The sequence below is a fragment of the Arvicanthis niloticus genome, chromosome 30, assembly GCF_011762505.2.
Source record: "Arvicanthis niloticus isolate mArvNil1 chromosome 30, mArvNil1.pat.X, whole genome shotgun sequence".
Lineage (NCBI taxonomy): Eukaryota > Metazoa > Chordata > Mammalia > Rodentia > Muridae > Arvicanthis > Arvicanthis niloticus.
In genome coordinates, this window is record NC_133438.1 from 20,438,076 (window position 1) to 20,582,254 (window position 144,179).

The following is a 144,179-nucleotide window of genomic DNA, read 5'->3' on the forward strand; positions in this document are numbered from 1 at the left end:
TGTTGTAACCAGAGAGAAGGCTAATTCCCTCTACTGACTGGCCAGTCTCTGTGGCCAGGAGAAAACCATGGGGCTGAAGAGGGGTCTATGAACCCTCAAGAGGGTTAGAATGTCTGATTACTCAAGCTCAGGGTAATTATATGTTTTATTATTTGTTTGTTTGTTTGTTTGTTTGTTTTTAGAAACTATGCCTTCAAGCTTTAACCTTTAGTTTCTTATTCTGTTTCTTATTAAGGCCCAAGGGCATTAGAATGAGTTTATCAATCTGTCTTCTCCCTTTGAAGGCCAGTGTAGTTTGGGGTTTTAAGAAACCCTGGTGACATTTTCAGATATGGCTGGGTGACGATTCTGATACTCGGTTGTTTGTCAAATGGAGATAACACTTAACTCTGTGTTCTTAACATGACATTAGATTATAGTGAGGAAAAAAACCCCAGCTATTTATTAGATGTGGTTCATTGTTGGAATATGCTAAAAATAAAAAGTTCTTTAACAATAAGCAAACAGAGAAAGGTGTCTGAACTGACATATGCTAAATGATATTAAATTACTTTTGCACTATCTATTACATCATTCCCAAATTTGAATATGTTTTATTGAAAGGACTCAAAAGTTAGTGGTCTAAACTTTCTTGCCATCCGTTTTTCACATGACATTGCTAGTAACGTATTTCAGCCTTCACCTTTGGATTGGCCATGAAGAAATGCCAAGGGTCTTCTGACACCAGGCATGGAGGAGCATCCTTAGTAACGGTCACGAACCAACAAAAACAGGGAATGAAGAGTCTGGAATGAAGTTTAAGGAGGAGATTCAAGGGCTCCTTTGAGCACACAGCTGAAAGTGAAGAATTACTGAAGAAGACAGACAGAGCCATGCTCCTCCAGAGGCACCCAGGCTACCATTTGCATGGCTTCATTTGATCAAGTCATATCAAAGTGAACTGGTTTGACACCCCCAAAAGGGTAACTTCCACTAGCAAAAGTCACACTGTTATATAGAACAAAGAAAAGGTTACTTTGCTAAAAATCTTTTGAATCAAAAGGAGAAGAGAGAATTTCCTCCAATCACAAGGAACCAAGAAAAAAGTATCATATTTCCTGGCTGCCCACTCACTTTACCACCCCTTCCCCCGGGTTCTCTTCAGCAGCAGAGAAATAAAATCACTGAAGAGAAACACTGACTGGCTGACTGGCTGAGCCAGACTTTCCCTCCCAGTGTGATTCAACCTCAGCTGGAGGAGGGGTAGGCAGCCAGCCCTTTAACTCTGTGTGCGCCAGACTGGCTTTCAGTATTAGACATCTGGAGTTTTTGAAAATTAACACTGGAACAAAAGTTACTATCATAATTTACGTCTCCTTCACCCACCTTCAGTCAAAAGTTTATTTTAGCCTACTTGAATAAAAAAAGGAAGAAAGAAGAAAGCTATTGGGAAACACTGTCTAGAAATTTAGAAATCAAATCCACACAAAGGTATGGTGCAGCCATCACCACGACCCATGATTGATTTCATTACAAACTAAAGGGAAAATGTGTTAAGTGACACTCAGTCTCAGTAAATAGACTCTTCCTCTCTCCTTCCAGCATATCTACTTAATCATGCATGACTGCAGCCAAGGTGATGCAATTGTACCAGCGTAGTTGCTTTATCTGTGTGGAATGACACACACCTGTGATTGAGGCCCAGCGATAGCAGAATGCTGTGGGGTCCTTTGGGCATTAGAATACCAGAAAGAGGTTTTGCACAGGTCTGCCAGGGTATCTGAGGCACCTACGGACACTGGGAGGTACCCTCCACTAATCCTCAGACCAAATAAAAGTTCTAGGTTGCCAGTTTTCCCCTCTACATATACTCCAGATCTCTGACCTAAGACTCTAATAATACATACAGTTTCCAGTTTCCTTATCTGGTTTCTGGGAACAATATACCTAAGATGCCCTAAGTGTCTAGAAGGAATCTGCACACCCAGAGTAGGACCAACGCCTTTAAGAGGCTTTTGTTCTAGGTTCTCATCCCACACTGTCAGGATGTCAGGATGTCTGTCTGTTAGGGGATACTTAATGTGTGAAGTTCACACTTACAGGTACTGTGAACTCATCCAGGCCACCAGAGTAAAACCAACACTTTTGTTAAAACCTCAATAGACTCTTTCACCCAATGAGGGTAATTTATGTATCAACAATATAAGTGTGAAACAGCTACCATTGTCTAGGAGAAAAAGAGAGCACTCCCAAAGTTTAATCTATGTGAATCTCACAATTATTTTCTAGCACAAGATAGAACATTCTAGAATATTCTCCCAAATTGCTCATCTTCGGGGTAATAAGGAATCAGTTGAAATTTTGGATAGCTGCCACTCTTTGTGCTCAGAATACAGCAAGGGGAAATTATTTGTCACTCCTAACAGCTTGCTAGAGTCTTCCACCATGTAGGTTCCAAGGATTAAACTCAGTTGCCAGGTTGTGGCAAGATCCATTACCTGCTAAGCCATCTTGATGGTCCAGGCATTGGATTTTTAACATCACAAATCTATATAATACTATTCATTTTAAATACAGTTCACACACGATCATTGTCAAACACTCTGCTGCCCAATTATGACACAGTCCCACTTTTGAAAAAGAAAATTGGCTTTGACTCTTTCTTAATGTTGATATTTACTTAGGAAAACCACTTGGAAGGCTTAACTTCGGCATACTTACCTTTTCACACAGCACGCTTGAGAACTGGGACAAACAGACAAGGAATTCTTCAGATTCAAAACTGCATTTAAAAGTATATCTAGGCTTCACTTCTTTGCTGTTTATGAGCAATGCCTTCTGTAGAGGTGTGTGCCAGTCACAAGGGTTCTCTTTCATTGAAAACCTGAAGTCTGGCTTTGGAGCTTGGGAGTGTCATTTATCAAATATATTCCTCTTTCAATGTCTCCTGTTCAGTCTCATTTAAAGGAGTCTTTTCCACCCTCAAGTCAGAAAAGTATTTACCTATGTTTTCTTTTAATGTTTAAAATTTGGTTTTGACATATGATTTAATTACTTTGTCTAGAACTAGTTTTAGCATGTTATGAGCCAGATCTCCAACTCAATTTTATGTATAATTGTAAATCATTCCCAGCTCTACTAAAATGTCTTGTCCTTTCCCTGCTGCTCAGCTATGTCACATCATCATAAGACAAATGTATATATGGAACATATGAAATAAAAGTCTCAGCGATGACCAAGAAGTGCTAGCCAAGACAAGGGAGATATCATTTTATAAAAATTGAGTAGACCTCTCTATTCTGATCTACTGGAAATCTCTTTCACTGTGCTACAATTTATTACTTGTTTATGTTATCCACCTTGTTCTTGGGGTAGTATACTTCTATACAGAGGTAGGTTTATTTTTCTAATAGTTTCTTAGCCATGTACTAATGCAATGGGGAATTAGGTTCATGGTTTTTTCCTGTTCTTGTTTAATTTAAACACTTTAAAAGTTTATTTGTGAGCCGATCTCAGGAGGCAGCTCTGCCCCCAATCTCACAGAACCCAGAGGAAGTGGGGCTCCCAGGAGCTCTAACCCAGGCAGTATCTTAGGTAAGCAGACAGCAACACCCATCCCAAATAGGGAGTAACTGGGACCCACAAGAACTCAGGAAGTCACTCCTGGCCCAGAGCACTGCTTTTTTCCAGTTTGAGCCAGAACACTGAGCAGATTTTAGGCCCTAGCTCTTACTCCAGTAGTAACACCCAATAAACAGTTCTGATACAACCAAGATAATAGGAAAAACAGGCTCCAGTCAGAGACAGGGCAGGTAGCACTAAGGAGATCCAGATGGCAAAAGGCAAGCACAAGAACATAAGCATCAGTAGCCCAGGGCACTTGGCATCATTAGAACCTAGTTCTCCCACACTAGAAAGTCCTGAATTCCCCATATCACTAGGAAAGCAAGATTCAGATTTAAAATCACTTCTAATGATGATGATAGAGAACTTTAAGAAAGACATAAATAACACTCTCAAAGAATTTGAGGAGAACACAGGTAAACAGGTAGAAGCCCTTAAAGTGGAAACACAAAAATCCCTTAAAGAATTACAAAAGAATATAACCAAACAGGTGAAGGAATTGAACAAAACCATCCAGGACATAAAAATGGAAGTAGAAACAATAAAGAAATCACAAAGAGAGACTACCCTGGAGATAGAAAACCTAGGAAAGAAATCAGGAGTCATAGACACAAGCATCACCAACAGAATACAAGACAGAAGAGAGAATCTCAGGTGCAGAAGATACCATAGAAAGTATTGACACAACTGTCAAGGAAAACATAAAATGCAAAAGGTTCTTAACACAAAATATCCAGAAAATCCAGGACATAATGAGGAGATCAAACCTAAGGATAATAGGTATAGATGAGAGTGAAGATTCCCAACTTAAAGGGCCAATAAATATCTTCAACAAAATTATAGAAGAAAACTTCCCTAATCTAAAGAATGAGATGCCCATAAACATACAAGAAGCCTATAGAACGCCAAATAGGCTAGACCAGAAAAGAAATACCTCCCTTCACATAATAATCAAAACACCAAGTGCACAAAACAAAGAAAGAATATTAAATGCAGTAAGGGAAAAAGGCCAAGTAACATACAAAGGCAGACCTATCAGAATTACACCAGACTTCTCACCAGATATTATAAAAGCTAGAAGATGCTGGACAGATGTCATACAGACCCTAAGAGAACACAAATGCCAGCCCAGGTTACTATACCCAGCAAAACTCTCAATTACCATAGATGGAGAAACCAAGATATTCCAGGACAAAACCAAATTTACACAATATCCTTTCACAAACCCAGCATTACAAAGGATAATAGCAGGAAAGCTCCAATACAAGGAGGGAAATTATACCCTAGAAAGAGCAAGAAAGTAACCCACTTCCCACAAATCCAAAAGAAGATAGCCACACAAAGATAATTTCACATCTAATAACAAAAATAACACGAAGCAACAATCACTGTTCCTTAATATCTCTTAACATCAATGGACTGAATTCCCCAATTAAAAGACATAGGCTAGTAGACTGGATACATAAACAGGACCCAGCATTTTGCTGCATACAGGAAACCCACCTCAGTGACAAAGACAGACTCTACCTTAGAGTAAAATTCTGGAAGACAATTTTTCAAGCAAATGTTTCTAAGAAACAAGGTGGAGTAGCCATTCTAAAATCTCCAGCCCAAGAACACAAAGGGAGGGACTCATGGCTCCTCCTGTATAGGTAGTTGAGAGTGGCCTTACCAGGCGTCAGTGGAAGTGGACGGCCTTGGTACCTGAAAGTTTGGATTCCCTAGTGTTGGGGAATTTTGAGAGCAGGGAGGCAGGAATGAGAGGATGGTGGGAGCACACCCTCATAGTAATTGGAGGAAGGGGTAAGGGGTTAGGTATCAGTGGAATTGGATGGCCTTGGTGCCTGAAAGTTTGGATTCCCTAGTGTTGGGGAATTTGAGATCAGGGAGGTGGAAATGGGAGGATGGTGGGAGCACACCCTCATTGAAACTCCCAGAATTATATGCATTAGACATGACAGAGGCAGGCCCCAGAAGACTAGATTCCAGAATTCAAACAAAAAATTATCTTGATACTAAAATTTGTTTTGAGTATTGTATATTGCAGAATACACAGCCTTGGTGTATCTACTCATCAAGCAAGCTGAGAAGACCTGCTCTAATCTCTGATGTCCTGAAATTCCAGCTAGCTACAGTGAAGACACAGAGTCAGAAGCTTATCAATTTACTCTTCTCCCCATCCCTCTTCTAATATCTCAATGTCCATAATCAGCTTGAAGAAGTTAAAGAAGGGTCAGCACCCCTATTCCCTGGGCTTGGGGACTGAGGTGGTTAATATTGGGCTGACTTTCTAGGGAAAAGTAGTAGTTTTGTTGGAACAGGGAGGATTAGCTAGGAGTTATTGCATAGCCATAACCTATTGGTAGAAATATGTATAATTGTTATTAAGATGAAGTTATAATTTCTTAAATGGTACAAAATTTACTTCGATTTCAAATTTAAGGCTTTTATTGGTGTGAGCTTCTTATTGCTATAAAAGTGAGATGAATATTGTTATTCTCATAGGCATTGTGCCTGTATAACACATTTAGGAATACAAGGCTTAGACCCAGTCCTTCTTTAACTTTTTTAGCTGATTTGAGGTGGTTAGCCTGTGAGTTAAGGGCCTATAGCAAATTCATGGCTTTGAGTTTATTGTTAGGGTGTTTTCTATATTTTATTTAGAAATAGCCGAGAGGAGTTAACAGACAACAGTCCAGATTGCCTTACATGGATAGTTGGTTTTCAAAACATCAGAAGTCCACAGAATTGAAGTTACAAACATTTCTGTATTAATGTTCATTTTGATTAGAGACCTGTCTGCTCCTGACAGCTTTTCCTGTCTTGGATTCTAAGAAGAAATTGAGCATCCTTGGAGTTACTCCAATTGTGCGCTGACAGCCACTAGGCAAGAATTGCCTCTTTCCATCTACAGACAAATCACTGTCCAGAAAAGGACACACTTGCGGAATAGTAGACTGATTATATCTGCCAAGACAGAGTAATCAGCCCTTAATAATTCTGCATCACTAAGATCTGTCAGATGATCCTGGGCCAGATGACTGAAGATCGGATCTTCTTACACTTTGTAGTATAGGGACTGTCCAGGTGTTCAGCGGTATCTATAAATTGGCTAAGTTTTAGAAGCTATGCTTTGTGCTTCCCATAATTTCAGTTAACTCAGTCATTCTGGATTTCTGATGGGGTTGAAAACTTATAGTCTCATAGCCAATCCTGGCTATTTACTTTGAGAAAAAACATTTGAGAGGATGGTTTCAACTGACATTCATTCTAAAGCCAAGAAAAAAACTCTAGGTTCAGAACTAAGTCTTCTAGTTAGGAGAGATGATAGAGGTTCTGCTTAGTCAACAAAATGATGGACTGGGTATTAGGTCTATCGTGCACCTTACTGACACAAATTGGTATAGTTATGATCTAATTGTATTTTGAGAGAAAAGTTTTATTTTAACAGGAAGGGTGATATGTAGGAGGAGTTAAGGTGGGAGGAGTATGGAGAGGAAGAGGAGGAGTAAGGTGAGGAGGAGGAGAAAGAGAGGAGGAGCTAGGTGATGAGAGAGAGAAAGAGAGAGAGGTGGGGGGACATGGAGGTGGATGTTCACATGTCTCTGCCAGTCAAAGATAGTTGATATATCTAGGTTGGGTATTGGGTTATACTTCTGATTGATATTGAGCATTACCAAACTTATAAAGCCTTTGGTTAATATTAAAATAATTGTATAAAACAAAATGGAGAAGGGGGCATGGGATAGGGGTTTTCTAGGGAGGGGCAATGGGAAAAGGGGATGGCATCTGAAATGTAAATAAAATATCTAATAAAAATAAATTTTAAAAAACTTTATTTTTTTGGCTAAATATGTCTAAAACAAATCTACGTGTTTTCTTCTGTTGGTGAAACAAACTCAGATGTTTGTGATCCTGTCCAAGGGCTAAATCACTGAACTATATCACTCCTAGCTCCTTGCCTGATGTTGACTTTAAAGGCAAGGACACCAAAGTCATAGAATGGACAGTGGGGTTGCTTCTTCTCTGTTTATCAATTGTAGAAATACTTAAGGTCAGGGATAGACCTTAAAAATTAAATATAGACCTATAGTCACTTTTGGAGTAATTATAAAAGTATTATACCCATTGCTAAAACACCCATATTATGGCCAGGCATGGTGGCACACACCTTTAATTCCAGCACTTGAGAAGCAGAGGTAGGCAGATCTCTGAGTTTGAGGCCAGTCTGGTCTACACAGCAAGTCAAGACAGCCAGGATTTGTTACACAGAGAAAAAGCCAAACAAACAACAACAACACAAAACAAAAACAAACAAAAATGTCCATATTATAAAGGGGGAGGGGAGAAATTACAATTATAGTGTTACCAAACAGAAGATATTACCATATATATTTTGGCATATTTCATTCTGAAACTTTGGTCAATCTCTGTGACATGTCCCAGTTAATTTTTAAAAGTTGTTAGTCAGTCAATCAAATTAATGCAGATATATCAATTGCCTATCCTAAACCAAGCTAATATAGGTGGAGATATGGGACTGTGTGGACTTTGATGTTATGCTGAAATGTCACTGCAGATAGACTCCAGCCAGCACTGTTAAGTGCTTGATTTGAGACTCACTGTTGTCCAGACACACCAGTTCAGCTTCATATTAGACTCCACAGACAGAGATACCATATGGAGCTTATAATGTCCCTTTGACACTGTAACTTGAGCACTAAACCATCACGCCCAGGATCACCTTTCATTAACTCTGGCTTCTTGTCTGATTCTAGTGCACTTTGCCAAGGTCCTGGCTGCGGTTTTGGAAACGTTTTGCTGGGTTCTGACATCTATAACTTTATAGTTCACCAAAGTGTTTTTATGTTCTCTTCCCCAATCTAGTTTTGAATGTTAAATCAGCTCTGTGAGATGGTAGGAGTGGTTTGTTAAACTTCTGTCTTTCCAATGAGGAGATATGAAGTCTGATGACTTAGTTGTAGTGACATGGCTAATAAACGCCATCTTTAGGCCTGCAACTCTGACCCTCATTTCAGTGTTTTCTCTACACAGTGAGGCTTAGGAGAGACAACTTCCACTTTGAACAGATTTCTTGTCTCACATCAAAAAGCAAGCAAATTCCAACAGGAAGAGTAAATGGGCCAGGAAGCCCAGGAAAACATTTTAATCCCCAAATACTTATTCACAAGGCATAAACATAAGATATTTTGCTTTAAGCAGGGTAAAAACCTGTGGATGTGAAGGATCTCTGAGCCATATCTTTCCTTGTCTCAAGACCAGACACCACGTGACTCTGAGCTACATGCAGATATGTCTAGGGGAAGCTATGCCCAATATCCCTATAGACCACGCTGATTTTGGAGTAGGGAAACATTCTCAGTTTACAGGACACATGGCGGTGTTAGCTGGAGCCACCTGTTGATGCTGGCACTATCATTAAAATTCTTCAGCAGAGTTCCCCTTTGAGAGCTACTCAGCAGACACTTAAAAAGCCTAAGGAAAAAGAAAAATATTATGATCTGGTATCTACAGCTCAAGTGCTGGACATAGACAGGAAGAAGATACGATCCACACTCTTAAACTTTCTGAAAGTCAACAGCAAATTGCCCTGAATCTCTCTCTATCCCTCCCTCCTTCCCTTCCTCTCTTTCTTCTCTTCTTTCCTTCATTTTAGGGGTTGGGGGCAGGGTTTTGTATTAGTTTCAGGCCAAGACTGGCAGACAGCCTGGGGCTAAGCCTATCTGTACTTTCCCATCACTGGGATTACAAGCAGGTACAACTATAGCTTCCTTGACATCAGTTCTGGATTAGGACATCCTGTTTGTACAGCAAATACTTTACATATTGAGCTGTGTCTCTGGCATTGGTGACATAAGTTTTGAACTGTAATCCAAGAGTAGTGACCACAAGAATTGCCCTCCACACACACAGAGAGAGAGAGAGAGAGAGAGAGAGAGAGAGAGAGAGGGAGAGGGAGAGGGGGAGGGAGAGGGAGAGGGAGAGGGAGAGGGAGAGGGAGAGGGAGAGGGAGAGGGAGAGGGAGAGGGAGAGGGAGAGGGAGAGGGAGAGGGAGAGGGAGAGGGAGAGGGAGAGGGAGAGGGAGAGGGAGAGGGAGAGGGAGAGGGAGAGGGAGAGGGAGAGGGAGAGGGAGAGGGAGAGGGAGAGGGAGAGGGAGAGGGAGAGGGAGAGGGAGAGACAGACAGACAGACATTCTCTCTGTGTGTATATTTCTCTTACTACTATTACTCCTACAACGATGATGACAACAACAACGACACTATTTAGGTGAAGCACATTTTTTTTTTCTTCAGGAGAGAGTCTCACTATGTAGCTCTGGTTGTCTTGGAACTCACTATGAAGACCAAGCTGGCCTCCACCTCACTAATAAGTACTCTTTCCCTCAAACACTACCTCAATATTTACTTCTAGAGAAAGTCCAAATAATCTCAGACATTCAGGTAACAGCAAAATGTAATTTTCCTACTTGAAAAAAAAAATTCACATTTGTGATGAACACTTCAAATCAAAATGATAAAATTATATGTTCTCCATTGGGTAAAAATACCTGGAGAAACCAGCTAAATCCACCTTGATAGTGTGTCTCCCAGACTGGGAGAGTTTTGGCTCAAGTCCTAGGTCTAGCTAGATGACATAGCTATCACAGGCTGTCAGAGTGGCATAGCAGGCTCTGGGACGGTGGCCTTGGCAGTCCTGCATTCTGCATGGAAGCCAGAATGGACATTGAGAGCACTCGGTAGTGGAGAGCCCAGTATTCATGCCACCAAGGGTCTTGTAGATTTGGGCAGTGACATTCTACTCAAAGTTTAGGGACATAATTTTTGCTTGAGTCCTTGTCCCTAGAAACCTCCAAGTTGAGAGCATTCTATGATCCTGAGGAAAAATACAATTAAATGAATGAAGAGCCTACTGGCTATGCTGTAGAGAATAAATTGAAGGAATTTGAGCTGTATGCAAAGAACTAGCCATGAGGCCAGGAGATGGATCAGGTGACTAGTCATGTGACTGATGGATGTGGAGTGCCATAAGAGATAACAGTTTAGACATTCCACATTAAACAGACCTTTTCAGGAGTCAAAATATTATTCTTTTTTAAAATTTTTATTTATTTATTTATTTATTTATTTATTTTGGGGTTTTTTGAGACAGGGTTTCTCTGTGTAGCCTTGGCTGTCGTGGAACTCACTCTGTAGACCAGGCTGGCCTCAAACTCAGAAATCCTCCTGCCTCTGCCTCCCAAGTGCTGGGATTAAAGGCATGCGCCACCACTGCCCAGCTAAAGTATTATTCTGTTTCACTTTTATTAAGTAACATTTTATGACACAATTTTCTGTTTCTTTGAAGGCCTAGATGGTGTGCTTACTGTACTGTTCTCACACTCTTTAGCACAGTTTCTGACAGACTATTTACTCAGACATGTGCCCTTATGTTGTCTTTTTTAAAAAAAAATACAGAATTCTAGAAGAATCTGATGGTGAATTCCTGTAATCCCATCACTTAAGAGTCCAAGGAGAGAGAGGATTGCTGAGTTCAAGACCAATCTGGTCTACATAGTAAGTTCCAGCCCAGCCAGCATTACATGGCAAAACCCTGTCTCAAAGAAACAAAAACAAGCAAATAAACCAAATGCTAAATCCTAATTAGAGAACAAAAGGAGACCAAAATTTGTTTAGATAAAAGATTGCTAATTTTAGTGTTGAATAGACACGGCATTTTACAATCCTTTAAGGGTCCTGTGAAGCGTATATAGGGTTAGTGGTACAGATCTTCTGGGGCCAGAATTCTTTGTATCAATAAATTCCTCTTTCCTCTTGAAAATGACTCCTGGTGTTTTAGTTTTTGTTGTTGTTGTTGTTGTTGTTGTTGTTGTTGTAAAAATAACTTCGCATTTTAAATATCTATTTGGTAAATACTAGTATTTGGTATTAGTGTCTACCAGCAGCAATTTTACCTCCCAGCTGGTTTTTGGTTTGGGGAACTCTGAATGTCTTAGACTCAAATCACATCAGTCTCCTGTTTGAAACCCTTCTCCATGTTGACTACATAAGCATCAAACTGCAAGCTTGAGACAGAAAACACCATAAATAACCAGTTACTAGACAATGAATATTTCTTGCTACTTCAGAGTATTGGCTTTGAAAATATTAAACTTACTGATATCTTCAGATCTTCAAGGGAGTTTCACCTCACCTCCAGCCTCCAGCTACCCATGTTATATTTGAGTGCTCTTTGTGTAAGAAATTCTAAAGTTCAAACTGACTGAAGCTTCTTTTCAAAAGCTGATCATGAGAAATGTGAAGTTTTAGTACTTCTTATCTTTTGACTCATGCTACTGGAAAAATCTATAAGACCGGAGTTTACAGAGCAATGTTGTATGTATTTGTGAAACTAATATTTAACTACATGCTAATTGGTTTCACCGTCGTTAACTGGTTGGAACGAGGGGGTGTGGAACATCCAAGACCTGAAGGATTTTGAAGGGCAAGCCCTCAAGTGAGATCCAGCTCCCACAAACCCTAGCAAATTTTCAATGAATCAGATAGTGGAAAATTAAAACACCCAGATAAATAGATGAGTGATGTTCTGAAAGCAGCAGTGTGTGGAGTGGGTAATAAAAGAGGTGGGTTTTTTTTCTTAAATTTCTTTGTTATCTCAGAACCACAAATTCCTTGCTTTGTTTTGAGGGTTACTTTTGAGACAATATTTTAGGTAGCCAAGGCTGGCCTTGAGCTCAGGGTGATCTTGAATTTCCCATCCCCTGCCTTCATCCCCCAAGTGCTAGGATTACAGGCAAGCACAGCCAGACCCAGTTTATATGGTGGTGAGAGTTGAACCCAGGACTTTTTCTGTGCTAGGCAAGAACTCCATCAACTAAATTTTACCCTACCCCAAGTGTCTTAAGCATCAGGAAACTCTGCTTCCATTTGCTGAACTTTCTCAAGAGGTAAACCTGCTCCTTCTTGATTCCTGCGTAAGCTGACAGTAACCAATTGTCCTTCAAAAGTGGAAGGGTTGGTGAGATGGCTTATCAAGACAATTGCCACCAAGCCCAATGACTAGAGTGTAATCCACCAGAATTCACATGATGAAAAAAGATAAAACTAAAAAGTTGTCCACTGACCTCCATACATACACTGGTGGCACATGTGTGGATCCACTTTTAATCACAGGATAATTTGTGTATATACACACACAAACACACACAGTCACACACACAAGCACATATATAAACATACACAAAATCTCACAGCCACACACATGCACACACACACAGAGAGTGAGAGAGAGAGAGAGAGAGAGAGAGAGAGAGAGAGAGAGAGAGATACACAGACACACACAGACACACACAGACAGATACACAGACATACAGATACACACACACACACACACACACACACACACCCATATATGTTCATCCCATTGATTCTGTTCTCTAGAAAACCTCCTGTCTCATACACACACAGACTGACCTGGAACTCATAACCTCCCTGCCTCAGTCCCTTGCATAGTGTAATTACAGATGTGTATGCCACCATGCCAAGCTCAGAGGACTTTGAACCGTGCCAACATGGACATTGGCATCCTTGGCCTGGAATGGCACTTGTAGACTTCAGATATTTCCCATTCACAATCCAGTGAATCTAATGTGTAGCCAGGGGTTAGAATCACTAGTTCTCACGGAAGCGAGTAAAGTTCAGCGTATACACCTGCAGTGTACACCTGAGGTATTTATGTATTAAAGCAATTCTTTTGTCATTATTAACTAAACACTTGAGTTAAAGTTAGTGATTTAGAAAATCTTTAGCGTGGGAAATCTTTAGCCTTTGTTAGAATAAAATGTGAGTACAAAGTTTTAAATATTTTTACAATTGCTGATAATTTGTTGAAAATCTGGAAAGTTCCTGGAGGGCCCCTGGTCCTTAGTCTATGATGGAAACCTGGAGACACTGGTTCTGGTATCAATGAGGGAATCAGCAGCAGCAGCAAGAGGCTAAATTAAAATGGAAAGCCAAGGGGGCCAGAGGCCAGTAATCTTCCTTCTGCAGTGCACTTTTATATGGATTGCTCCCAGGTGCCACCCACAGTACGGATGGGGAAGGGGGACCATCCTGCATCAAGTAAGGCAAACAGGATAATTCTTCAGTTGAAGATTCTGACTGAGGTGATTCTAGTTTGTAGTGAGTTGATACTAAAATTAACCATAAAAAGTGTGTGTGTGTGTGTGTGTGTGTGTGTGTGTGTGTGTGTGTGCTGTGTATACTTGTGTGGGAGTCAGAGGACAACACAATATAACCAGTTCTCTCCTTTTTCCTTTAGGTGGTAACAGAGGATCGATCTCCGGTCGCCAGGTCTGTGAGACAAGTGCCTTTACCCACTGAAACTTTTCTCAGCCTCTCTAATATATTCTCAAATATTTGTTAGATAAGAAAACAGAAGTGCAGAGGCTTGAGACAAAGTGCTCAAAACTGAGGAACTGCAGGTAATGGGTCCAGGAAGATAAATGTTTCTGTTATAAAATATGTTCTTCGTATGATATTTGGATTTCTTACCTCCTACGATGTCAACTAGTGGAGAAAATGCAAAGATAAGTTGATTTTTCCCATCAGAGGGATTCAAAGCTGGAAACAGTTTATTTAAATATTTTTAAAAAATATTTATTTCACTAAGTGTGTGTGTGTGTGTGTGTGTGTGTGTGTGTGTGTGTGTGTGTGCATTCGCGCATGCACTAAAGGCCAGAAGAGGGCACTGAATGCCCTGGAGCTAAAAGTTTAGGCAGTTGAGCCACCAGTATGGGTGTCGGCAACTAAACCTGAGACTGCAAGGACTCTTAACTGTCAAATCATCTCCTCAGCCTCTGCTTGGGTAATATTTAGGGAAACAAAAAAAAAAAATCTGGTTTCCAGGTAGTAAAACATGGACCTAACCTATGGGAGGCCCAATCCTCAAGACCAGGAAAACCAATTTTGGTTTCCAAATTTGAGCATGCATACAACAAAGGGATTTTTAGGTGAAACTCTGCACCCGAGTGAATGAACAGGAACCACTGGCTTGCTTGAGCAGAGTCACTCACAATTACTCACATGGCGGTAACTGCTCATATGACAGTGACCAACTGTTAATACTGAGGAACAGAGAGTAGCAGTGCCAGCTTGCATATCAATATAATTTATTTCATGCTTTTAAGATCAAATTTAAAGATGTCCAAATTTAAAGATACTGTCCCATTTTCTTCTTATACCACTTAGTGTGTATGCCCTGTGCTTTAGGCGTTTGGGTGAGGTCAGCATGTAGTCTTAGCTTAAGGAAAAGATGAGCAGGTAAAGTTATAGTCAGTAAGAGAGAGCTGAAAAGAGGAAGGAGGAAGTAAGTAAACAGAAAAACGCTCAAGCTTAGGCTAAAGTCCAGGACAGAGGGCAGGGATGGATTTGAGAGCCATTCCACAGGTGTTGGATGTGGGAGTAGGGGAAATAGAGAAGTGGCTAAGAAGAGAGGGTAGTACCCTGTGAAGCATGGGAAAAAAATCAGGCATTGGGCATCCCGAGCCCCATCTGGGCAACATGCTACCCTGTGTTGTACAAAGGTGGCATTTGGCAATATTAGGGGTGAACTTCTGGGAACTGAAGAACAATACTTCTTTCTACCCAAGTTTTGGGACTATCTGCCTTTTAGGGAAATATTTTCTTTCCAGCTCGGAAAAGGACAGGGGTCTTCACTTTAAAATAAAAATAAGTGTACCTATAACATGAAATGGTGACCCACACAGCCACCAGAGGTTCACCCACTTCAGATGGAAGCCTTCTTTAACCCAGTCCTTGGTGCCCTTCTAAACCGTCTCTGTTCCCCTGTCTGGATGCCATCCTCTGAGTCAGAGGTTAATTATGTCACTTCCTACTTTAGAAATCATGTTGAGTTATGGTCAGATGATAATGTTCATCATGCTGACTGAAGAATTCTAATTTATCATGCTGGGTGAAAGATAGGAGGAAGAATGGAAGAGAAGGTAGATGGTGCTTTTGAGAGTTTATGGTCTCCTGGGTAAGTATTCACACCATCAGATCGAATGGGTCGTAACAGGATACCTAGTACCATGACTGAGCCACAAATAGCAAGTCTAGAAAGAAAGGATCAAATTAACTTTGCCACAGGAATCAGGGATTCTGATCCAGGATGAGGGGTATTCTGTAGAATAACTGTCACAGGCTGGGCGTAGTGGCACATACCTGTAATCATAGCACTTGGATGACTAGGTCAGGAAAACAGCCACAAGTTCAAGGCCAACTTTGTTAGTACCAGTTTGCTGGTGCTGCATAAGCGAGACCCTGTCTCAAAAACGTAACAAAACAAAAACAGAACAAAAACATATCTCAAGCATCCCAATAGTTCTAATAAATTGATAGCAGGTAAAAGCAAAACGAAATATTAGAGAATAAAAGAGCCCGATAAAAATAACCAGAGGTAGACTTTATCTTACGTAGTGGATAATTTGAGAATTAAAATTTTAATTAAATTAAAAATTAAAATACAACTCACAATGGAGTATCTTGATTGATGGCACAGGAGGCCGGTACCATAAAAATTATATCACATAGTAATGTGGCAGCCACTGTTGCTTCTGTGAGAGCACTCTGACAATCACAATGATGTTCTCAGAATACGTTTCTCAAAACAAAACAAAACAAAAAAAAAAAACCAAAAAAACAAGAACAAAACAAAACAAAAAACCAGCCATTACGCCCAGACATCCTATGGATTGGATCACAAGGAAATGTAAAATAGTTAAGCTAGAGGTGTGAAGGTGGTTATGTAGGAGCACAGTTTTATGAATCTGAGATATATGCCGAAATGCTTGTGGGCGTGATGTCATATACCTGGGATCTGCCCTCAATCAGTTCATCAAATAATTTGAAGCAAAAGGAACACATTTAACAAAATGTTGGTACACAGGAGTTCACTGAACTTTTATTTTATAATTATTCATAAGCTAAAAGTGTTTTTAGGATAATTTTTTCAAAGTCATGGTTCTAAAATCTGGCCAATGGTCGGGATTATTTTAGGAGCTCAGGCAGTGGTCCTGGCTCAGTTTTCCACGAATGATACATTCGGAGAGGGAGGGAGTAGGGGCCACTCTCAGTGGTTCCTGCCTTATAAACTCTACCGCAAAGTAGGCTAAAGAGATAAAAACTTGTCTTCAAGGTAAATCAAAACATATACTACAATCTTACTCCAACTTTGTGTCTTGGAGCTGGCCATAAAAAAATTATCTGACTTACCTTGCTTGCTGTGACTTGCTTGTTTACTTATTACTGTGACCAAAGATCCCACGAGAAGCAGCGTAAGGATTGAAGGGTTACAATTTTGGCTTACAGTCTGAGGGGATACAGTCTATCGTTGCAGGGAAGTCACAGTGGTGGGAGCGTGAGGCAGCTGGTCACGCTCAGTCTGCAGTCAGAAAGCAAAAGAGATGGATGCTGGTGCTTGGGTCACTGATCCTTTTTATTCAGTTCAGGGCCTTGGTCCATGGATGCTCCACCCACATTTAGTTAACTCCCTCACTCACAGACACGATGAGAGATTTGCTTCCTAAATAATTCTAGATCCTGTCAGGTTGAAAAATCAGTGTGAATCGTCGTATTCTCATCTTAAATGATGCCCTGCTCCACGCCTGCAAGGAAAGAATGCTGTCCTGCAGTAAAGACTCTAATGAATACAGAAGCGCTCCTGGGTTGGTCCACGACATCTGTTAATATTAGGTCAGATTCTTTTTGTTATATCATAGGTCTTCATGGTTGCCCTTGCTTTCATCATGCATATGCAGTGACGTGTCCGTAACAACCTGGAGGACAGGGTTCAAAGTACTTCCCTAAAGCTAGATGCATGGAGTTGCCTGGAAGATGATCAGCCCAGAGAGGGCTTGAAAGCTCTACACTAGGTACTGAGCTATATGTGGTCATTTATCTGCACTCATTGCAATACTCTTAATAATAAAAGAACAAATATGCTTTCCTGACATCTATGACCAGTGAGTGAAATTAGTCAAATCTGAGGAGAGTCTATGGACCGTTATTTCTGCTGGCCAGTTATAAAAGTGGGTAAAAACCACCTGGGGCTTGAGAATGGCATATAGTATGGGTGACTGAGCCCTGATCGTCAGTAATCTGATGCTGTCTTTAGGTACTGTCAGTACTGAGACAAAGGACTATACTGCGGTTATATACTCTTGTTACCTGGTGGGGAGATTGTCCAACATTTCTGGATGATCACAGAATTCCGTGCTAGCGATTATAGCGTAAAAGATAAGCAGAGGAAAATGCTTCGTTTTCCCACTGGGTGACTTGGTAACTCTCCAACTCTGGTGGTTATCACATCCAATCTAACCCTTTCTGACTGACTCAGGAGTCTCACACCTAAGACTTCTGATTTCCTTCTTTCTGTCACTCTCGCTCCTTGTTGCTTCATTTCTCTACCTCATAAGTGCTCCAGCAGGAGTCGCTAGAGACCTCGTATGGCTCCTGGAGAGGTGTGGGGGAGAGGTTTTCCCACATACATCTGTTTTCTGTGTCATCGATATTAAACCCAAGGACTGCTTGAGTACATGAACTTACTCTCATGCACTAATTATTTCATGTCTCTGTCTCTGTCTCTCTCTCTCTTTGTGTATGTGTGTGTACATGTTCTTTTGCGTGAGTACAATAGTGAATGCAACTATTTGCATACAAACCACATCTGGCTTATATACAGGTGATGTGGGTGGGTTGAACTCAGTGCCTCATGTTTGTGCAGTGAGCACTTACGGACTGAGCCATCTCTCCAACCCCCTGACTATTTTTCAGAAGATAGCATTCTTTCCATGGGTAAGAGATGCACCCATGGCCCAGTATACATCAAAACCTTCACATCTGAGCTCATCTTCTTTCAACACTCATTAACAGAAAGCAGTGCAATTTGTTCTTAAATAATTTATTTTTTTTAATATTGACCTTTGTGAAGTTACAGTTCCTTATGATAATCTGAAGTCCAAAAAATAGTAGACCCCATCCTTTGAAAGACGACTGTGCAAATTTCACATACTTTCTATAATAAGTATAAATAATTTCATGCTTTCACATTAACAATGAAAATATCAATATCAATAGATACAGAATTTTAGACTATTAACTTTGAAAGAACTAGATGAAAATGTTGCATTGTATTTGACATCTTTGGGAAAGAAAGACAAAGACATATGCCAGGGAAAGACACACAGCAGATGTGAAGAGAAACAGCTATCTAGAGTTAGACATCACAAGTATCTTCAGGTGCTGGGCTAGTCCCCAGATGTCAGCCTTTATCTCTGCAAATCTTCATGCCCTCCTAAAGCAAGTCCAAAGCACACAGAGAAGCTGCAAGCCAATGGCAGGAACCTCTTCATCCTCATGACTACTGGCTATGCTGTCTCACTGCTCCTATCCAGTACCCAAGGGGCACAGCATTTACATAGTAAGCAAAGGTCAGGAAAGGCCACATATTTTGGTGTCCCTTCCCACTGTTACCTCACTCCATCCTTATCTTTTCTTCAAAGAGGTAGGATATTTAGAAGCATCTATAGAAGACAGACAACAATTTCTTCTTGTGTAGCCGGGGAGTCATAAGAAGCAGCAGATTCTACAGGCTTTACTGATAACGCAACCCCTGCTTTCCTAGGGAGGCAACAGGTAGAGAGAAGACAACCACCCCACCACACTCTGTGGCCAGGAACTTGCCAGGTTCCCAGGACATGGTGGAAAGTTTTTTCAAGAGAATACTGCAGAAGGACCTCTTCATTTAAATAACTTGGAAGTTCATAATAAATAAAGTAGAATGAGGGCTCCCTGTAAGAAGGCAGCTTGTTGAATTCACATAACAAGCCAGGGACAACCTGACAACAACCAGAAAATAGGTTATTATTATTCAATCTTTCTACTGCCTCTAGGGCACCATTTCAACATTTTAAAAATCCCTCATACATAATATAAGGGTATATTACATATGTACACACTCTGATACACACCTCAGTCCAAACTTAATCTTTTTTTTGGAATGGGAGACAATGGCCAACGCTGCCATGTCTCTCCACTAAGATATTCTGCTGTCTAGAAGGTGCATACAGTCAAGAGCAGCTTGTTTTGTCACCATGTGAACATGTTTCATTTCAGCAGCCGCAGGATCTGTGTGTGGCTCTGCTTTCTCGCAGAACCTTGGGAGCCAAGTCGGGAGGTAGGGAAGCCCACTGACCATAGATGTGCTCTGCTGATGTCCGTTTTCCCTGAGCTTTCTCTAGCATCTTGCGGAGGGCCTTGGTGTCTGAGAATTCAGCTTTGGCTCTCTGAGAAAAGCTTCCAGGGGGCAATAGGATGGTTCCAGTCTCCATCCCACCTTCCCATATGCCTTGCTTCCTGTTTCCTGGCAGCCAGGCCCAGGAACTGCGGCCAGTCCTAGCATGCATTCCGTGTCTAAAGATCTCCCCAGCCTTCTGGTAGGCGAGCAGCAGCAGCTTCAGGCTGAACCTGACATCATGCACTGCCAGTAACCAGGTCATAGTCTTGGTTACTAACCTGATGGTCATGGCCACGATGAAGGAAGAGCTTATCTTGCCTACTTTGCTCAAAGATGCTTGAAGCCACTGTCCCAGGGCCCACCCTTCCTGTGGCACTCAGGGGTCTGGACTACAGCACCACTCTGAATGGCAGTTTGAGGCTCCTTGCTGAACCAGTGTGTTCGCACTTAGCCATACATCTGCTTGAACTGGTAGCACTCATTGCAGTAACCATTACATTTGGCATTGCCAAAGTGATCACAAGCAGGGGCCCGGCAGCGCTGTTTAGGGGGCTCTTCGGGAGTCGGCTCTCCCCGGTGGGCCACAGAACCTACTCGTTGGCTTAGGTGCTGGCACTCCATACAGAGTTCTTCACTGCGACAGGCCAGGATGTTCTTGCAGGAGGCCCGGGCACACTTCGGCCTTGAGGCTCCCTGTGTGGTTCGAGGCATGTCTCTACGCTGGCTTGATCTCTGAGTGGGGTGGAGAGAGAGAGAGAGAGAGAGAGAGAGAGAGAGAGAGAGAGAGAGAGAGAGAGAGAGATCAGAGGGATTTCAAATTAACAGGATGAAATTCTACAGAGGGTTTTGTCTCCTGAGTCAGGGAAGTATGTGTGTGAGGACACAAAGCTCACACCAGCCCAGCAGAAGCTGACCACCTGGTTCTGTCCAAGGGGACTTTTGTTTGTTTGGCTGGTTGTTTTTTTCCCCCTTATATGCCAGTAAGTAGAAGCATCCTTGATGTTCAGAATAAAGGACCGTTTGAGAAGTCTGCTTCTTCTTCAATTCTATCATGTCTGCCACCACCCTGGCATTTTGGAAGGCTTGCAGAGGGTTTCAGTCTACAGCTGACAGTATCAGGTTTTCAGAATAAATTCTAAGTGTACTTAGGCCATGCAATATATCCCCCCCAGAAGGCAATGTAATGTGGTTGTTTTTTCCAAGCTCTCTTCCAGTAGATTGTTTTAAGGGGCCCTTTGTCATAAGGAGACAGCCTGTCTGTCATAGAGGAAGGACCTGGACACCAGAGGGGGTCAAGCTCCACCAAATGTCTTACCAGTTGTTCCTCTGTCCTTCTTGCTTCATGAAATCTCTGGTTCTGAGCTTCGATGAAACACTTCTGACAGTACCCTTCAAACATGGTGCTTCCGAGGGTGCCACACTCCCTGCCCAGGCACGGGATGTTGTTCTGGAACCTGGGGGCTGGGGAACCAGCTTTTCCAGAGGCAGTGACCGGCTCTACAAAAGAGGGCATGCTCTTGAGTAACACATCTGGGTTACGGTGCACACACAGACACTGATGCTAGAGAAGAAATGGATCCCTGCACCGATGAGCACAGCCTGAAACAGGGACTTGAGATCAAACTTACATCAGTGAACATCTTTGGCTCTACTGATCTTTAACTTTGAATACAGACCACTGATCGCCAATCAGTCAAAGAGTAAACAGCAGGCATTAACTTATTACCAGCCCTTTCAGTTAGAGCTCCCTAAGCCACAAATGTTTTCCTGGTGTCCGTAAATACTTCCTGTTCCTTGCTAGCCCTCTTTAGACCATCTCACCAACGTTGCTGAAATCTAAACTCTACACGGATGGCAGATCCTCAATAGCCATATTAAAGCCAGCCCAGCCTGGTGTGTTCATACACGTCTAAAATCCCAGCACTCGGGGCAGAAGCATATAGATTGCCAGGACTCTGAGGCCACCCTAGGCTACATAATGGGTTCATCTCAAGCCAGTATGAATTGTAGCTATAGGATAATAGCTACAATTTAGAGTACAATTACAATTTTTAATTTAGAGGCCATGATAACTGGAACAGCCTTAATGAGATGCTGTCTACCGCTTTCAGGTTTGAAAGCAAAGCAACAGTGACTGTCCCCAACCACAAACCAATGGAAAGGTGCAGCGAGACACGATTGCTCTGACTGATGAGGCAGGCTACTTTCTTGACATTCAAGATCCTTTCTAGACAGTAGCTACTGCAAGAGGCAATCTCTGATTTCACTCACGTTTATTTTCTCTGTACTCGATGAAACATAGAGTGCAAAAGCCCTTGTTTTCTGGAGTCCCAAAATACATGCACCCAGCTTTTCTGCACTTGCTCGTCCCTGTTCTGTCTCCTGGAGTCCGTGATGCCTGGGAGAGGCAGCCAGAGGGAGCGACATTTCCAGTTCGGTGGCAAGAGTGTGGGGTGAGACTTTGGATGAGTTGTGAGGGGTCAGACTTGGAGCGTTGGTGACAGGAGGAAGGGATACTGGGAATGAGGCTGGAGGTGGGCTCTACTGTAGTCCTTTTAAAACAGGTACTGCAGATGCCATTAAATGTTCGAGTGACATCCTGAAGGCAGGCTTGGCACTTTCCGGGGTCTGCCGCCTGGCTGGCACTCACCTGCCGGGCGTTGTGACAGCGCTCACAGAATCCGTTATGCTGCACATTCAAAGTAAAGGGGCACCCAGGACTCCTGCACTTCATTGCAGTGGTCTCACTGAACAGAAAAAGGCTGGGTGCCGTGGGTGGGGCCGAATGAGGCCCTCCAGCTGTTTCCTCCGGGCTCCAGTTTGTGGAGCCAAGTCCCACGCCTGGGAGGCCTTCAGGTCCCAGCTTCGAGTTCAGCTTTGGGAGTTTGCTCTGGTTCTTTTGGTGCCTCTCTGAGCATTCGTGGCATAAAGGCTGAGTATTCACGGACATGAAGAAAGGACAGTTGGGTGTCTCGCATTTTATATCCATGAGTGACAGCTGCGGTGTGGAAGGCTCCAAAGGGTTCTGTGCATGTGCCCCTCTCCTGCCTTGATCGATGTTCTCCTGCCATTTCTTGTATTCATGCTGAACAAGCTCAAAGTAATCATCTACCAGGTTTATTTCTTTGGGTAAGTTAGCTTCATCCAACCTAAGGAACAAACGGGAAAATCAGTAAAGACAAATAACGTAAGGCCTTACATCATTAGCTTCTAGAACACATTTCCAGAATTCAGTCCATGGCAATAACTTCATAACCAGCACCAAAATGCAGGCTTATGACAGGGAGCGTCCAGTGCTTATGATAGGCACTTCCTATCCTGTTCTCCAGTCAAGAAGACACATCAAAGGAGACTGCTTACTTGGCAGCATTGATCAGGTGCGTCGTGCCATGGTCCCAGCCTTGCACAGGGATCTCCACCACTATCAAGTACTCCTTCAGGAGCTTGTCCTGCATCTCCATTTCAGGGTCTGTCAAAAAGTGAACCTTGAAGTCTTCAAACCTACCCCGATCTCTGTTAACAAGTGGAACAGCTCGAATTTCTAAAGGAAAAAAAAATAGTGTGTGAGTAAAACATCCTGCTCAATGAGGGTGCAGACAGGGTGATGTAATGATTCCAATGTAAAACTACAAAAGTCATCTAAGCAGGAGAAAAGCATCATGCTTTGTTTCCAGGGAGGTCACAGAATGCCAAGGGACCCTGTGCTAGCAAGACTGCTTTTAAGCAGGGATTTCCTTTGAGGTTTTGTATTTTTATTGTAGCCCAAAGGCTCAGAAGTGATTTTAGCTTTGGCTTAGAATACAAAGATTCTGTACTTTTTTTTTTTTGCATGCTTTTATAAACACACACATAAATGTACTTTGGTTGTTATTGGGCTTCCCTCTCTCTCCCTCCTGCTGCCCTCCCCACCCCCATCTTCTACTTCCATGCCTTTTACCCTGTATACCTCAAAAAGAAATCTGGACTATATATGAAACAAAAATGTGTTGTTTTCTGAGTCTGTATTGTTTGTTTAGTATAATTATCTCCTGTTCGATTTTTTTCTTCTGCAAATAACAACATTCTCTTTTTCCTTATGGATTATTGTGTAAATGTATATGTATCATGATCTCTTCATCCATCTATCTGCTGATGGTCATCTAAGCTGATTTTCTAACCACAAAAAAAAAAAAAAAAAAAAAAAAAAAAAAAAAAAAAAGACAGTAGATTGGAACTGGTTAAATTCTCATGCCTCCTTGTCTGTCCTGAGTTAGAATCTTGGCTTTGTCAATGTCAAGCCAGGCATGTCATTTAACCTTTCTGAGTTCCCATGTCCTCATCAATAAAATAAGATAACGCCTGCCAACATCTCTGAAGGACACTATGAGAGTGGAATGAAACATTGTTGCCTAGCGCCCTAACACAGTGCTCACCATACATTAAGGTATTATAATAATAGCTAAACATCTATTTGCTTTGTGCCAAACATGTTACTGAGGCTCTGTGCACCTTAATTGGGTCATGTAGTAATAGGGGTGGAAGTATGCGCATATGACTGTCCAACCTATGTTTTCCAGGCTGAATGTACTTCCTAAGTCACACCAAAGATGAGGGGGTCATATGTTTACTGCTATTGTACTACTGTGAAAATATGTATGACTCTAATCTGAAAATCTCAAATCTACGAATCTGACTGGACTTGGGAGCATTTCGATTTCAAATTAGGGATGATGACTTGGTCAAGACTCTGAAATCTGAAATGATATTGATTCCAAGCATCTCACAGAAGGGATATTTAATCCTCTGTGATTAATGGCAAGATAACAAACTTAAAACAATTTCAACTGGGAACAAAGAGCAAGGCCTGGAACTCCAGGATCCAACAGGGCCACGAGTAGGAACTGATGTTTTCTTACCAGGTCCACTGTCCTTCAGGGTCACCAGGGGTACAAAGTGCTGGCTGTCATAGCCAAGGACGATGGGATATCTGTAACATTCCTGGGCAGGCCAGTGGAGAGGCAGATAAATCCCACCCACTTTCAAAGGAGCAAAATTGGAACCTGATTCCAAACTTCTTAGCATTTTGTCTGTTGATGGAAAGAGAAAATAGGATAAGACCCAAGGTGACTTCCGTGAAGCTCCCTTCACTGACAGCTGACAGCTGCAGGGCGGCTCAGTTTATCCTCAAAGCTAAAGCACACCTGGGGAACCAGGAAACTCTCTGAGGCCCCTCACCTGAGATGACAATGATGGGTCTTCTGAGAATGTTGCTGAGGACAAATATGTGGATTTCTTCCAGGGAATTGTACTGGAGTCCACTTCGGGCTGCAGGCGTGTCTGCTGATGCCATTTTGACCAAGTTGTCCCATTCATCATTCCAGTTCTAAGGGGACAGAGTATGAGAGGAATGGATTAACAACCCACTCAGAGGCCACTCAGCACTGTCTGCTTAAGAAACTCCATTCACGATCCTTCATCGAAAGACTCATTCAAATGTTCCTCCTCTCCCCAGCTTTGGTTTGGTTCCTTTACTTTTTTTCCACTGCAGTGCAAGCTCAAAGCTGATGGGAGATACAGACAGCATATGCTTTCATAAAAATCCCCAACTGGGGGTGCTGAGGATAGCCCAGTTGAGAGAGTGCTTGTCTAACACGCATGGTCTTGGGTTTGATCCCTCACATAAAATCACACAGTAGTGCATGCCTGCAATCTTAGCACGGTGCAGTGGAGGCAGAAAGATCATCTTCAGTCACATAGCAAGGTCCTTTTCTGCTACATAGCAGGTTCAGGGCCAGCCTGAGCTACATGATAGCCCAGTTCAAAAACAAACAAAAAATCCAAGACACTGAAGCTTCCATTGTTTCAAAACCATTCCCAGCTTGTGGCTGAAGATTTTGAGGTACATTCTTCCCTGGACTGGTTGGCTCAGCTAAGCCAGGAAACTCAGGGAAATGCTCAAGAAAAGGTTGGAAGACAAAAAAAAGTACACCCAGGAATCTGCTGTCCAGATTCAGCCCAGAGAGTGGCTAAAGCCTGGGGTTAATCCCACAGAAGGTTCTTGATGTTTTCCACTGAGTGGACAATGCTTAGCTAGACTCATATGACTTTAATAAGTCATATGTTCCTCAGAGAACAGGGACTGACCAAGAGTAGCCTTTGTCCACCATAGGGCTGCCACACAAAAGCAAAACGTACCCGAGTGTCATAGCAAAGTCCTGTTTCCACAAATTCCTGAGACTTCAGAGACTCCAGCTGCCAGCGGAATTTAAAGTTCCGAGTGTCTGTCTCCTTAAGGGTGCTGCAGAGGGCCTTCCTCAGGACCAAGTCCGTATCCTGAACACCCCACATGTACTGACAAGCTGCATGCATGAGGCAGTTTCCATCACCTGAGGACAGAAAGAAGCCATGAAGAGCAAAGATAAGCAGCCCAAAGTGAATGCCCTTCCAAGATTTTCAGGGTAGATTAAGACCACTGCTGGGGACTGTATGGTTGATTTTTAACCAAGCACCAGCTGATAACATTCTCTAAGGAAGCTTTTTCATTCTTCTGTGTAATGCATGGTGCCAACAATGGGAGGTGCCAGCCGACCTCCATTGTAGCATAGCTCTGCACCTAACTGGTCTGTATGACTCTGGGAACATTCTTGAACGTTTCTTCTTGTCTACTTCGTGGAATGAGGGCACCAGCTTACGAACTCTACAGTCCTTTCTTCCTAGTAATCTTTGGCTTGCTGGATCAGGCCTTGATACTACTGCTCTCCAGTTCTAAGGAAGGTTTTCCATTCAGGGCAACGTACACACCAGGAAGCCACTGTGGCTCAGCCTCTGGATAGGGCTGGTCTGGTTATGACTCAGTGTTAAATGACTTGGCCATTCCACTTTAGCTGCGGGAACCTGGGATGTTCCTCTTCTAGCTTATAAAGTAGGAACGACAGTACCAAATAATACAGGCCCTGCCCCAGCCTCCATTGCATTATGAGAACCTGCCTGTAAGCAATTGTAAAGCCCTTTAAAAAAAATTAAAAGGTGGCTGGGAATGTGCATGCTTGTAATTCTAGCATTTGGGAGGCTGAAGCAGGAGGATTAGAAGTTCAAGGTCATCCTTAGCTACAGAGTGTATTGACAATTAACTTGGACTACCCGAGCTCCTGTCTCAGTCAGGCAGGCAGTCAATCAACCAACCAATCAAAAAGCAATTCAAAAATAAAAGTTAAAAAGATGTTGACATTTAAAACAATTCAGTGTTTGAGGCTAGCATTTTGAGACAAAGACAAGTCTAATTTTCTTTGACTAATTCCTTACTTTTCCAGGAAAGAAGTCACAATTCAGCAGACTGCATTCTTCCAGTTTGGACTTTTACTGTTTTCAGTTCTGGATATTGAATCCAGGGCCTCAGGAATGCTGGGCAAGGGCTCTACCAGTGAGCCATATCCAGTCCCAGACTGCATTCCTTTTCATGCCCTACATAGTGAACATTTGGGGGAATCATTTAATATAAAACTAGTCGATTCTTCATTCTCCTTTGGAAGGTTTTACATAATTTTAATTTTTAAAAACTTTAAAGTGTGTGAGTGTTTGTGTGAGTGTGCGTGTGTGTGTATTTAATATTATTCTGTCAGTAAGGCAATAAAGCCATTTGAAATTCCATCAAATTCTAAATATAGTGAAACTGTAAACAACCTTTCAAATCCATATCCAGGGCCACTATTCCTTCAGCGGGCATGCTTCAAACAGTTCCCCGATCTAATGAACAGAAAAGATCACTAGAGCCTAGTGTGTAGGCCGACGTGTGGCAAGGACTGCATTCTGTTGAAATTTCCCCTTTGCAAAATCTAGAGCAAAGATAAGGCTTTTTTTTTTTTTTTTTTTTTTTTTTTTGTCTCTTCTTCTTCTTGGGCTTACTTTCAGTTCTTTATTGAGATGCACCAGTACAAAATTCCCTAAGCAACATGTGGAATTCCCCAGTGCGAAGATATTTGACTAGCAATTGAGCAACAGTTGTTGGACGTTTTGTTCTGGTGTGTAGACATTTAAACTGTGAACTGCACCCTGGACTTTCCAAGTGGGTGTGGTCAGGCTGAGCTGGAACTGGGCTACTCACTATACAAGTGAAATTGCCGCGGCCAATAGACGCTGGAATTTTCATGAAGTTTCAATTTTATGCCACCTCCTCCCTCCCTCATTCACCACAGTCTCAGATCCTCAAATGCAGACTTGTGAATCACCCCCTCCCCAAACAGACCTGCCTTTGAAGAAAACCTCCTGGAGGGGAGGGGTTCTTAAAAGGAAAGAAAAGATGCCAATAATAGTCAAATGGGCAGAAGGCGATTGTTCCCCCGTACCCCTCCTCCTTAAAAAGATTTTTTTTTCGTTTTCATAATTTTTTTTCAAAGCAGAGAAATTAGGATTCTTCCGACCCAACAAGTTACCAAAATACCTTTGCTTTTGTACTTTTATTTGTAGCGTGAATGCTTGCTGATTTAAATGGCAAAGGACGTGTTTAGCATTTACGTAGAATTTTTTTTTTTTCTACAGGAAATTAGATATTTCCTCTGTTAAGGAAATACTATATAATATCCGCTAATTCTATGAGTGGCAAATAAAATGAGCCTTTTCTTCTCTCTATGCCATCTCTAATTCTCCCAACTCCATCTCTTCTTTTGAAACAAAATGGGACGTGGTGAAAAACCACAACCTGTCAGGTATATAAGCCCCTTGATGACAAGTTAATATGATTATCTACTTCTAGGCATCACTTGACTTAATGCCAAGAACAATGTAGATAATCACTGTCTCCAGTTTTCTTTCTACTCTATTTCTCAGAGTCTAAGCCTCATAAACACAGGGAAGATGTAGAACAATATATAAGAGTCCCCAGAATCAAAACAAACAGAACCCACATCCACCCATCACTAAGTTACTCAAGTCAAGAACAGTCAAAGTTAATGTACCAATTAAGTTATTAAGCTAACGTTCCTAGTACCGTCACTGCCAACAAGAATTTTCTATTATTTTGTGTATTATTTTGGCCCACAGAGTGTAGTCACTCATACAAGAAAATGAGACTGTGCTTTTGCCTACACTGTATTTAATCGACCTCATACACTCTCTTTTCTTATAATAATAAATGCCAACAGCATAAAGGCAGAATTCTGTAACTGCATGAAACAATATTATTGGACGTTTCTGCCAATATTCTTACTCAAAGGACATGGTTTTAATAAGTTGAAATAAAAAAAATAGTTATCAATGGTAAAGTTCTTTATGTAAAAGTAAAGGCAGAAATCTGGCTGTTTGATACAGTAGGTGTCGGTATCCTTAATGACAGCATCATCATCTGCTTCTTCCCTTCACTTGACTTGGTTTGCCAGGGACAGCGCAGAAAGGCTGCGTCCCGCTTGCTTACATGACAGAACGTAGGTAAGGGAAGCAGAAACAGAAGCATCCCCGTGCCTAACATCACTTGTGTGCTAATCTAGAAAATCCCATCAGCACAGGACGAGCATTCATCACTGCGTTTTCCTAATGACAGTGGCAAGCAACTGTGATTCGGACTTTCAACATTCTTCTTTCCTTCTGAACTTAAAAACCCTTTAAATCCTTCTTTCCATTATGGTCAGTGAAGGGCACTCTATGTAAGCATTAGGAAGATTAATCCCCCAACTGGGGCATAGGGTTTAGAAATGCATTCCACAAGCCTTCATCATGTCCTCGGTACCCTAACACACACACACACACTTAAAAATCACCTTAAATACAAATATCCAAGAGCAGGCTGCAACGGTGCACACCTGCTGACCCAGCACTCTATGATGGAAGCAGAAAGATCACAAGTTCGAAACCAGCCTGGGCTACACAATGAAATTCTGCCTCAATACAATAGGAGACTCATCAGACACATTTACAGCTGTCATTCATCCCTTAAGAGAGTTTCTATAGGCGCCTGTTTAATATCATTAAAAAGCATCACCAGAAGTAGTCTCCCAGGTTAATAGGAGGGGGCTACAGGAAAAGAGCAAGCCTTACCGTTGGTTTTCAGAGCCACAAGCTTCCTGACTTCACGGCACCAGTTGAGCTTCTTCTGGCTTTCCAGGGAAGCCTGGACACCTCTGTCAATAAGTGCTTTGTGGATGATCTCTCGGAACTGTGGGCAAAACTGACACATTCTGAACATCTCCAGTGTGTATCTGTGCATGGTTTTAAAATGATGGATGATCCCATTGGTAGGTTTGAAAATGTCTTCTGGAGTTCTCTCCCGTATCTTCACGGCTTTCCGCATATTGCTCAAATACAAAGCCTGAGGAAGAAGTTGTTCAGCCATGGTCCTCGACAAGGCCTGAAGAGGAAGGGGAAAAGCCCATTCCGTTAGCCTGCCTTTAACACTGCTCCCATATACCTGTCGGCAGGAAACCCCAGTGTTTGATCTTGTCATTACTCTAATCTGGAGGTAAAAGATCTTAGTCACCTCTGCTCCCAGGATACTAGCTGGCCCTGAAGATTAACTCACACTGGACTGTTTTAAGTTACATCACTTTTAAAGATTAGTCTAAACAAGAGAAGGAAGGCGGAGCGTGGGTACTGAGGAGGAGGGGAATAACCCATGCTTTCAGTAATGTTTGTCAGTCATCCAAGCCTGTCTCTCAGAGACAGGCACTGCTCCACAAAGCCAACCTCACATCCCCCTGATGTCACTCATCAGAGCCCTGAGTCTAGACGGTCACTGAAGACCACCACCATTCAATCCTCACTCACGTCTAGATCCAGGTCATTCGAACATTCCCTTCCTGATGCTGCAAAGGCAACAGCTAGTTTTTGGAAATCCCATGTGGCATCTAGCTGTTGCCTGGTATTTCCTCTTTCTTATTGGCTCCCAAGAAATGTGTGACTACTTGGTTCAGAGAGTTTATAATATTTATAAAGAGTCAACACCACATTTTTTTTTATAACCAACAACAAAACAAAGCTTGTTTCTGGCAAGATGTTTTGCAATCTTAAAAGCATATAAGTGTCAGCTGTATCTTAGAACCTTGCCACTGAGCTTCACAACATGAGACAAATATACAGAGTAAAAATAAGGTATATCACATCTCCCAAATAAAACAACAGACATCAGAGAGCCCTGTGATTTCAACTCAACTAGACCAATATTTATTGTTGCCTTCCAGGTCCCAGTGCTCAGAGGCACCAACCACCTTCCTCTACACTAAAAGATCAAACACAATGAAAGGTGGAGGAAACACAATTATGAAGTAAATAGGAAGTATTTGAGTGGGGTACCACTCAGGACAAAGAGTGGCCATATGACCACCCAAGACAATTATGTAAGAATGTGGACTGATAACTGCATAGGTACATCCTTCCCATGTGGATCAAGACCAAGCCAGTTCTGCTTCACTGCCCCCATGGACCCTTCTTAGGCACTTGGCCACACATCCTAATTTCCTAGAAGACTGCAACGATATAGAACATTTACGAAGTTTCTTAGAGAAGCTTAATACCATTCCGGCACTATGCTATCCTCCAACACAAACTTACCAGGAAAAACTGGTGTTAAGACTATGCAAGAGAGAAAAGAAATCTAGAGATTAGAGAAGTTACTCTTGGGTGGGTCCAGGTTCTCTTAAGCCTGATACAGTAGAATAAATTCTCGTTCCCTGCTTGAAAGAGAGAGGCTGCTTTTGGGAATTTGCATTGGAATGCTGAGGCCTGGAAGTTATTCTCTGTGTCTGATGACAGTTGTTCCTTGCAACTAGAATTAGGCAAAAACACAGACAGAATGAGAGAAAACTACCACACATATGTCTCCTTGGTAATGTAGCAATGGTCTCCATCCATCCATCCATCCATCCATCCATCCATCCATCCATCCATCCATGAATTCAGTGCAACTAGCAATGCCATACCACCTATTTAAGGCCGATCCTTGTGCTTGATGCTATAGCTAAAAATTCATGACTTCACTCCCAGCCTTGATATCACACAACCACTGCAGCTAAGGCAATGAAGGTAAGACCCATCTCAATCCAGCAGACATAAGGATGTAGCTTTTCCTGGAAGCCAAATCTGCCTATTTCCTATCCCAATCCCTCGATAAGTCTTCCAACAGCAACCCTGAGCCACAGCATTTGCAGCTTTCAGAAACAAGCAAGGAGGAGTTTTAGATCAGTGAGTTGCACCTTGTTCTATTTTTATGACTACTCTATTTTGCTCTTCTGGACCTAAAGAACTTTTAGCAGATCTAAAAGTGGTGGGGACTCTAAACTGTATATAAGACATGCAAATGTCAATATATGCTAGCCCACTCTGACCCCATCATAGACTCTCTCTTGCCTGGCCTGCAAAAGTGCCTATTTAAAACAAAGCTTAAACCTCTGCCCAAGTTTCCAGTTCTTGGACTTCCCCACATTTAAAGAATAAATTTTCCTGACATATTATTGTAATGTTTTATGGGTAAAAAAAAAAAAAGTTACAGCATTACCCTTAACTTTTAAAAATATATTTGTTACCTCACTGCCCCTTACAGATAAATTTCCCAATTTTTGTCACAGGATCAATAAGATTCTACAGAACTTACTCATCAAAGTCTTTCCCCTAGTTTTATTTTTCCACTCTGAAAAGATTTTTTTTTTTGTCTGCGATGTGGAAACTTATGTATTATTTATCAACAGATACCTCCGGGCAATTGTTGGGAAGTACCCCTCCAAAAAAAAAAAAACCATACAAGGAACTGCAAAAGATCCAAGTAGCATCTCAGTAAGAATGGATCGGTTGCTCAATACTCTGGGACATCAATGTATGGAAGCCTAATTAACAATGATCAGTTCCAATCGGTGCCTCCACTTGACCAGACTAGTTTTCCAAAGAAAGATCAGAGAGCAGGAGAACTCAAAATAAAGCATGCTCCAAAAAGAGCTCTTAATACCTCAGCTTTCCTGAGAGGCCAGGTGGCAGGATGTGGGACGAGGGACCCGGACTGACAACACAGAGTCTGAGTGTGGAGTCGGGGTTACAGCAGGGAGTCTTACATGCCATCTAAAGTGGAGTCCCCCATCAAGCAGGCCAAAGACCCATCTCTGCATGCATACCCTTCTTATACTGTGGCAGCTAGGGACCTAGTGACAATCTCAAAGCACGCCCCTCCCTTCCACCTCCCCCCTCTCAACCCTCCTCCCACAGACCACTGGAAGGTTGGCTGACTGAAGCCTCCAAGTTGGATTTGTCGGCCTCTGAGAACCCCATCCCCTGTTGAGCCGGTTATGCACAATATGGGAAGAAACTCCAGCGCGATTCTGCAAGGTCTACGTGCCTATGAACATGCTGCACTTGATTTCCAAAGGGAGGGGATCACCCACGACCACACGACCTAGGGACCCGAAAGGTGACTGTTCATTCATCCGCCAGCTCAAGTCACCCTGCAGCATCGCAAAGGAATAGAGAGCTAACTGGTTGGCTGGAGAAACTTAGGGCTGTCAACCTTTTAAACACCCGGCACCAGGACCTCAACTCGGGCCAACAATACCCCAACTCCAAGGAGCCCCTCTGCAAAGCCAGAGCAAGGCAGCCCCACACCGAGCTGGCAGTGCACCCCGAATCTGGCTGCCAGTGCACCCCACTGGCCATGCACCCCCCGCATCCTGCTAACCGTGCACCCCGCTCACCTCTTGGGGCCGCGCGGAGCCCTCGCAGAGCACAAGTGGCCGGCCGGCAGTCACTGGCGCGTGCCGCAGCCGGGGGTCGCGATCCGGGTCGTGGTGGGGGTCGGGTCGAGGCGGAGCCCCATGGACGCCCGATCGGGCTCACTGGCTTGGGGGGTGTGCACGTCTCCCGGCGGCCAGGCTCACCGCTCCGCCTCCGGCTCCGAAGGCTGCAGACTGGGCAGTTCCCTTTTTTTGCCTTTCAGTTGTATGCTTCAGCCACAGGGGATTTCCGAGGGACTTTCCAGTCACGTGACTCCCGCGTGGCGCCCGGCCGGCCGGCAGAGGGCGCTCTAGGCCGTCCCCCGCCCCGCCCAGAGAAACTCCTAGGTCCCGCCCCGGGGTGTCCCCGCGTGAGTCACCTGGGCATTTCGGAAGCTGCCTTCCACGTCACATCCATGTGGAAATCGCGGTGATGGGAACTGGAAATGCAATAGGTTCTTTTTTTTTTTTTTTCTTTTTTTTTTATAGCTTCTTTTCTGAAGAAAATCAGCTGTGAAAAGGAAGGGAAATTAGAAAGAAAACCCTAAAAACCACCCAGACACGTACAGGACCTCAGGCTTGAAGCTGGCTTTGAAGTCTGTGCACGTGATGAGCACTTAAGAAAGAGCCCTTCTTCAGGGTCCCGAAGGGAAGTGAGAGAAAAAAGCCGCAGGGTTCTCCAAGCCCCCGTGTCAGCTTCAGGCTGGATGCAATGCAGCGTGAGATCAGACTCCATGGTTCTGCAGTTTTTGAATTACAGGGGCAAAGTCAACTTCAGAGAGAATTAGAGTCAACTCTCCATCTCCATCCCTACACACCCTCCATTTGCTCCATTTCTCCGTTAATTCTGTGCTCCAAGGAGCATTTTAAAGTTAAGAAATTGCGTCAAGTTTATTGCTAGGTTTCCCCCCTCCGTCTACAGTTGTTTTCTAAGGTGTTGTTTGGCTGGCCTGAGAATTAGTGCACCCCAAGAAGCCAATGGAGGATAACTTTCCATATTGCCCTGATCCCCGACTGTGGCTTGACTTTTTCTAGAAGGGAGAAAGCTTCACTTGGACACAGGGGCTTGAGCTCTGCAGAGAGAGAGGCTGAAACGTTTTTACCTTGGAGTTTTCCCTCTAGGGTCCCCTTGATAGAATTCCTAGAAAATACAGATAGAAATATTCCGTGCCATTGTGACTTTAGGTATGTTTGCCAAGCTGCCAGGCTGTGTATCGCACGTTTGAACTAGAAAAATGTGCTCCTTTCCTAGTAGTGACTGTGTTAGGTGACAGAGCCTGATGACACCTTTTATTTGTAGTGGAAGGCTGAAAGCAAGAGTAATGACCACTACCCCAAAACTGGTCTAATGGCCCCACTCCCCTCCCTGCTTCATTTCTATTTAAAATCTGGTAGTATTTGTCTTCTTATTTACGGTTTTCAGCTTCGGACACTCAAACAATTTAATAGTAGTAATTTAAAATGACGTTCCTGAAATATTTATTATAGGCACACATTAGCTTTTATGTGAAGTTTAGAAAGCTTAAACCACATTCCCACAGCCTACACAGTAAGTGGCCTGGCAGCTCTTGGAACTGTGTCTGTCTTGCTCCAAAGCCCACATGAGAGGATTAACCACGTGACTAGCTCAAGCCTAGGAATCCCTTTGACAAATACAGCAACCCAGCCACAACAGACGCAGGCTCCACCCTCAGGAAACCTCCCAGGCACACGGAGGTGATAAAAGATACAGAATAGAAAAGCACACCATGCAGAGAATATTAATCCTCAGACCACTCTCCTAGGCCGGCCTCTGCAAACAGAACCAGCTGGCTGTCATCTCACACGGTTCCTCAACGAATACAGAAGCTTCCATGTGCCCATTCTGGCTCCTGTTTGGCGTCTAGGTTTGCTGAGCTGGGAATTCAATAACGAATAACAGACCTGGAAGGCCAAGTTCAAACCTGTCTATTCTCACTGTCCCCACAGAACAGCTTAGCCATCTTGCCTGCCAAGGTTTGTGATTGAGTAGACGCAGAAGACGGTCTGTAGACTTTTACATTTCCCAGAGCTTAATTGTGCAGCTCACGGATGCCTGCCAACCTTTCTCAGTCTCCCCCAGTCTCCCAACCTTCCCCAGCCTCCCCAACCTCCTCCAGGTCTTCCTAGTCCATAGAAAAGTAAGTGGAGGGAATACTTCCTAGTTTTCAATGTCTTTTGGGCTATGCATTTAGCTTTCCCTTCCTAAATACATGGGCAAGGCCAGTAAAAAGTGTTTGTGCAGTGAATGAGAAGGAAAAAGACAAATGGGGAGAGTGCAGGAGGGCCTCCGTTAGAAAATAAGGACTTCTAAAGTCTGGGGAGGTTTGATGAAACCAATGGGAACCATAAAGGTTTCAAAGAGACTTCACTTTCTGCTATAGACCTTTTCAAGATGTTCTCAGCTTTCCAAAATGTTAGGAATATGTATGGAAAAATTAGTAAATTCACGGTCGAAAAAACAAGTCCCATCATTAGTGTTCCAACTGAGTGTTGGTCTCTAGGAACTAAACTGTGGGAGCATGCCTAGAACCTGTGTGAACCACACCATGAAAGAGATCAGGATCTCTTAGTGGGGGTCCAGTGCACTGCTGTAACTCTGGGACTTAGAAGTGGGTACAGGGGGATCAAGAGTTCAAGGCTATCGGTAGCTGTACAGTTTAAAGGCTGTCTGGGCTGCATGGGACTGTGGTTCCAACAGACAGACAAACAGACAGACAGACAACAAACATTCCACAAAGCACAATGAACAGCTGCAAACCCATTAAAGGAAAAGAGATGCAAATAGGACTAGTAGCATATGTGTAGGCGCAGCTCGAATGCACTTAAGAACCTTTCTTAATCAGAAATCAGTGATGGCATCCGATAGGCAGCGGAATTTCAGAACATGGAAAGCACGGGGCCAAGTAAAACTGGACATCTTGTGCTCACAGTTGCCCTTTTTCCTGTCTCCTAGCATCGCTCTCTAGCGAAAAGATAGATTCCCTAATAAATACATGTGAGTGGCTTAATACAAGTCTGGTAGTTTAGTTATTACAAGGCAGCTTTGACTCCTACACAGTTGTAGTCTCAACCACGCAGACCTGAGACAAGAGTTTGAAACTACTCTGGGCCCCAATTTTAAGTACAAAGAAATCGAGGGCAACAGAGAAGACACTGTCTCAAAAACAAATAGATAAAATAAAGGGAATGAAAAACACTGTTTACATTTTCAGAGCCACTGCATGGGCTAGTTCTGAGAAGACAAGAGCAGCTCGCTATGAGAACTGGGGATATCATGGATATCCTTAGCACATGGATACTGCTGCCTTCTGAAATGGCACCTCGTCCACAGGGGCCTCAATTCCTTACAGGAGTTGTCTGGCCTGAAAGAAGAAATCCAAGACCCAATCCAGGGAAGGGCACCTGAGGTAACTTTATGAGTCACTAGTCTGAGGAACAAGACCCTTCACTAGAACTAGAACGGAGGCAGTAAGCTTCCTGCTGAGGACAGCTCCTCTTGTCCCAGGTGACCTGAAAGCAATGGCTTGCTGGAATCACAAACTACTCAGAAAATTCACTCTGTGAATTCCACTTTAATTTACAGTCAACTCTTGGCTGAGTGACTTGGCAGAGTAATTTTATTTTGTATCACAAATAAAAAGACTCAATTCTTAGTTTCATTTCTGTTTCTGTGAAGAGTGCTATTGAATATGAATATGAACAATTAGGAAAAGTTGGGCAATGGGTTCTTAGTAACTCACTGGTGTGCTATGTTAGTTTAAACAGTAAGCTGGCTATTACCTGAGAGGAATTATTTATTTGTAAATATGTAAATGAGCCTTTGGTCTCCCCAGCTACCCCTCAACACACATATGCACAGCTCATCTGTCCATCTATAGCTCTGGCTGGTTGGGTTCTCCACAATCCTGCTTTCTTGCTACTCCCGTCTCCTTTATCATCTTCATTAAAAACAGACTTAAGCTTTGGTTCATCTGGGGACTTGTTTTCTGGGACTGACAACACAATTGATCCATGCTCATTTCTTTTCAAAGATCCATGCTCATTTCTTTTCAAAGAGAAAGTAACGTGTTACCATGTTATATTTTTTGAGAAATTATGCCTACGGACCTCAGAACACCCTACAACTTAGTGGTGGAAATCCCAAGCACCTTGGCAGGCTTCGTGAGGGCAGGCTGGATACACTGTAATTCCATTCTGAGACTCCTTGAGTGGAAGTCACGCTATAGCTTTATAACAATGGAAGGATAACCTAACTGTATTTAATACAAACATGTTTGCTCTTTTAGTCTCTGACAATAGACTATATGTATTTACGTTGCCACATCTTTCCTCCTGATCACCATCCATGTGTAATCCCAAGGCTTTCTGGGGTTTATGAATCTTCTGAGCTGATCTTGGTCTGTAAGAGTTATACAAGGCAGTGCCTGTATAAGCAGTTGTATGATCTGACTCTTTGGACCTCTTTTTATAACTTCAAGATTGACCTTGCCAGTACATATTCCCTTAAACAGTTCTCCGAGATCCATTACAAGCAACCAGTCATTGAGATGGGCTGCTCACTGACTGGTACCTATTCTATCCTTGGAAGAGAATTTGGTGCTGTCTAATCCTGAGTCAAGAGGCCTGTATCTCTGTATTTGTTACGTTTTCCCTTGACGTGACAAATTTCCTAACAAAGCAACGTAGGGAAGGAAATACAAAATGAGTATTGTGGTAGGGATACCATAAAGGAGAAACGGGAGGCAGCTGATCATATTACAACAGTCAGAATCAGAGACAAATGAATGTTAGTACTCAGTCTGGTTTCTCCCTTTCATTCATTCTGACACCCCATCCTATGGAACTGCCCCACCTACACTCTGGTTGGTTGCACCTCTGCTTAGCTAATAATTTCTAGAATTATGTCCTCATGGACATAACTGGAAGTATACTTTCATGGCGGTCCTAAATCCTGTGAACAGTTGACTAACCATTCCTTAAGGTTTGCATCTGTGTAAGTACTTAAAAGGCTCTTGGTCCTTGTCTTACCATAAATAATGCAGCAGAGGTCATTTCTCTGTAGGTTGCCTTCCTGGTGGCTCAGCTTTCAAGTCTCTGCAGTGAAACATCCTCAACTAACTCACTTCCTTCCTTGATTTTTTCTTATTTTCTTTGCAGTATTTATCACAATCCCAAATTCATTATTATTTTTTTTCTGAAAGTTGTTGGTTATCTGCCTTTCCCCATTAGAACTGAGGGCAGGATTCCAGTCTACCAATGTTCACTCACGTCTGTGGAGTCAGCAGTATGCCTGATGTGTATTAGGTACTTTGTAATAGTAATGTTTATTCCCTTGATATAATTATCATCTCCGAGGCTTACTGCCTCTGCCCACTAGCCTAGGCCTAGTCCTGAAGCTTCTACTTCCATACAATCTTATCTAAGCCTTTAAGAATACTTTCAGCCTTTAAGACTTAATAATCTTACACTTTGTTGTTTTTTTCTTAAGTCTAGATGGCTGGTCAACTCAGCTGTTCTGACCCAAACTCCTCTCCAAGCTGACTGATTCAATTTGTCTTCTCTCTAGGCCTCTGAATTACTCTGCTTGGCTTCATACTAACCTTAGAAATAGTTCTAATCTTCTGGCCCCTTCTTATTCTGTCTTTACCTGTATCTAGCTTGTTCTCTCTCTCTCTCTCTCTCTCTCTCTCTCTCTCTCTCTCTCTCTCTCTCTCTCTCTCTCTCAAGTAGTTTTCCTTTATTCTCTCTTCTCGTGAAAATTGGGCATACTCCATTCTGTCAAACTTTTCTCTGATTTGTCACATTGTCTGCCACTGAGTTAATCATCACTTTCAAACATGGCTTCTTCCTTCTACAAACTAACTTTATCTTCATTGTTTGGGATTAAAGGTGTGTGCTAAGGGCTAAATCACACCACAACTAAAACCAGGTTTTGCCAGTAATGCAACATGATCTTGCAACAGTACTCAATATATAAGAATTTGTTAGATGAATGAAATTATCTTGACTGAATAAAGGGGAAGCTTTACTTCCATTTGTAGAAATCCTATTAATTTATTATAGTGGTTATTTATGTGGGAATGTCACACCTATGGTACTAGCCCCCGTGGGAGGTCAGAGGACGACTTTCAGGAGTTGGTTCTCTCCTCTCCTTCTACCATGTGGATTCTAGGTAGCAAGGCTTGGTAGTGATGATGGTCTCCTTTCCCAGTCCTTGACCCTTGGATCTTCTAACATGGGTTTATAAATAAGTCATTATCTTAGGAATTATCAACACGAGGGACAGAGGAAGGGTAAAGGGGAGAGAGAGAGAGAGATTGTGCTGTGTATGGATGAATAAAAAATGTCCTCATCCATCTAACAGAATTCTAAAATCTTACACTTAAGATGGTAAAGTGTATGTGTATTGGCTGGAGGCCTTTGCTAGCCCCACCCTAAGCTTCATGCCTAGTATTAGAAAAAAACAGCATATTATAAAACTCAACATGTGTTGTACTTTTTGAAAATAAACACCCAATGCAGTTTACAGAGCCTAAGTGCTGGATTAATCCTTTGAAATGATTTATTGTTTCTCATAAATTAGAGAACAAAGACAATACCAGAAAACAATGCTTGCTGCTTTTAAATATTATGTTCCCAAACATGCTATTACGTGTCTCTGAGTGTACTTTAAATCATCGAAAAATAAAAGAGTCCAGGTTGAAATAGGATTGTATGTTCTTGCAATGGCCTTGGCCAATCATCCCCCCTGCCCCACCATCTTTGACTAACTCAACAAATATCAGTAAGACAGTGATTTATCAAGCCTATGTAAAATGTGTTGACCGTATTTGTTGGTTCCTGCTTACTGGGTGCTATAGATGCTTTATATAGATGTCAGCTAAGACCCAGGAGTTGAAGGCATGGTCCTTAGCCTATAGTGCTACTGGGGTGTGGGGGTAGGGTAGAAGTTTTCAGATGTAAGGTCTAAATGAGAAGAACTAGTGTCACTAGGAATACACTCTTCAAGAGGGATCTTTTCTCCTTTCCCAGCTACTGTGAGGTGAGCGGGTTCATTCTGTTAGACACCATAACACCACCCTGCCACAGACCCAGGGGCAGTGGAACCAAATCCCTGTAAGTTAACTTTGTTACAAGTGGAAAACTAACAGAAGTTGGATGTTTTCCTGTGGATGTTTAGAGGTTTGAAGATGTATTCCAATTTTAATTCACTAGCAAATTATATGGAAACTGTTAATACTTTGCTTACGTTACTAAAAAGGGTTATTTTTCTTCCTGATATCATGAAGTCTTAAGAATTAGGGCTTTTCTTAATTTCTGGTTTCTGTCAGAAACTTAGAAGAAAATTGGGCAGTTGCCATGCTTGCAGTATTCCTCACAGGAAGCTGAAGTGATGAGACGGGGGACTGAGATTTTCCTGTGGGAAATCTAAGGAATGTGGTTTTAGCTGCTCAGATCTCTCGAGAATACACTGATGTTTTATCTCTAGAGTAAAACTATACGTACTTGGAGGACAAAAATGACTTTTAAGAAATCTTCTAGAAGCTTCCCTCACACCAAATCAACAGCAATAATTAATTCTTAAAAAAAAATATCTTTCACCTTGTTACGTTTCATCTGTGAAATAGATTTCTGAGGAGAGATATCTAAATTCTTAAAGTATTTATGATCCATTTATAGAGTCTCTGGCTGACCCTGATTATGAATTGGACTTAATATTAAGTAGATGTTCTTGATGTCTCTCATTCCAATGTGAGCAAATATGAGATTTGAGACTGAAAACAACAACAAAAAAGGTCATTTAAAAATCTAAGCTTTGAACTATCAGGAAAAGTACTGTACTTCTTGGGTGGACAAATCGGTTTGGCCACAGATTTTGTAATTTGAATCATTTGAAAATGGTCAGCCTCTTCTGTCTTACTTCCTAGATATGGCTGTTGTCTTTATGGCAACTGACCTGAATCTGCTGGGCTTTCATGATGCCTTCCTAGAGCTAACCCAGAAGAAGTGAGTGAAAAATAGCACCACAGACACAAAAATAAACCCTCAAGACGGTTGATTTAGCTAGAAAGCTTGAATTTGCTCAAAGGAATGCTTGTTTTTAAATTTTAAAAAAAGCAATGAAATATTTATGTCACAAATCTATACAGGGATCATTTTAAGAAACAGTATAAAAGGTAAAATGTGCAGGTTCACTAGAGATTCTTTTCCCTTTCCTAAATTGGCTTAATTTTGTTCATTTATAAACTAAAAGATGTACTATACAACCTCTAGTGATGCATGCTGGGAGTCTAAGCTCTTTCAAGCCTGAGGCAGAAAGTTGAGTAGTTTAAGGTCAGCAAATTGAAGGCTACCCTGGGCTATATGGGAACCTGGCTTATACAAACAAACATACACACTAACATACGTACACGGAGGGAAAGACAGGGCTGGCTTTATTATTTATTTATTATTATTTATTAATTATTTATCATTATTAGAGCTGTTCTAACTTCTGAATTATCTTGGAGTGCCGCACTGAATTTGTTAATCAGTTAATAACAGCACTGAATGCAGAAATCTGTGCAGCGGTTAGATCAGACTGTGGGTTCAAGGTGGGAGTCTTGGTCACATTACTGTCTTCTCCACATTAGCTCTGCGTATGAAAAATGAAGTAATAAATAGGCTCTAGAGTTATTGGGAAGACTGACCACAATGCTTGTATGTGAGGTGCTCAGAGCAGTGACGAGCACAAAGTAAGACTCAGTGAATAAATGCTACCTATTATCTGTTCATTTTATTGACAGGACAAAGCTTCTTCTCCACTTAAGGTTTGTTTATAATTATTCAAATTAAAAGCCTCCTGGCTGGAGCAACATCTATTTCTCCAAACAGGCTTTGCTACTATTGCCTTTTACATGGAAACTTTTGGTAAGAACTGAACTGATTTAAGTAACCACTAGATGAAGGGAGCTAAAGAAAGGGCTTAGCCTTGGTGATGTAAATTCCTCAGAATCTTCATCTCATAAGTGAGATGGATATCTACAGACGAATGAATGATTGCTTTCCTAGGACACATGCCAAGGGCGACAAAATTCATTCGAGTCAACTACATGGGATTCAGGTGAAATTTTTCTACAGATCTGCAGCAACTACTATAATCTGAGGTTTCCTGGCAGTTTTTCACCCCCCATAAAAGCAACATTAACCTGCCTTTTCTGGGCCAAGTGCCAAGTTGGGTCGTGTAATTACCCTTTGCACACTTTCTTCTCCCAAGCTGTTTTAATTAGATAAGGACTCTGCATTCATTTCCTTCTGTAAATGGAACTGTGATGTTGTTACGAACCCTTCCTGAATGATCATGCTCCAGTATGCTGAGTGCTTTTTCCTTTAGATTGGAAAAGGTTTTTGCCATAAGTACAAAATGCTTTTGAAGGAAGGAGTGGAACAAATTTTTATGTTATTCAATACTACATCTCTCTGCTGGAAACGAGTTCAAGTAACCCTAATGGGAAATAAAGAACCCTTCCTATCCCTCTTGACAGGGAATAAAGGGGAAAGTGTTATTACACTGTTCATCAGGACCAACAAGACAGCTAAGCAAGTCTAAGTACCCGTCACCAAGAGTGACAACCTGAGTTCTGTCCATGGAACCCAATGTGGAAGGAGAGGTTTGATTTCATCAACTGGTCCTCTCACCACCACATGCTTTTTATGGTGAGAGTGCTCACATGTAGACACACACATATACACACATTTAAATAAATAAATAAATAAATAAATAAATGTAATAAAAATAACTAATTGTTCATTATTAAGGTGTAACAGAGTAACAGACCAGTATCTTGAAGCCAGGTCCTGTATGCTACATTCCATTTCTAGATCTTGAACAAATCACCCAAGGAAACAAGTGCCCAATGGTCATAAAGCTGGGACACTCACCGACCTTTACTAAAATACCTTGTGACTTTTGCATCAGCACAGGTGCCTAGTGTCTCTTAGAACCAGGCTTATGCTCAAAGTTCAGTTCTAGTGCTAACCATCACCCTACAGTGCAAGGCCCTTCAAGGAAGGTCACTGGACTTCTAGAAGTTTCTTCTCATAGCTTACTTAATTTTGTTGGTTGTGTATATCAGAATGTGAAGTCTACCTTATTGTCTTTATAGTGGCTACTATATTTCATGATAAAGGCCTATCATCATTTAACTTTCAATCTTATGTTCTGGGAGTCAGCACTTCAGTGTGGCTAGTGATGGGACACATATGAATGTCTCTGTAAGACCCATTATTGCACATGAAATTGCAGGGCCAAAACCCTACTTTTGCATGTGGAAATGAGGAGTCTGGTAGGTAATGCTGACTTACTGTCCATTGTGGCTGCCCTTTTTGGACTGGTAATGTCTGAGAGCTGCTTCCACAAGTGAAAGAAAATCTTCAATGTCATAAGTGAAGTTGAATATGTTTTTTTTATTTAATGGGCCTTTTTTAAAAAATCTTTTTCTCTAACCACAAACCTTTGTGCATTCTCTCTTGAGCACTGGTCTCTTTTCGTTAAAGTCTATGGACCATTCTGTATAGGGAAATTAGTTCTCATTATGAGTTATAGACTGCAAATATACAAACATATTTATAGAACATGTAAATGTAGTCTCTCACCTTTGCATATGGGATGGCTTTCCTAGAAGAGCTTTAAACAAATGTTCTGTGGCCTCTGGGTTTGTATCATATTCAAAAAGTTTCAACCTATAATTTTCTTCCTAACATTTTATGGCTGACTTTTCACATTTAAAAATTTGGCCCTTATTGTTGTTTTGTCTATGAGGTAGAAATCTAACTTTATTTATCCAGTGGCTATCAATTGGTTCCTATAACATTTATTGATAACTGTGTCAATATCCAGATGAATTTATTGTGTACTAAATTTCTCTGTGCATTTTAATTCACAGATGAATTTTCTGGTCTGTTTTACTAATGTTTTATCTGTTCCTATGCAAATAAGTTGTTTTTATAACCAGAAGGGCATGGTATGTCATAACATTCAATGGGATATTACTTTCAGTTTTTTCTTGCGTGAGTGATGTTTATGTTCATGCTTGCATATATGTGGGTGCATGTGCACATGTGTGCTTGTGTTTGGAAGCCTGAGGTTGGTGTTGAGAGCCTTCCTTATATTTTATTCACCTTATTTATCGACACAGGGTCTTTCAGATGAACTCAGAGCTCAATAGTCTTCCAGGCCAACTTACTTCTGGGACCCTTTGTCTCTGGCATTTAGAGTCGAATTGCAGGGAGACTACCGTACCCACTCAGCATCTACCTGGGTTCTGGAGATCTGAGCTCTGGTCCTTATGCTTGAAAATCAAGCCCTTTAACTTCTGACTCATCTCTCCAGCCATTAGTTTGGTTTTCAATCTAAAAATGTCTGGCTATTGTTTATTTATTTATTTTTACATGAAATTTAGGATCTATTTAGTTTCTGTTCCATCAACAAAATCAGTTAGTTTGTTCTGGAGGGAGTATACAAATCTATAATTAAGTTAATAGGACTATACACATTTATGGTATGAATCTATTTATTGAAGACTAAGCTATGTCTCTCTAACTATTTCTGTGTCACTGTAGTATTTTAAACTTTCTATACAAGGCAGATAATATAAAGACAATAATGATAGTACCTACCTGTCCTGTTTGGTATTTTTGTTTGTTTGTTTGTTTGTTTGTTTGTTTTTTTGTCAGCTGACCCAAGCTAAAGTTATCAGAGAAGATGAACTTCAACCGAGGAAAATGTCTCAATCAGATTGGCCCACAGGCAAGTCTATAGGGCATTTTCTTGATGAATGATTGATGTAGAAAGGCCCAGCCCATTGTGGGTGGCACCATCCCTGGACTCATGGTCCTAGGTAGCATAAGAAAGCAGGCTGAACAAGCCATGGAAAGCAAGCCAGTAAGCAGCACTCCCTCATAGTCTCTAATTCAGTTCTTGCTTTGAGTTCCCACCCTGATTTCCTCAATTATGTATGATGATACAGAAGTATACATAAAATAAATCTTTACCTCTCCAAGTTGCTTTAGATCATAGTGTATATTATAGCAGTTACCCCCCCCACACACACACACACTAAGACACTTTCCTAAGTTGTTCTTATAAAGATTAAATCAAGATAATATACAATATCTTAGTATAGCATCCAACATACAGTCAGCTATACAATGTATGACAAATGTACACTTCTTGCTATATCCCGGAATATGTGTGACTAATCCAGTAAGATAAATCAGTCTTTCAGTAATGTCAAATTCCCATGGCTGTGATTCATAACTGACTTTATCATTGAAGCAGAAACTCTTTCCTCCTTGTGCCACACTCAAGGATGACCTTCACATCTTTGGTAAAGGTTCCATAGGTTGATTTGAATTAAACAGGTATGGCTGCCCTGCCAATATAAGGGATGTATCAGTACCCAGGAAGGAGTGCCTTGTGGGAGTCCTTGTTAATCACCCAGCAAGTTTAGATGATCATCTCAGTTCTGTGGACCATCTCCATGTATCTCCTGTGCCTCGTGCACACAGTGTGCTCAGTTACTGACCTTCAGGATTCACCTTCTTATATGTAGTCTTCTGAAGTAGATGTAATGATCCCACTTTACAGTTCAAATAACTGACAGACTAGGTCACAGATCTAAGCTGATGATGGAGATTCAGTTGTCTCTGAAGTTTGTGCTACTAACCAGTATTGAAATGAGCATATTCAGAAGAAATTAGAAACCAATAGCCAGCAAGGTGGTTCCATGGGTAAAAGTGTTTGTCCAGTGCAAAAGCTTGAGAGCTTGATTTCAGGTCCAGGAATCCATGTCAAAGTGGAAGGGGGAAACCAGCCCCAAAAGTTTGTCTCTGACCTCTAAGGCTGTAGCATGGTACATACCTACACATGTGCATCACTTAAATATGCAATTACTCTTAAAAATGAAAAGAATGAAATCAGTTGTAAAATAAATTATAATGATATTTGACTATGTCAGAGCACACATTTTTATTTGCTGCAGATGCATTATTATGCCATACATGAGCGTGTGCATCCTTTCTGCCAATAAAGTGACACCCGAGGCAAGGACCATACAGTTTCTGGTTTGAACATCAGCATGGAAAAGCCTGGCAAATTTGTATTTTCACACACATTTGCTTTCAAGGGTCAAGATGTATATTTCCACAGCATCTGAAAATGCCATAGAAACTCCCCTAGGTACCCTATCTCTTATTTGCCTTCGTGGTTCAACATCTGTATTTGGTAACACTTTCATTTAGCTTCTACCAGATAACCTGTTCAACCCAAGTAACGTATTGTCAAAAAATGACAGTCCAGAAAATGACTTATTCCCCGAGGGAAGAGGCATGTAAGCTCATGATGGGTCAAGGAAAATGGATTTGCCAAGAGGAGAGCATTCTCCATGCATCTCTGCATTTTTCACAAAACAAAGATACCCCTACCTGGTGGCGAATTCAGGAAGGCTGAATTCTTAGCTCGGTTTCCATTAGTGCTGCCCACACAAGCTCGCTTACTGCTGAAGAAAGAATGAGGGCTTGTTACCAGAAAATAGGAAGTGATGCCTTTTCAGAGAGAAGCTGGGGCTGGGAGCTAACATTGGGAAAGTGGACCAGGCATTTGAAGGTCAGTGTTATGTTGACGGTTCAATGGAAGGGAAGGCCTGGAATCCGGGAATGTGACTAGTGGGCACCCAGAGTTCCAGAGTTGGCAAAAAAATAAAAAAAAATGGGGTCTAAGTTGAGTGTCTTTCTTTCTGAAAGAACACTTCTGGCTTTGTTCTCAGACAAGGTAGATGCTTGGGTCAAATAATCGACTCATTTGAGCACAAAGGGAAGGCTTATTTCTAAGAATCCTGCATCTCTCTGGCCACTTTTTGGGATTTTTTTTTTTTTTATTTAAAGAAGTCCTCTGATTGATACACAGGACACACTTAATTGAGCATTTATTGAATGAATAATACATGAGGTATAAGGTTGTCACCCAGTTTCTGAATATAGGACAGGTGGTGACAGTAGTTCTTTAAGAGGTAATGACTTGATGCTGAGTCACCTGAAAGGTGACTAAGGACACAGTTATTCCCAAGCCTGGGGTGGGGCTGAACCTGCAATCGGCTCAAGTAGGGGAAATTAGGGGGATAGAAAATAAGCCAGAGGATAGTTCCTTATCCATTCCTTAGCAGATTTCTGTTAGTACCGGCTGTTATGATTTGATCAGTCACTCTGAGAATGCTTCCCTATCTTCTCTCGCTTTCATGGAACCAAAATGAGTCTCTAGTTAAGGATGCCATGTATGGCTCACATGGACACAGGTCATAGTTGTGAGAACTAGCTACCATTCATCTGGAATCTATTTAACGCAATTACACGACTGACACTGTCAAGTCTAATACACCTAAGACCTCTATTCCTTCAAGCGATCTCTAAAGGAAGATGTTATTGGATCCGTATTACCTAAAGATTAAGTTGTCCAAAGCTCTGGGCCTTTTTGAAATTGATCTCTCTACAGATGCAAACCTTAGCATGCAGATGGGCAGCCTGTTAAAGCATGGATTCTAGTTCAGATTTTGAGCTAAGACGTGAGACTTTGACTCACTTAGAAGTTCCTTTGACACCCAACTGATGCTGCTGGTTCCTGACGCACACATGAGTACAGGAGTCTACAGCCAGGTTGGTGACACAGCAAATGTTCTCAGATTGTGGGTCCTACAGTCTCTGTTTTATCACCTCAGCTCTGGTGCAGTCACAATCAAGCTTCAGCAGACCAATTGTACATAAGCAAGTGTGGTAACACACCGGGAAAACTTCCTTCATGGACGCTATAACTAAAGTTCTTGTAATTTTCATGTGTCACAAAGTTTTATTTCTCCTTTTGTTTTAGTTATTTAAGTATGGGGGGAAAAACAGGCTGTATGTGCAGTTCAGTGCCGACTGTCGCCTGGCATGTGTGAGCTGGGGCTGTGTGTAACTCGGTGTTAACACTTGCCTGACGTGTGTGAGGCCCTAGGTTGGATCCTCATCACTGAAAAGCAGTAGAAAATAAAAAATGTGAAACCCTTACCAGCTCATGAGTTCCTTCACCCACAGTGAAGTGTGTTCAGGGGCTTGATTTCAAAGAGTGATGAAATTTTCAGAGAAAACGGGAATCCCATTTGGTAACATTACCATCAACAGTGACAGGTGGCAGGCTGATGGCTGAGATGAACAAATTACACTTTTGGAGCCTGATTTGCCTCTGTGACAGCTATGACAGCTTTAGTATGGTAATGTCTAAAACTTTGTAATTCTTAATGCCTCAGTTTCCTCATGTGCAAAGTGAAACTAGAAAGTACCTGCCCACAGGGTTGTTAGGAAAACAAAGAATGCAGTCAATATGCATACCACTTTTGTGATATATGAAAAAAATGAATTATACTGTAAGCATTATAATGTTAGCATTAATGCCTCAAACATTATCAAAGGACAACAGTCCCTCTGAACAGGAGTGGACTTCGGAACCAACCAACCCATGTGTGCTGATTTGTGTATCAACAGACCATACTTGTAAATGACTATACCATTTTGAGGAAAGCGCCTTAAACAACTGAGAACCAAATCGTCTATGACTATAAGTAAGATCTGTGAGGCATCCTATTGAAGGATGTCACTTCAGAGTGAGTAAGAAGACCCTTGGGAATAGATTGGCAGATGCAAGGACAAGATTAGTATGAGTGTCATAAGGACAATTGAAAGCTGACAGAATTCACCAAGCGTTTGGTGATGGGAATACCACTGCTTCCTGTGTGGTACCAACTTAACTCTCACAACCACTTTACAAAGATATTACAATTGTAATATCTGATGACCAGATGAGGCAGAGACGAGGAGGCTAAGTGAACTACCCAAGCTAAGGTATACCTAGTCTGGCTCAGGCAAACATGTCCTCAATCACTATGCTGAAGTTTATGTCAGGGGCTCTAGGTACTCTGAGTAAAAGTAGTTTGGCTAGACATCGGGATGGAAAGGGGGAGTCTTCTCTTAGCAAGTGAGGTTTCAGGGGTGCTCAAGCTTTTTACATTATGTTATTTTAATGTTGTGAGATGGAACACATTCCATGTGAAGCAGAAATCACATGTTTTATCCTTACCTGTCCCATCACCAAGCATGCTGCAGTTTTCGTCTCTCTACACACAGAATGGTATTCAGCCTGTATTGTACGTCTCCATGTAAACTTATTTTCAGATGCAGATGGGGGTGCTGAACGTACTTATACCCATCTTCTGTGTGGGTGCTGATGCTTGCTTCACTGGGGCTTGTGCACAGACAATCTGAAACAGAAAGATGCCTATTGTGGATCAAAAGGAAATGCCACTTGAAGCAGAGCTCCTGAAATTAGTGCCTGTGACTACACGGATCCCATGAGTCTACACAAAACTTTGGGTGGTTCCCCACCTATGACTGTTGTGTTTTCCCACCAGTAGTCTTTTTAAAAATTAAACACATCTTTTAAAGTTGAATTTGGTACAGGAATTTTTAATAAGGGTATTCCCAACCTTTTCACCTCAGGTGATTTGCACGGGAAAATCAATCTGACACTGTACGGCCATATTTGGTAACTTCCTCTTCAGTCAGATCAGATTCCTGGATGTTCCAGAATTGCCCACGCTGTGTTTCTTCAGTAACAGGAAGAAAACCCAACTTCAAATGTTATAATGCCTCATCTCAATTTTAAAAGAGTGATACATGAACTGTGTTAAAGATACATGAAAAATGATATATAAAAGCTTATACTAAGATCCCTTGTGCGCCCACAGACTTAACCAAAACGAACTCAGATTTTATGAATTCTCTAAGGAGTCCTTTAAGTTAATTGAAGACTATGTGCCCGCCACTGCGTCTTCCAGGATGATGGATATTAGCTCTCATATTATTGCTATTTCAGTAATACAATGGCAGTGACCTCTGAACCACACAAATGTAACTATGTCTGTTTTGTTTTGTTGTTCTGTTTCAGGCAGCTGAAGCTGGCTTTACAACCCTAATTCTCCTGCTGCCACCCCCACACCCATGCTACCATGTCTGGCTCCTAACAGGTATTTGAAGTAAAGGTACAGATTTTTTTGATCTCTCTCTCTCTCTCTGTCTCTCTCTCTCTCTCTCTCTCTCTCTCTCTCTCTCTCTCTCTCTCCTCTTTCTTTCTTTCTTTCTTTCTTTCTTTCTTTCTTTCTTTCTTTTTTCTCCTTTCCCTATATCCCTGAAGTTTTTTTTTTTACATCAATTGTGGTATTTATTTATAAATTATTTTTTAAATAATGTAAAATATTTTTGAAGAACTACGTCTTAAAACATAGTTTAAGACAAAGGTTGCTAAATTTATACATAATATAGAACAAAGAGAATCATTGGGCATAGTTGTTTAGTTAAGTGAGAGTCATAGAAAAAAATCTTGAATTATTTTAAATGGCGCTTTGTAGCAGTCTCTTAACATGGTAGGGGAGTCAGGGCAATCTGCTAGGAGGATACAATGAATTCCCTCCCTCTGTTTAGCCCTCCTCAAAAATAGCCTATGACTGTAAGTAACTGGTTTGTACCATGTCTTTGTAGCAGTAAAATGTTGTTCTTGTCTTTCAGAACTATTCTTTCTAGTCCAAACCAAATATATTCTTTTCAACAGAGCTCATAGCAAACTGGAAATAACAAGTAGGAGTTTATAAAACATATTCTTTATAAAAACTGGTTTTAAAAAGAATTCTTGGCATAAAGTAAATTCTAAAAGTGTTTAGATTGTGAACATTCAGTACTTTGAAAATTTGAGAAGCCCATTGTGGTGAACACAGCAGTAATTTAGGTTATTCAATATTTCATTTCTCTCAGCTTGGTAAGAAATGAATTATCCATTATCAAGAACATACACTGAGAAATCTAAGATAACCTGTATTACAGACAATTTTGGAATTATCATACATTGTAAGAATTCAATGGATGAGACTTGGGTATGATGGCACATCCCTAGAATCCCAATCCCCAGGAAGCAGAGGCAGGATTGCAAGTTTGAGGCCAGTCTGAGCTGTACTCAAAAGTCTGTTTCAGTACAGAAAGAGGAAGGGAGGTGAGAGGATGTGAGGAGACAAGAGAGAACAGAGAAGGAGGAGGAGAGGGAGGAGGAGGAAGAGGAGGAGGAGGAAAGAAGGAAGAGAAGGAGAAGAAGGAGACAGAAGGTGAGGGGGAGGGGAGGGGGAAGGAGAGGGTGAGGGCAAGGGCAAGGGCGAGGGCGAGGGCAAGGGTGAAATAATTTGAAAGATAAAGTAACAGTGAGAGAAGAAATGGCCAAGCTAGAAGCTCATAGGGACTGAGAAACCTCTTGGTGTTGAGTGACAGGGAAAATGTCAGGCAGATTCTATAGTCAAGGGCCTTCCAGGTGAGGGAAACCAGGTGTACCAATCACCAAAGCAGGACAATGGAGCCAACAACTACATAAAGAATAAGAACTATAATGTGAACAGAAAACTGGGATTCCACAACCCACAGAAGCCACCAGACAAGAGACCAGGTTGGCCTTAAATTGTAGCAATCTTACTCCTTCTTGAATCCTGGAATTATAGATGTGGGCCCCCACACCTGACTCCTATAGTCTTAGTTCAGAAAATTAGCCATTTTGTGATATAATGAAGGGTGTTAATAGACTATCCTCAAGTCAACTTGAACATTTAATATAAACTTAATTTATCATAATACCATTTAAAAATTTATAGCAAAATATTTACTACAGGAGCATCGGCATTCATCGCTCTCTGTTTTGTAATCATGGACCTACTCAGACATCCATTGTCATGTCTTCACTGCCATGGTGCTCTCCACCCTCAGATTATGCATGTGTGTGTGTGGGGGGGTGAGGCTGTAGGGCTGTGGGTGTGGGGTGTGCTGGGATGTGTGTGTGTGTGTGTGTGAACTTAACACAATTGCACTGAGCTACCTCTGATTTTATGGACTAAAGGAGGGAAAAGCTTCTACATGGGCTGTGTTAGGGTCTGAGTAGATGACAGGGTAGACAGAGTCTATGTATCCCTTGATGTTGACTGTAAACAAGTCATTGCAAAATACTGAGCTGAAGTTGGAGTGACCACTAAAAGGTACTAGAGAGTTTGGGGAAGTCTAAAAGAGGCTCAAACACAGTGTTGGGGCCTGAAGATTTGGGGAAAGTCTCCTTGGGGACGTGATTTTCAAAATGAGATGTGATCACTGTGGAGGAAGGGAGAGTCAAAGTAGAAGGGTGTTAAAACTTCTCAGAAGAGGAAATTGCAATTGTGAGGGCTCTGAGGTGAAGCAGAGTCCAGAACATTCCAGGAACTGAAAGAAGGGCCAGCTGGGCTGGAGTGGCAGGACAGAGTCACAACATCTGAAGGGACACTCTTGTAGGCAGATGGTGCCCCACATGGGAGACCACAGCAGAGGCTTTCTTTTATGGTACTTCTTGGTCTTCCTTAAAGTTAACAGACCCCTCCCCTCATATACACACTTATGGTCCTATAATATTAAATCTTCAAACTCTGGTCAGTTCTCAGCATCTTCATGGGATTGGGCCCAAGACCCTTTGAGAATGCTCACGAACTTATAGAAAATACATGGTGGGCAGTGGTGGTGCACATCTTTAATCCCAGCACTTGGGAGGCAGAGGCAGGCAGATTTCTGAGTTCAAGGCCAGCCTGGTCTACAGAGTGAGTTCCAGGACAGCCAGGGCTACACAGAGAAACCCTGTCTCAAAAACAAAACAAACAAACAAACAAACAAAAAACCATGACATTAGTCATGAACATCCTGCTATATCATTTGAATCTTCTCTATATTACTTACAACACTTAATACAATACAAGCTCCTTGCAGAGAGTTGCAGTATAATGCTTAAAAAATAGTGCCAAAGCTAGGCATGGTGTTATCACATGCTTGCCATTCCAACATATGAGAAGTAGAGGCAGGAGGATCATGAATTCAAGGCTCTCCTCAGTCATACAGTGAATCTGACATCAGCCTGGGATACATGAAACTTTGTTTCCTCAGATAATAATAATAATAATAATAATAATAATAATAATAATAATAATAATAATAATAATAATAACAACAACAACAACAATAGCAGCAAGCTAAATGCCTTTGTATGTTCAGACATGCAATGTTTTCCCAAATCTTTTCACTTTGCAGCTGACTGAATGCCTGTTAGCTGAACCCATACTCCAGATCCCAGATGATTAGGGCAGACTGTACCTACATTCCATCAGTGCGGGTATTACCTACCTCTGAGTGAGACCACTTTTTACAGTTCAAAGTTGACTGAAAGTACTCCACCTCTGTCATTATAAAAGCTAAAACTTTCTATTCTGACCACAAGCATGAATTCCCTGTCTCTCGGGGACTCTGGTTTGTTCTCCCAGAATCTTTGTCCCCTTCACTATTTACAAACACGTGGCCTAGGGGACTTTTCTCTCATTCTTTGTCTATCAGCCCAAAGCTCATCTTTTTAATGGCTTTATTCTGCTTGGTAACCACTCCTCCTTGACTGCTTACTGCATTCCTATCACCTACTTTCAGACTTCATCACCCCTGAGCCTGCTCCCCTACTGGGCTACATTGGCAGGAGCCCAGAGATTTGTTTTTCACTTTCTATGTAGATGCTGGCCAAACCCTATTGATGAATCAACTTAGCCCCTCTCTTTCGCTTTCTTTCTGTCTAGTCAAAGGGCTGTTTCCTGGCTTTAGGTCTTCACTTTCCTTGCCAAATGGAATTCTTCCCATCTTTCCTCAACACTTCCTGGGATGGGAGATATACAACCCTGTCATTGCTTTGTTTGAAATTGGTCAGTGACTTTCTTTCCTGGAGAAGGAAAGTACAGCCTCCTTATGGAGAAAACAGGGTCCCTGTGGCCTGACCCTGGCTCTTATCTACAAACCTTCTGCCCAGGCATGTCACCTACTTCTGGTCTATTCCACCTTTGGATCTTACACACTAGCTGTTGTAACTTGCCCTCTTCCTCTAGCCACTGTGCTACAGCCTGTCTCCACATGCTGTGCAATTTGTTTGGATATCTGTTCCACTCATGTTATTCCCCACCCATTTGATTTCCTTTAGAATTCAGCACACAGATTACAGGAAGTAATCCTGAACCACTGCTCTTCCTTCTGCCCAGGTGGTCTTGACCTCTCACTCCTCTATGCACGTCTCTAGGTCACAGTAATAATTACCTTCAAAACTTTCTTCTTCAACATGGTTAGAAGCTTCTCAAAATCAACACCTACGCGTTACTTGATTTTATAAGGATCAGACATGGCTCATGGTCTGTCAGGAGCTCTCAGAACAGTGTCTGATATGACAGTCTTGCTCTTCTTGTTTTTAACTCTCAGGTGAGACTTTTCCATCTTCCCTTCTCCTCCAGGGATGAATCTTCTATCTCCTTTATCAGTCAATTTTTCATTTTTATAGCAAAATATATGAGGCAGACTACTTTATAAGAAAAAGAGGGGGTTTTGTTATATACAGTTTTAAAGACTGAAAATCTACATCATATGGTTTAAGCCTAGATAGAATCCTTTGGCTGTATTATTAAATCATGCTGGTAATTCCTTCCTTCCTTCCTTCCTTCCTTCCTTCCTTCCTTCCTTCCTTTCTTCCTTTCTTCCTTCCTTCCTTCTTTTCTTCCTTCCTTCCTTTTTTCTTACCACTTTTTGAGATAGGGTTTTTTAATGTATCCTGGCTGTCTGGGAACACACTCTGTAAAGTAGACTGACCTTGAAATCACAGAAATCTGCCTCCCTCTGCCTCCCAAGTGCCGTGATTAAAGGTATGAGGCACCACTGCCTGGCTTCTGGTAGGAATTCTTATCAGGAGCAAGCAAATGATTACATTCCTAACCAGGAGCAGAAAATGGACCTGGCTTCCCAGTCCTTTCTAAGGATATTTTTTTAGTAAACTAAGGTCTTCCTACAAGACCCCACTTCCTGAAGGTTTCGTCACCTCCAATAAAGCCAAATTGGGGATCAAGTCTTTAATATGGGAGCCTTGGGGAAAGGGTGTTTATATTCTGTTACTATAGTAACATCATGAATGAACAAAACTTAGGGGAGGACGGGTTTTATTTGGCTTATACTTCCAGGTCTATTACTGAGGGAAGCCAAGTGACAGAAGCGAAAGTGTAATTGAAGCAGACAGTATGGAGGAATGCTGATTTCTGGTTAATTTTCTCTGGGTCTTTCTTAGGCAGTTTTCTTATACAAGCCTGGAGCACCTACCCTGGGTTGGCATCACTCACAGTGGGCCGGGCTCTCCCTCATCAATCAATAGTCAAGATAGTTCTCCACAGACCAAAACTGCAAGGTGATTTGATCTGGGAAGTCCCTCAACTGGGACTCTCTCTTTCCAGGTGATTCTTGGTTGTATCAAGTAGACAATAAAAACAAGGCAGGACAAGGGCTGTTTACATTACACAAATACCCATACACTCCCCCCTTTCATAAGCCTCTTTTCAGAAAAGATGTCCTGGATGTTTTCCTAGATTGGCCTTCTAAATAAATATATTATTTGTGTGTTAGATAAATAAAAACACTAAATGAATACATTAATGAACATATTCTCTGTCTTTACTTCTTACTCTTTGAATTCTGCGTCTTCAATTCCTTTTCTAATCTCTTCTGGCTCTCTTAAACTTACGCACTGAAGTTGCTTTGTCAAAGTTTGCCAGGGACTGCTTTATTATCAAGCTCAATGGCCTGGAGAGGTCTGTGGCATTTTAGGAGCCTTTGAAATCGTCTTACTTGTTTCTGAGCAAATATGCTCTCCTAGCTGTGCTTCTCTGTTTATTTGTTTCTGTCTGATGCCTTTTCGCACCCTTATGTCTTGGCCCCTCTTCCTTCACTCAATTTCTTATTGTTTTTCTGAGAAGTGGTCTTTTCTCACTTTTCCATCAATGTCTTTTCTATTAATGCAATCTACCATATAAACAAACTAAACACACACACACACACACACATGATCATGTCATTAGATGCTAAAAAGACCTTTGACAAACTCCAACACCCCTTCATGATAAAAGTCTTAAAGGAATAAAGGGACCATACCTAAACACAGTAAAGGCAATCTATAGCAACCTAGGCAACATCAAATTAAATGAGGAAAAACTTGAAGCAATTCCACTAAAATCAGGGACTAGACAAGGCTGTCTACTCTCTTCTTATTTATTCAATATAGTACTTGAAGTTCTAGCCCGAGCAATAAGACAACTAAAAGAGATCAAGGGGGTTACAAATTGGAAAGGGAAAAGTCAATGCATTACTCTTTGCAGATGATGTGATAGTCTACATAAGTGACCCCTAAAATTCTACCAGAGAACTCCTACAGCTGATAAACACCTTCAGCAAACTGGCTAGATACAAAATTCACTTCAAAAATCAATAGCCATCCTTCATACAAATGATAAACAGGCTGAGAAAGAATTCAGGGAAACAACACACTTTACAATAGCCACAAGTAATATAAAATATCTTGGTGTAACTCTAACCAAACAAATGAAAGACCTGAAGGACAAGAACTTCAAGTCTCTGAAGAAAAACATTGAAGTAGACATCAGAAGATAGGGAGACATCCCATGCTCAGGGATCAGTCAAATTAACATAGTAAAAATGGCCATCTTCCCAAAAGCAAACTAGATTCAATGCATTTCTCATCAAATTTCCAACACAATTATTTCCAGGCCTTGAAAGAGGAATTCTCAACTTCATATGGAAAAACATAAAACCCAGGATAGTTAAAGCAATCCTGAACAAGAAAAGAACTTTTGGAGAAATCACTGTCCTGTACTGCAGATCAATAGTAATACAAACTACATGATATTGACATGAAAACAGACAGGTTGATCAATGGAATCAAATAGATGACCCAGAAATAAACCCACACACCTATGGACTTTTGATTTTTGACAAAGAAGTCAAAATTATGCAAGGGAAAAAAAAGAAAGCATCATCAAATGGTGCTGGTCAAACTGGATATCTGTAGGTCTATATCTATCGCTGTGCACAAAACTCAAGTCCAAGTGAATCTAAGATCTCAATATAAAACTGGATACACTAAATCTAATAGAAGAGAATGTAGAGAGTAGCCTTGAATTCATAAGCACAGGAGACAACTTCCTGAACAGAACACTGATAACAAAGATCAACAGTTAATACATGGGACCTCATGAAACTGAAAAGCTTCTGTAAGACAAAGGATGCCATCAGTAAAACAGAACATCAGCCCACAAAATGGGCAAAGATCTTCACTAACCCTACATTTGACAGAGGGATAAAATCCAAAATATATGAAGAACTTAAGGTATTAGACACCAACAAACAATTAACCCAATTTAAATACATGGTTCAGTGCTAAAGAGAATTCTTGACTGAGGAGTCTCTAATGGCTTAGAAGTACTTAAAGAAACATTGAACCCCTTTAGTTATTAGAAAAATACAAAATGGAAGAACTCTTGAGATTTCACCGTATACCCATCAGAATGGCTAGGATCAAAAACTCAAGTGACAGCACATGCCGGCAAAGATGTGGAGCAAGGGAAACACTTCTCCATTGCTGCTAGGGCCACTTCTGAAATCAATCTTGTGGTTTCTCAGAAATTTAGGAGTAGCTCTACCCCCAAGACCTAGATCTGCCATTAATGGCAGATACCGAAAAGATGTGCCACCACCCTACAAGGGCACTTGCTCAACTATGTTCATACCAGCTTTATTCATAATAGCCAGAAAATGAAAACAACCTAGATGTCCCTCGAAGGATGGATAAAGAAAATGTGGTACATTTACACAATGGAGTGAGTGTTATATATCTATTAAAAACAAGGATACGAAATTTACAGACAAATGGATGAAACTTGAAAATATCATCCTGAGTAAGGTAATCCATATCCAGAAAGAGACACATGGTATATACTCATTTATGAGTGGATATTAGCCATAAAGGACAGGATAACCATGCTACAATTCACAGACCCAATAAAGCTAAGTAACAAGGGGTTCCTGTACTTGCAGGCACCTAGCATGGCTATCCTTTGGGAGGGTTCACCCAGAAACTGATGGAAACAGTTGCAGAGACCCATAGCCAAACATTAGGCAGAGCCTAGGGAATCTTATGAAAAAAAGGAAGAAAGATTGCAGGAGCCAAAAGTGTCAAAGGGGACACCACAAGAAAATTTACAGCGTTGAATAACCTAACCTCATAGAGGCTCACAGAGACTGAACCACCAACCAAAGAGCATGTATGTGGTAAACCTGGGCCTTCTGCACAGGTGTGGCAAGATAGGAAACTTCATCTTCACTCGGGACTCCTGACAACTGGAGCAGGGGCTGTCTGTCTCTGTTGCCTGCCTCTGGGTCCCTTTCCTTTTGCTGGGCTGCCTTGTCTAGGCTCAGTGGTGGGTAATGGGGAAGAGGCCCCTGGTTCTACTGGAGCTTGATATGCTAGTGGGTTGATATCCATAGGAGGCCTCCCCTCCCGCCCTGCTCTGAGAAGAATGAAAGAGGAGGGTAGAGAAAGCGGAGGTGGGAAGGAGAGAGAGGAGGCTGCCATCAGGATGTAGAGTTGGTGAATAGATTAATAAGAAATAATAATAAACAAAACAACAACAAAAATCAGAACAAAAAAACTAAAACAAACCCAAATCTACAAATTCTCCTATTCCTGGATCCTATTCCAGACTGTAAGAGCATGTGTTCAGAACTGGAGAGGTGACTCAGAGGTTAAAAGCCTCTGTTGTTCTTCCAGAGGATCCAAGTTTGACTCCCAGCACCCATACAAGGTCACTGACAAACACCTGCAACTCCAACTGCGGAAGAATTGATACCTCTGGTCTCCAAGAGCATTGGAATACATGTAGCAAACTACACACACACACACAGAGAGAGAGAGAGAGAGAGAGAGAGAGAGAGAGAGAGAGAGAGAGAGAGAGAGAGAGAGAGGAGAGAGAGAGAATGAATATTTTAAAAATCCTTAAAAAGTAAAACTTCAATAGTATGCTAAAGAAAGGCATCAGTTTCCCATTTACATAGATGTTCATAATAGGAATTACCTCTCTTCTTCCTGGCTGCTTCTACTGGCCAGTCTTCCCATCAGCTGTCTTGTAAACATCTGCCTTCAATCTAGTGTGCTTTTCTTTTGTCACCCAGCCTTTGTATAACCCCTAATGAAATCTTCTTGGATATCAGTTTAAAAAAACATCTTGTAACTCTTAATTTTTTTTTTAAATCTGTGATTGTGAAATTTTGGAAAGTTGAGAAGAAAGTATACTATCTAAAACAATATAGATGGTCTATCTCTTAGGAATGCTTGCTATGCAACCTTAATGACCAGAGTTCCATCCCTGGAACCCAAGTTGGAAGGAGAGGACCAACTCATGAAAGTTGTCCATCCACTGGCCTTCACAAATGAACCATCTCACATATACAAGCAAACACATATAATACTAATAAATAAAATGATTTTACACCTTTATGAGTCTAATTTTAAAAATTCCCTTTATTGACAACCAAATCAAGTTACAGACTTTCCCTACTGACACCTTGTGTACATGTATAATGCATTCCCAGTCTGAGTTCATATCTTGATTCTTCATTTACTCACTTATAACCAAATGGCTTATTGTTACATGTATTCATCTATCTAGAGTCTAGATTCTAGACCATACAGCTTTCTAACTGAATTGTGTTGCATGACATGATGATATGCATATATATGATATACATACATACATACATACATACATACATACATACATGAATAACAAGATCTTGCTATGTTGTCCAGGCTGAACTTAGGCTTGCAATTTCTTGCCTCAGCTTTCTGAATGTTGAGATTACAGGTACAAACAGATGTAGGAAGAGATAAATGGAATTCACCTTAAGATCATTTCCTTAAAGCTTTAATCTTCAATAAAGTTTATAACTCAGACTACTGAGGCCAAAGTTTCCATCTTTATGTGCAGCCTACATCGGTAATACTGAATTTACAACTATTCCAAAACGCAGCTCACGTTTCTGTAGATCTATTTGTCATTGTGTGCTGTGTCAGCGCATGCTTTCCCAGATCAGCCACTACAGCAATGAGCTCTGTCTACCCAGTTTGCTGATGCCCTACAATTTTCCAATGTCAGAATTTCCAGGATCCAGAGTCCAGGATCTAGAGTATGCAAAATGCCTGGCTCTGCCTCGCTTTCTATTGTCAGTGTCAAATCCGTAGCAAGCACAAAACCCAGCAGCTATGTGGACACTCATCATGATTGCTGGTCTTTCTTTCTCTTTCTACTCTGTTATGTACAAGCCCTACTTTATCAGGGTGCCATTTTCCTCCAGTCAGCTCACTTTTATTTATTTTTTCCACCATGATAGAGAGGACATCCATCACCAAATCAGAAAAATGAGCTGTGTTTGCTACTTCCTTGCCCCACATCTGATCTTGGGCTGTTCACACTCCCTAACTGCAGTCTTATCAAAGGGAGGGAGAATGGCCATCTATCTTACTATTGTAGTTAGTATCTGGGTGACACCCCTCCCTTATATAGCCATGGCTATTAGGGTATTCATACCTTAAGGATGAACATTTGAAATACATTTCAAATTCAAATCAAAAAGATTCTTGTCAATTGTCTCCTGAGAGGCTTCATCTAGCAACAAATAGAAGCATATGCAGAGACCAGCAGCCAAACATCAGGCAGAGCCTAATCACCAGGAGTCTTGTAGGAAATGATTGATAAAGCTGGAGGAGTCAAGGACACCACAAGAAGCCTACAGAGCCAATTAACCTGGGTCCATAGGCACTCTCAGAGACCAAACCATCACCCTAGGAATGTACAGTGGCTGGACCTAAGTCTCCTATACATTAGAAGCAGATGTGCAGCTTGGTCTTCATGTGGGTTCTGTAACAATTGGACTAGGGCTTGTCCCTGCCTCTGTTGTCTGCCATTGGATCCCCTCCCCCTAGCTGTACTGCCTGGTTGGGCCTCAGTGGCAGAGGTTACACTTAGTCCTGTTGGGACGAGATGTCCCAGGCAGGGTAGTACCCACGAGGACCTTCCTCTTCTCTTAGGAGAAGGGAAAAAGGTAATGGGGGAAAAGATTTGTAAAGGTAGAACTGGGAGGATAGGAGGAAGGTAGCTGCAATTAGGATATAAAGTGAATAAATAAATAAATTAATTAATGAGAAAAATATTCTTGTCAAGTCATTTTGTTGTGTTTTTTTTAAATTCAAGATATATATTAGAAAACCAGTACATTTCTAGTTCAATTGATCTATTATTATATAACTTCAATAGTGTAGAAGCAGTGTTGTGTACTAACTGGGCTCATCTAACAATATTTAATAATTTTACTTTTATAAGAAACTGTATTTCAGGCTTCAAATGCCAAAGATTCAGAGTTTTTAGACATACAATGATACACATTAATATTTCAACCTACTTATATGCACACATTTGTTTTTATAGCCTGAGAATGGATGAGACTGTAGAAAACAAATATGTAAAGTGATAAAAAATATACTCCTTAATGTCATTATATTTATACAACTAAACATAACCAGTGTTGTGGATGTAGGTTGGTGGTACAGTGCTTTTCTAACATATGTGTGGCCCCAGGTTTGATTGAAGCAACATACACACACACACACACACACACACACACACACACACACACACACACACTTTGTCTTCTCCACCAGTCAAAGATAGTTGATATATCTAGGTTGGGTATTAGGTTACACTTCTGATTGATATTGAGCATTACCAAATTTATAAAGCCATTGGTTAACATTAAAAAAATTGTATAAAAGCAAAAAGGAGAAGGGAGTATGGGATAGGGGTTTTTCTGGGGGGGGGGGGAAATGGGAAAAGGGGATGGCATCTGAAATGTAAATAAGATATCCAATAAAAAATTTTACACACTCAGGGTCTTAGTTAGGGTCTTCAATGTTTCCCCACAGACCCAGTGTTAACTGCTTAGTCCCTGAGTGTCACCATTGATCACTGAACCCCTGTGATGTGAGGGCTAGAAGGAGGCCATAAGATCATTGAGGATCTGCCTTTAAAGGAGATTGTGGGATCCTAGACTGTGTTCCCCTTTCTCTGTTTTTCCTTTCTAGATGGTGAGGCAAGTGGTTTTACACTCCAGCCACCACTTGATGTTCCTACAGCCCCAAAGCAATAGTGGGAACTAATTATGGACAAAACCACTGAAGCTGTGAGCCAAAATAACTTTTCTCTTTGTGAGTTAATTGCCTCAGAAGTGTCACTAGAGTGACAGCTAACTAATGCAGCCAGCCACCAACACAGAGGAATGTCACTCACAGTTCCTGAGGACTTCCAAGTGGAAAACAACCTCCTTCAAGGCAGGCATATGCAGATCTTTTCTGAGTCTGAGCGACTGTGAACTTGATATGTTGGGTTTTATTTTCTTGGGTATATTCTCGGACTCCAGACATCAGGCATATTCAGTGCCTCAAAATTGTGTTTGTTTTTGTTTTTTGTTTTTTTTAGGTTTTCCTGATAAAATCACTTTCTCTTTCCAAAGTTCTAACGGTTCTTACAACGAACATAGTTTCCACAGAACTTAAGCACTCCGACTACCTAGGACGTCATAGACTAGAGTTTTGGCAGCGGTGCCGACTATGATACATGGCTTCACCATGTGTAATGATGTATACATGTAGAGAAGTGCTGGGCAGGGCTTTGTAGCATGTAGTTTTTGCTACCCCAATTTAAGCTCTGAGTAGACCATGTTACCAGCCCTGCCCAGGTTTTCTAGGATCTGCAGATGAAACACACACACAAACTTTAGCTTATTTTTCAACCTGCCTTATTGGCGCAATTGCTGGGTGCTTCTAATCTCCTACAGCTAGTGAACCCTTCCTAACACTCTTAGCTCAGCACCCTAAATCTGCCCTCAACTAACCCTAAATGTTAGGTTATCTTTCACTGCCTTCAGCTAAATACCCCAAATTTGCCCTCAGCTTTAGTTGCTACCCCAGGCCCAGTCATGGAAATGGCTGATGGCCACTCCACTCTAGATCTCACAGGGCTGGTGGCTTTTTCTCCTTCTGAAGCATGGCAAAATCTCTCTTCCTTTCCTGTGTCTCTTTGCCTCCCACTTTGGGGACCTAGATGTTCTGCCTCTTTTCTTCTGTCCAGCAATTGACCTCTGTCATCTTTGTTGCTAGATCAAGAACCAGTTGGGGAACAAAACCTTAGCATCAGAACCACCCCCTACAGGGCTTAAAAGAGGAAATCACTATGAGCGAAAGACATCAATCAGAAAAGCAGAGTATTACACACAGGACACAGTGAATCAATTACGTCAGCCTCTTTGATGATACAAATCAATAAGGCCTGTTTGTTAACAGTAGAAATTGTTAGAATTCTTTCAAATCAGAATATCAAACTAACTCCTATAATGCATGCTTTCTTCCCATGTGTGCGCATGTGTATGCGTGTGTTGCATGTGTGCATGCATTTGGAAGCCAGGGGTCATTGTTAGGTTATTTTTCACTATTACTCTTCACCCTATTTTTTTGAGACAGGGCTTTTACTGAATTCAGAGTTACCAACTGTATAGACAGGCTGGCCAGCAAGTGACCTTCTGTCTCTGTCAACCGGTTTTTGGGTTACAACTGATACAAGTCCTCATGCTTGTATAACAAACGTTTAACACAGCAAGCCATCTCACAACAGGCATTTTTATTCTTATAAGTAGGCAAGTTTAGGAAATAACGGTTCATTTTAACTCCAGATATCAAATTTAGTCCTAAAACGTCCACAAATTCCTCTACTTCCAACCCCTGCTTCTCCATGCTGATGCCCACAGAGGTTTCTTTGCTCTTTACCTTTTCTCTCCATTCTTTCTCTCCCAGGGTTTCTCTTTTCTTCTGCTTCTTTTCCCTTTCCTCCCTTTTTCCTTTCTTCCCTTCCAATTTTACTCTCCCCTCACTCTTTGTTCAGCACATTCTCTAAATTCGCTGTTTTGTGATGGGACCCAGGGAGTCCCACTGCAAGTGGAGTTACAGGAAGTAGAAGCCATAGATGGTGCATGTCACTACTTGACGCCTTTCATGAATTTACAAACTTACAGAGGCGATTTCAGGATATTACCTGACTATATCCGCAGGCAGGTTTTGTATGTGCTCAAGTGTGTTTGCTTTTTGCATACTAATCAAATAAAGTTTGTATGATAAAGCTGAGTCATAAATCCCTTCAGAAAGTCCCTAGTCCTTCTACTTGGGAATTTTGAATCTGAAAAGTTCCAGCATTTTCTATGTGATGTGCTCTTTCCAAAAACATGACTTGCACAAAAGCCTGGTACTATTTTCGCTCTGTGTACTCAGCATGATAAGCAGCACCTGGGGAAGCTTTGCTTGCATTAACTCTAACCTTAGCCCTTTGCTGCTCTGAGCCGTACTCTTGGCGTTTTTAGAGAGACTCCTTCCTGGTCCTGACTGTTCTGTTGCCTCTTGAGATGTAAACCTCTGGGCTGAAGGTGAGTATATTGTATCATCCAGGTGGCAAGCACTCTATTTGTAACATTTATTAGCATATGGATATGTGCCTCTACCTGAAATAGGTCGCTAAAAATAAATATGCAACCACACAGAAAGGTCAATACTGAAGAAATATTTAGAAGTTGGATCGAATGAAGACTTGACACATCCCCGAACATCTCATATATGCATGCTGAAGACTGAACCGAGTATTAAGAGGGGCATAGTACCTCAGGCAGTACTTAAAATTCTTGTGACTATAGTATGGATTTCTCGAATGAATAGCAGGATAACTGAAGGGAATGATTTTGCTTTGCCAGGTCACCAATACTTCTTAGCACAAGGTGGTACATAATAAGTGTGTGTAAATGTTTTTTGAAACTTGACTTTAATTAAGACATTACTAGGGTTACTTGTTTTGATCCCCCAAACTAGAATAATCCATCCTTATGTAGCCGAAAAGAATTTATTCTCTTTCAACATATCCTATTAGGAAAAGGTGGTAACAAACATTCTAACTTACATTAGTAAGTTTTCCATAAAACATTATGCAGTTCACTTCTTGTGAAGCTTTTTGTCTGTCACCTGTGTGTCTTTTCCTGATATTGTCAGTAGTGCATTTAACATTTGACATGGTTTGATTTGGTTTTACTATTTGTTAATTTTTCTAGAATATCCCATTTTCACTATGATAAGTGGCTCACTTCTTATTGGGAGCTGTGGTTCATTGAGAAGGGGAGTTTCCTTTATGGCTGGTAATACTTTGGAATCCCCAGGGATGGTCCATGACAAAAGAGATTAGAATTCTGAAGTGACACCCTTTCAACCACAACTAGTCAGTCTGTGGGCTGAGTCACACACATTCTTTGTCAGATCAGGTCAGCCTGTGCTAAACGGGGAAAGAGGAGGAAGAAATCCTTGTAAAGTACAATGTGCCCAACAGAAAATTCTCCAGTCATGCTTTAGAATTTTGAGCTCTAACCCACTGAAACTTTCTAATATTTAAAATTACAAATAGACCATGAACTTCCCTTCAGAACAATGAGTACTTTATACATAGTCTTCCAGTTGGTGCTGAATATCTTTCTTGGAGTTTTTTTTTTTTTTTTTTTTTTCTATTTCATTTTTGATTTCAAAGAGAATTTTTCAAACATTCTGGGCTTCACATTAGCTAAGGTACTTTTTTTTTTTTTTTTTAAAGGATCCTACATGTCCAGTGTAACATCAAGAACTGAATTTGTTAAGAAAAGCACAAGCCATCAAATTCATTGTTAAGGAGTGTCTATGAGTGGACCAGCTTCCAGAGCCAGGTATGAGTGTTAACCATTGAAAAGGTTCTGAGGAACCCATGTTTCAGGTCTCAGAGATCAGCAAAAAAGAAGGGATTATCAGATTAAGTTACTGTCTTTTCCTAAGTAATTTCCTAGTTGGTATTCATTGAGAATAGCTGAGTAATGCCAGGTCTTAGCTGAGGAAAACTTTGCCTTTATCCCACACCTATCTATGTCTCAGTCCTGGCTGAAGGTCAAGTTGGCTAAGCCTGGCTGTTATGCTCATTTTAGCTCTTGTAACTGTTACGACCTTTGCTTTCATTTCAGAAGACAAAGTCTTTGGTGTGTAAGCAATACAATATAGTGAGATTCAGGTTTCCTGAGGGTTGACATGCCAACTCCGCAGCCTCTTAGAACCGGGATCCTCCCCTCCAAGCTGGTCTTAGCTCAGGAAACCCGGTAAAGAGATATGTTCTGTGGAGATCTAGAGCAAAGCATGGGGACACATGAGATGTTGGTCTCCCCCACCAAACTAATAAACAAATAAATAGAGTCCTGTGGCTTGGTGGCCTGTGTCTATGGGAGACTAGATCAGGGAGATTGAAGGTTCGAGGCCAACCTAGCCTACACATCGAGATGCTTTCTCAAAAATCCAACTTTTCAAAGGCAGATGAGAAAATATGACCCTACATTCTCACTTTAATGTTAGCATATAACACTTGTGGTGTCCGAGGAAAGGGGGACAAGCAGACTCCCAAGACTCATACTGAAGACCTACCATGCACTAGCTGCCACCCTGGGGATTTTCTTTCAAAGCACCAGCTTCCTTATTTGCAAAATGGGCAGAATCTTCCATTGCCTGTCAAAGCAGCTTAACGAAAATGTGTGTGTGTGTGTGTGTGTGTGTGTGTGTGTGTGTGTGTGTTAACTCTTTTTTTTTTTTTTTCAGGAAGAAAGAAATAGGTTTTTGAACCCGAGCTTTATAACTTCCTCCTGCCAAGGGTAGTGGCCCTGTCCTCACTTTCCTAAATGACTCATACGGACCTTGTCACAAACTGTCTTGCAATTTGTTTTCCCTTTTCCCTTCCATTACTTCGATTCAATTCTAATATCCGAAAGACACAATTTTAAATCTGTACATTTGTGCTCCCAGCTCATGGGAGGGGCTGTCGGGAGGCCCTTCTGGGGGCACCAAACCACACCACACCATGCATACCACATGCTGGTGGAAAGAGCCAGAGCCAAGTGGGACAGAACTGTCTTCTAAGAAAGGAGGAAAGAAGAATGAGAATCTGGATGAGGGGAAGAATGAGATTCTAGGATCAAGAGGGTTGCTCAAGGGGCCAAAGAGATGAGGGGAAGCAGAGAGAATCTTGAGGACACGTATATCAAAGTACCACATACCTCCTTATTTCTGTGTGATAGACAAACCCATATATTTCCTTTTTGAAAAGTATTAGTGCTTATTGCAGCTGACAGATAGTTGACACTAAAACATTTATTTCTTGACTCTGAGATTTGTAGAAAATATTTGTTATTTATATTATATAATAATAACAAATGCAATAGCACATGAGTATAATATCATAACACTAACATATATAAATGCCACGTATTTTTAACTCTATTATTGGTTAATACTAAGAACATTGGCTAGTTGATGTCCTCATTATACCCGATTTACAAATGATAATACCGAGACCTTAAACCATGCTTACAGGGTGGACAGTATTAAGGGAGGATTTTTAAAAATCAAATAATCATCAGGGAAATGCAAATCAAAATGACTCTGGGATTTCATTTTACACCCAATAGAATGGTTAAGATCAAAAACTCAAGTGACAGCACATGCTGGCAAGGATTAAAGCAAGGGGAACACTCCTCCATCAGCATGCTGGTGGGAGTGAAAACTGGTACAACCACTCCAGAAATCAATCTGGTGATTTCTCAGAAATTTGAGAATAGTTCTACTTCAAGACCCAGCTATGCCACTCCTGGACATGTACCCAAAAGAAGTTCCACCGTACTACAAAGACTCTTGCTCAACTATGTTCATAAACACTTTATTTGTAATAGCCAGAAACCAGAAACAACCTAGATGTCCTTCAGCCAAAGAATGGATAAAGAAAATGTGATACATTTACATAATGGTATATTACTCAGTTATTAAAAGTATAACATTATGAATTCTTCAGTCAAATGAATGGAGCCAGAAAAGATCATTTTGTGTGAGGTAACCCAGACTCAAAACGATACACATGGTATGAACTCACTTATAATTGGATATTAGCCTTTGTCATTCACTTAGAGATCAGGGACAGTGTGTTGGCCTTAAAAAAAAAGTCATTCCCTTTTCCAGAGCCAAGATTGTTGGGAAAGGTAAGAAAGTTTGTATGTTTCTAGTACAGGGCACAAGGGACACACAGTCAGAGTTGAATTAATGAGTGATGACAATTAATTTGGGAAAAGAAGTATTTGATATCATCAGTCTGGGACTTCAAGATTTGCTTTCCATCTGTTAAAACTGCTTATGAAAATCGTGCTGTTTGAACACGGACCATGGAACTTTCTTGAAAGAGCAGATGAGATGAGGAGAAAGTTGAGAGCAATGTCACTGTAGGCATAGGTAAAGGGGTATCCAGACCTGCCTGGGGCAAGACAGATACTTAGCAGGGCTCTGTGTATTAGTGCTTTTCTGCTGTGGTAATCACAACCCATGACAGAACTTAAGGGAAGATGAGTTTGTTTGGATCCTGGTGTCAGAGAAATTTCACTTTGTCATGGCAGCTGTGGTGGTTGGAATGAGAATTCTCCTAGCAGGCTCCCATGTCCCTGTTGTTGGTGGTGTTTGAGTGGAGGTCTAGGAGGTGCACATGTCCTGGAGGAAGCCCATCACTTAGGGTGGATTTTGAGGTTCCAAAGCTTTGCACCATTCCCAGTACTCTCGAGCTCTGCTTCCTGCTTGTGTTTTATATGTAATCACCGACCTTGCTGCTTTGCCTACCATGCCTGGTGCCGGCTTACCATGCTTCCCTATGAACACATGGTATAGCCTCTGGGACCATAACCCAAAATAACTTTTTCTATGAGGTGTCTGGGCATTGTGGTTTATCACAACATCAGAAAAGCAAAGAAATACAAGAAAAACATGGGGGCAAAGCCAGCTATGATGGCTTCTCACCAAATAGATCAGGATGCAGAAAACAGACTTGTCAGGATATTCTTCAAAGTCTCACCCTTAGTGACTGACCACTTTCTGCCAACCATTTCCTAAAGCTCCACACCATATAAAATAGTGCTACAAGCCGAGGACCAGTCAAACCATGACCTTATTGGAGGCTACTTCGGGTAGAGAGACTCCCAGATCAACTGGGGATGCAGTTTGGACAGTGCCATGGTGGATTCTAATTAAAAACTGAGTTGAGAACACTGTTCCCAGAATGAGGTGGTTGCAATGTGAAATAAGATGCTTCTTGTTAAAAGGGTCCTGATCTTTTCTTCACAAAATAGCACTTATACAAAGCATCAGGGAAGTAAACTGAGGATTAAGGGATAAAAGGGTTAAAGGTTTGAGTTGCAAATGGAAGCGGGTCAGGAGGCAGAGCAGCTGTCACTGGACAGAATCACAGGACTGGATTGAGGACTGCAATTATCCACACACCCCAGAAAAGCCTGGTACACTTCAAACCCCACGTCTTTCCCAGAGCTCCTCTGCTTTCTGTTTTTTCCACATTGGATTTCCACCATAATACATCCTTCAACAAAAGTGACCAGTTTAAAAAAATGTTTCAAAACGAGTTGACCTGTAGGACTATTGAGTAATAGTGAGCACAGTGAGTACTTTTAAATCCCGTAGTAGTTGATCTTTGATCAGGCTCTAGATTGGTCCATTTTTCCAAAGTCTGAAGGATTAAACAAAATGGTGTGTTTGAAAGGCACAGAAGATGTGCATAAGAGACAAATGAGCTCTCTTTGCTAAATTTGGGACTGGAGATAGGCTCTCTAGACTTGGAAGCATCTGGCGTCTGCCCAATAAAAATCCCTCTCAAACCAATGAACCTCTTCTGAGGATGGCACCAGCACAGGGAAGCAAGAAATACAGTGCTAAGGTGCTGGATTAGTGAGTGGGAAGTAAGACATGGCTACTTTTAGTTTTTTCTCTTCGTGTTTCAGTTGCTGTACAAATTAATGGGTTTCACTATGTTATTTTGTATGTCATGCACACAAGGCATTCTTTGTTGTATGTGTTCTTCTACTTCTCCCATCTGATCTCTTCTCTGCTTCTAGCTGATGCCTTTCTTGCCAGATAGCACTTGTCCCTCCTGCTTACCACCCTTTCTGTCACACTGTCACACGTACTCCTTGTTCTCTCTCAACCCTAGCATTTCTACTTTCATCACACACACACACACACACACACACACACACACATACACACATACACACAGACACAGAGAGAGAGACAGAGAGAGACAGAGAGAGAGGGAGAGAAATTTTAAATAGAGATTCCATATGTGAGAAAAAACATAAATTATTTATTTTTCAAGTCTGGCCTCTCTCTCTCTCTCTCTCTCTCTCTCTCTCTCTCTCTCTCTCTCTCTCTCTCTCTCTCTCTTGGTTTTTCAAGACGGGGTTTCTCAGTGTAGCCCTGGCTGTCCTGGAACTCACTCTGTAGACCAGGCTGGCCTCAAATTCAGGAATCCTCCTGCCTCTGCCTCACAAGTGCTGGGATTAAAGGCGTGCACCACCACTGCCCGGTTACTTTTCTCAACATAACTTTCAATCCCATCAACTTGCCAATGTCATGCTTCATTCCTCTCTGTAGGTATATACAATCCCATTGTATTGTATAGCTCCATCTCTGTCTGTATCTCTATCTCTCTATATCTATATATCATATTTTCTTTACCCCTTACTCTGCTGCTGGACACCAAGGTTGTTTCCATTGCCTACATATTGTGGCTAGTGAAGCAATAAGCAGACTTGTGCAATGTCTCTGTGGTATGTAGACTTATAATTCTTCAAGAATATACTCTAGAGGAGTATAGCTGGGTCATGTGATAGTTCTATTTTCAGCTTTTTGAGAAACCTCCACACTGACTTTTATAGTGACTGTGTTTCAGTTCACCAGCACTGTTCAGTTCATAGTGACTAGTTTATAGTTTACCAGCACTGTTCGGTTCATAGTGACTAGTTTAGAGTTCACCAGTATTGTTCAGTTCAGAGTGACTAGTTTAGAGTTCACCAGTATTGTTCAGTTCATGGTGACTATACCAGTTTATAGGTCCCCAGCACTGTTGAATTCATAGTGACTATACTAGCTTATAGTTCATCAACACTGAATAAAGGTTTCTCCTCCCCTGTGTTCTTGCCAACCCTTGTTGACATTTCTTGTTTTGATTATAGCCATCCTAACTAGGGTGGAATGGAATCTCAAAGCAATTTTAATTTGCATTTCCCAGATGGCTGAAGATGCCAAGTATTTTTTCAAGCATTTACTGGTCATTTGTCGTTCCTTTTACTGGAGTCTTTGGGTCTTTGAAGTAATGAGTCATAGTATCTGTTGAGAAGAATTAGCATTCCATATTTGTGGGATGAAATATCCTGTAGATACATTAAATTCTTTTAATCAATAATACAATTGAATTCTGGTATTGTTGGCTTTTAGTTTAAACAACTTATTTAAAGATGCAAGTGGGGTATTTGAATTACTAGCGCTTATTAGTATGTCAGAACTTACATTTATGTCCATTTGTGTTAACGTATGACCTGGGTGTTCTGTCTTTTGGTTTTTTTGATTTCTTTTTTGTTTTGTTTTTGTTTATTTTTCAAGACAGGATTTTTCTGTGTAGCCCTGCCTGTCCTAAAACTCACTCTGTAGACCAGGCTGGCCTTGAACGCAGAAATCTACCTGCCTCTGCTTCCTGAGTATTGGCATTAAAGGCATGTGCCACCACCACCCTACAAGACTAATGTTATATAAAATTGTTGTGAATTCTTTATGAATTATTCCACTTATTATTAACAACATAAAGTGGGCTTTTTCTTCTGACTATAGTTTGAAGTCTGCCTTGACAGATATCAGAATAATTATGTCAGCTTGATATTGGCATCTATTGGCTTGACAGACTGTCGCCCACTCTCTGCTTCTCAGTCTGTAGTGACTTTGTCAGTGAAGTGTATTTCTTAGAACCAAGTGCTAGTTGAATATTATCAATCCAATTCATCAGTCTGCATCTCTTTGGTGATTTGAGGCCATTATATTTAAGATAATTATGGAAAAAATATCTATTAAGTCTTATCATTTTTGGATGCTCTTAGATTTTATTTCTGTGACCAGATCTGTTGGTTTAGGTAGTTCTTCCAGTTTTATTTGGTAATCTCACTGTGCAGCCTGCTCCTGATGGCCCAGTCTTCAGTACCACCAGGAAGGAGTAGATAAATTGCCTTTGACAGTGACTTCTCTTTCCTTCCCCTTAGCAGGGAGTTCTATTGTGGAAGCTGTGTTTGGTCTTCTCATTGACCTTGGTACATGTCCTTTTCTTCTCATTTTTTCCAGAAATTCTTTCATGTGTTGGTAGATTATCAAAGTTCTTCTGTTTCATTCTTTGGAATGGAGTCTAATTTTTCTTTCTGTGGGCCTCTCTTTAATGGATCAGAGGAGACTTCTAGTCCACCTTTTTTTACCTGAAGTCCTTCTTATTTAGAAAAAATAAATAAAGCATTCTCTGTTTTATTTTTGGGCTTCAAAGTGTCATGTGCATTGCATCATCTACCTCCGCTCAGCTGCTTCAGGCCACCCCCAGAGAATTGGGCTTTACTTTTTTGTTGTTTTGTTTTGCTGTTTTTATTTGTTGGTAATACATTGAAGTTGAATGCCTTGGACAATAATGAACACAGCACACAGAGGCCTTTCAACCTAAGCTGCTTGGACCCATCTGGAAGGCTTGTTCAAGTTCAGCGTTCAGTGATTCACTCAGTGTCTGACTTATGGCTATGATAAACCTTTCTAACTAGTTTCAGGTGATACTGACATTGATGATATGGATCAGCAGTTTAAGAAACTGCTGTAGGAAAAAGGAATTTTTTTTTTATACACATTGAGAAAAAAAGCATCCCAGCAGTGGTGAGTCAATTGCTAGCACATAGTCATGGTGTTATGTGAAATGGCACTAGAGTTGCCATTTCATTTCATTTCATTTCATTTCATTTCATTTCATTTCATTTCATTTCCTTTTTGGAAACTTCCTCACTGAATGAGAAAAACCTCGGGCAAATCTCGGGTGATGGATGGTCTACAACACCTGAATAATAATTCAAAACCGTCATAGATCAATTGTGAAAAGGGGGGCGGGAAGATAGTAAGAGCCACAGGATAAGGGAATTTTTCATGAGATTGTGTATCCTAGCAATGTAAAAGTTTACATTACACTCAAACTTTCCCCTAATGGCTGCCTAAACATGGGCTAAATAAGACAACAACAGTAGACATACTAAAACAGAAGAGGAAAGACCGTGAGGCCTCAACCCTACCCAAAGAACTACAGACAACTAAGGAATACTGAGAGTTGGAAAAAGTCTTCCCCAGGAAAGAGCACACAAATTAGTCAAGCAATGCCAAATGGTCATCCCTGAAAACACACACACACACACACACACACACACACACACACACCATTATACAGACTAAATAGCTTGAATTTATGCATTTAGGAATATATATATATATATATGGGAAAAATTTTATCTTTAGTACAACGAAAACCTTATCAGGACAAAGAATTAATCAACTTTTTATTTTTGTGATTATGTGGCTTTGCAATGAATTTTAGATAATTTATTTAAAATATATGCATGCACTGAGTATGTGCTAGGGTTAGTTTTATTGCCAACTTCATACACCTTAGAGTCACCTGGGAAGAAGGAACCCCAACTGCAAAATTGCCAAGATCAAATTGCCCTGTAGCCATGTAGTAAGAGATTGCATGACCTATAAGTTGCTTTTGGTCATAGTGTTTATCACAGTTACAGAAAGCAAACAAGAGCGATGTGCATAATATATATGTGTATATGATGTGTATATGTGGATATTTATCCACATAGATTTGTATATCTATAGCTCTTATGGAAGGCAAAATAGCCGATTCCTCTGAGTTTATTATATAAAGCAGCGCTGTTCAATGGGACTACAACTCTGGTTAAGAAAGACACTCGTTGCAATCATTTAATGAGTGCCATAGAAAAATGTAAGCCTTTGAATGCATCTATCTGTAAATCAGAACAACTGTTATTCATATTATCTGCTTTTCTTCTTCTTTCTTATAGCTTTCAGTCACAAGAAAATCCTGAATAATCTAAACAAGAGTCGGGTGTTTGTTTGTTTGTTTGTTTGTTTGTTTTACCAAGTAATATAGATTTGCTGGTCTGTAGTCATGGTGACCATATCTCAACAGCTTAGTTTCTTCAGTTCTCCAGATATCATTGGAAGTTTGAAGGTATCCATTGAGTACAGTGTGCTTCTAGGAGACAAAGAAATGAGTAGAAACCCAACAACTTCCTGGAAATATATGTGGGTTAGTTGACCAGCATTTTCATTATTCTTCCAACTTGGTTTTAGGTTCCCTGGTTACTGCTAGGATACCTACAACCATTCAACATCATGAGTAGTAAACATAGCTGGTGTGGGAGAAAAAATATACCGCGTTTATAATTACAGTGAATTGCTTTGGACAACTTGGGTTTTTTTTTTTTTTTTTTTTTTTTTTTTTTTTTTTTTTTTAAGTGAATTGACCATACATTTGTTGGAGATCACTGGGGGCTAGAAGCACTTCCAGGGTAACTCTGGTTCAAATGAGAATTGTAAGGAAGAAGCTTAGATATATATGTTCTACCCCTCATCCAGGCAGGACTCCTAGGAGATAAAACTGCCAGCTCAAAATATGAACCTCATAATCCAGACTCTTGCTAAATGAAGTAGACCTTCAGAAGAGTCAACTAAACTGTAACTAGCTGTAACTGTAAGCTGTAAATAGCTATGACTGTAAACTGTAACTGGGGTATATTTAGGTTTCACTTTAATGAACCCTCAGAGATACAGGGAATTTGACACAGAGAAGACTCAAGGTCACAAATCTCAGAGGAGTCAGACTTTTAAGTTGGGTTCCTTGGCTCTAGGGAAAGGCTCTAAAACCTCCATGCACTCCTGTCTTTTGGATTGGAAGATGAAAACCCCAACTTTGGCCAGTCTAGCTTGTCCAGGCATTGTCATGATTGCCTCTGACAGTCTTGCAGAAAGACTGTCTCATCATTTAGCTATACTGGCCACTCTACTTTCTAACCCAATTTCCATAACCATTGCCATTGCATCTGGTAAATATTGATCACACTTCTTTTGCATTCCAGACAACTATTGAAGCCAGACACCCAAATATACATACTAACAGAACCCCAAAAAGGATTTAACATGGATCAAAGCAAAGCTATTATAGACAGCCCAGTAGCAGCCATCAGACCTTAAAGGAACACTTACAGTACAATAAGCTGCTTTCAGCTCTTACTCCGTTTTTCTCCAGTTTCTTCCTCGGTTTGTTCTACCTGTGACAAATCTAAAGACCAGAGATTTGAAATTCTGTCAGAAGGATATTCAGGTGCTCAAAGGGGAGATATTCTTTTCATCTAGTCAGTAAGTTATATATACATGTTTTAGTCAGCATTCACTTCATCTACTTCCTCCATCCAAGAGCTTTAGCTGTTCAGTTCTGTCCCACTCCTTCCTGCAAGGTAGCAGTCTTCTGCACTGTGTCCTCTAGTAGCCTCTCCTTCTCTGTCTCCCTGTCTGCTTCAATAACAAACAGCTGTTGCTGAGGCGTTGCTGTTGACGTATTACCTTCAAAAATTCCCTCCAGTCACAGGAGATGCCTCTTCCAGAGGATGGATCATCATCTAGGCAACAAGTGGCTTTGTTGCCATAGAGACCCAGTAGGGTGAGTTGTGTTTATTTGCTTGCATCACTCCTACTGAGAGTGTGATACTCTTCTCTACGTCATGCATAGCTGATGTTTGGTAGGCTGTGGGTAGGCTTTTCCTGTGGGTAAGCTTTAATCAGCTGATCAGTAGCGATAGTATCAAGACCTCTGTTTGATACGTTAATAGTGACAGATACACTTCCACAATTAATAACACAGTGTCCTCTTTGAAAGTCACATTGTTTTGGATTGGGTAAGAGAGCACGGAATTTGCTAGGGTTTGGGAGGAGGGTTTGCCTTCACGTAAACACATACTTTGCAGTGCTTGTCACCACCAACTGTCTTGTTCCGATTCTGATCTTGACTTTCTGCATAACCCCTTTCTGGGTTTATGTGCCCTTTGGCAAGTGCAGTAAGTGCTGCTTCCTGTTGTTAACCGTGTAGACAGCCACCCATATATCTCAGTTGTCACTTTTAACCAGATATCAGTCTAGCTTGCTGCTGCTCTTTTATCTGAATGTGACAAGGACTCTGGCAGTTAAGTGGTTGATGCATTTGATAGTCTTAATTAATTTGTCTACATTTCCATAGGACTCAAAACTCTAAAACAGAAAGTAAGCAGAGATAAATGCCCCATTCTTAAGGCCTGAAAAAAAATCAGTGGTGACTACATGAGAGATGCAAACTGTAAAGGAGCAGCACTTGCCCTTCTCTCTGTTCAGAGAGAAGAGAGGAAGAAACCACAGGAGAGTAACCAGGCAGAGGGCATCTAAGCTGAGTGCCTATACATGAAGTAGAGAGGATGCATCTTCTCTGTCAGAAGTCCCCTCTCCCTGATGGCCAGTCACTCCTGAAGCTCCACTATTGGACCCAGTGGGCAATAGTGTTAATAGGAACTACACTGTTAATAGGAAGCACCAGACTTCACATTTAGCCAATTATAAACTCCAGGTCTTCAAATATCCCGTTTCTTCTTCCTAAAAGGGTCTTCCATTCTCCCTCTCCTGAGCTGTGTCTGCTCACCTGCACATGTTCTTCTTGTTTAATGTGTCCCCTGCACAGAGTTGTTCTGTAGCAAAACTCATAATATAGGGACTTGGTTCGATGCTTCCCTCCTGTGGACTGGATGTCCCACAAGGGTAAGGAGCAGGTCTGTTGCTTTTTGCCCCTGCTGTTGGATACATAAGAGATTCCCAGAAAATGCTGATGTATGTAATGGATATAGAGGGCACTTCCTATTGTTCCTTTTTCCTTTCTTTTTGATTTCCTTGTTTAAAAAAAAAAACAAGCATTGCTGAAATAAGTTTGTTTATGCATGACTAATTGTTCCCATTTTTGGAATTAAGTTATTGGAAGTAGAATTACTAAGTCAAATACTGTAAACTTCTTGGATTCCCCTTGAGTAACAACACATGGCTTTCTAGAAAGATCTGTACTCTGACTGACCAGTTGGGCATGAGGTTGCCCACTCCCTTCCGTATCTATCAACGTTGTTAGAAAAAGACACTAAGTGGGTCAACTTGGAAAAACAATTCCTTAATGCTCAGCTTTGTCCTTTAAGCACTGAAAGCGACAGTTACCTCCTCCACCCTATTTATAGTTAGTATCTTGTGTGTTGTTCGATATCTTTTATCAGAGTTATTTTTGGAATTTTCCTTTCTTCTTTTCTTCTCTGTTTTGGACATCCAGTCTCACCGAGTAACACCATACTTGGCTCTTAATAAATTTTTATAAGCTGTTTATATTTTTTTAAAAGTTAGAATATTATGCATGATTTGTTTTATAGATCTCCCCACGTAGATGTTTGTATTTTAAGTATTGGGTCTCTCTCATGTTCAGTATTTCAGTGTTTTTATGTCAGGCTCATGGTCGTGCCCCTTAGGATTACTTGCATACCTCTTAAATTTATAGTACCCTTCATCCTGCACAGTGAGAGGGATATTGAGCTACTTTCCCATGATATTTAGATGCTTTGAGTTCCTTTGCTGTGTTCATTCATGCTTCTGTGAGAACATTTATCTACAGCTATGCTGTAGGTCTCAGCCACTGAGAATTTAATTTAATATTGGCAGGAGGAAAGGATTACTTTTTGCCAAAGGTTGTCTCAAGATAATGTGTGGAATAGTCTTCTTTCTCAATTATTTGATATGTCTACCTTTATTACATGAAAACTCACTATTTAGTAGGGCTTGGTAGTTCACACCTGTAGTGCCAGTCTGCAGGAGGCTGAGATAGAGCATCAATGTTAAGTTTAAGGTCAACCTGGTCTATATAAAGAGTTCCAGGACAACAAGAGGAATATAGCAAGACTCTTACAGATAAAAGAGAAGCAACAAGCTGGTTAAAAGTGACAACTGAGCTATATGGCTGTCTATAAGTTTAGAAACAAGAAACAACAACAGAGACCAAAAAGGAAAATAAATGTCACTCTTTAGCTGGGCTTGGTGGATTGTGTCTGCAATTGGAGCACTTAGGAGGCTAAGGATTAAAAGTGAGGCTGGTTTGACTCACTCAACTCACCTCCTATCCCCAAGACCATTATTATTCAACAACCTTTCTTAGGTAGCAACATGAGAAGAGAGGATACTTTGTTTTCTCACCCATTTTCCTGCCCTTGCTCCAAGGCCCCCTATTTAACAGCAATTAAATCTCACTGAGAGACAGTGCTGTGACATCTTGGGAAAACCTACGATCTGAATGTGGGAGAAGCATGTTGAACTGGCACGGCAACTCAGCAGGCTCAGTCGTGAATATAGATGAGTTTTCCTGGCCTTATCAAGGCATAACATTCATCATCTGATACTAGACTCTTCATAAAAACGTGTGCACATCCAACCACTGAAAAATAAGTTCTATGGGCAAAGATAGACTATCTCTAATCTTTCCTGGTGTGTCAGAGACCTGAGTTTCTATGGTGATGATTTTTTTTTTTTCACAACATGATACAAAGCTGGGGGAATGCCAATTTTAACTAAGACAAGAGTCAACAGAGTATTCCCTTATAAGAAGTCACTAGCCACACACTCAGCAAGGTGGTCCTCTCTTTTCTTTCTGGCTTACTGGCTTTTGACTCAGTTGTGCAGTCTCTTAGGTCTTGCAAACTGGCTCCTGGAGAACTTGGGATCACAGAAATCGACATTCCTTAGATGTCAATTTTCCTTGGCCATATATGCCATAAATCAATTTGGGGATCAAAAAATAAGTGATTGTCTTTCTATTTTAAGGTACAAACAATGAGAATACAAAAGTCTTCTTACTTTACTTAGGCATACTTTCTAAGTGCTACTGCATTTAAATAGAAGCTTTGTGTTGTGAGGTGTTTGTTGTTTTGTTTGTTTGTTATATTTTGTTTCTGGTCTCGGTTTTTTGCTTTGAGATAGGGTCTCAAGCTGCTAGTCTAGAACTGGCCATATAGACCAATTTGGTTTCAAATGCAGAGAGATAAACTTGCCCCTGCCTGCTAAGTGCTAGGATTAAAAGTGTATACCACCTTGCCTGGGCTCTTTTGGCTTTTGAGATAGTGTTATGTGAACCCAGGCTGGTCTCAAAATTGCTATGAACTTGAATTTCTTATTCTCTTACCACCACCTCCCTAACCCTGGGGTTTTAGGTGTGCAGAACCACCCCTGTCCTTAAATGAAGCCATTATAAGAATATTTCCACAACCCTCCCAAAAATGTGGATCTGTAATATTCATTTTACTTAGGGTTGTACGTGTGTGTGTGTGTGTGTGTGTGTGTGTGTGTGTGTGTATCTCAGGCTGGTGTCAAACTCACTCCTGTCTTGGCCCTGAAGTACAGGAATTTATAAGTAAGACCTAAGGCGAGGTATATGTTTTAGAATGATTTAGTTAACCTTCACTTGAAACACAAGAACTCTCCCCCACCTAAATCACCCATAAGTCTAATTAATATTCATTTTATTGATTTTAAAAACACTATTAAAATTTCTGCTTCTGAATATGTGTTAGAAAGTAGGGTACAAACACTGCAAATGTCCTATTGTTTCAGGTCTAACTCTTAATAGATAATAAATAGCAGAGACACTTAGCTGACATAAAGGAGGACTTCCTCCCTAGCTCCTTTTCCCCATCTTCATCTCCTTAGTGTTTCTTTGCTGTTCCTCTCCTTCCCAAAATAGTCATCATCTTTCAAGATGCTTCTGTCCAATTTGTCATGATTATTGCCTTTATCCTGTTTCCTTCTCTATGAAGACAAGGGTTCTTGTCTTGAAGAACTCTGTCAGTCTTACTGAACCCAATCTAGTCATCTGATGGCCACATGAAGTGCATGGTTCTGGGGAGTTGAGTCCTTTGGCGAATTAATATCATCTAGGACTTGGTTCTTCAGCTCTTAACGTGGTGGTTTTTTGGTGTTGACTCACTCCTAAGTCAGACTTCCTTTGCAGTTCCCAGTTGCCTCTGCTCTTTATCTTGTTAGTTGATATGGTAGAAGGGACATAGGAACTTTATCTTACATTCCAAACAGATATCTTAAGACTCACTTTATTACAGCCACTATAGCCTGGGGTATATAATGTACTGATGGCTTACCGTCACTGAGCTAGAATCACATGGAACTCTGAACAGGAAAGAGAAACATAGAGAATACAAGTCTACTTCACTCATTGAGAACCAAGAACAGATTGATGGTGAAAAGCAATGAGAATCTCCTTCATTCTGTCTTTATTTTAGACAGTTAGGCACAAATTTGGGTCATATTGGGCAAATTTGAGATTTCCTAAGGAGCAGAGAAATCATCTCCTAAAAAGAAAACCAACAGTATGCTGACTTCAAAGAAATTGTTGCTACCCCACTTGTTCAGTTGGGGTAACTTTCTGGAGCCTTAAAAAACTAAGATGCCATTCATCTCTTCTTATTTCTTTCTCTGCACAGAACACACCAGACATTGATACTTCTGCAACTCTGGAGGCTTATTTTCAAGTTAAGCAGTCCCAGAAATAAGCCCAGTGTCCCTAAGCTGTGGAAACTGGTGCTTCCCCTGCCCTTCCTCAGCCCTGAATTGCTATTACTAACCCAGCATCAACCCTAAGTAGAACCCTCCTTGATTCTGTAGCACAATGGCAGGGACAACCTATGTAAGTGCTAGGAGGTGGAACTGTTTCCTAGGTTATACACCACATCAGTCAGAACACCAGCAAGTATAATTCCTTCTGCAGGACTGAGTGGGTAACACCAAGAGTATAAAAATAAATTGCAAACGACCTATTTCCACTGCTCCTCAATCTTGTGCTTAGAGGCAACTACTATTCAAATGAGCCTGGCGGCTTCCAGCCACTCTCTCTATGTGAACACATGTGTACACATCCTTGGTCTTCCCCACACACTTTGGAATTATTTTAAAGGACTAGATTGTGAACGTTAGTCTCTGATTCAACGATTATCTCCCCTCCTTTTCATGTCAGAGGTATATTGTACTTTATCACAGTATCTTTTTGCTGATAGAAGCCTCTTGGTTGTTGTTTCCAGCACTGCACTGGGTGCTCTTAAATGTATATCCATCTATATGTTTCAAAGTATAGCGGAAGACTAAGTTCTACCATATGTAATTGCTGGGCCAAAATTACATGCTCTGAAATTTTCAAGCAGTTGGTTCTGATTTCACTTCTGCTCTTAATGGTTGGTGTGAACATGTCCTAACTCCTTGGAGTTAAGTTTAAAAGATACGATTGTTAAACCTCCTTCTGGCACTAACAGGTCTCAATTCTAAGATTCTCATCTCTTCTGCACTGTGGCTTCTTGAGGCTAGTTTTTATTTTGGGTTATTGAAATGAGCTCTCTATTTAGTAGCGAGTCAGAAAGAGAATGTTTGAAAATGAAAATGCAACTGAAAATGATCACACACTTCCTGTAACTATCAAGAGGGGTAGTAGGTCATGCCAGTAAGAATACTGTAATCCCAGTACTCAGGAGGCTGGGACAGCAGGTCTTCTGAAAGTTTAAGAGCAGCCCGAGCTGTAAGTGAGTTAAATTCAAGGCCAATTTGGACAACATAGTGAGACCCCGTTTGAAGAGAGAGAGAGAGAGAGAGAGAGAGAGAGAGAGAGAGAGAGAGGACTGATTTCACATCATATAAAAGAGTGAAAGTGGAAGTTGGGCTGAACAGGGGCAGTGAACACAGATGTTTGATCTGAAAGTTTAAGTTGCTATGGAGATACAGTAATTTTCCATAATAAATGGGTGGCATTAACCCCACCCATAACCTTTGGATCAGTCTGGGTTATCAGTTGTTTTATTCAGAGAAGAAACATGGCTGAACCTGCCCAATCCTTGGCTGGCTACCAGGAATATTCAGGGTGCTGCAGAAGTTTGTAGGTGACCAGGGTGGTAGAGTTCTCCCTTTGAGTGAAGGCTGAAGTCTAGCATTTACCTGGTTAGTAGTCTAGTTCTGGGTATGAGCTCTGAAGTCATGTTTAAGTATCCAAGGTACAAGAAATTGCTCTCACCTTGTTGTTTTGAGAACAACTTACTTGGTATCTCTGGTTGGTCTGATTCTGTGTACCCCAGGGTTAAATTTTCAACATTCTTCCTGCCTCAGTGCTGAAGTTACTGGTTTGTTCCATTTTGCCTAGTTTAGTTGGTTCTGATTTAATTGAAAGATTCATGTGTGTTTTCTTTTTAAATTCAGCTGATGGTGGTGCTATTTCTTTCTTTCTAAGAATAGCTGATTCAGCCCTCAGTAATTCAGAAATGACTGAGATGTGAAGCTTTTCTAAGTGACAGTCAGCAGACTATGTTAGAAAAATTCATACAAGACAATTGTCATAACTTCACCTTAATAAAAATTTGAACTTTTCTATCTAATTTAGTGATACTTATGAAACTTCACCCTCTATTCCCCAAAATATCTTAACTTTTATGAAATGAAAACTTGAAGAGGGTCTGTATACCACAAAGTCTTGGGTAAGGAATATAAGACTAGAAATGTTTTATTTAAACAGTGTAGATAAAACCACTATAAACACACATCAAAATTTCTTCACAACAGAAGTGGGTACGGTGGTCATTTATGGAATCCCAGCATTGGAAGACTAAGGTAGAAACATCATTGAAATTGCATGGCCAGCCAGAGTGAGACTCTGTTGGAAAACAATATTTTTTTCCTTCAAAATAAGACACGCAGAATAGCATCAGTGAATGCTATAATACTCTATATATCCTTTCCTTTTTGAGGTTAAAGGTTCTGAGCCCCAAAACACTAATTGCCACAGTTTCTTCTCCAACATCAACTTGTAATATTGCCTATTTAAACATACTAAGAAAAAGAAGTAATAATGTATTTTATTATGTTATTATAAATCTTGTTATTAATATACTAATGTATTATATTTTATTATTATCTTCTGGAAGCCCATTCTTTTCTAACGAGGGACAGAAAGGGAGTGGATCCAGTGGGAGGGGAGGTGGGGAAGAACTTGGAGGAGTAGACTAAGGGGAAATCATAACCATAATCTATTATGTGAAAAAAAATCTATTTTCAATAAAAGAAAAAATGTTTTATCAAAAAAGTAAGCAATGCATACATACACTCCAGAGTGAAGAATCGTTATGTGCATCTGATCTGAAATTCAAAATGAGCCAGTGGGACAGCACAGACGTCATATGTTAAAAAGGCTGAGCTTGGGCATGGTGGTACATGCCTTATTTTTTGCTCAAATTTCTCTTTCTTTCCTTTTTTCTTTTTTCGTTCTTTTTAAATCTATTTTTACTTTTATTTTCTCATTAACTTATTTATTCACTTTACATCCGATAACAGCCTCCTTCCCTCATCTCCCCCCAGCCCTATTCTCCCACCCCTTTCTCTCCTTCCTTCTCCCCTACCACCTGGGTACCCACCTGCCATGCCACAACAAGTCTCATCAAGACTAAGTTCATCGTCTACCACCGAGGCCAGACAAAGTACCCCAGCTAGAGGAAAGGGATCCAAAGGCAGGCAACAAATCCTGAGTCAGACACTGACATGAAGATAAAGCTGCACATCTGTTACATATGTATAGGGTGTCTAGGTCTAGTCTATACGTGCATTCTGGTTGATAGTCTCTGTGAGTGTCCATGAGCCAAGGTTAGTTGGCTCTTGTAGGTCTTCTTGTGGTGTCCTTGACTCCTCTGGTTCCCTAAATCCTTCCCTCTACTCTTCTACAAGACTCCCTGAGCTCTGCCTAATGTTTGGTCTTTGATTTTTACATCAAATGCTGGATAAAGCATTTCTTGTAGGAAGGACAAATTTTGGCTCAAAGGTTTTGCACTTGGGTTGGTGTCCCCCACCTTCCACTGAAAGTCCTGCCTGCCTGGCTTTAGGAGGCAGCCACTTCAGGCTCCATATCTCCCTCTGCTAGGAGTCAGAGCTAGGGTCACCTCCATACTCTTCCAGGTCTCCAGCTTATCCCAGAGATGGCTCCCCAATTTCCCTTCTTTCTCCCAGCCCCCTCACGCCCCATCTCCAACCCACATCGTACCTAATCCCCCACTCCTGTTCCCCTCCCTACCTCCTTTTCCACCCAGTTCCCTCGCTCCATTAATGTCTAATGTCAATTTTATTTCTTCTTCTGAGTGTAGTGTGGTTATCTTGTACTTTATGGCTAATATCCACTTACAAGTGAGTATATACCATTTATGTCTTTCTGGGTCTTGGTTACTTTAATCAGGATGGTTTTTTGAGTTCCATACATTTGGCTGCAAATGTCATGGTGTCCTTGTTTTTAATAGGTTGATAGTATTCCATTATGTAAATGTCCTTGTAGTATGGTGGAGCATCTTCTGGGTATATGCCCAGGAGTGGTATAGCTGGGACTTGAGGTAGAACTATTCCCAATTTCCTGAGAAATAGCCAGATTGATTTCCAAAGTGGTTGTATAGTAGTAACCTGAGTTTTGATCTTGGTCTTTCTGATGGGTATGAGATGGAGTCTAAGACTCATTTTGATTTCCATTCCTGGTAACTAAGGATAATGAGCATGGGAGGTCTCCCTATCTTCTGATGTCTACTTCAGTGTTTTTCTTCAGAGACTTGAAGTCCTTGTCCTTTGGGTCTTTCACTTGTTTAGTTAGAGTTTCACCAAGATATTTTATATTATTTGTGGCTAGTGTGAAGTGTGTTGTTTACCTGAATTCTTTCTCAGCCTGTTTATCGTTTTTATAAAGGATGGCTATTGATTTTTGAAGTGAATTTTGTATCCAGCCAGTTTGCTGAAGGTGTTTATCAGCTGTAGGAGTTCTCTGGTAGAATTTTAGGGGTCACTTATGTAGACTATCACATCATCTGCAAAGAGTAATGCATTGACTTTTCCCTTTCCAATTTGTAACCCCCGATCTCCTCTAGTTGTCTTATTGCTCGGGCTAGAATTTCAAGTACTATATTGAATAAATATGGAGAGAGATGACAGCTTTGTCTAGTCCCTGACTTTAGTGGAATTGCTTTAAGTTTCTCTCCATTTCATTTGATATTGGCTATTGACTTGCTGCATATTGCCCCCTTTTTTGTGTGTTTAGATATGGGTCCTAAATCTCTGATCTTTCCAAGGTTTTTATCATGAAGGGGTGCTGGATTTTGCCAAGTCTTTTCCAGCATCTAATAAAATGATTATGTGGGTTTTTCCTTTTAGTTTATTTGGTGGATTTCATTGATTTATTTTCATATGTTGACTCATTCCTGCATCTTTGGGATGAAGCCTACTTCATCATGGTAGGTGATGTTTTCAATTTGTTCTTGTATTCTGCTTGTGAGTATTTTATTGAATATTTTTGCATCAATGTTCATAAGGGTAATTAGTCTGAAATTCTTCGATGAGTCTTTGTATAGTTTAGATATCAGGGTGACTGGGCCCTCATACAAAGATTCTGGCAATGTTCCTTGTGTTTCTATTTTGTGGAATATTTGGAAGAGTGTTGGTTTTAGTTCTTCTTTGATCCTTGCTAGAATTTTAGGCTAAAATTGTCTGGCCCTTATTTTTTTTTCCTCCCAGTTGGGAAACTTAATGACTGCTTCTATTTTCTTAGGGGTTATAGGACTATCAAAATTATTGATCTTGATTTAACTTTGGTAAGTGGAATGTATCAAGGAAACTGTCCATTTCCTTTAGATTTTCTAATTGTGGAGTTTAGGCTTTTGAAGTAAGACCTAGTGATTCTTTTGATTGCCTCAGTGTCGGTTGTTATGTCTACCTTTTCATTTCTGATTTTGTTAATTTGTGAATTGTCTCTCTGTCTTTTACTTAGTTTGGCTAAGGGCGTGTCTATCTCATTGATTTTCTCAAAGAACTACCTCTTGGTTTTATGGATTCTTTGTATTATTCTCTTTGTTCCTAAGTTATTTATTTATTTCAGCCCTGGGTTTGATTATTTACTGCTATCTACTCTTCTTGGGTGTACTTGCTCCTTTTTGTTCTAGAGCTTTTAGGTGTGCTTTTAGATTGCTATTATGGGATCCCTCCAATCCCTTTATGGAGGCACTTAGTGCTATGAACTTTCCTCTTAGCACTGCTTTCATTGCAGCCCATAACTTTGGGTTTGTTGTGCCTTTATTTTCATTGGAGTCTACAAAGAATGTTGAAGTCCAGCTTTATTGCATGGTGGTCTGATAAGATGAAAGGGGGTTATTTTGATTTTCTTGTAATTGTTGATATTTGCTTTGTGATTGATTATATAATCAATTTTGGAAAAGGTTTTGTGAGGTGCTGAGAAAAAAGTAAATTCTTTTGTGTTTGGGCAAAATGTTCTGTAGATACCTATTAAGTCCATTTCATTCATAATGTCTATTAATTTTATTATTTCTCTGTTTAGTTTCTGTCTCTATCTGTCCATTAGTGAGAGTGGGGTATTGAAATCTCTCACTATTAATGTGTGGGGTTCAATGTGTGATTTAAACTTTAGAAAAGTTTCTTTTACAAAAATGTGGGTACCCTTGCATTTGGGATGTAGTTGTTCAAATTGAGATGTCATCTAGGTGACATTTTCTTTTGAAGAGTATGAAGTGTCTTTCCCCATCTCTTTCGATTTTTTGTTTGTTTTTGTTTTGCTTTGCTTTACTTTTTTTGTTTGTTTTGTTTTTGCTACTCCAGGTTGCTTCTTGGTGCCATTTGTTTGGTTGAAAAACCTTTTTACAGCTCTTTACTCTGAGGCAGTGTCAATCTTTCCTTCTGTGCTGTATTTCTTGTATGTGGCAGAATGATGGATCCTTTTCTCTACCTCCATTCTGATAGGCTGTGTCTTTTTATTGGGGAATTGAGCCCTTTGATGTTGACAGATGTTACTGACCAATGGTTGTTAATTCCTGTTATTTTGATGTTGCTGGTGGGAGGGGAGGTGCCTCCTTCTTTTAGTTTTCTGGTGTGGGGTTATGTGTTTCCTCTTTCTTGGATGTAGTTAGATTCCATGGGTTGGAGTTTTTCTTCTAGTATATTCTGTAGGGCTGGATTAGTGAACAGATATTGCTTAAATTTGGTTTTGTTGTGGAATATCTTGTTTTCTCCCTCTATTTTCATTAGAAGCTTTGCTAGGTATAGTAGTCTGGGCTGATATCTGTAGTCTCTTGGGGTCTGTAAGATATCTGTTCAGGCTCTTCTTGCTTTTACGTTACCTGTTGATAAGTTGAGTGTAATTCTGATAGGTCTGTGTTTATATACTATTTGGCTTTTCCCTTGAAGCTTTTAATATTCTTTTCTTGCTTTATATATTTAGTGTTTTGATTATCACGTGGCAGAAGCATTTTCTTTTCTGTTCCAATATACTTGGGTTTGGTAAGTTTCTTGAATGTTTATAGCCATCTTTTTCTTTTGTTTGAGGACATTTTTCTTCTATGAGTTTGTTGAACATACTTTCTGGGCCTTTGAACTTCTCCCTCTTCTATTCCTATTAGGGATAGAGGGGAATCTTCTCTCTCTTCTATTCCTATTATTTTTAGGTTTGGCCTCATCATACTATCCCAAATTTTCTGTATGTTTTATGGCAGGAACTCTTTAGATTTAACATTTTCTTTGACCAATGTATTAATTTCTTCTATTATATCTTCTGCACCTGAGATTCTCTCTTTTATTTTATTTTTTTAAATTCTGTTAGTGATGTTTGTGTTTGTAGTTCCCGTTCTCTTACTTAGGTTCTCCATCTCCAGGATACCCTTAGTTTGTGTTTTCTTTATTGCTTCTCTTTCCATTTTAGGAAATGGAAATGTCCTGAACATTTTTATTCCTTTCCTTCACCTGTTTGATTGTATTTTCCTGTATTTCTTTAAGGGATTATTCAATTCCCTTTTAAAGGTCTCTATTGTCTTTATAAGATTTGATTTAAGGTTATCTTTCTATGTTTTGGCTGTGTTAGGATATCCAGAGCTTGCTGTGGTAGGATATCTGGACTCTGGTGTTGCCACATTGTCCTGTCCTTGTTGGTTGTGTTCTTGGGCTGCTCTTTAGCCATCTGGTTGTCAGTGGCATTGGCTGGAAGGAAGTTCCTGATGCTGACAGGACTTCTGGAGGCAGGTAGAGCAGTGGAACAAGGAACTCAGGGAAGAGTAGCTTCTGCTCACCTTTGTCTGTTGTGCCCCAGGTGGAATCAAATGTTCCTGGGGTACCACAGGCCTCCTCTGGAAGGGACTGCTGGGCTGTGGGTATTATAATGGAGCTTAGGGGACAGATCACAACTCATCTCTGCTGGCTGTGGCCCAGGTAGAACTAGCAGACAGAAGATGGGGGATCTAACCTGGGTGTTTCTAGGACCTGGAAGGCCTCCTCCAGAGGAAAGGTAAAGGAGCTGGGGTGTGGGATTGGGAGCAATGTGCCCTAATCTATTTCCACATTGATGTTCATCACCAAAGGAAGTCAGGACAAGAACTCAAACCAGGCAGTAACATAGAGGCAGGAGTTGATGCAGAGGCCATGATGCGTTGGGTGGGAGAGGGGTTGCTGCTTACTGGCTTGCTTCCCTCCATGCCTTTAATACCAGCACTTGGGAGGCAGATGCAGGTAGATCTCTGTAATGTGATAATCTTCCTGTTCCATCTAGTTTCCTTCAACTGAATTTCATTCATTTACATTTTTCTTGTTTTTGTTAATGTATCATGCATGATATGTGCACCCTTATGATAGTGAGTGTGTAGAGGTCAGTTCTCTTCTCCCATTATCTGTTGAGAAGCATTGAAGCTGATCCTGTGTGTATAATTATGAATAGTGTTTTGATCAGTTTTTATCCAAATGTTGATGGCTTTCCTACGACATTAATGGGAAAGAGATTGAACCTGCTTACGTGACACATCTTGCCTTACTACTACATTAACTAGAAAGAAGTTGGACCTGCTTAGGTTATAAATCATGTTTCTTCTTCTGTGGTGATAACAGCAAATTATTTCCTAATTTCCACTCTCTCCTTTCCATACTTTTGACTAGATTCGTGTCTACATAGAAAAGGATGGTGTTTCTCAGTCTCTTTTGTTATTGAGTGTGTCCAAGTGATGAGCTTCTCACTAATAGGATATACAGAAAGTGCCATGTATATGGTGATTCTGAAAATGTTCCTTTTCAGAAGAATGGAGTGCACTCTAAGCCCTTCCTCTCCCTTTTCCTTTTTCTCCATTATCCTAATATAGGGGGAATGGTGATGCTCCCTTAGGTGGTACTCTCTTAGGTGAGAATTTTATCACTGTAGCTTTAGGATAGCAGAAGAGAGGAAGTTGGAAAGGACCTATGTTTCCGACGACTTTAAGGAACAGAAATTGTGGACTAGATGCAGGTTTCCACCTCTGGACTTCCATTTTTAAGCCTACTCCTGCCATTTATTCCTTTGATGGCCACTACTGTCATTTTTTTCATTAACAAAAACCCTGATGTGCATTTTTTCTGAAGTCAATATGAGGCTATATGATTAGGTGCATCTTCCAGTAAATGGATAGGACTATTGTGATCTCAATCACATTTCAAAAAAAATTCCAGGCTCAAAGCTTGTCACCTGCGAATGCTGATAGAGTGTTCTAACTTCCTACACTGAATCTCAAAGGGCTTTAGGTGACTAGTCCTTGGCCCCTGCTTATTCTATTAGGACCAAAAAAAAAAAAAAAAAAATGAAAACATACTTTCCTGCCCCTTAACCTCTCCTTGAGTTTGCCTGTGTTCTTTTCTAAACCGTTTTCATGCGGTATGTCTTTGAAGGACGAAAACTTTAAATTAAGCCATTATTTGGGCACTGCTGCTGAACAGACTTCTGGATAAATCACAGTTGAAGACAATACATTCAGACTGCTTGTTCTCTACTCTCATAAATGGGGGAAAGTGTGTTTTGATTGATTCACATTTACCAAGTGCATCATGATAATGGTTGGCTAGCTGCAAAAGCAGTCGATGAGGCACAGCTAATGATCCTCCCTTCTCCCCTTTAATGAGAGCGCTTTGAACCCAGAATGAACCGATCAGTAAGCTCAACACCCAAAGCAGGTCGAGCTGTTTTCCTGCCTCCTCTGACTTCCACCATTAACTCCCCTACTGCTTCTTCCCAATGACTTCCCCAAACTAGGAAGTTTCCTACTTTGTATTTCAAACCTGTCCTATGGAGCTATCTTTTTTCCTGTGGTTTTCAAATTCCTCTCAAACTGAAATTGCATCATCTCAAATCCCAGAATAAGCATTTGGGTCATTATCATTTCAGCAGAGCACATCCCCGAAATGAGGAGCAGAGGAAGGACCCTTGATGAAAGGGGTTGCCCGGGTAAATGACTCATTGCCTACAGAGATGGACTTTCTACAAATGTCATTTTTTAATTCTGGGATGTAGGAAACTGATTGTCCCGTCTTCAGATGTGTCACCAGAAGCTGAGGAACAACAGCTCTCTCTACTTGTGAGATGTCAAATGAGCAGAAGACACCCAACAGCATTCCACATTGTAGGTGGTCTGATAGCTCAGTCTATCCTGTCTTCTGGGTTGCCTCAATGAAGAGGCAGCTTTACCAGTGCACAGCAGTGATGTGACTCAGGGCAGGGTCAGCTGACTGAGCAGGAAGTCACCTCCAGCTGCACTAACAGATGGGAAAGTCCACAGTAGATTGAATGTACTTTTTAAGAAAAGGAAATAAAGAAGACGTTCTGTAGCTAACGGGTTATGTCACAAGGTTAAAAACCCCAATTGCATTTGATAGTCTTCTGTGAGGCCCTAGCCCAGGAAGGAATTGATCGGTCAAGTAATTATAATACTGTTCCCAAGCTATCTAAGTATGTTCCAGTCATTAAGTAAATAATGACAGTTTTGTTTGGAGGAGCCTTCATTAGCTTGGGTTTGGAAGTAAATCAGCCTCTGTGGCCTTGGCAAAGATGACCAGAGCAAGATAGTAAGTGGGATACCCTCCTTTCCAGTATGAATGTTTGTATTTTAGAATTCGTCCATTGTTTTGAGCATTCAGGAACTTAATGGGTCTGTCCCATCTTCCTTTATCATCCTTTGAATCATCTGAGCAACTGTATGGACCTGTGACTTCTGAACAGAGACACATTTAGAAATGAATAGAGGCACAGGACTAGTTCCAAGGGATGGCAGGATAGCTCAGCAAACAGCAATGCAAACGATTTCTTGAGGGCATTCACAGGAATATGAGGTTACTGTGGGCTTTCTTGCCATTCAGATTAAGTAGCGATGTGAGTGGCAGTGTAAACCCTAGCTCTCATGAGAAACTTAAGTTATTGTTAATAGTAACAAAATATTTAAAGAGAGTGATTTTGCATATCCAGATAGGATTTGACTATAATAACTGAGGTGTTCATTTGCAGCCATTGGCAGATTAGGAAGGAGAATTGGAGGTGGAGTGCAATATCAAATCATAACGTTCTTGAGACTAATAGGCATATGTATAATCCAGCCTGGGACCTTACTAGACAGTGGTTTATAAATGTAGTGAATGCAGATACAGTCGTTTTGAGGATCTTTGTGTTTCCCTCACAGTGAAGAGAGTGAGCTTCAAATGGTCTAAGTGAGCACTGCAATCTAACCCAGATGTAAAACCCTTGAACACTTGGCTCCACAGAACATAATAAAAACCAGTGTATACTAAAAAGTGGGGCTTCTAGATTTAGAATGGTACCCGATAGGCATTGTTTATAATTTGGAGAGGGGCAAGCACTCTACTACCATCCCTTTAGCTTATTGATGGAGAAATGATTGATTGATTTGCAGTGAGGCCAAAATGTACACACTGTGAATCAGATTGGGCAGGAATGAAAAAGAAAGATGGGCATCTTTATTTTCCATTCTGAGCTGTCTTGCCCAGAGCTCCTGTTTGCACTGACAACAGGGATTTTCCCTGGAAAAAGTCCATGTTTCCCCCTAGGCAGCAATGTTCCCTGGGATAAAAATTCCATTTATTTGAAGTGCTAGCCCCTTCCCAAAGCGGGTTCTTCCTTTCCTCCTCTCCTCTCACTGCCTCTGATTTTTCTTTTGTTCTTTTCTTCCTTCCTTCTGTCCTTTCTTCTTTCTTTCTTTGTTTCTTTGTTTCTTTCTTTTTTTCAATCTTTCTTTCTCTCTCTCTTTCTTCCTTCCTTTCTTTCTTTCTTCTCTTTTGGACAGGGTCTTACTTTATAGTCCAGGTTGGCCATGAATGGACAAAAGTCCTCCCAACTTAGTTTTCTAAGTTCTGAGATTAGAGGTCTATATTATGACTCCAGTTTAGTTTCTCACCTCTTACGAGTTTCTCTTTCTCTTCCTTCTGGTGGTACATTAGAGAATTCGGTATCAGATGGAGGGATCGACCTAGATCCCTGTGTTGCCTTCAGAGGATCTTCACTCCTATGACGAGTGCTCATCTGCATGTATACTGCTTATGGTACTGGAGTCCCTTGTTGATATCGGGGGTTCTATATATCCATCCCCAGGTCTCATCCAGAATAATAGCATCTTAGCTTTGAATCTTCTTACTCCCTGGCTCCCACTCTCCCACAGCCAGCCTGCTTGCTTCAGTGGACAAAACCTTAGAAGCTACTCCACACTCAAGATAGCAGAAAGTCTGCCATGGCTGCTTAATTTCCTGGCTTCCAATCTTTTTAGGCTGTTCCTCCCAAACTCCTCTGGCTGACAGACACTTTGAGGTCTGGCACTGGCTCTTTCTCCCGAGGCAGGTAAAAGGAATCACCCAGTGTGCAAGCAAATTCCCTCTAACAGCTCTCTAACTACTAGTTCAGCCTAGCGCACATATTTCTTTTTCTTCAATAAAAATGAATATTTAGAATAATGTTCCAAATAGAATAATGTGTTTTCCATTTTCCTTGCTTTTGAGTCAGGATCTTTCTATATATTACAGGGTAACCTTTAGCTCACTAAGTATCCCATACTGGTTTCATGCTTATTGACAACGATCCTCCTGCCTCAGCCTCCCTAGTTCTCTGAATGCAACCATGTGTTGTCATGCCTGGCTTATTTTCAAGTGTTGTCTGGCTCTAATCTTCATGCAAAGAAATGGCTCTCTTTCTTTATGTTCTGCCCCTTGGTCCAGTGAGACGGACTTATAGGAAGGAGAAAGGAAGCCACAGACACAGAATGACATCATCTAAATGTCTCAAAAGCAAAATTCCTGTTACAAATATTTAAGGTATTCTGAGGTTGTGACACCGCTACGGAATGGGTGATGTTAACATCAATCCCCTGTCTGGGAGGGTTTCAGCAGTCTCCTGAGTCACTCAGAAAATAATGCACTCAGCAGCGATCTCGCTCCAAACATGGGAATATTACTAAATTTGCATGCGATTGCATGTTCTCACATGCTGTTAAATATGAATCAGATATAAAGAGCAGGACAGGGATAAAGGTAAAAGTGTAGCTTCTCCTTCTCACTTCTGTAAGAGATCCTGGAGTGCATTGAGCAGAATAAGTATGAAGCCAGAAAAGTATGTGCCACCTGGAGGTAAATAGCTAGACCTTAGAGGACCAGGGATCTGGAAGGGCAGATGTAATGACATATGTAAGAGCAGGTGGAGGAGGAGCAGATGGACCTGCCCCATGTTGGTTCAGTACAAACTGGCTTACCACAAGTCAGAGGACAGTGTGTGTAATCAGTGGAATTCAGAAAAGCATACTTTCTGTGAACTTACAAATTCTTATTATTTTTGCTTTTGCCGCTTTGATTTTAGTGTCTTTTCATATTTTTTATTTGATATTTTATTTATTTACATTTCAAATGTTATCCCCTTTCCCCATCCCGCCCCCCCCCACCATTAACCTCCTATCTCATCCTTCCTCCTCCTTTTTTTGCCTTTATACTGTTTAAATTACATGCAAGTATTAAGTCAGTTCTAGATCGAGGAACTAGCAATACAATCGATGCAAATACTTTAGTTTTTAATTCTGTTGGTTTTCTGGAACGTTGAAACTGATAGGGAGTATTTAAGGAGGATTGGAATGGGCAGATCAGCCTGTGTTCAGTGACATGGTGGACACTGTTGTCATTTCCACTCAGATGATTCACTGCCAGCAAGTTTGATGAATAGTGTGCATATGTCATCTGGCTTAGGAACACAGAAGCTTCAGCAGACATCAGGAAACACCCACGGACTGTCTATCCACACTCTATTCCTACATAGAGCTAATAGTATTATCCTGGCAAAGTCAACCAGATGCTAAATTTCAGTTTACATATAACTAATGTGGGGAACATATTTTTAGTTTAAAGCTTGGATTCTGAAAGTCTTTAATTGTAGAAATCTAATCAGTGACCAGCCTTGTCTAATACAGTAGCCACTTGCTAGATGTGGCTATTTTAATTTTAATCTAAAATAATTATAATAAATTAGAATGTTTTTATAGAAGAAATGTTTTCATTTTTATTGGTTATTTTATTTATTTACATTTCAAATGTTATCTCTTCCCCAGTTTTTTATTTATAAGTTTTTAATAATAAATTTATAAAATATTTTTAAATTTTATATGTCCCCTATTCACATTTTTTCCTTTTTGGAAACATTGGGGTCTCACTGTGTTACCCAAACTGGATTTGAAGTACTCGGTTCAAGTGATCTGCCTGACTTTGATTCCCAGGTATTTGGGACTACAGACACACACCATTGTGCCTGCCTAACCACTAGACACTTGTTAGTCTTACTAATGGTGGGTGATCACACAGGAATGTCTTAGTGTGTTGGCACATAGCCCTAGGCAGTGACTCTGGAAAGTGCCAGCACAGGTGTTCAAGCAGTAATGTCACCATTGGGAATCAATAGCTCAAGAATTTTTATCATTGTTTGTATTCTTTATTTTTGTCACTTTATTTATTTATTTATTACTTCAGATTTTACTCCCCTCCACCATCCACCCTCTCACTGTTTCACATCCCACACCTCTTCTCTACCTTCCTGTTTCCACAAGGATGTCCCACCCCCTAACCCCCACCCAACCAGACCTCTAAAGCCCCCCAGGGCCTCCAGTCTCTTGAGGGTTAGGTACAACTTCTCTAACTGAACCCAGACCCAGCAATCCTCTGCTGTAAATGTATTGTGGGTAAACCATTAAGCAGTAAGACAGGCTGGAAGAAGGGGGTCATCTTTCTTAGAAGCCATCTTCCCTATTTGATGTCTTCACTCCAGTTTAAAGTCTGTTGAGTCCTATTGAATTTGGGAAGTTCAAAGGAAGCACAAGATCATTGCTTCTGTTTAAACACTAGTAGCCAAGAGCAATGTTATTAGATCTTTGACTAAGTCAGTCATTCCTTATGCATAGCAGAGACCTAGGCACCATGCTAGGCTGGTGGCCAGTCCTACTGAGGGTGTAACCTTCTTTGGTTACAACATTCACTTTCTGTACAAGTGAATTGACTTTCACTCTGAGCAAATTGTTTGCCCTCTCTGATCTTTGGTGTTATCACATAAAAGTGGATGGTAGTTATGTTCATTTTTATGCATTTGGGGTAGAATGTGTGCAAACATGTGCATAGTGAGGTTAGCCAGAACTCCATAGCAAAATCCTATCTCTAGAAATTGGGGGGAAGAAGAGGGGAGGTGAGGGAAAGAAAGCACAAAAACAAAACTCAAAAGACCAAAACCAATTAACATCATAAATTTTCAAAACAAAACTTTCTGCTTGAGTTATATAATTATAAGATCACAAAATTTCAGACATATGCTTAAATGTCTAATAAAATTTTGAGATGAATTAAGTTTAGAGACAAACAAAACAGATAAATCTTAAGTCAGGGTTTTTAACTTCTTTACAAATAATAGAATTCAAATTCAAAGGCAAGCAAATGCAAGGACAGATTTTATTCTTAAAATATTGTTGTTTCACTTGGCACCAAAAAGAATGAATGAAACAGGCAAACTCAGTGTGCGTCGTTTTTAAATAAAATGTCTGTGTAGTTTTTAAATAAAATGTTAGTGTGCATAGTTTGCACGGTTTGTAAAATAAAATGTTACAGTGAGTAGTTTTTAAAGTGAAAGGTAAAAACATTATGATAAAGAATTCAATGTGTAGAAATGAATAAAGAATACAATACCGAATGAATTTGTTGTTTGTTTGAGATAGGGTCTTGCTACAGAGCCTTAACTCATCTTCTTACACACTTGCTATGTACCCAGGCTTACTCAGTGACCCTAACCCTGCGATTATAGACATGGGCCGTCATGGCTCACAAATAATGAAAACTAGACAAATTTGTTGTTATAAGTCTAAAATATTCAAGTAAAATAAGATAGTTAAATTCTTTTTCTTCCTCACTTCTACCTTTCCTTCCTCCTTCCCTCCCTCTTTTTCTCCCTGTACCCCCCACCTCTTTCTGTCTATGAGAGTGTTGTTACACTTTTTTTTAAAAAAAAAGCATACCAGCCATGCATTTTAAAATAAGACGTATGTAGATCCACACAGAAACTATAAAATATCCACAAAGAGGGTCAAAGCTCAAGCAGAAATTCCTTCAGTTTTTCCTTTCTAGAGGCCTTTCTCAATTTTATCCATTGTTGAGTGTCAGTGATGCATGTATCTTGTATCTTCTACTGACAGTTAGCTCTTAACTTGTGATGGCTCTTCTAACTCACCTTTATAATTCTTAATATGTCTATCACTATACATAAAAGATTTTTGCCTTAAAATTTAAGAATATATCTGTATTATCAAACACATACACATGCACACACACACACAGAGCAGAGAGATAGAAATATCATATGTAGCCAGGTTGGCCTAGAATTTACTCTGTAGCCAACCTTCAACTCATAATTTTCCTGCTTCTACCTCCAAGTGCTGGAATTATAGATATGTGCCACCACATGCAAATACAATGAAAACTTTTGAAATAACATAAATAAATGTCCTGAAACAGAATTCTAAAGCATTCTGGTATTAGTATGCAAAATTCAAATAGTCTAGTCTACCTTCCCATTTCAAAGGTGACCAACGCGATGTTCAGATTCTGTGTCAGGCTGTGGTAGGTACAGCAGGCAGAGCACTGATACCTTTCATTTTTTTTCTCTTCCATCTTCACTATTTTGAAATAAGAAGACAGAAAATGAGCAACAGCCATATTTGTAGTGAGAATCTTGGCTTTGTTTTTTTATTTTTAAACCAGTTATGTTATGTGAATATGTTTTTATCCCAGGAGTGGATTTTATCCCAGCAGGTGATTATGATTTGCCTCATACACTAGCAAGGGCATGAGTTTTGCCATCTGCAGGTAGTTTAATTCTGGGGCATCTGGAGAAGGCCTAAATTCTAGAGCTCCCGAGTTGGATGAGTTGCTCTGAAAGGCTCTTGCTCCCTGTTGCTGTTGTTGTCATTTGTCAAGTGTTTGGGAGCAAAGAGAGAAGAAGTAGAAGTTGGAGATTTCCTGAAGATGAAGAGTGGAGTGACCCCAAGACAAACAGCATCCCTGGTCAGCAGAAAGTAGTCTATTTTGCTCACTAAAAGAGATCCATGCTGCCTTGCCCCTCTAACCCTCTTTCTCTCCTACTTAGCATTTAGGGGGTTGGAAGGGATTAAGATAGAATAAGGGTTGGAATGGTGGTAGATATAAAAACACAATAAAATATTTTAAAAATATGCCAACACATATTTGTTCCCTAATTAACTTCTTGAGACAGGGCTCCTTTATAGCCCAGGCTAACCTTAATCAACTAAATAATTTCTAAACCTAAATAGGATAAAGTGACACAGACAGGAACATGAACTGTACTTATGTCAAAGGATGGACATTATGCAGTCAGTGGCCATGCAGTCAGTGTGTGCTACTGGGTTTTTCTGAAGGATGAGGCTTGGCTGCAAAGATGGTTTAGAATCATCCTCCTTGAGGAACTGTTTCATTATGGAAAAAAATATTTCACTGAACTGGAAACAGAACAAATGTCCAGATCTTAGGGCAAATTAGATAAATTGTGGGACAGTGGGAAGTGTTCCAAAGGACAAAAAGTGACTCATACAACTGTGACAAATGATACATCTATGTACCCTCTCTAAAAAAATTAATAATGATAGGGAATACAAGAGATTAACTAAATGAAAAGAAAAAATCTGTATCTTTGTGAATGTGAATAGCAAATGTGAGGTGTTTCTATATCCTTAGATATGTGCCTAAGATTTAAGACACTTGCATTTCCCCCAAAGATATAAAGAGAAGTAATTAGGAGACCTCATTGCCAAGAGTATATCACACAGTTGAGAACTGGTGAGACTGACTTGTTTTTTGTGGTGTTGGAGCTACGAGTCAGCATGGAGGTTACTGGAGCACATAGGACACTGGGCCTTTGAGAGATCAAGAGGTTGGATTAACCTTTCATCTTAACTGCTGTGGTGTCACAATACAGCAGGGGTTTTCCCAGGGGTAGAATGTTCTTAGGATTCCTATCAGGAGATCTCCACTGCAGCCTTTGACCTTGGCAGCCATACAATGGCAAATGCTGAAGTGACCAAGCCTGTAGTAGGCTTGTGGCAAAGAAAGAAAAGAAGAAAGAAAGAAAGAAAGAAAGAAAGAAAGAAAGAAAGAAAGAAAGAAAGAAAGAAAGAAAGAAAGAAGCTCTGCCAACCTCCAACCCTTTCCCTCCTTCCCAAGCATGTAATTCAAGGTTAATTTAGGAGAAGTCTAAGCAGCAGGCTTAATAACTCAAAGTTAGACAACAAAAATATGACTAAAGTACTGTTGTAGTTTGAGTATAAAATCTCCCCACAGGTTCATATATTGATCACTAGGTACCCAGATGCTGTTGCTATCTTGGGAGGTTCTGACAACCTTATGATGTGGAGAGCCTTGCTGGTGGAAACAGGTAACTGGAAATGGAACTTGGGAGGCTATGTCTGGTCCCCTGGTCCTTCTCCTTCTGCTTCCTGTCTATGCTGAGTAAACAGACTCTTTTCACCTGTTCTTTATGCCATGATGTTTTGTCTTACCATGAGTCCAGAATCGGTGGTACCAAGAAAAAGGACTAAAATCTTGGGAGCCAGAAGCCACAATTAAATTTCATTCTGCAAGAAAAACAATACATGTTCCCAGAAAGATAACATACGCTGAGGTTTTTTTTTATAATGTCAACATGTGATTGCTACAGGTTTCCACAGAAGATTGGAGAAGTCAACCAGGGCAAAGTGAGTTTCCTCCTCAGAGCTTTTGTCTTAGCAGAGCTACTTTGGTGTGGAAAGAGATGACAAGTATAACTATCATGCATCCAGGTACAGAGGAAAAGTCTTTGTTTTCAGAGGCTAGGTCACATGTAGCCAAAGACTGACCTTGGACTTCAGATCCCCAATTTAAATAATATGCCAAGTTTTCAAGCATGAAAGATATCATTTCTACTTGCATTTGTCTGGCATACACCAAGAAGCAGAGAACCAAACACTTTCTCTCATCACCATTACTTACAAGCATAAGTACTTGTGTGTACCGATGCATAAATGATAAACCTAGGTTTGAATCTGTTGCGGAGCATAGATAGGAGTTTCCAGGCTTAGAAGTTTTGCAAACACTTTCCCATTTTATGTATAGAACCAATTTCTTCCAGCAGTGACCTAACTCAGGAAAGGAGCCACTGGGTCTCATGACCCCTTGTCTTTCCCAACGTGCTGGTGAGATAGCAGATCTTTGGAACATAGTTACTTGATGACTGTGGGAAAGAAATTCATGCTGTGGGCAGCATGGAAGGAAGTGGAGACAGTACAGCTTCTGGGATTTTCTGAAAGTACAGACTGTTCAGGAAAGGCTGAGGCACATGAGGTTTGTTTTCGATTCGAAAGTATCTAGGTTCAAATGATATAACTATCAATGTTTCTTTTTGTTCATTTTTGACTGTTGTTAGTACAGGCAAGATACATGACTTGGATATACCAAACAAAAGCTTTATAAAAGGCTTTGTGTTGGTTATACTCAGGCTTTATGTTAATAATCTTCCACAGTAAAATTCCCTGTTTGTCGTGGTCCCTAACTATTTCAAGTCTGAAGTACAGACCTTGAACTAAATCATTAATGGTTTTCCATCAATAATTCCTGAGAGGTCATAATGAGGCTTTAAATCTCACCAAATGCAAAAAATCACAATGCAATCTTCAGGCAAAAGAAAAGTTGTACTGGGATCTATTCTTTTAGGTACTTTGGTACAATCGGGTGGGGGGGGGGCGCGAGTACAGAATGAAAGAATAACGAAGCTGATGCTTACCTAACACTGCTTCCTCTTGTTTCTGAAAAAGGGAAGATTTAATTCAGGATTGCTAGTGCATATTTGTAATACCAACGCTGGAGAGGCTGAGTAAGGAGGATGGAGAGTTCCATGTTAACCCGAGCTACATAGCAAGACACTATATCAAAACCAAAGCAAAACGAGAACAAGCAAAACTTAATAGAGCCATTTTCTCAGCTACTGGATTATTAGCCAACCATCTCGGAAAGTGGACTTTATTGCATCTGTGGCTCTCTTCTCTCTTCCTGCCAAGCCTTCCAGGGAAGGTCTGTCTGTCTTTCTTTCTTTCTTTCTTTCTTTCTTTCTTTCTTTCTTTCTTTTTTTTCTTTCTTTCTTTCCTTCCTTCTCTCTCTCTCTCTCTCTCTCTCTCTCTCTCTCTCTCTCTCTCTCTTTCTTTCTTTCTTTCTTTTATTATAAGATTTGTTTTGCATGCTCAACACATACCTGTCTTAGAGAAAGACCTGGGGTGGGAGTGTAGATACCAAAGATGCCACTAAAGATCTACTCTCCAGCATAACTCCACAACAATGGATCACATGGCTGTCAATGTCAGTTTTCTTGAGGTTGGACAGCCCTACTCTTAAAGGATTAACTGTAAATCGCATGGTCAGGGGACAGTGTATAGCATTGTCTCGGGTAGAGAACAGGCACAGCCTTCAACTCAGTTTTGGTAAAAGGAAGAAATGAGGGAAGATCTGAGGACATCTGGGCTTTAGAGCCAGCATCTTGAGTTCACAGTGCAGCTATGACATTCACTAGCAAAGCGCTCTTGATAAGTTACTCAGCTATTATGTACCCACTGAGGAAATATAAATTAAAAATAAAATCTCTTCCCAGATCAGGAAGCATCTTTAAAAGGCAGAAAACAAAGAAAAGAATTGTATTGTTGAATGAGTGTTAAACTACACAGTAAAGGACCCTGCAAAGACAGAAGGAATTCTTACTCTCAACTATAGCTAGTTAGCCATGATCCACTAAGTAGACACTTAGAATTTAGAGTCAAGCGACAGGTGGATCTGTGTTTTTTCCAGTTAAATAGATTAAACATTGTCTCTTTTCATAACTACACCTCAAGGGTAGAGCTTCCAAGTCTTTGAGGAAACCTTGATTGTAAACATTTGAAAAGAACAGGTAGAGAAAGACCTGGGGTGGGAGTGTAAGGATGATGTTTTAGCGTTCCCACTTGGATTGAATGATTATCATGGGACTCGAACCAGGAACCACACAGCTCTGAGTTGGGTGATGTCCCAATGGAAAGGTGTCCTGAAACATGGGACAGTCAGAGCCATATAGCTCCGAGAGGAAACCTCCTCAGGAGAAGTGTTGCAGCTCTGAGGGAGGATATTTCTGGCTGAGCTGAAGTGCCTCAGTGTAACAGCTCAACTTAGCTGCTCCCCTTCTTGCGGCTACTGGGAAAGGGGAAGCAGAGCCGAGGCTCCCCTTCTTTACTTCTTGGGTTCCTCCTATGAGAGAGTCACACCCGGCAGCAAATCTCATAAAAGAGATTTATTAGGTGGGAGGAATCCAGGGTTGGCTGCCTCTGCTCCTGGACGAACACAGCAGGCTCAACTGTAGACGGGGCTTTCATAGGATTTCTTAGAGGATGGAGCTTTCCAGGGAAGAGATTTCTAGGGTGATCTTGGGAGAGCTCAGGAATTGGTGGGTTTTCTTGTTCAGGGATTGGTGGAATTTTTTTTTCTTGTAGGGCAGGGTCTGAAAATGACAGTTACAGCTGTTAGGAAATGACCTTTAAGGCTGTTAGAGAAGTCTGGGGGTTAGGGTCTGGCCACTTTCCAGCCTTGAGGATTTACAGAGTTTACAAAGGGGGTTCATAGCAGGGAAAGCTTTCCCTGCTGCTTGAGTCTGAGTGAATAGCTGACAGATAGAATCGAATCTCCTTCCTTACTTTAAAAAAAAATTAGGTCCCTAATTTTATCTTTTATTTGCTATTATATACTTCAAGTTACTTCCTTCCCAAAATAGGGTAAGAGTGGTAGCACTCAGGTGTTTACTCACCAGCTGGGGATGGTTTGGAGCTTGCAGAGATTCTGCCTCAGCTTCAGAGTGCTGAGATTATTAACATGTACCATATACCCAGCTAAGACCTATTTCTCAGGATTGTTGTAGGAATAGTAAGTCAAAGTACATAGTACATACAGGGTATATGCTATTCTTAGGCCTTGTGATGCATGGAATTTTAAGATGTCCCGACATGCCTAGCACTGTACATGCCTTGTATAATTTTCTTCTCATCCTCTCATTCAGGTGAGCTGGATCTATAAACACAAAAGGATGTGACTCATGGAAGGAGGTTATTACTGGGCTAACCTTTAGTTCACTAACAGAGAGATAATTCAGTAGTTTGAGTAAGGGCCTATAAAGGCCACATGACTACAAACTGCAGGCAGACTCAAGGAGCCAAGGTCTAGTAGATAGGCCAGCAATAGGAATGGAGCTGCAGTCTTACAACCACAAAAGAACAACAACAACAAAACAAACAAAAAACAAACCCTTAATTCTGCTATCATCCCTGTGAGTTTGAGAAGGATTATGAGCTCTGAATGGAATACACCATGGACCACTCCTTCACTTCAGTCTATGAAAGCAGAGGCTCCAGCTCAGAAATCATGAAGATAATGCATGGCTATTATCTAAAGCCAGTAAATACAGAGTAAGAAACTGTAAACTAATACAAGCTATTTCTTCTTCTTCTTCTTCTTCTTCTTCTTCTTCTTCTTCTTCTTCTTCTTCTTCTTCTTCTTCTTCTTCTTCTTCTTCTTCTCCTTCTCCTTCTCCTCCTCCTCCTCCTCCTCCTCCTCCTCCTCCTCCTCCTCCTCCTCCTCCTCCTCCTTTGTCTCTTCTTCTTCTTCTTCTTCTTCTTCTTCTTCTTCTTCTTCTTCTTCTTCTTCTTCTTCTTCTTCTTCTCCTCCTCCTCCTCCTCCTCCTCCTCCTCCTCCTCCTCCTTCTTCTTCTTTCCTCCTTCTTTTCTTCCTCCTCCTCCTCTCCCTCCTCTTCCTCTTCTTCCTCCTCCTCTCCTTCCTCCTCTTTGTCATCATCATCATCATCATCATTGTCTTAGTCACATTTCAAGATCATGTTACCAACCAAGTGTCTCAGAAGAAAAGATGTAACTGAGAAGTCCAACCTTTTCCCAGCTCACCTATAAGAAAAACCATCAGGAAAACCTATCCGCAAACACATTAAACAATCCAACTGGGCATGAGTCTTTGGGACAAGTTCCTCTCACTCCTTTCTCTTCTATAAGTTAGGAAGTTGGACCACTGAGTAGTAAGGGAACTCTGTTTATTGAAGTTCTCTGCTTTAGGATTCTAGACAGTGAGGAAGGAGGAAGATGGCTGGCTCTGAAAAGGAGACCCTTAGAACTGTGTTTCAGTACTCTTGAGAGTGTGTGTTCATGAGATGCAAGAATTCACACAAAGCAGCCTCCGGACATTGACTGGATCTAACTAACATTGACTGGATCTAACTAACATTGACTAGATCTAACTAACATTGACTGGATCTAACTAACTTTTTTTCCTACATCTTCCTTTCTCCTGGAAGCTTAAATTGCTTGAAATACATGTAATTCATTTTTTGATTTATCTATAAAAAGAGGCTTTACTGGAGGGTTCTAGAAGGCTACTGGTGTGTCCAGGAACGTGGATACCCACCTCATCCAAGGATTTTATTCAGTAGGAGCATGTTAGAGATGTGCTTACCACTGCCCAGCACACTCAGAGAACCTAATGAAAAAGGTGCTCAGAAGTGAGACCTAGGAATCTGCTTTTTTTTTTTTTTTTCCAAGCAGAATAGAGGGCTTTGAAAGCAGTTGCCTATGCTTTAGGCTGACAAACCCAAAGCTTTGTGGTGGGGGAGGAAGCATCATGAAGAGTAGACTGGTGACTATTCAGAATTCCAGAAAGGGTCCCAAAAGGAAACAGACCCCCAACTTCTTTGACTGAATAAAGTAATTTCAGTGAAGAAATTCTAGTGTGTGGGAAAGTATAAAGGATACAATAAGGGTGGTTCACATACTCAGTGAGTGTCAGTGACAGGGAGTCCTCACATGCATGTGACTGAAGGAGCAATAGGATTGTGAAAGCATCCTCAGTCAAGCCCTCTGAGCCACAAGCTGATGAAGACAGGCCTGAGCAGAGAACACGGGCAAGAAGGTATTCAAGATGCAGCATGTTTAAGAGACTTTACATGGTAAACACACATTCAATTAGACCCATACATGTGCATCCACATGAACACACACACACACACACACACACACACACACACACGACATTGAATGGAGCAGGAAGGTATGGGGAGGAGATCACTTTTCATATCAGAACCCAGTTGGAGGCTGTCCCACAAATGACACAGATTACATTATTCCAAGGGTGAACTTCCTTCCCCATGTACAAAACAGGGCAGCAAAGGGCAGTAAATGTCTCAGGGGACAGAAAGTAACTAGCACATTAAAAACGTTATTTTTAACGTTTATTTATTTGTATATGAGTGTCTCCTAACCATGGTTTGTGTGTGTGTGTGTGTGTGTGTGTGTGTGTGTGTGTGTGTGTGTGAGGTCAGGAGGCTCCTTGTAGAAGCTTATCCTCTCCTTTTCCCATGTGAATTCTAGGCATTAAACTCAGGTCCTCAGGTTTGATAGCAAGTACAGGCTGACCAGCTTGCCAACCTGTAGCCAGCACTTTCTAAATGTCAGAAACAAAGTCAGAAACATGAAGTTCTGAGAAATGAGGAGTGAGCAGACCAAATACAGTTCCCATAGACAGAAATGGCTGTGTGTGATATCCCAAGTCATGTATCTCTCACCTTTAGCATTACGATGAGTAGGTACCAGGATCTTCTCTCTACCTGACAGATTTTTGTCATCCACACTGAAAACAGCGAGAATCACACATGCATGTCTGCCAGAGTCTTCCTGGGACACTCAGAGGACACTTCCTGCTATCAGGCCTGCTACAGTTTCTTTCTTGGCTAACAACATTACCGAAGCTCACTGCTGCCCTCTGGATAAAGCAAACCAGTGAACCAAAGTGCCCTGTCACCTAAGACAAACTTTGTGTAAAGGATACAATAAGGGTTGTTCACATGCTCAGTGAGTATCAGTGACAGGGAGTCCTCACATGCACGTGACTGAAGGATCTATTTCCCTCATTAGATTGGGAGAAGAACCCATTTCCAAAACACACATCTACGCATTTCATCTCACCACCCAGATAGATGCAACACACACAACACAACACAAACTGTATCAATTCTCTCCTTCTTTCTGGTCCTTCTGGTCCTTCTTTCTCATTGGTAAACATAGGAAAAGTTAAATGCTCAACTTGTTTAAAGTTTAGTGGTCCTGTAGTTTAAGCATCTCTTAGTTTGTCCTAATGTGTTGTCTATGTGTCGATAAAGTACTTCAGGAAACCTCACCTAAATTGTTACTTCTCAACTTTGAAAAAATGGGTTGTATCGGTCAGTGTGAACAGGAAGGTAGCTCATCGGCTCCTTGCATGCTGATTGAGATATGGACAGTCACCTGGATTTTGTTTCCTGTATGTTTGTTTGTTTCTGACACAGCTCTTGCTATGAGCCCAGGCTGGCTTAATTTGTAGCAGTTCTCATGACTTGACTTCTGAGATCTGGGGTCAAGGAGTGTACCAGCAAGTACCTAAGGACTTGCCCTGGCTGGGATCTGCACACCTCTGTTTAGCAACCCTGTTTCAGGGCTCAGTGTCTGTCTCTGGTATTCCATGGATTCAGTCTGTTCTTCAGAAGAGCTTGCTCTTTTCTCAATCATGGACTCTCTTCTGCTCATCTGAGCTACATGGAGGTCTCTGTTTAGGTCTCCCTTCCGGCTCCTTTGCCTGTCCTAGTCTCTGCTGTTGGACAATTTGACTTGGTCACAGCAACCCTAAGGCAAGTCCTCTGCCTCTTCCTTCTTTCCTTCTTTTCTTCCATTTTTCTTTTTCTTAATTCCTTCTGTTCTGTATTTCCTTCTTTAAATTTTTTGTTAAAACAGCGTCTCATGTGGTCTTGAACTTACTATGTAGTTGAGGCTAACTTTGAACCCTCTCCACCCCACCTCTTCCTCCTAGGTGCTAGAATTCTAAGCTTCCACCATGACACTTCATTCAAGTGCTTAGTTTTTGACTCAGTTTAGTGTGAGGCAGGAGAAACAAGGAGTGGATACACAGTTGGGCATTTTGGTGGTTATGACCTGCTGTTGTCCTTCCCATTTGGATACCCACCTGCTGGCGTGTGCCCTTCTGCATGAACTCTTTCTCTAAGATCCAAATCAGCAAGTTGGGATGTTCTTCCTTAGAGGATTCCCTTAATTTGTCAGAAATACGTATGGCTGATTTTCAGTTTATAGCCTGCATGTGTGAACTTGCTAACAGTTATTTGTAACCTGAAAATCAATATGGTTATATGCCCTATCATGGTCTTCTAGGTAATGAACCATATAGACAATAATGGTCTCAGGTATTATAATGCTAGTGATGTCATAGCCTTTTAGTGTGTGTGAAATATGCCTCATGATGTTCCCACTATCTTGAAATCACAATACATGACTCTATTTGTTGTACTTTTGCAATTATTTGTGCAAACAGAGAGGACGACGGTTTAAAAAAAAATAAAGCCTATTGTTCATGAGCTCAGCTGAGGTCAGGCAAAGCAACACTCTCCCTTTTTCTTATAGCCTTCATACGGAATCCAGTGATGGTTTCTTTAGTCTAGTTAGCACTGCATTGCTTTATTTTGCTTGTAACTTTAATGTTAAGAATAGTCCTTAGTTGTAAGTCTTTAGTGTTCACAAGAAGGCTATCACACATACTATCATACACCACAGTATGGCTCAGTTTAGAAATGAGGTTCTTAAGGAATCAGTTAAGGTTATAAGAGTTGAACCTAGTTGGATAGGATTAGGATTCTTGTAAAAGGAATCCATGCATTCTCTCCTCAGCAGACAAACAAAGTAGAGACAAAATATCCACATAAAAGCCAGGAAAAGAGGAGTCATAAGAAATTAAACTTGCAGGCTTCTTGATCTGAACTTTCTTGCTAAAACTGAGAAAATAGAAAATACTTCTATTGATTAAACATCTGGTCTATAATGTTTTTAAATTTTATATAAGTAGATATATAATTATTTTATATATTACATACAGTATGTATTATATAGAGAGATATATAATTCCACTGAATCAGTAACATTAGTAAAGTTATTTTAAAATAGCATATACATTTTCCTAGAATGTCTGCTGTCTAAAAGACAGTGTCAAGATAACCAGAAGACAAAAACACAGACTAGAATAAAATATTTGACAAAAGAATCATCTAACAAAGTACAGGAATTCAAAATGTATGAAGAACTCTTAAAAACTAACAATAAAAAAAAAACCACTTCAAAGCAACATAGAACTAAAATGAAAGTCCAACACACAATTGTCCACGTTGTGTCATACTTTGATTATCCACTTGATCCCACAGAGAAACACCTAGGAGATTAGTGAAGGTATGCGAATGAGGTTACTTTTAGAAGTTAACTGAAGGAGAAAAGAATTACTGAATGTGGAAGGCACCATCCTATAGCTTGGGAAGGAAAAAAATGGGAAGAAAGAATGACACTAAACATACCCCGCCACAACCTTTTTCTCTCTGACCTTCATCTCTGTCCACCATGTTATAAGCCACTTGGCTGTGACATACTCCCCACCCCCATGGTGGACCCAAATCTCTGAAATCAAAAACAGGATATACATATAACCTTTGTTGTTTCCGTCCGCTGTTTCTCCCAGCAATGCAAACTCAGTAACACAACACATCCAGATAACGTCCTGTGGCTACTGTGACATGAAAGTGCACACTAATAACATCACGGTAAAGTGATGACTGGTTCAACAAACTTCCAGACGACAAGCAAACAAATGAAGCTTTGCTACACTGAGTATCATTTAAAAGATATAAATGATAACAAAAGCAATGCCAGTAGATTCCTAATAAGAAGGCTGAGGTCGGTAACATCAACAAAGTACATTGTTGGGGAATGTATGGAGCCACAGGAATGCTCTTTCACTCTTGGGAATGACGAATGGTGCAGCTAGTGTAGAAGAATCTTATAGCAGTAAATATACACTTGTCGTGTGATCCAACAGCCTCACCTATTGGTATTTACTCAGATGAACTAAAAACGTATACGTATGGCAACTTTCTTAATCATTGCCAGACTTGGAAGCAAACCACACAGCTTTCAGTGGAATGGAAGAAGTATTTAATTTCACAATCAATAATCGGTTACCGACTGGGTACCTTAAATAGCAGAAATTTATTTTATAACAACAGTCTTAGAGGCTGGACAATCAAGGAACTAACCAATGCAATTTCTGGCCTGTGAGCTGGCTATCTGGTTTCTAAATAGCTGTTTTCTTGCTGTAGCCTCAGGTGACTGTTCTTTAGGCAGGCAATCTCTAATGTCTCTTCCTATGAAGTCACTGTTGCATTGGATTAAAGTCCCACTCAAATTATCACAACTATCTTTATCTGCTTCTTTAAAGTCTTTATTGTCCAATATAGTAAGTAACATTGGGGATCTGGAATGTTAATACAAGGACATCGGGAGGGGAAGGGGTACAGATCAATATAAAACACTGATACATCTACATAATACAATGGTTTCTGGTCTTAAAAATGAAGCTATCATGGCGTGAAAAGACATGGCAGAACCTTGAGAGTCCCTGAAGGAAACCTATCTGAAATGGCTGTGTAGAAGTAAAGCGAGTTATCAGATGGGTTAGTTCAGTTGTTGACACTGTAACAAACTCCCTGAAATAAACAATGGGAAAGAGGGAGGATTTATTTTGGCTCACAGTTCCAGGGTATTCAATCTGTGGCCACTTGGCCCCATGCTTCTGAGCCTATGGTGAGATAGAACATCATGGGATTGTGGTCCGGCATGCGCATGAGCAAACCAGTTCATGTCAAGCTGGGAGGCTGCCAGGATACAGTCCTCTTGGGTACACCTCAGGGATTTACTTTCTTCAACTAGCTCTCACTTGCTAAGTTTCTATACTACTCAATTACCCTTTCTTCCGATTAAGACCCACCAATGGTCTGGATTATTAATCATTGGGTTAACCAACCAATGAGGTCAGAATGTGTTGAATATTAACAATAAATTCACAATTTATGTTAGTTCATTAACTATAATTTTTCAAGTAGTCGAAAGTTTCCCTGTTGGGAAACACAAGCTCTTTGATTCTGTTCTTATCTTAATTACTAAACGATGATCACCTTTGTTTGCCTGTCATCTATTATCTGTTTGTCTGTCTATCTGTCTATCTATCTATCTATCTATCTATCTATCTATCTATCTATCTATCACTATATACATATTAGCTATTTATTGTCTATCCATCTATGTCTATCTACCTGCCTGCCTATTTGTAGGCTACAGAATGACTACAGAGGGAATGAGACGGTCATAGCATAATTCAAGGAGATCAGAAAGACCTTAATTGAAACAGAGACAGAAAGGTGACAGAAATGTGAACAGTCTTTTCAGGGAAGTAGATAATTAGCCTTGTTTCAGTGCTTCTAAAGATGCTACAGGCAGAGCCAAGCCTCAAAGTAGAGTCAAGCTGCAAGATCAAGCATATTGCCAGATCCAGACAGATGAATGGGTGGGTGGGTGGGTGACAGCAGTTGAGTGACTACGTCAGCAATAGAAGACTGAACTGAACTGTAACCCCTGGAACAGTCAGAGTTCTCAACCTATTGGCCCCTTAATCACAGACACAGACACAGAGACACAGACACAGACACACACACACACACACACACACACACACACACACACACACAAACACAGACACACACAAACACACACAGAGAGACAGACGACAAAGACAGAGATAGAAAGAGAGAGATAGAGATGAAGAAGGAAAGATGGAGAGGGTGGGAGAAAGGGACGGAGAGAGAGAGAAGGAGGAGGATAGAGAGAAAGGTATCAGATGATAGACTTACAGAGTAACTCACCATCACAACACTAGATCTTCCTCCCCGTAAGGGTCCAAGTGAGGGAAGGTATTGCACATTTACTCAATCTGGTGTGTCTGATAAGTCCTCAAGCCTAGCTTTTCTGAAATGGCTTTAAACTATCATCCTATTCATACAGTCTGATTTCCCTTCACTTTTAGGAACAAGGTACTTATCAGTTCTGTGTTGAACAGGTATTGTTCTCATGTGTGTATATAAATTGGTTCAGAATCATCCTGCCTCCCACTTAACACTCCAAATGGCTGCAAATGCTGCTTGTAAAATGGAATCAGCCAGGGTAGGGCACAGCCTGACCAAAACACCATTTCTCATAAAATGTTGCAACTTAGAAAAGGACAGCGGCTGAGCAGAACACCGCTTCTCTGGGGCCAGAGAGGCAGTCCTCCATTCCTTGCTATGGGAAACCCACTTCCTGCTTTCTAATTCCCTTATGCAAAACTGTGCTGGGAAGCTCAGTGGGAAGCTAATAGTATGGGAAGGATCTTTTCTCAGGCTCTTAGGCAAGTCTGCAAACCCAAAGTTCATCTATACATTTCATAATAAGTGACCAGCAGTGACAATCGCCTTATCATTCTCTAGATTCCTTCTGCAGCAATCTTTTCTTTCTCTCCCCCTTCCCCCCCCCAACTCTCCCCTGTACTCTAACACACTTGTTGCTCAACCTTTGGGTTGTAACCCCTTTGGGAGTTGCCTTCTCACAAGGGTTGCCTAAGACTGTTAGAAAACACCAATATTTGCATTTCAATTCATACCAATAGCAAAATTACAGTTATAAAGTAGCAACAAAAATAATTCATGGTTGGGGGTCACCACAGCGTGAGGAACTGTGTTAGAGGGTCCCAGCATGAGGAAGGTTAGGAACCAAGGCAAAGAAGAAAATGACTGACATCTAAGTGAGGTTCAAAAACCAAAAGTCATTAACGATTTAGAACTCCGTTATCCACTTCTGCCTCAGTTTCCTCATAGTTCAGAGGTTCACACACAACTAGGCACAGTCTCGTTGGGACTGACCAGAGGCTGTCCCCTCATAGGAGCTGAGACATGGTTGCCACACATCTCCAAACTGCAGGTGTTAATTTGTGTCTGTTCCCTTCCTTCTTCCTTCTCCAACTGCCATACCTTTGTGATTCTGCAATGTCCCTTGAAGAGGGGAAAGCCCCTTAGCTCACAATTATCCTGGTGACTGGTACCTCCCCCTTCCCCACTTCTCGTTTTCCAGAACTGGCCCTTTTCAAGAGTGCTCAATTCTCAAGGAACTGCTTGCTTTTTAGGGTTTTTATCATATATCTTCACATTCCATTCAAAGGTAGAAGGCACTTGTGGGAAATATCTGTAACAAACAATTCAGAAAAAAGGCCACACTGTTCATACATTGTAGATTAAGAAGGCCAAGTGCCCAAGTAGCAGGTAGGTCTGCAAACATAGCTCTGCTGAATAACTGTAGCAAGAAAGAGAAAAAAGAAATGCTGATCAGAAAGGGAATTAGTTGGTGGTAGACACATGTGAAAGGAGATGGGTGTATATATGTGTCTGAGAGGACAATACCTTTGCAATTACTATCTTTGGTAAGTCTAGCAAGTCTTCTATAATGTGGGGGTGGTGGGGTAAATGTCACAATCTATCAGAACCCAGTGTCAGTGTGTTATGATGGCGTCTACGTGGCTCCACTCTTACCAAACAATGTAACATTCGTGCTGCTTGTTTAAATGGCTAGAAGGAAGTCAAGCATCCAGGCATTCACCTATAATCCTAGCATTTGGGAGGCTGTATCAGCATGATAGTCACAAGTTCAAGGTCAGCCTGGGACCCTGACTCAGAGGAAAGGAAGAGAAGGAAGAAAATGGGGAGTAGGAAGGATGAGATGGAAGAGGAAGAGAGAGGAGGGAGTAAAAGAAGGGGGAGATGGAGAGGAGGAGGAGATCCACAAATTTTTATAAATTTCTCAATTAGTATTCTGACTCTATAAGTGGTCATCTGGGGGTTTCATTGAAGTGAGTCTGTGTCTCAAATCTAGTCAACTTTAACATATTTAACAAGATTATTTCTGTATTTGTAAGAGTATAGACCAGAGTTGTAAAAGTTCAACAAGATCAATTCCAGTTTGGGGGTCTGGTCTGGGGCCAGACAATCACCACCCTGCAAGGCTTCCCCATCCTATTAGGCCTGAAACCTTCTTAATTAGTACAAGAGAAAGCTGTTTCCTCTGCTGGATGGAAATACCCTGTGGCCTTCTTATCCCACAGTCTTGATACTTCTGCTTCTGAAGAAACAGCTCTCAGGAGAAAAGTGTTTGTGAAAGACAGAGTAAATTCATCAAAAATCACCAATACTTTTATAATTTTAGGAAAAATACTTCTGGACAATTTGAGTTGAAGAAGAATTTCTGCTTCTTAGCCCACTTTCCCTACCGGGTTTTCTTCTCTAACTCTGGTGATATCCCACTAGACATGGAGGGCTTCTTCTGTAAATTTTGTTGGTCTGTCTTATGTAAAACAGAGATAGGGAAAAGGAGGTTAGGTTCTTCCCTTCTCCGAGCTGGTCGAAGCTACCATTTCTACCTTCAAATTAAACCTGCAAGTGTGTTTAAAATATATTTAAAATGTTAATTGATTTCCAAGCCTCTTTCTAGAAACTGTTCTTCATCTATGGGTAAGCCCCAGAGTTATGTCCCTGCATTTTTGCCCCAATGCTAGAGGTTAGGTGTCAACTTAACTGTTTTCATCCCAAAAAATCAGGAATAATACTATCAAACATTAAGTATGCACGGCTCAAGGATTGGAGTGGGGGCTGGAGAGGTGGTTCCCCAGTGAAGAGCACTTGCTGTTCTTGCAGAGGGTCCAGATTCAATACCTAACATCCACAGGAACACTTGCACTCTTCCGTACCTAGCTCAATTCCAGGGATCCATGCCTTTTCTGACCTATCTTGGGTTCTTGAACTCATATAGTACACATATATAGACATACACCATACACGCACATAAATACACAATAATTTTTTGGAAAGGACATGGCTTATACTGTGACTCTGACCCTGTAAGAGGCATTAACGCTAAACCTTCTTCATATGTTGCAGTCTGCGGTCAGCTTAAGGTTTGATGACTGGGGTAGGTGTTGGTCTGCTCTTCCCAGAGATCTTGACTGGTTTACATCTTGCTGTCTGTTGGAAGGCAGCACCCTTGTACTGAATTTCTGTCTATCATCAAGTTTAGGACCCTAGCTCATCAACTACTGAAGGTCATTGACAAAGACTAAGGTGCTTTTTGGTGGGGTGGAAGGTGGAGGGGTTGTTGCTTTGTTTATTTGAGACAGACTTTCACAGAGTAGTTCTGCTCACCTTCTAAATGAGGAATTAGCAGGGAGAACAACTTCTTGTTCTAGGCTAGCTAGATGCCAGGAACCCTCTGTCAGGTTCTGGGAAATTCCAATGTATCTGCCTTTGTGCTTTCAAAGCTGGGGGTTAGTGACGCCCCAGATAGTTCCTTGGATGGTTAGCCCAGAATTACATCTATCAGGACTCACTGTAAGATCATTATCAGGAGCCCCTCAATTTTACAATGTTGGTGACATCAAAAACAAATCTAATCTTAGTTTTAGGAGGAAAAAAAATAACCATACTGGAGGTTGCTACATTCACAGTTGCTACTTTCTGCAGTATAATTCATTGTCAGTCTGGTGTTTTTCCAGGGCAAAGAAACTCTTCCCTAAAGTCCCTAATGTGCTATGCAGAAAGGGAGACTCCTTGCTATCCGATGAGAAATGATATTGATTTTTAGTTTAGTTAGCTAAATGACTTTTTTTTCCTGCAACATTAGTAGGGACTTGTACTATTGTGAACTTGTTCAGATTATATAATAAGAAAATTTTTACCACTTTGAATCTAGGATTCTTCAATTCAATACCCCTTAAAGATGAAATAATCCCATGCTTTATTTTAAAAAGACTTTAAAAGGAAATATAGTAACGTTTTAGAAGTTATCAATGCCTATTTGTGAAATATATGATTTTCCTCTAATATAAGATCACGACAAATGTAACATTTTGTGTAGTATCCATGAATAAAACATGACAGTTTCAGTGACACAGTTTAAACACTTATTCTTGACTTCGACTTCAGTGTAGGGCTGGATTAAGTTCTCTCGACTTCTGGAAGCCAAATAGATTCTGCTGGTATGGAAAAAAAAAGATTTCATGTTTTAGATTAAGATTTAGAGCTCACGTGTTTGGAAGCATTTGCTGTGGATGCCATTTTTTCCACCTTCTTACAACAGATCTCACAAAGGCTGTGGGGAAGTAGCTGGAAGCGAATAAAGCTGATTGGGTTGGAGGGATGACTCAGGGGTCTTTGAAGTCAAGTTCAGATCCTGCCTTGGGGTAGAGCCAGTTAGTCCAGACTTCTGTGTTACTCAGTTGTAGCTCTCCTCTGTTTTACAGTACAGTAGATACATTGTGACTCCAGGCACAGCCTGGACCAAGGAGGCCAGTGTTTGGCCCAGGAACTTTCTTTATCCACAATTTGAAACTTGGAATAAATAGCTTATAACTTTTTTTAATTTATAGAAATAACATTAGACCATATAATGTTTATCTTGTAAGTATCAAAGGACCAGGGTGGTTTTGTTGTTGTTGTTGGTGGTGGTGGTGGTGGTTTTTATTTTTTGTCATTCTCTTATATTTCAGTACAACAATCAACTTAGAATTTCTAGCAAGCTGGGTGCTTTATTACATCCAGCAAGAGAGCTTTGGTGTACAATGCATAACTTTAAAACTGAGCTGTGAGGAAGAGCTTCTCCAAGAACAGGGAGTGTCTTCTGGCTTTGCATGCAGCACTGTGGAAACCAGTGCACAGCAGCAAAACCAAAAGGATGTCAATGTCAAGAAGACAGAGCCCACAGCAGTTCCCCCATCTCACAGAGACCACAGCAGCAGGAAGCACAGATGATCTGCAGTCCCAGCAGAACCCACCACAGGACATTGCTTTTGTAAGGGATGCTGAGGGGAAGACTCTGCCCTGCATTCCACTTGACATTGGTTAGTTGAGAGAGGGCCGGAGGAGAGATAATTGAGGAAAAAAAACCTGCTGTAGTAAACAACGGTCACCTACAGGAGAGGTTTGTAACTCCCAGTCTGCTTCTGGTTACTAGTGGCAACTCCATATCCTCTCCAGCCTCCAGCCGTGGAGGAACTGCCAGACATCTGCAACTGATTTAGACTGGGTCTGAATTCCCCCAGGAAGTAAAGCCTCAGTGTATGTGTGCGTGTGCCAGTGTGTGTGTGTGTGTGTGTGTGTGTGTGTGTGTGTGTGTGTGTGTGTGTGTGTGTGTATGTGTGTGTGTGTGTGCTTGTGTGTGTTAGGGAAGGGGCAAGATGCTGTCATCCATCAATTGCCTAATTCCTGGAGAAAAAAAAACCTGAGGAAGTAGGTGGCTTGTTAAGAAACTTAAAGAAGGCAGTTCTGTTACAGCATACAATATTGGGTTGTAAATTATATTGAAAAAGAAAACACACTTTTCCCTGGTAACCATGTCTGGAGATGCACTTGGGGCAAACAAGAACACAGCTGGTTGCAATTTCCCTCATTTTTGCTGAATCTCTCGTGTTGTTGAATGCAAAGAAGGTTCTGCCTCCTGGGAAGAAAAAAAAAAAAAAAGAAAAGAAACAAAACCTTGCCCAGTGACCCAGTGGGGTACAGAACAGGGCACAATTTCCCCAGGATACCACACACAAGGGCATGTTCTGGCAGAATTATGTACACACGCTCTTGTAAACACCACCTCCTCAGCCCCACTGCCAATATTCTTGATTCTTAAGTCTAGAGCAAGAGGAAAATATCACCATGATGGCTCAAGCCTGGAATCATAGCACTTAGGAGGCCAGGAAAGGGAGTTGACTACTAGTTGGAGGCTAGCCTAGGCTACATAGTAATTTCCAGACTAGTCTTAACTACACAGAGTGAAAATCTGTCTTAAACGGTTTATTCCAAAACAAACAAAAAACAAGCAAAAAAAAAAAAAAAATACAATCCAGATGAGAAGAGTTTGTAAGACCATGTCCTTCTGATTACTATGCATTTAGTTTTAAAAATGCATTTATGTTAAGGGTACAGTTTGATTGGTTTTGGCAAATGTAGAAATGTAAGCAACCGCTGTAACAAATAAAGCATTTAATAATTACGTCACTCTAGAAAGCTTCTACGTGTCTGCTTATTCTCACCTAGCCTTATACCTGGTACCAGGAGAATTCTGGTTTGGTATATATCTTTTAGTGACTGGCCTCCTTTATACAAAATAATGCTTCTATTTAAACTTGAAATCTGTAGAATAAAATAAATAAATCTGAAAAAAGGGAGAATGTTTTAAAGGACCCAATGAGATGGCTTTGCAGTTAAGAGCACTTGATGCTCTTACAGAGGACCAGGGTTTAATTCCAGCACCTACATGGCAACTCACAACCATCCATAGTTCTAGTTCCAAGGGATCTGGAGCCCTCTTCTGACTCTTGTAGGCACCGGGCATGCATGTGGTATGCAGGTATACACGCAAGCCAAACATTCATATACATAAAATAAATTAAATAAATATAAATGTTAAAGTTCTAGGTTTTGAGATGGCTCAGTGGGTAAGGACACTTGTTCCTGATCTAATGATCCCTGGGACACAGAGAGCAGAAGGGAAAAACCAATTCCTGAAAGTTATCCTCTGAGATATACACCTATGCTTCTTCTTACCACATACACAATACATAAACAAATAAATAAATGTAATAAAAAATTAAAGTTAAAGCCTGTGTTGGTGAAAACTTGGAAGTTCATTCCTCTTTATTAACGAACAACTTGTTATTCTGTAGGTATCACAATTATTTGTTGAGTATTTGGGGCTGCTATTAGCAAATGTTTTCTGCCTGGGAGCATCAGCCTTTGTTTGATCACATCTTCATTTTAATATTTAGGATTAAAAGTGTTGGGTCATTTGACGTCATTGATCTTTCTATGTTCTTTATACGTTACCTTCTTTCTTCTTGCCTTTAATTTTTTTCCTTTTACAACTCTTTTAAAGTTATATTTTATTCATTTAGTGTGTATATGTGTGTTTGCAGGTGTATGCTTGTCACAGCCTATGTATGGAGGCCAGAAGAAATGTCTGGGCATAATTCTCTCCTGCTATCTCTGAGATCCAGGAATAAAACTCAAACCATTTGGCATCTTTACTTGTTAAGGCATCTTGCCAGCCCTTCTCCTAGATCCTAAAGTAAATTTTTTTAGATTGCTTTGTTTTCTAATTTATTTTTGGTGGGTTTTGAGACAGGATTTCATAGAGCTCAGGCTTACCAGGACCATCATCCTGGCTGTATTTCATTTTCATTATGTCTTACCAGGACTATTATTGCTGGCTGTAGGTGAATTTTCAAGTTTTTTCTTTTTTAGGATAGGTGTGTCAACCTGTCATGTTTCCACTAAGGGCTGCTTCTGCTAAATTGCGTGCAGTTTTATATACTGGTAGCCATTGCTTTACATTGGATTGACGGACCATGAAAATGAACATATAAGCTTATATCATGCCCACTGATCCTAACGGTAAAAAAACATAAAATCTTCTGTGACCTTTAAAATTTTTTGGCATATTATTAAAAACCCTCACTGTCAAAATAAATTTCACTTTGTATTATAAATGTGTAGGAAATTATTCAAATGATGAAACTAATAGTTTAAAGTTTCCTATAATTTAAAATAATATTTACATTAGAGTGTTTACTTCTTTGTAAATATTTATCAGGGCATCCATGTGAATTTCCCATGCTTCCATTTTGGAAACTGAAAAAGTTCAGAAGTTAAATGGCAGTGACACTTATACCACATGGGAATGTGTTAATTCCATACTCAGAGATTGTGAAGTGCCAGGTTTTATATTATGTATTATGTATATATTCACACACAATTAATAACTTACCAAGAGTCATTTCAATAGTACAGTCTTCTTCTTAGGGTGAAATGTATTAATAGAAATTAACTTAGTTGTTTTTTCTGTTGCTCTGATAAAACAGAAAAAAAAATCAACTTAAGAAGGAAAGGGTTTATTTTAGTTCACAGTGCAAACACCATTCCTTCCCACCGAGAGGTCAAGGCAGGAGAAGACTGAAATGGCTGGTCACATTACATCCAAATGAGAGAGGTGAGGGGAGGAAGAGAGAGAGGGAGAGGGAGGAGGAGGGGAGGAGGAGAGAGGGAGAGAGGGAGAGAGGGAGAGAGGGAGAGAGGGAGGGAGAGAGGGAGAGAGGGAGAGAGGGAGGGAGAGAGGGAGAGAGGGAGAGGGAAAGAGAGAGAGGGAGGGAGAGAGGGAGAGATGGAGAGAGGGAGAGAGGGAGAGAGGGAGAGAGGGAGAGAGGGAGAGAGGGAGAGAGGGAGGGAGAGAGGGAGAGAGGGAGAGGGAAAGAGAGAGAGGGAGGGAGAGAGGGAGGGAGAGGGAGAGAGGGAGAAGAGAGAGAGAGGGAGAAGAGAGAGAGGGGGAGAGGAAAAGAGGGGGAGAGGGGGGAGAGGGAAAGAGGGAGAGAGAGGGGAGGGGGAGAGGGAAAGAGGGAGAGAGAGGGGAGGGGGAGAGGGAGGAGAGGGGGAGGGGGAGAGGGGGAGAGGGGGAGGGGGGAGAGGGGGAGAGGGGGAGAGGGGGAGAGGGGGAGAGGGAGGAGAGGGGGAGAGGGAGAGGGGGAGAGGGAGAGAGGGAGAGGGAGAAGAAGGAGAGAGAGACAGAGACGGGGGGGGGGGGGGGGGGGAGGGGGGGATACATGCCACTGCCTGGCTCCTTGGCTCCCTTTCTTTGTACAGCACAGGGAATGGTGCTGCCCACAGTAGAGGCATTTTCCCACTGCAGTCAAGGAAATCAAGATAATCTCCCAGAGACATGTCCAGAGGACCACCTCCCAAGTGACTCTAGATCCTGTTGAACTGATGACACTACCCATCATGCCCATGACTTAATTGTCACACCTCCTTCTCACTATGCTTTTGCACTTTCATAGTGTAAACACAGCTGACTATCTCCTGGTGGGAGTGTTTTGCTAGTGTCACCTCTTTTGGAGTACTTTCATGCTTTTCATCATAAGCAATCACTTTCTGACTCTTGCACCAAGTTCCCCTCAAAAGGTGACAATGCTAACATCCCTATGTTAGACATTTTTTTTTCACTTGTCTTTAATTCACATCTTTCACTTTCCACATTTTAAATTTTCTGTTTGATAACTGCACTTTCATCTTTATTGACCAATTCTTCCTTTGGTTCATCCTTTTTTTTTTTTTTTTTTTAAGGTTTCCTGTAAGTTTCTCAGTAAAAAAGAGGAAACATCTTTAAAATAGTATGTAGGCTAACTGAGTTTGTGTTGCCGAGCAACCAGTAGTCACCAGGCTTTGGAAAAACTAATAGGGATGATTCCAGCTCCTAATATATACCTGTCACTTGCCCAGTGCTTCAGGGACTAACAAGCTAACACTGAGTAAGTAGCTTCTAGATTAGTGATGAATAATAGGCTATCAGAGTTTAGGTATGAACCATGCTGTTTGAAGACTGACACGGTGTTTGGTAGCTCTGATCTATTCATTCTAGAACTTGTTCAACAAAACAAAAACAAACCAAAACCAAAACCAAACAGAACAAAGCAAACCAAAAATCAGACAGAAAACCTGGCCTGTGTTTTCTTGAGACACTAATGAGACATTCAGAAATGTGCTGGCTAATTTTGGAATCTCTGGAGATTCTATCAGATCCTGTTTTTTATTGCCTTTATTTTAATTCCAGTTTTGGCAGAGGACACAGGACATGCTCTGCATCATAAAAGGGCTTTAAATATGTAGATACATTTTGTGGTCCAGCATGTGATCTACACAGCAGATGTCACATTTGTGTTTGCAAAATATGCTCTGATTTTATTGGATGCATTCCTTCAAGCCAAGTGGGCTGATGGTTCAGTAAGCCTCATTGGATCTCTACCATTTTTTTTAACCTGTCAAGTACTAAAAGAAAAGCACTATCAACATTTTTCTACCTGTAGTTGTGAGTTTAAATATTTCTTCTCATAGTCAATTTTTATGGTTTTTATTATTTTTTCAATTGTCCTGAGAATTGAAGCTAGGACCTCAAATCTGCCAAGCAGGAGCTCTGCCATTGAACTACAGTCCCAGCTGTTTTAATCTATTGTGAAGTCTATAATCAAAAGTAAGCATTGGTCAGATACTTATGAGTTCTTGTTGGATTGGCTATTGTCGTTATGAAGTGGCTTTATTGACCTCCAATTCCGAAAAGTCTGTTTTCTGATATTAACAAAGTCAGCCTTTCTTGAGATTTCTCTAATACAACTTCTTTCATATTTCTAGTGTTTGATTTTTTGTTTTGTTTTGTTTTGTTGTTGTTGTTTGAGACAGGGTCTTACTATGTACCCCCTGGCTAGCCTTGAACTAACAAAAATCCACCTGTCTTGGCTTCCCAAATGCTGAGATTAAAGACACGTGTCGGGATGCCACCCTAACTTCTAACCTTTCTGTGTCTCAGTTGTTTAAGAGGTCTTTTCTACAGTAGCTCAGAGTGGGCCATGTTTTGTTTTTGTTTTTGTAAATCAGCAGTCTTTGCCTTTTAACGCCAGTGGAAATGAACATAAGAACGTAGAAGCCAAATGTAATGTTAACTCTTTTTTTTTTTTAATGTTAACTCTTTAATGTAGTTTTTAACAAAATTATATTTATGTCTGCCACCCCAATTCTATTTTCTCATTTATTCCTTATTTTCCCCATTCCCACAATTATTTCTCCAGATTAGGGTTTACTCTGTAGTTCAAGCTGGGCTGGAATTTATGACAATCTCCTGCCTTAGCCTGTCTGATTCCCTTTTCTCCTTTCACAATAAGTATGTAAATTACATAACTGACTTATTCGCTATACATCTTTGTTTTGTCAGGGGTTTTGTTATGAAGATGGAAACAGCATGATCACATAGCAGTACATGTCTGTTGCTTCCTGAGCCCACAGCATCCTTCCCGTCCTCATCCCTCCTCACATGCTCAGAGATTCTAAGCTTTACAAATTAGATTGTCATTATTTTTGCTTTAAATAATTATCTTCGAACACTTTTATCTTCAAACACTTTTATAGATTTATTTATGTATTTATTTTAAGTGTGTGTGTGTGTGTGTGTTTGTGTGTGTGTGTGTGTGTGTGTGTGTGTGTGTAATAGTACAGAGACCAGAGAACAACGTGTGGGCATTGGTTATTTCCTTCCAGCATGGGGCTCCCTGGGATTGAATTTACGTTGTTCAGTTTCTTTGACAAGCACCCTTACCCACTAAACAACCTTGGCAACCCAGAACAACTTTTTGTATCGTGAGAAAGTCTTATATTTACATGCTTCTCATTTCCAACATTTCTTTAAGTAGATCAAACTTTTGTTGAAATGTATATTTTAAAGATATTTTCATTTTACTCATCATCTTAGGTCCAAACGAATTTTATTTTGCTACTTTAGAGATGTGATTTTATTATCTTCTATCCTGATTTCTTCTGATGATACATCTGTGGCACTTCTTATCAATATTCCCCATTTTCTCTGGTGGTTGTAATGTTTTGTCTTTATAACGGGTGTTTAGCAATTTAACTATGATGTTTTGTCTGCGTCATTGTTGAGAGATCTCAAGAATGGTGTCAATTAGGATAGTTGGGATTGATGGTTCTGAAATTTCCTAATTTTTATTAAATTAAAGTTTTGGGACAAATCTCTTACATACGCACATATGTGTGAACAGCACTTAGTTGCTTCTTTTGTCTTTGTCTGAGACCGAGCACACACAGTAGGCTGCTTGCTGCTGTGTCTCAGCGCTGAGCACTGTTCATACTCTTGTGTCCTTAGTTTTTGAGTCACAGATTACATATTTATGTTCAGAGTCACAGATCTGTTAGTGTCTGATCTGCTATCAGGTCAAACAGTTGCCATTTTGTATGTTGGATTTTGGTTCTATAACAACTTTCTTAGTTTTACATTCTTTTAATTTTGTATTTAGAGTTATATTTTCCTTTAATATGCACACTATTGCAATAAATGTTTTTAAAACCTATTTTTTATTTTTGTGTAAATGTGTCTGGCTATATGAATGTATTCCATGTGTGTGTGCATGACTGTGAAAGTCAGAAGAGGGTGACAGATCCCTTGGGGCTGAAGTTCTAGGTATTCATGAGCCACTTAGTGTGGGTACTGGAAACTAAACATAGATCCTCTGAGAAACCATCTCTGCTCTTACCCACGGAGCCACCACAACAGCCCCAAATTACAATAACTTTTTAAAAATCCTTGTGTGTCGATTGTATCATTTATGGTCACTATTTCTATTGGTTAATGATTCTCTTGATTGTAGACTGTATTTTACTGCTTTCTTTTCATATGCCTATTTATATTTTTTTTTATTGAGTATTAGACAAGGTAAGTTCCGTTGTTGGTGTTCATTTTAAGAATGCTGACTAGGTTGCATCACAGGCAGCTATCAGTTTGGTTTTATAGACTTGTTTCTGAGCTTCGATAACTCGGGTAGAGAATGGTCAGCTCTTAGGCTAGCTGAATCTTATTAGCAGGATATGACACTATTGTGGCTAAAGCCGGTTGCTCAGTTGTATTCTGGGTGGGAGTGAAAACCCAAAACAGTCCCAGATTTTCTTTAGCGTTTGAAGGTGCTGGGCTTGAACACAGTGTGTCATTCTTCTCCACCCTCATAAGATTTCAGCTGGTATGAATACCAACGCATATTAGTATTCAAACAAAGGGCATTAGTATTCGGGTCTAGGGAGACTCTTGAATGAGCTCTTAGTATTAACTTCCTCCTCTTTGATGCTTTGCCCGATAAGCAAGAGATGCCTCAGACTCACTAGTGTTCTTTCTGTATTTGTCTTCTCTGTTGAGAAAAGGTGACCGAACTCTGCCTAGGTTTTCCTTTCCTGTGATATGAAAATTGCCAGAAAACTGGGACAATCAGAGGGTCAGGTTAATTTCTTACTCTTAGACCAGGACCACAGACCACCCGCGCTTGCTGATCAGTATGTGGAAAGTTGTTGAAAGAGTTTCTTGTGTGGCTGTGGTTCTTCAGGAGAGGAGAGCTATCCCATTCTAGGCCCACTTTTGTGGGCAAAGGAAGAACCATTTTATTTATTTTTAAAAAAGAGAATAAAAAAAATAAAAACCTGACCTGAATACTAATCCTTAACTTGAATTCTTACTTGAACTTCACCTACAAAAGGTATATGAAGGTAAAACTTCATTTGCATAATTCAGTTGCATAGCCTCCATTCTTTCCTTATGGTATCCACCTATCCTTTAAATACCCACTTAAATCTTCCTTCCTGCAGATACTAGTGGGGAGCAAAGCCTGCAGCATTCCCCAGTCTTATAGTCTAGTGGGACAGTAACCACTAACTAGAGAATCATGCAAGAGTTTTTCTATAGTCCTGGGAGTTGTTTGACTATAGTATTGGCCATCTGGATGAAAAAAAAATTAAAGACAATTAAAATCAAAGAAAAAAAGCACAGCAAATAAAAGAAGTTGTCTCTATCTCCTTGCGTTTATGATAACCACAGGGGATACACTCTCTTTGCTAGGGACAATTCTGCCTTTTATCAGCCATACCAGCCAGAGACCTCAGGCCCTGAGATGATCACCACCAAGGCTTCTCCTATATGATGTGCTCTGTGCTGTTATTTAACCTTTTTCCTTTTTCCTTGTTAACCTGTCTTTTACAATGAAGGGTTCACCTTTAAAATACTTGGAAGAACTTAGAGCATTTCTATCTGCCCCTAACAAAACTTTCTCAGTTCTAACTTAAGCATGCTGTGCCCATCAAAATTATATCTTTATTAGATGCTGCCAGTTTGCTTCCAATTGGTGAACATCTTCTCTCAGCTGGTACAAAGTCAAGCAGTCCTCTGGGGGGGGGGGAGTGAGGATTATAAAAAAGATGGAAAAGAAGACTCAGAGACAAAGGTTAGAAATCGGGAGGATTGTCCAGTCAGTACTGCGTCATTCTTGAGTTTAATTGTCTTATGCTTTATATACTTTACAGTATCATGGGAAACAAAGTCACAAGCCAGCAGAAACAATAGCTGACATACACTCAATATTCGTACCCATCTGGAGGCCTCCTTATTCCTCCTTGTTTTTTTCTCCAAGATTAACAGAACATTCAGTTCCTCGCCTTCGGCTTCAAGTGTAGCTCCTCTTATAGTTCCATGCATCAGCAAGCCAGAAAATCTGCCAGCAGACCTTGGCCTGACTTGACTCTGCCCACAGAAGCAGGCAAAATGGCTCCCGACAGTCTCTCAAGTTATTTACTTAAACTCAATGCTTAGCGGTGGTCTTACTCTCTGGGTAAGAGTTCACTCAAGAGTTTACCATTTTACTCATATATTTACCACTCCTCCCTGCTGTTCCTCTTCCTCCTCTTTTTCCTTCTCTCTCTCTCTCTCTCTCTCTCTCTCTCTCTCTCTCTCTCTCTCCTCTCTCTCTCTTCCTCCTCCTCCTCTTCCTCCTCCTCCTCCTTCACCTCCTTCTATTCCTTCTCCTCTTTCTGCAGTTTCTTCTCCTGTCCTCCTCCTTCTCTTTTCTCCATTCTTACACAAAGCCTCCTGAACTCTGGCTGAACTACTTCCACAACAGTACCCATGATGGCTTCCTCTATAAGCCCTAATTTATCTTATCCTTTGTCAAGGCTTGGGGTGTTGGGTGAGGCCCAAGTAGGAATGGAAAATTCATGAAATAGCTGGTTGAATCTGTGATAATGTGGATTTTGTTCATCTCACAACAGGGAGCACTCCTAAACCCAGCCACTGTTTCATTGGAAAGAGGATCCAATCCACTTCTGCTACATTCTTAATTATTTAAGAAAACTGAGATGTTAGACTGCACTACTGCTGTTTTGAAAGGTCTTCAAGGGCATCTATTAGCTACTGAAGAAGTTTCTATTCTTTTACATAATATGTCATCTATTTATCTTATTGCAAGTCTGACCTTTTTTTCTCAGTAACCTCTACACTCTGAAGACCTGATTCCACATAAGAGATAACTGCAATAAAGTAGCCTTTCACATCAATTAGATTAGGGATTTTAAGAAGTGGAGGATTAGAAAACTCAATAGACAGGAAAATGTTTGATCAGAACATGGTCACAATACAGGGCCTATCACAGATTTGGAAAGAATCTGGGATATGCACAAGTTCCCTGCTCACAGATGTGGGTAAGGAGGCCAAATAGGAAGCAGAAAGAGAGGAGAATCCAGTGATTCCTGCACCAGGCTTAGAACTTGGACTCAGGGAGATGCACATAGCTCTTAGAAAGCATGAATATTTTCTGGAGTATGTTCTGCACCCCTGAACCTAAGGGAAATGTCTGTGAGCAGAGAAAACATTGAATCTGGTCTTCTACACACATGACTTTTGACAAAGGGTCAAGTAAATGAAGAAAGTGGTTCCTCTGTCTTTATGAAGTCCTTGAGTTATATTCAGGTCACAATGTAGGGAAATATGAGTTCCTATTACAAGTTTAGTAGCAGGAGTTAGATGATGCCCAGAAGATCAGTCCCTGGCAGCTGTTTTTGTAGATTCTGGCACTTAGCAGCCTTAGACTAGGCAAATTATGCTGCACCAAGAAACTACTAGGTCATGCCTGGAGAAGACACAGATAGGTTGGTAGTGCTGGGGCACTGGAAAGTAAGTTGCCTCCCCCAATGCAAGACTGCATGTGGTAGATTCTCAGCACCAGACATTTACAGAGGAACAGGTGAAAAAATGTTAAAGGAACATTCGTGACACTTACTAAAGATGGCAATGAAGAATTTATTCAAGGAGGAAGTGTAGAGTGGAGTGCGGGGGACCACAGCAGGCAGCAGTGGGGCATTACTATGCACTGTGGTTACCTCTGAATCTAACAAGGAGAGGTAAGGGTTAGTAGCTGAGGAATGTGGTGGGAATTCATGCATGGGGAAGTAATAGGATGAAATACCAGAGGGTAAAGCGATTTCTATTAGATGAACAGAACAGAACTTTTGCTGAAGGCAGGCAAGAGATAAAAGGATGGAGACAGATAAAGAGCAATACCAAAGTTTGGAGATTTTTGGTAAATTGACTGAAGAAGATTCTTGTTCAAACTGGATTCAACAAAGGTGAGGAGGCAAGCATAAGGTCAGAGCCCATAAGAAAGAGGACCCAGAGACCTGATCTGTATGTGGCCAGAAGAATTTGGGGTAGAAACCAAAAATAACCAGTTAAGTCCCAAATAACCAGATGTTTGATCTGGACAGAGATAGAGATTAGTAAGTGAATCTGGCTGAGAGATCTTTGCATAGGAAGAAGTACACTGGGAATGGAAGAGAATTCCTACTTCAGTCAGGGCTCTGAGAAGCCTGAGTTGCTTTAAGAAATGGAGTCAGCTGTGTTTTTGCTCATAACTGCCTGATCTGCATCGACTAGAGTGGTTAACAAGAAAGCAAACCCAACAGTCCTTCCCAACACTCTGTCCCTCTCCCTAGCCACACTTCGTCCAGTGTCACATGCTACTCTGTGTCTCCTTGAAGTCTCACAGCTTGTCTGCTCCTTTGTGTCTGCTTCGTCTCCCTAGAACAGTTATCAACTTGTGGATGGAGATTCCTGGGGCATGGGGTGGGGGTCAGTGTGGAGTCAGGTGACCCTTTCACAAGGGTCACATATTAGATATCCTGCATATCAGACAGTTACATATGATTCATAACAGCAGTAAAATTACAGTTATGAAATAGCAGTGAGGTGATTTTGTGGTTGGGGTTCATCACAACATGAACGACTACATTGAAGGATCACAGCATTAAGAAGGTTGAGAACCACTGTCTTAGAAGAAAGTACTTCAAAGGTTAGGGACAAATATATCCATATTTGTGTTCCCAGAAAACAGCACAGTGCCTGGCAGATAGTAGACACTCACTGAATGTCAGGTGGATGCATGGATAAAAACATTCCAGTACTCATGGCCAAACCACAAGGGGGAAAGACCAGTAGCGTGACTGAAAAGTTCAACTATCCTCCCACTAAAGTTTGTCGCAGGGCTTGCGATTCATGCCTTGCAGCCTCTGCCCAGAGTAAGAGTGAATTGCTTCACTTTTCATTATTCTGTTGTTACCCAACAGCACCAGAAACTCAGCTGAGTAGAAGCAGACAACAGAGCTCTGGGGAAAAAGCATTTAGGGGAACAGGCCCAAACTGGGCTCTCTGGAGAAGGCTCCTCCCCTAGGCAGGTATGTCAGTAGGAGGATTTTTAATAGAAGAAAAAGGCGATGTGAGTAAAAGAAGCCTGTTGGTGAGGGAGTGTGAAGCAGAAGTAGGCTCTGACCAATGCATTCACAAGAATTTTACACTTAAAGTCCATGCCCACTTTAATGGTCTGCTGCTGTCTCTTGAAATTTTTCATACGCCAGTCCCAGGACTTTGCATTTTCATTTTGGCTTGGGCATCACAAGGTTTAGCTGATCTGGTTGATAGACATGACAACAGAAGCAAAGAAGCCTAGGAAGAGTCAGTCTTCATCCTTGGCTTTGTAAAAGGTCCAGTGGTCAAGCCAGGGAGATAACATGCCAGAGGACAGACGGCCGAGAATCTCAGAGTATGTCGTGACTTTTCCTGTGGAATAATTACAGGCTGGCCTCTCGAGCACTGGGAGGCAATGTCTTTGGGCCCCTCACCAACAACTGTAGCCTCTTTTCCTGCTGTGTCACAGCAGCACAACCATATGAGTTGTACCACTGATGGTCATGTCTCCTTTCTCTGAAGCTGGTGACGATGAGATGGATGTCCTTTACCGCTGTGTCATGTCTTGGCCTTAGTAACACTCTGGGAAATAGCCAGAAGGTAGAGATAGTCTGAGCTGTACTATAGACAAAGAAGTCAAAGGCACACCTGAAGATGTTACACAGAGGCAAAATATTATTCAGGACATTTAACATAAAGTTGAAAAGTTTAGGTATTAAACAATAAAAATACAGTAAATACAGTCTGCTGGGAGGCAGCCCCAGGCTTGAGTAGCGTATCTAAGAGTTACTACCCAGAACTACTGTCTTGTTTGACAAACTCTGGACATGGCCCCCATCCCTTTCCCATGGTTTGAAACAAAAGATGACAATCTGATTTACCTAATGCATTTCCTCTGTACATGTCATCTTCCTTTGCAGATAAGAGTCCTTTTATAACTAGGCAAATATTTGTGCTTTGACTTGGTATATTATTTTTTTTTCTTTCACACAAAATGAACTGAAGAACGACTCAAATCTTTACTCCCCATCCCTATCGGAGGCCGAAAACATGACAAGCACAGCACAAAGGGAAGTTCCCCTCTTGTCACTTTTGTCGACATCTCTATAAGTGTTTCATATTTTTGGCTTCGTGGTAGACTTCAAGCAAATCCAAAGATAATCCTTGTCCTCGGGCAAGTAATATAACATCAAGAACACGACGGAGAACACACACATATTTCCTCAGTGCTGAATGGAAGGCAGCAATCTGTGAATGTACAATGCTCGCTAGTGGTGGAGGAGGTGTTTACGATGCTACAAGCACGACACAGTAACCATCACAAGGGCTTTTCATTTTAATTTAAAACAGCTGAGCAGAGACAGGGCTATTGCTAATCCTCAAATTAAACAACAGGCTTTTTCCAGAGTTGCACACCAACCTGACTGAGTGGCCAAGGGGACTCCCCACCCATTGTTCATGTGTGTCTAAGCCACGTCCTTGCAAACATCTGCTCATTTCATCCTTACTAACATTTCTCATTGCAAGCAGTGGGTCAATATTTATCTAGTTATAAGAACTGTAAATGGAAATCCTGTGTTTCTAAACGGAAATTTCATCTATGCTCTTCAAGTGCTATGGAAATTGTTGAGAAGGCATCTTTTCTTCCCACTGCAATTATAATTTAAAAGTAAGGAGAGAAGAGATTTCTGCTTAATCCCTCTTCTCTCAGAACCCTCTGTTTCACTCCTCACACACAGGACCCCTCTCTTCTGGATTCAGGACACTGAGGGATGTTACATGACTTCATCATGCACTGATTAAAATTTATTTCAGTGTTTTATTTGTTTTTCAATTATCGTTTTCAAGTGTCACATCTCATCATGCTACTTGTGAACGAAGTGTTGTAACAGACACGTGTCTCACTCATCTCTCCCACCTTTTGAACCCTTTATCTGTTAAAACCTCCACATCCGGTCTTCTTTTGGTTTTCACGTCACATGTGACTTCTCCCATCATCTCTACCTTATCACGTCTTTTTTCTCTCTTGGTCTCCTTTCCAGTTTGTTGTTTTGTTTTGCTCTTTGCTTTACCCACGTTTGTACCCATTTTTATATGTCTGTGTCATACATTACAAAAAAAAAAAAAAAAAGATCCATATGTGAGAGATAACACATCGTTTTTGCCTTCCTGAATTTAGGTTACCTTTCTTAATATTAAACTTTCCAGATCCCTCCATTTTCTTGAAGTTTCATTTTTGTTTACATCTGAATAGTATTTTATTGTGTATATTTCTCTATTTTTATTAGGTAGGTAACTGGACACATAGACCTTTAGAAGCAGCTGTATGTATTCTTTCCTTCTCACTGAGTGGGTCTGTTCAACCCAGCCTGAGCACCACAGTAAAAGAGGCTGACCGTTTCCTGGAATAGCCTATTTAACTTATTTAAAGAAACAGGTATTCTTTATGTTTAACAAAACGTCTATTTTTTTTTCAAATTCCTAAACACTGGATTTGAACTCACAGGTGACATTTTTATCCCCTCTATTCATCATATCCTCAGCCCTTCCCATTGGCCAGATAAGGAAGAAAGTTTGTGAAACAATGGGAAGCTGGAAGGGGGACAGGTTATGAGCAACCAGGAAAGTCGGTTACTGTACCAGTCATAGGGATAATGCAAGCAAAGGTAGCAGATTCTGGAGGAAGCTGATGAGGTCAAGTTTGAACACAGACATAATCATAGTTATAAAAAAAAATTTAAGAAAACCCAGTGGGTAATCTGAGAAGTCCAGAAGGAAGTGGTAAACCCAAAAGAAAAGAAAAATGAAACTGTTCATGATGAGTATGTAATGAAAAGAAAAAGAAAAAGAAAAAAATGAGATAATTATAGCCCAAAGCAGTTATCATATTAGTGAGTTATAAGTAGGTCGACAGGATTATGATTCTAAGAGTAGGTATAGAAAGGCAGGTGGTGATATTAACCTAGTAAACCCATCAGAAGGAACTGGAATATGAAATTTGCATGTATGACCAATGAGGAAATACGATGGGAAGGAGAGAGTATTACCAGCAATTATCTTGAGCCTGAGACCTAGCCACACTGTGGGTGTGGTGAACTAAGGGAATTCACACCCAGTATTGATTCTTATTTGCCCAACACATTCTTAAGTATTATAACCTGATAAGATGTTGAGAATCAACATCCCCACAGTTCACAGGCGGTATTCATTTGTTTGAAGGTGCAGAAGAGCTAGTAAGTGTGAATTTTTGACTCTAGTACCCTTCTCCTACCCCATAATACTACTCTATTTCTTTGGACTATAGAGCATTGTTCTCCAAGCATAGTAGACACTACCATCTTCATCAGGGCAGCCCTGACTACTTGCAAGGTACACTCAAGATTGGGCCTTCCTGAGATTTCCATGTGGCAGAAGGAAGTAAGGAGGGTCATTGTACCCTCACCTGAGATTCTAGCCACTTCCTTCTGTATATGACTCTACCCAAGCTGCATGTGTTAGTCTGAGAACTTGACAGAGTATATGAAATATTGAAGAAGGGGGACCTCATCTGTGCTGCTATGGAAAGCAGTCATGCACACTAGAGTGAGGACTTTTGGTGATCTGTCTTTTGGGCTGTCACCAACAATATTGTAAATAACCCCTCACCTATACTAAGAAAGCCCAGGAAGGCATTTATTCATGAAGTTAGGCTGTAGTGAAATCTTTACTTTGGTCCCTTGTTGGTGCCCTAGCACAGGTGAACAGGCATTTGAAATATCTCTTCAGGAAAAGTTCATGGAGCAGACAGAGAGACAGAAACTCCCTGGAAAGACATCATTCGACAGGATTTAGAAACATTTTACTCATTTCCAGTAATCCTGGCCCAGTAGCCAGCCTGGTGTGTCTGTTTGGGAGGCTGGTGGCTGGCTAGGTAGACTGATAGAGCCAGGTCAGAAACAGGAAGAGCTTAGTTCATTTCTTATGTTAGGGTGATGTTTGACATGATCCGTAAAAACCTAAGTCAGAGACACAGAGAGAAGAGCTCCAAATAGAATATACAGAACATTCCCTAAAATGGCCCAGTGGTTTCTTTTACGTAAAAAAAAAAAAAAAAAAAAAAAAAAAAAAAAAAATCACTGTCACTTAAGATAAAGAGAGAGATTCTCATTCCTGCATCTGAGTCCACTTCCCCGGCAGTACTGGTCTTGAGGGTGTGCATACAAATGCTTCAAGTTCTCTGCATTCTTGTTTCAGACATGATCAGTTCTAAAGAACATTGGTGACAGGTAACTCGGACTGATGTTGGTAATTAGTGCTACAAGTATCTTTGGAAAGTGAAGACATACGAAGGTGCAAAGGTATATACATTATGCTTTTATATGAACAATACCTCCTATTAAGTTCCCATCTGTAGTCGGCTAAGTATCAGGAAAAATTACAAAAGACTTTGAAATGGGCAAAGAACTGTGAAACACTCTTGCAGGTTGGCTGTTTCTGCAGTTTGCCTTTGAATTACTTTAAAACTCCGTAAGTTACAAAGCCCTGAGAGTAATGAAATGAATCCTGCAGTCTAAGCATAGTAGAGAGGCAGACAACTATGACTTGTGTATGTGAACGATCATCCACCAAGAACATATGGACAGGAGCTCCACTTTCCCTCCTTTACAACAGTCCCTCCCCTACCATGGACGCTTCACTTTTTCACTGTGGAAGGCTTTGGAAGTAGGAATCATCACAAAGACAGACCCCCCCCCCAACCCCCAGGACAGGGACAATAGTGAACCCAACAGCTAGCACAGAGGTTTGTTGCCTTGTGAGTTTGAATAGTGTACTATTTTTATGTATGTTTTTCTTCCAAACAAGGCAATCATTTCAAACTAACAGGAGAATGTCTGTTTCTTTATTTGGGGATTCTGTCTGTTCGTAAAACCCCATATTGTGCTATAGGGACAACTGCATTTAAAATTTACTCCCAAGGTATATGCTTAATAATAAGTTTCAGAAGTTTGTCGTGAATGACCATCAGCTCACTTCTAGAGAACTTTGTTTCTATTTTTTTCTTATTAAAACAAGCAAGCAAGAAGAAAAGCAAACCAAAAAGAACATTTTTATTGTCTTAGTTTTTTCAAACTTTTTTATTGGCTTATAATACTAAAAATGAGACATACACACATGAGAGACAGAGAGACAGAGAGAGAGAAGAGAGGTTGATTGTGAAAAGTACACTTCCAAAAAACAAGTAATGCTCTCAAAAAGTCTAAACTCCCTTCAAGTTTGGGTGACTGGGATAAGTACATTTTAAAATACAATCTCACTGGAAAGTCTCTAATCAGTCTAAACAGAAAATGTTCCCCCTTCTTTTTAAGAGACCAGCAGTCTGCCTCCCTCATAAGAGTTTTTGAAGATGCTAAGTCCAATGATATTTCCCCACCTGATCAACAACATGGACAGCTCACACAGACTCTTACAGAAGTGCACAGTGAAGACTGATGGACATTATATAATTCAAAACAGCAAATTAAATTTTAAAATGCAACTTAGTTGCTAATGACCTAGTCATGGTTTCCTAGCAAGTACATGACCATATAAAATAAACCTACACACACACACACACACACACACACACACACACACACACTTAGTCACCCTGGAATTAAGTAGCTGGCCTGTTCTTAATGTGGAATGTATGTGCTGGACACACTCTCATAGGAAGTCATCAGGAGCTGATGACTCTAACCATGAATGGTAAAGAAGGATCCAGAAGCTCCTTAGTAGCTTCTGTTGCACCAGTTCCCATTCTGCAAAATAAACATGACTTCTGTCTTTCTTCACCAGACCCTGAGTTGTGTATGAGCATCCGCCTCCGTATCAGAACTTTGATTCTGAAATGCTACTTTTATCTGAAGCCGTAGACTATCTGTCATCATCGCTAACGTTTCTATGGCTCTTGTGAGCCAAGCACTAAGAATATAAAAATGGGAGGAGAGAGTCTCTGCATGTCAGGAGGATGTGCTCTTGTTAGACAATAGCTTCCTCTCTTTGAATTTGCGTCATTGCCTCTGGCAGTTCCTGGACCTCAAAGCTCTGCTCTGCCAGAAGAATCCCAGATTCAGCCTGGTGGAAGCCAGTACACGACTGCTGCTGTTGGAATTACTATTGTTTCATAGAGACCATAAACAGCTTCTCTTACTGAGAAACATACCGAATTGTGTTGAACTCTGACCTGTATAACTAACTTCTTCGTGTGGGAGAAATAAATGTCTGTAGCTATTAGCTCCTTGAAAAGTGATTAGTCTGGAACTTAAAACGTTAAGGAAAACTTGATTTAGCCCCCTCCTCCCTCAAGACTCTAAAATGTACTATCTCTCTTTTCAGTGGCACTAAGCTTGATAAACCTCACTGTGATAACATCATGGAACCACGTGATTGATGTGGTGGAACCACGTGATTACAGGGATATGGTACTGAAACCACTGACTCATCCGTCTCTGGCTGTTGGTCGATCTGAGTTGTGGACTAAGAGTGGACTTCTCTCCTCCTGTACAAATTTAGGCGTTGAAACTCTAATTGTTATTGAGATGTTACTTGCAGGTATCTGGAGCCTTTGGGAGGAAGTTAGACAATGAGACAGAGCCCTCTTGAATGGAATGAGTGACCTTATGAAAGAAAAGAACCAGATGCTTTGTAGATGTTGCTGTCCCTCATAGCCCCACAGTGCCAGGCACTTTCAAGCCCATTGTGTCTTTTGACACATCCATAGGTGGTGATCCTGAGGGGTAGCGTTGCTTCCTTTCTGCTGCCTTCAAGTGCCAGAGGTAGCAGACACTTCCTGGCCTGAGCTAAAGTGAACCGATCTGACTACAGGGCTCTCACTTCCCAGAATTATTCCAGGACTCATTGCTAAGCTGGAATTTCACATTCCATAATGGCACTGGTGTCAGGAAATTTGACGACGAGAACTTCACCCTAAACCACACAGGTCTTGGCATGCTGTCCCCGGCAAAAACCTAATCAAAGGTACAGAGCTCCTAAGTTTTCCTCTATTCTGTCAAGATTAAGTGGTTACATGGCAAGCATGTGGCTTTTAGAAAGGCAAAAAAAAGATGGCGTAGCATTGTGTTTCAGAAATGGTGAAATAAAATCAACAGGACCACCACTGCTGCTGATGGATGACTTCACACATCCAACTTTTGTTTACCTTATCCTACATGATATGGTAGACCAGCCACAGCTCAAGAGTGCACCCCCCACCCCCAAAATCTGGGGTCCTGACAAGAGACTTAGGTTTAAACAGAAACCAAGAAATACATATATACAACGAAAAGCTCCCCATCAAAGCATGGCTCTGCCCATCATCCCGGAGTAGGCTTTACTCTTTGCTCCAAGATTATCTGACAAGTTGTCAGAACTGTATGAAGTTACTTTCCAGGAGACAAGCTCCCCGTCTGCGGGCCCCCAAGCTTTTCCTTTCTTAGCATGAGATTCCTGGGGAAATTCCAGTTTCCTGGGGTCCATTGTTTCCCGTCTCAGAGGCAAAGGGCGGGGTACCAGCAGCTTTTTAGAGTGTCTTCCTTGTTGCCAGGAGAGTTGCTACAGGAACTATGAAACCCCACTTCTACACTTCAGGAAATGTGGACAGGGAGAGCGAATGTAGGGTGCCTCACCATGGGGTACACTGCAGAGCAACAGATTAAATACAGCTCTGCCAGCCAGGCCACAGGACTTGTTTGCTTTCTCCTCACCTTCACAAACGTGTCTGAGATCAGCTTCTCATGCTGTTTGCCACAGCGTTTTCACTTTTCCATTTAGCCTTAGCAACCTTCTTGTTTCAGGCAAGGAACTGCACTTGGCGCAGAGCATGCGCAGAGGCACAGAGTGGTTTCCCAGGGGCCATGCATTACCCTTCCACATAACTCTGAATCAGTGGAAATAAAGATATGATAGAAAGGGTGAGGTAAGACTTCAGGGCAAAATTGCATTTTCTCCGACTTTAGAGAACAATCACGGAGAAGAGTATTCTGCAAGCCACATCATAGGCGCCTAAACTAGTGTGCCTTTGCAGACAGAGGGTGCCTGGTAGGTACTCCAGGTTCCCAGGGTGACTGTAGAAGCAGCTCACCAGACAAGAGCTGTGGATAGCGTCACAGAATATGAAGTCAAGAAAGTTAATCTATCCGGTTCGCCACTTTGACCCACTCACTAGCCGTGTGATTTTAGAAGTCACTTAGCTTCTCTCAGCATTCATTCTGTCAGCACGAATTATAATATGTGGCCAGACTCCTTCATAGTTCTCTGTAGCTCAAAAAGGATTGTAAAGATGAATGTACTGTGCTCGATTTGTCTAAGGTAGCGTCATCTTCATTCACACTGGATCTCCTGGATGGTGATTTATGTTTATAGACCTTTTTGATATATCTCAGGGGATCCCTGGATGGCTTCACACCCTGGTAGAGGTTGCTTGTCTGGGGTTTACAACATGCTGGGAGACTCTCCTTACAAAATCGTCTGTGTGTCTGTGGCTTCCACTTTTTCTGCATCTGTAAAAATGAGTGTATACTGTAGCTTAAGGCCAGTAAGCAAAAACCACACCCTTTTAGCTCTGAGTTCTGAGAAGGAGGTCAAATTACCAACTCCGTGAGAAAGGAACCATCTTGGTTCCTTTTCTTGCTTGAAGTCATTCCCAGAGGTGCACAGTGGGGCTCACCTAGTAGTCATTCCAGTAGTTCAAATGCAAAAGCAACCAAGTTTGTTGAGGTTCCATGAGTTGGACATAGAAGCAACAGTTTCTTTATAATAAACTGCAGGAAAGAGGGAGAGAGAGAGAAAATGCTATGATTTCCCAGCCTGGCCCAGAGAAGTACCAGGGAAAAAGAATACTGAAAACTAATAAAAGATAGAAAGATAACAAAAAAAAAAAATAGAAAAAGAACCAAGGATTAGGAAAGAAAGATAATGTCCCATTCAAGAGATGAAGGGGAGGGACAAAGACCTTATCAGATTGAGACTTTTCTAACTCTGGTTAGTAACATGTAGGATATGTGCTCTGTGAAAGCAGCGACCGTCTCTGTCTCACAGCAGGGAAATGGGACACAAAGATGTCGACCATTCTTCCTCGAAGTGAACAGTCTGAGTATCTACCAAGAATCTGAACCCAGGATGATAGTCAGGCTCCAGCATCTACAGTCTTAATGACCTCAGCTAAATAGAACTATATTTTCTCTGATAAGGTCATTGTTAATCCCAAGACATCTTTTGTAGAGTAAGTGGGGAAGGTATATAGTCTGCTATGAATCCTGCCTTCTCTGTTATCTTGAAAGGAAAAGAAAATAAGGAGGCACCTACAGCTGAGTCCCTACAGGAAAAGAAAATAAGGAGGCACCTACAGCTGAGTCCCTACAGGAAAAGAAAATAAGGAGGCACCTACAGCTGAGTCCCTAGATCCCTGCCTCTTACCTTTAACTCTAGATATGAACAAGGTTTGCATGTATTAACCAGAGTATCAAGGAATATAGACTGGGCTATCAATATAGACTTATGAATGATGGGTACAAGTTATATTTAATATTGTTTTATAATTTATAAAGTTTATTTAAATTAGTTTTCTCATCTAAATTTCCTAATGGCTTAGGTAAAGAAAAAAAAATTCTCATCTTGAAAATAAGAAGTTGAAGCTCAGAAAGTACTCAAAGAAAGAGGAGTAGAAGTTGTGTCAACCTAAATGCCCCAGCACTTAGGGCCATATGTTTGCTTCCCTGTGATGTAGGTTTCTGTATAGATAGATGCACACATGTGTTTTCAGAACTTTAAATTTTACTTTCAGGGCCTGCACAGGTGTCTTGGTGATTAAGGACACTGCCTGTTCTTCCAGAGGACTCAACTTTGATTCCCAGCACCCACACAGTAGTGGCTGGCAATTGTCTATAACTCTAGTTTCTAGTTGTCCTCTTCTGGCCTCCAAGGGCACTAGGTATGCAGATGGCTCACATGCACACATGCAGACAAAATATTGATACACATAAAATAATAAATAAATCAATAGCTTGATTGAAAACATATTAATTTGAAATTTACTTTTCCAGGCATGTGGGTTTCTGTCATGCTTCAGCATATTTTCTGGGTTAAAAATGGCTGGTCTGGGAATTTTTTGACTCAGATTTGGGAACTTGCCATTATTGCTACCAAGTGTCTTTGAGAATCGACTTTTCCTACTCCATTTGTTTATTTTGTATGCTTCTGTGATCAGTTCCACAGACCGTAAGGCTCATTCTTTTCTGCCTCTGCCGGAACCCTTTTGAAATTTCCCTATTGAGGAATTCCATATTAGTCATCATCCTTTGCTTGAGTTTTGGAAATGTCTCATGCTATTCTCACTGGCACGAAAAGAAATTCCTACAGGGAATGCCCACAGTCCCATGCAAACAAAAGACGTAAGTGCTGGGACCCAATGAGTAAGTCCCTCAAGGAGTGTGTAAGTGGGAACTGATAGACAGGATCCAGGGTTCCCTGTGAGTGTCCCAATCTTATGCTCTTTATTCCCCTTCTAACTTCCTACAGTCATTTCCATAGGAGCTAGAAAACTTAACTTAGAAAGCAGAAGTCTTCCTAGGAACAGAAAAGCACACTACACCATTTCAGGGTTAGAATCATCTGAGTGCTTACCCTGTCTCTGTTCTCTCATCCTGACTATTATGAAATACCCCTACTTACATTATTTCTCATACCCAATGACCAATCATAGAAGAAATAAAAAATTCCTGGGGCCATAAAAGTCCCTCCTAAGTTAATTTCTTCTCAAGGGCTTAATTGGTGTCAGGGGTGTTTGCTTTGTAGTGGGTAGCATCCAAGGAAACTCCCAGAGTGGTCAGGAAGTGTTGTATCAGTGACTCAAAAATAAGACTAATTCAGGTTATTCACATTTATAATCTGCAGTGATGCATACTTTATCTAGTAATGATCAAAGATTATATTTCTATGACACACAAGGTCTCTTTGTAACCTAATACCAGTTATTTGAGCTACCTCTTTCTGGTTTTCTCAATTGTAAAAGAAAAAGAAAGGAAGGAAAGAAGGAAGGAAGGAAGGAAGGAAGGAAGGAAGGAAGGAAGGAAGGGAGAAAAGAAAAAAAATCTCTGGTCCTGGCATGTTGCATTTACTATCTTCAAGGAAGACAACAAAGATTTTATTTATGAAATATCCTGAAGATCAAAGGCAGATGGACACAGCATAATTAACAAAGCTATATGGTGTTTGTTGTAAGTTGTAAAGTTATATCACGTCATGTACACACGTTGAGAAGCATTAGTCTCAGCAATGGAAACAGTGTAAAATGCAGTGTTGCCTACATTTTGGACCACACAGCAAATTGCAGAAAGACCAGAAGAAACTCTTCAGAAGACACAAAAGAACTTGAGGGTTCACATTCTGAAGAAAGGCAGCTGCCCTAAGTGCCTCTGAGAGTCTCTGACCGGGAGCCACGTTTTCACTGTGAAGCTACTTGTAGGGCATTCTACATAAATCCTTCAAGGAGCCATGTAGGAATCCTGCAGCAGGCAGGGGTGGGAGATCTCTGGAGGAAAAGATGTACCAATGGGGAGGAAATGGATATGCTGAGAAGAAAGAAAAATAGCTTCAAGTAAACCTTTAAAAAAAAAAAAAAAAACTTTTATGTCTCTGTGATGAGCAATGTAATGAAGGGGAAGCCCTGTCTGTACTCAGCCTTGTGCCTGACAGAATGGAGTGATTGTGAGATCACTTCCCTGTCAAAGTCCTTCTCCAAAAGTAGCTTGAGAAGCCAGGGCATGTTTAGCAATCCAGGGTAGCAAACACGACAGAGCGCACTGCAGCAAGCATGACCCACGGTGAGAAGGAACAGAGAGGCACAAGCACAAGACACAAGCGTCCTCACAAGGCAGACAGGCTGCTCCTAAGCTCTGAAAGTCCTGCAGATGTTCTCCATGTGTAGTGCAGATAGCCTGCAGATGCCCAGTAAGGGACACTCTCTTTGTGGTTCTCTTTGTTGGGATACGGAGGACATTCACAAAAGTTCATTGTTCTGGGATCCAATTCCTTGCTCACTGTTGAGAATTAGAACAAGAACTGTTCTAGTAAGTGTCACTGAAACACACATACTTACACCCACTCACACAGATATACACACACATTCAGACACATTCACATATACACACATATACAACCATATGTATATACATATACATTCACACACACACACAAATTCACATACACACATATACACACATTCACATACACATATATGCACACATACATTTGCACACATGCATAATACATATTTATACAAATATATTCCCATACACATTCACATACATACATACACATATGAACACATACAAAACCACATATGCTTACACATGCATATATACATGTATGCACACACATGTACAAGCACATGCATGGGCACACATGCGCACATAAGGATGTGTGCACATACAAAGGCATGCACATGCACACATACATGTGAACCTACACAGAGGAAATGAAGGGATACGCAAAACAAATGCTGTAGATGTGGGATTTGGGTACGTGGGCTTAATTGATTCAGGCTTGAGTCACTCGTTCTGAGATGAGGACCTTCTGATAAGCCTTCTTGTTTTATCATGGGAATTTTCATTACATTTTCTGTGAATTTCAGTTCTTTTGAGACATGGTGGTTTTTAATTCCTTGGTCTATAATTTTGCTGTCATGTCACAGTCCTTAAAATAATTATATATACATATATCTTGTTGGAACTTGATGACCTATAGAAAAAGCTAGACGATTCAGTTTCTAGGATGGGCCGTTATTTCTCTCTTTAATTATCTCAAAGTGGCCTGATGATTGGATTGCTTTTTAACCAGTGCCTTAATTCTCTCTTTTTGTTATTCATCTGTGACCGTAGCAGGAAAGGCTCCATGAAGAGTCACTAAACACTGTATGCTCCTCATGGTCTTGATGATAGACTCTTAGAAAGTATGCAGAATTTCTGCTATATCACTAAGGTTGTAAACTCATTCTATTACATGTCCCAACTAACAGACATTGGATCTGTCATTGGTATTTGTTTCAGAATCCTTAGTGTTTGACTGTGCCACTTGTTTTGTGGGTTAACATAACCACACAACACAAGGGATATGCCAGAAGAAGGCAAGTGAGCAGCTCTCCTATGGCTATACTTCCCTTTGCAAAATAAGAATTCTCCCCAAATGTTCTCCTTAGCAAAGCAGACCCCCACATATATACCTTCCATTGTCTCTTTGGAGCATAATGTGTTGTTAGCACTTGGCTTTGAGGGACACTATCTGAAGTGCCCAGTGTTTCTCATCTCAGCTCAAAAGAGGTTGGCAAGGGAGAGTTGGGAAAGGGGAGCTGAGTAGCTAGTTGTCACACTTTTGTGTGTCTGCCCTGTGGTTCTTTGTCTGGGCCTCTTGCTTAACCATTTATATGGCAAATAGTGTTCATCTGAACTCAAGGAAGCTCCAAATCCACAGACCTGTCTTAAAAATTGTGTCTATGGTCTGCTTTGGGATAGTTAAAATGTAGATGAGACCCAATAGCTTCAGTACTGAAGATACAGTGATTGAGCTTGGAAATTGCAAGGGAAGCTGAAGTGTCCTCTGAGGGTCTGTGAACAGAAGTCCTGTGATGATGTGTTGTTAGTTTAACAGAATACAGGATCACCCAAGATATGAACCTACTCTAATTCTTGCTGGTAGAATTGCTCCTGAATGATTATAAATAGTGATTAATGATCATTTTCGAATGCCTTCCGTGTGTTGGACATTGCCCGATAGATGCATTCAATACCCATAACTATAACTCGTAGCAAACTTTGAGAGATTTAGATGTGAAAATCTTGAAGCATAGAGAGATTCCTTAACACAGATGACTACTGGAAAACTAAGCTGAGGACCCAGAGTCCAGGATACCTGATTTCAAAATTCATGGTTTTTTTTTTTCTGTTCAACACTACTTTACTTCTGAACAGTGCTGAGAATTATCCCAGAGGAGTGGGGAATAGTACAGACCACCCCTCCCACCAAGGAACTGCTGGCCTTTCCACTCTGTGTACAAATTCCTGGGCATCTTCTCGGCACCCCATCCACTTCAAACTGTAGGTGATAACCAGGACTCTGGGTCCCCATCTGTCTAACACTGCTTGAGTTTGCTTCACCAGGCAGCGTGACTAGAGAATGCAGGAGGGAAGAAACAGAGAAGTCTCAAAATATACTCTATCAAGTATGGAATAAGACTAGGAGGTCCTGTTATGGAGGCACAAGTACCCCCCACTCCAATTTCCTTACATGACAACTGACCCAGTCCCTCCTTTTCTCTCCTGTGGTAGCCTTGTCTTTCTGGGTGCTCCCTTGTCTGGATTTCTGGAGTCCATTTGTGCCCTAATTAACCAAGTTCTTCGTCTTAAGTAGGTGAGAGGGGATCTATCAGATGCTGTGATGCTTTCTGTTGCTAACTTGATGGGATTTAGAATCACATAGGATTCTGAGCACGTCTTTGTGGGAGATCCTAGATAGGATAATTGAGGAGAGAATCCATCCTAACTGTGGACAGCTCTGCTCTATGGTCTGATGTTGAATGTGATAAAAACGAGGACTTGAGGTGAGCAGAAGCAGCTGTCATGGTTTCTTGACCACTGATGTAATGTGTTTGCCTGCCTCGGGCTCACGCCACCCTCAAGCCATGAGCCAAAACAAAGCCCTTCCTAACTTGTTTTTATTAGGTATTTTGTCTCAGCAAAGAGAAAAGCAACTAACATAGATGCCCATCTCTACTGTACACCTACGACCCCTTCACTTTCTGTTATATGACTCTACCTAGTTCATCAAAAGATACTTCTAGTCAATTATGTCATCAAACCTACCTTCCAGTGCTTGAAAATGGGTGATGTGACTTCTAGAACCTGTAGCCAACATAATTCAGTGTCATGTTGGTGGTGGATGCACAAGCTAATAAATAAATTAAGAAGACACCATGGGGTCAGTTCCTCACTTCACAGTTCCAAGGAAATCTTGATCACATATATTTTACCTATACTCGGGGAAACTATGCCCATTTTTCCCCTAAGGACTCAGGCCTTTCTTCCCATGGGTATTTACATTGGATAAAAACGCAACAAAAATTCAAGTACTTTTGTTCATACCTATTCAAAGTAAAAGTTGGCATGTATTACCTGCTATGAAAAAATTAATCTACATGAATAACTTGAGTTTTTATTTGGTGATTTAAGTTTTTCAATTTTTACTTAGTTCTAAAAGGAGAAAAAAAAATTAACCAAGTTGCAAGGCCTGTCGAAGTTTAGGCTTTCCATTGCTGTGATGAAGCACCATATCCAAAAGCAACTTGAGAGGAAAGGGTTTATTTGCTTATTGTTCCATATCATATTTCACCACCAAAGAAAGAGCCGGAACTCAAGCAGGCAGAGCAGGAACATGGAGGCAGGAACTGATTCAGAGGCCATGGAGGAGTGCAGCTTCCTGCCTCGCTTTTCATGGCTTGCTTGACCTGCTTTATAATAGAATCCAGGACCACCAGCCCAGAGGTGGCCTGACCTGCAATGTACAGAATCCTCCCACATCAATAACTAATTAAGAAAATGCCCTAGGTAATTAAGAAAGTGCCCTGTAGGCTTGTCTACAAGCCAAATTTATGGAAAACATTTTTTTCTAGCTTGTGCCAAGTTAACATAAAGACTAAGAAGCACAGGGATGATAAAACATATTGTAAAACTTACCACAGTTAAGGTATTTTTCAAGAATTCTAGACATAGCAGGTAAGAGGTTTTTTTTTTTTTTTTTTTTTTTTTTTTTTTTTTTTTTTTTTTTTTTTTT

The 144,179-nt window shown here is 40.9% G+C and overlaps 1 protein-coding gene and 1 long non-coding RNA gene across 4 annotated transcripts; both read right to left on the reverse strand.

Annotated features, from left to right (window-relative positions):
* Positions 1-18,566: 18,566 nt before the first annotated feature.
* Tnfaip3 (TNF alpha induced protein 3) lies at positions 18,567-33,816 on the reverse strand. 3 transcript variants are annotated; one of them, XM_076928045.1, is made up of 9 exons: positions 33,555-33,816; positions 29,923-30,232; positions 26,092-26,282; positions 25,132-25,279; positions 24,813-24,983; positions 23,278-23,458; positions 22,189-23,066; positions 21,233-21,414; positions 18,567-20,649 (listed from the first exon to the last, which is right to left on the reverse strand). In XM_076928045.1, exons 2-9 carry the CDS (start codon positions 30,215-30,217, stop codon positions 20,365-20,367), a joined length of 2,331 nt encoding a protein of 776 aa, XP_076784160.1. In that variant the 5' UTR covers positions 30,218-30,232; positions 33,555-33,816; the 3' UTR covers positions 18,567-20,364. The 3 variants fall into 3 exon arrangements, with proteins under 3 accessions (XP_076784160.1, XP_076784159.1, XP_076784161.1); XM_076928044.1 differs by lacking the exon at positions 33,555-33,816 and having other exon boundaries at positions 20,252-20,649; positions 29,923-30,388; XM_076928046.1 differs by lacking the exon at positions 33,555-33,816 and having other exon boundaries at positions 20,506-20,649; positions 22,568-23,066; positions 29,923-30,390.
* An 11,716-nt stretch (positions 33,817-45,532) lies between these two features.
* Positions 45,533-76,315, reverse strand: LOC143441017 (uncharacterized). Its single transcript, XR_013108268.1, has 4 exons — positions 76,111-76,315; positions 75,943-76,018; positions 49,738-49,918; positions 45,533-47,131 (listed from the first exon to the last, which is right to left on the reverse strand). It is a non-coding gene; the product is annotated as an uncharacterized LOC143441017 (long non-coding RNA).
* Positions 76,316-144,179: the final 67,864 nt, after the last annotated feature.

What these genes read in the sequence shown, in the direction of transcription:
- Tnfaip3 (XM_076928044.1), bottom strand. Translation starts at nt 30,328, where the DNA reads ATGACAAGATCAAACACTGGGGTTTCCTGCCGACAGGTATATGGGAGC. An exon ending in CACCTGATCAATGCTGCCAA is followed by an intron (nt 23,067 to 23,277) that starts GTAAGCAGTCTC and finishes TTTGTTCCTTAG; the next exon opens with GTTGGATGAAGCTAACTTAC. An exon ending in GAAGGACAGAGGAACAACTG is followed by an intron (nt 20,650 to 21,232) that starts GTAAGACATTTG and finishes CACCCCACTCAG; the next exon opens with AGATCAAGCCAGCGTAGAGA.